Source organism: Aythya marila (genome assembly GCF_965140915.1).
Source record: "Aythya marila genome assembly, chromosome: 1".
Lineage (NCBI taxonomy): Eukaryota > Metazoa > Chordata > Aves > Anseriformes > Anatidae > Aythya > Aythya marila.
In genome coordinates, this window is record NC_139042.1 from 206,085,810 (window position 1) to 206,203,492 (window position 117,683).

Here is a 117,683-nt window from a genome sequence, read left to right on the forward strand (position 1 = left end):
TACTGGGAGAGATACAATCAGCTACCTGTACCTGCAGATTAAAGACCAGTTTTAACCGTGACATCATCCCCTGAGTGAGATAGTTATAAATAATAACAACTTCCAAGGCTGTGAAAGCCTTTTAAGCAGGGAAGTGTTGTACTAGACCCACAATAACCTTCTGCTAAGAACCAGCAGATGTCAGCACAAAACGCAAAACTAAATATCTTACTCCAGCATAAGCAGAGCAGACAAGACAGGTAATCAAAATGCCAGTGCAGCACCAAGGCAGTATGTTCCCTAAAATCCCCCCAAAGCCTTCTTCATCTTCATCAGATTCCCTCTCATCTGGTTTCTGACTGGTACCAAACAGCAAGAAGTCATTTTGCCAATACCACAAAAGACAGGGAAAAGGGTTTGCCATGGAGCCTCGTTGCTGGATGTGGGACCCAGCGTTGCCCCTTCTCCGAGGGAACAGAGCAAGGGAATATCAAGCATCTGTTTGATATTAGAAGGCTAAATTTGACTTTTAACAGCCCCTCAATATTATCTCCACTTTATGCCTTTCAGGCTTTTCATCTTCTTGCCTAGGAAATGAGTCAAAGAGCAAGAGAGCTTTCAGACCTGCTGAGCTTGTCTCTTGGCATAGCTCTACAAAACCAACTCCCAGCCTCTTTGGGCACAACACCTCCCACCAGCCCAGGCTGCCCCCAGCCCCATCCAGCCTGGCCTTGGGCACTGCCAGGGATGGGGCAGCCACAATTTCCCTGGGCAACCTTTTCCAGTGCCTCACTACCCTTGGAGTAAATAATTTCTTCTTTATATCTAATCCAAATCTCCCCTTTTTAAGTTTAAAGCCATTACTCCTTGTCCTATCCCTACACCCCCTGATAAGGAGTCTCTCCCTAGCGTTTCTACAGCCCCCTTTAGGTACAGGAAAACTGTTGTAAGGTCTCCCTGGAGCCTTCTCAACACCATGACGATGCTGTGTGATTTTCCATCCAGTCCTATGAGTCGAGCATGCCACCCAAAGCCATCCTGCTAAACAGGGATACCTTTACCTCAGGTAATACCGTCTGGATGCATCAATTCACCACAAAATTCACCCAGCCCTCTTCATTTACAGCACTTCAGGTCAGAAATATGAAGTTATGCCTGCACGGTGCACAAATAGCCAGTCTCTTTAATTTTTTATTGCAGCGTGCAGCGTGCGGTCAGATATACATCAGTGTGTCACCGACTGGTCGGGCTGTACAAATCTCACAGCGATGTGTGACTCTACACTACTGGAGCAGCACAGGGAGGCAGCGAATTCACACACATCCACACACCCCAAGGCATTTTCTCTCACACGTACACCCAATTTTCACACCTCGCACACTCACCCAGCCACCCACCCATTTTCACACCTCGCCCACGCACTCGCCCACACCCACAGACATTTTCACACCTCCTGCGTGCGTGCACACACACACACAGAAACACAAAAAGTGATGTAACTTCCCAAGACTCATTTTGGAGAAATAGTAAGCAGATATTCTTTATTAACAGCTCTGGGTACGTGGGGGATAATTCCACTGGAGATGTACACCTAAGTAAGACAATGAGTACTTATTTATGGTACAGTGATACATGTAATGTATCATTAGTTAATTATTATTATTATTATTATTATTATTATTAAATTAATTCATGTAATTTCCAATAAAGGGCAGGATTTATGTTAATTATTTCTTAGAATTAATTATAATATTGTCCTGCCTACTTTCGCATGCACAGTACCCTCTGGTGGTCACCCTTTGGTGGCTTTCTGATGCAGATTTGTTATCTTTTTCACCTTGTACTTTCTCATTTCCTTTTTTTGTGCATGTTATGTCATTCTTTACCACTTCAGCAGTTTTGCTTTTTTACAAATTCTGCTCATTTAACCCTTCAAGTTCTACTTTGGGCACCGGGTTCCTTCTTCAGCCTCGATTTCGTGGCTAGGGCTGAATCTTATTGCGTGATACCATTACAATTTAACAATCCCAGCTTTCCACGTTACACATTTCGTGTTTTACACTCTATTTTTCACCCTTTTCACGCCTCGCACCTCAGCGGCGCCAACATGGCCGCCCGCCTCACGCGCCCCCCTCCCGCCCGCGTAACGACGCGGCGGGGCCGTCGCCATGGCAACGCGCCGCTGACGTCATCGCTGCGCGCGCGGCGCCGTAGCGCAGGCGCAGAGGAGGCGGTTGTGGCGGTGCGGGCTGGGAGCGGGGCTGGGGGGGGGGCACTGCTTTTTGGGGGGATTTCCGCTTTTTTGAGGATTTCTGCTCTTTGGGGATTTCTGCTTTTAGGAGAGGTCTGGTTTTTTTAGAGGGGTCTGGGTTTCTTTTGGGGGTGGTGGTGTCTGTTTTTTTGGGAGGGGGTGTCTGCTTTTTGGGGGGATTTCTGCATTTTTTGGAGAATTTTTGCTTTTTAGGGGGAATTTCTGCTTTTTGGGGGGATTTCTGCTTTTTTGAGGGTTCTTCTCTTTTGGGTGAGGTCTCCTTTTTGGGGTTTCTGCTCTTTTTTGGGGGGGTTGCTTTTTTTGGGTCGGTCTACTTTTTTATGGGCTTTGCATTTTTTGGGGGGGATTTCTCCTTTTTGAGGGAGATTTCTTCTTTTTTAGTAGATTTCTGCTTCTTGAGGGGGATCTCTCTTTTTGGGGGGGGATCTCTCTTTTTGGGGGGGGATCTCTCTTTTTGGGGGGGGATCTCTCTTTTTGGGGGGGGGGATTTCTCCTTTTTGGGGGGGGATTTCTGCTTTTTGGGGGGTTCTGCTATTTTTTTAGGGCTTTTATTTGGGGGGAGGCCTGTTTTTTGAGCTGGGGGGGGGTCTGCTTTTTGGGGTGTTCTGCTTTTTGGGGGGGATTTTCAGCTTTTTGGGGGAGGCCTGCTATTTTTGAACAGGGTTCTGCCCTTTTAGGGGGCTCCTACTTTTTTGGGGGGGATTCTGCTAATTTGGGGGGGCTCCTTTTTTAGAAATCTGCTTTATTTGAGGGGTCTGCTTTTGGGGGGGGCTTCTTTTTTGTGGGGCTTCTGATTTATGAGAGGGTTTTGGCTTTGGGGGGGGTCTTCTTTTGGGGGAGGGTCTTTTTGGGGGGGATTCTGCTTTTTTGGGGGTGTCTCCTTTTTGGGGGAGCTGGGGGAGGGTGTAGGTCAGGGGGAGATGCTGTGAAGTGAAACGGAAAATAACTTTATAAAAAAAGGTTTATAGAAAGGTTTAGGGCTGCTGCTGTTTTCAGGGCAGGGAGAGAAGCCTCAGGGCTCAAACCAAAAAAAAAAACTTCCCCAAACTATCCCAGGCAACTTGTATAATTACATTATATTTATATAGATTATATTTTTTATTATCTATTTATTATATATTCCGTGTTTTTGTATAATTCTTCCAGTAGTCGTGGTCCTGCGTCGCCTCTGAGCCCTACCAGTAAGCAGCAGGAACGTGATTTTTGGTAGGAAGCACCCTTCAGTTGAAATATTTGTCCCCAAACCCAAATCATTCGTGTTCCTGTTTAATGAAGAACGACGTAACGAGTTTTTAGGCGAGTGCCAGGCTGGAATGGCAAACTTTGGTGGCAGGACTGGCAGAAAATGTCCCTGCTGTTACTTCTTTCACGTGATGAGGTGTTTTGGCCGTAAAGGTAGTAAGTTTTGGAGGGAGTGTTGAGATGTACTGGCTGACAGGAGGCTGCTTTATGGCCAGAAAACATAAAAAATACAGAAAATACAGAATTTGAGCCCTTTTTTATATTCATATTAAATGACTCAAGGTCTAAAGGTAAAGCCAAGTGACATAGTTTGTTTCGGGTTACTCATTTTTCCTTAATTCTGTATTGACTAAAGATCTGACTGTATAAAAACTGACAAATTCTGTTGTTCCTCTGTGTTTTACAGATAATGACGGCGGAACAGAGTCCAGCAGCTTCCCTCATTGACAGGACCATCAAGATGAGGAAGGAGACTGAGGCCCGGAAGGTGGTCTTGGCCTGGGGACTCCTTAACGTGTCTGTTGCAGGCATGATATACACTGAGATGTGTGTTGATTGGTATATCTGCTACAAACCACCAAAGCATCCTGCTTTGTCCTTCCCTAAATACTTCCTCGGACCCAATTGCTGCTAAAAAGTAACTTAATTGGTTTTCTTTTCAGGACTGGAAAACTCATAAGCTCCTATTACAACATAACCTACTGGCCACTGTGGTATATTGGTGAGTTGCTGCAGCATTTAAATTAATTTTTAGGGTTCTCTCTTTTCTCTTTTTTTCTCTTTTCTCTTTTTTTCTCTTTTCTCTTTTTTTCTCTTTTCTCTTTTTTTCTCTTTTCTCTTTTTTTCTCTTTTCTCTTTTTTTCTCTTTTCTCTTTTTTTCTCTTTTCTCTTTTTTTCTCTTTTCTCTTTTTTTCTCTTTTCTCTTTTTTTCTCTTTTCTCTTTTTTTCTCTTTTCTCTTTTTTTCTCTTTTCTCTTTTTTTCTCTTTTCTCTTTTTTCTCTTTTCTGCTGTCAGTTTTCTTGACAGAGATGTTATTTTTAAGCCAGCATTTTTTTTTCTTTCTCTTCTTTCCTCTCTCTCTCTTCTTTTCTTTCTCTTTTCTTTAAACTCAAACGTTTTTCTTCCATGAAACTTTTGGCGTTCTGTCATTTTTTTAGTGACAAGTAAAGAGTGGTAACAGTTTTCTTAGTTACATCTTGAAACGGGACGAAAAGCTCATTTGGTCCCTTAAGTCTGATTAACATGTCTAATGTTAAAGGCCTTGAATAACCCTGCAGATTTTACTGCTGTGTTACCTTGTAGGTATACGTGGTGTTTCCCAATAATTAAAAAAAAGTTTTTAATTTATTAAAATTTTTATTTAAAAAAAAAATTAAAAAAGTTTTTTTTTAAAAAAAAAAGTTAAAGTTTGTTTCAAGTGAGTAGAATCTAAGCTAGATGTATCAAATACAACCAGAGGATGAAAAAGAGCAAGAGGGAGAGAAAAATCACGAGATGAGTGACAGGTGATTTGTCAGAAGATATTTGAGAAAGCGTCAAACTATTGCAATAGTTTATGTCCTTTAGGGAAATCATCTTCCATTAAAAAAAAAATCTTTAGCAATATAAATTAATGTCAATATAGGAAGAGAAATTTGTATTTCATGTGTAAGAAGGTGAAGAAATCTTACATCCTTGCCCAAGCTGGTACTTACCTGAAGCACTGATAATGACATGTTTTTAACGAGCATATTTCTGTTGTTTTGTTTTGTTTTGTTTTGTTTCCAGGGTATATACTTGTATAATTCCCCATGCACAAACTACCCAGTATCATAAAAGCTTCTGTGTTGTTTTTTGTTTTTTTTTTTTTTATTTTCTAGAACTCGCACTTGCCTCTCTGTTCAGCCTGAACGCCTTATTTGATTTCTGGAGGTACTTCAAGTACACGGTGGCACCAACGAGCTTGGTGATGAGCCCCGGACAGCAGACCCTGCTGGGGCTGCAGAATGCAGGTGGGTGTGATCAGTGTCTCTGGCTGCCTTTTTTTAGTGCCCAATTCTGTAGTGAAGGGTTCTGAACTACCCCATCTGACACGAGCAGGAAGCTGAATTACCTTCAGCTTATTCAAACTCAGAAGATCAGGTGGTAACTTGAGTGTTTGTGAGAACTGGAGGGGAAACACACGTAATAAAGGGCAGGATAGCGGGCTGCTGAAGGACTGCAAAAAAAAAAAAATCAAGTATTTTGAGGCTGGACAAGGAATTTGTAACCTGTATATGGGCCTGGGAGCAAGACAGAGAGTGCAGGTTTATATTTAATGTCAATATCCTAGTAATATGACATCAACCAAAGTAGAGGGACAGAGGTGTTGGCGTGAAATCTGAAAATGACGGCCTAGAGAGCAGTCAGTCGGAAAGCTGGTGAACATCACAGCAAGTTTCTGAAGTACAGCAGAAGGTGGCAAGGCAAATACAGCAGGAGCAGAATGCTAATTCAGTGGTGTGGCCCTGCAGAAAGGTATGAGGATAGGAGTAGTGCTGTATCACCACAGTTCAAGGGTTATTTGCGCAGATATTTTAAGACATTCCATACACTAAAGATGGGTAAAGTATGCAGGTAGAGGAGCTGATGAAATAACTTATCCACGGTGCCTGGTAGCATTAACTGAAATGTAAAATTGAGACCTGTGACCACAGCACAGTATAAATCCTATAGTTTTGGGCCTTTCCTTTTCTTCTGTCAGTGGCTTGATGACAGAGTTTTATGGGGTTCAGATCTTTCTAATGTTCTTTCTAGCACCTTTATTAAATTGCCCTACAATAGCATTGTGTGTGTGCATTTACAGGGAGGAGGAAAGTTTGGGGCAGCTGCGTTCACACCGGTAATCCTGTTTTTCCTTTTGCAGTGGTACAGACAACTCCACCCCGCGAGCTGGCGGCAAAGAAAGTCCCTTCTTCAACGCCTTCTCCTCCAATCCAGGGGCAGAGCGTGCTGAGTTACAGCCCGTCCCGCTCCCCAAGTGCCAGCCCGAAGTTTGCTACGGGTTGTATGGCAGGGTACAGCCCTCAGCTGCAGGCTCTGTCCAACAACAGCGCTTCCTACAGCAGTAACGTCACCTATTCGCCAAGCAGCAGCTACAGCAAGGTAAGGAGCAAGGCAAAGGCTGGATTTGCTCGTCGTGTCCTCGTGTTGTGCCATGGGAGGTGAAGAGCAGGTAGCAGAGTTGTGCATACGTGTGTTTGCTTCGTTTGTAAGGTGGATGTAAAATTGTCGTATCAGGATTCGTGTCCTCTTTCCCCGGTTTCACTTTATTTTAGAGTAGCTGGTTTGTTTCAGGACAAAGCAAAAATAAGAAATTACAATGTAAATACAAAGCAGCTAAAAAAAAAAAAACAAAACAAAACTGGACAAAATCAGCTAAAAAAAAACAAAACACAACACAACTGACCAAGAGTCTTTTATATTAATGTAGCTTACAAATCAGAGTGGAATTCTGTCCTGTAGACACAACTGTTTGCTTTTCTTTGCCAAAGGTTTCCAGCTTCAGCCCATCTCCTAGTGGCTCGCCGTACCCTGCAAGTATTGGACCGATGGAAAGCGGAGGGCTGAGGTCTCGGTACCGCTCCTCGCCCATCCTGTATAATTCTCCTACTGGCAAAGAAGACTACATGACAGACCTCAAGTCGCTGGACACCTTCCTTCGAAGTGAAGAAGAGAAACAGCACCGAGTTCAACTGGGTAAATAAGCAGAATTATTTGATCTGAAAAGCTTGGTGGTGAGGAGGTGTCACTGGGATGCAAGAGGTGCTTTTGCAGATAAAGAAATTTGCAAAGGATTCCAGCAGAAAGCACTAGAAATTAAACCCAACACATGAGGTTTCACCTGTGAACCTGGTAAAGGTTGAAAAGTTTAGTCTTCTACTGAATAATTAAGATATGAGGTAGAATGCCTTAATTTCTACACATCCCTATGGTTTAGGAGCTTCGGAAAGTTTCCTCCAAACTCCTTTTATCACGTTGTATGGGATCTAAAATCCTTTGTATGGGATAAGGGCTGCTGAGTTGAGGAGTGGGCTTCGTTGAAGTGTGTGCTGATGGATTATGTCCGAGCGTGTTGGCTGTGGAGCACCATGACAAAATGCTTTAATCCCCTTGATGAGGGGTATATGGTGGGGAGAAGGAGTTCTAGATAAAGAGTGAATCACCTGCAGGCAGTTCTTGTCTTGGATAGGGACAAAACTTATTGTGATAAAGAATGAAATCAGTGTTTAGGCAAACTGGTTTCAGTGTGTGTGTGTGTGTTCAGGGTAATTCAAGTCTGTCTCTAATCAAAGCCTTGCTGCGCTGACCTAGTGCCTGTGCTGTTGCTTCCAGAGTTACTTGGCCATAATTGTACGTGCATGGTTCGTTTCAGGAAGTTCAGATTCCAGCTCTCCTTCCAGCAGCCCAACTTTTTGGAACTACAGCCGCTCTATGGGAGACTACGCGCAGATTCTGAGGAAGTTCCAGTATCAGCTGGCCTGCAGGTCCCAGGCTCCATCAGCGCACAAAGATGAGGCTGATCTGAGCTCGAAACAGGCTGCAGAAGAGGTAAATTCAGCAGCGAGGTAGCCAAGAGAAAGAAATGGGTCTAAAATAAACAGCTTCATCCAGCAGTTCGGATTTGAGCTGTATCGGAAAAGTTGGAGAGGGAGAAATCCTGTAGCACTTAACCCAGCGTCATACAGCTTGGAAGTTCCATGTCACCATAAAGGGACATTTCAAATTCCGAGTGGTCATTGAAAAATGATTTCTCCCTTGGAAAGCAAGGAGTGCTCTGGATAAAATGTATTTGTGATGTAAAAATTGACCTGATGTGGATCTGTATATTTGTGTGTGTTCTGTATATCTGAAGGATTTAAAATATTCTCTTTCACACTTAACATCTCAAAGAAATGTGATTTGAAGAAATATCATTTATATCTTCAATTAAATTTGATCATTTTTTTTAATTATTTTGTACCTAAACCTAATGCAGCTTCCCGATTCGAATACCTTTCAAATCTATCCTACATTTTAGACCAACGTTAGCTTAGCAGAACTGAGAACTTAAAAATGATTTTGGACTCCTGCAAGGCTTTTGTTCCACAAATAAAGAGCAGGAGTGTAGTATTGAAGCTGCTGTAGAAGTCATGATGCAGCCAGCAGTTGTATACAAATTTGGGAACACATGATTTGAATCATGTGGTGTAGTTAGTATCAGAAATTATTTTAGCCCCTAGAAACTCCTTTGTTTTTACCATATAATTAATGCTTTTTCAATAGGTTTGGGCCCGGGTGACAATGAATCGACAGCTGCTGGATCACATGGATTCCTGGACCGCTAAGTTTAGAAATGTAAGTCCTGTCCCTGAGGACTGTGTGGCTTTTAGAAACAAGCAGAGAGGAGTGGAAGAGTGCCTCCACCTCCCCTGTGTGCCTAGGGTGGCGGGAGGAATCCCACCCTCTGTTTGGGGGCTGGGGTGGGCTTGTGCAAGGAGATAAAGACAGCGTGATTGTAAGAGGGGAGTACTGAGATGTGTTTGCGACCTGCCCCAGGTGCTTTGTGTCCTGAAAATCATGCAGTTGTAAAGTTCAGCCTCCTTTGAATGACGAGCAAAAGCATCTTAGATAGGACAAGATTTGTTTTTCCTTTCAGTAACTCAGAGGGCTGAGTTAATGTTTCTGCAGCGCTTCAAACATGTTCTTCTGGGCTCAAAGCATGGAAAATTCCAACCCAAAAGTTGACTTTTTCTGACGATCCTGAGCAATGTAATAAAAATAAAAGCTCAAAATCTTGATCTTATCACTAGGACCTGCTATAGCAGAGATTTAATTGCACACGATGGCCATGTAATTAGTAAATCGAACCCTGAATCCCCCTATAGTCATTAATATCTATAAAGTATGTGGTTTTGCTTATTAAAAAAAAAAAAAAGTAGTGAGATGGGTGGAAAATAAAGACTTGTCTGAGATCCTTACTAGATTCCTGAGCATCTTTTCACAAAAGTAGGGCCAGCTTGCTTCACTTTCCAAATCCCATCATGTACAAACACCACGTGGGGTGCTTATCAGCTCCTTGTTTTCCTGAAACCGACCTGGGAGGGAGCTGACCCATCTCAGTACAAATTATCTTTATGGATAAAGGGCTGCGCTCCGTAATACCCCTTTCCTCATTGTTCAGAAAAGCTTTATCTAGGACTTGCTAGAGATTTGTTTTCCTAACTCCTTTACACTGATTTTTCTGGCCTTGCAGAAGGTATTAGTCCTTGAAGTTCAGCCTAAGTTGGCATTCTGATTTATTTGCTGTGCTCCTTCACTGGCTTCAGTGTCCCTGTCAGTAACCATTTCTGTGATTGTAACAAGGACTAGGGGGTAAGCTGAGGGTGTTTTTTTTAGGTATTCTTGTTGCTTCTGAGCTTTTGACTTTTCGTTTTTCTTTCCTAGTGGATCAATGAAACAATTCTCGTGCCGCTCGTCCAAGAGATCGAGTCTGTGAGCACTCAGCTGAGAAGAATGGGGTGTCCGGAGCTGCAGATCGGAGGTAGGGTGCAACAGGAGCTTTGGGGTTCCTGGAGGGGACGCTCTGTAGCTGGGGCATCAAATGGGAGCCATTTAAATTCAGTCTGCTGGAGTTTATTGTTCCATTTCCATTGTGTGTTGGTATGGGCTTTGTTTCACATCATTAATTTCATTAAGCTGGAAAGGTTCTTCATAGGACTTCTGGAAATACTGATAAAGGCTTGGTGATTTTTGTCTTGTATAAAATTCATAAACTCTTTTTCTCCCCCAAACTCACTCCTCAGGAATTACAGGATCAAATTATCATCCATTATTGTGCATTAAACTGTCAGAAAACATTTCGAGGATAGACGTGCTGTAAACTCTGTTTCCAGCACTACGTGCTTTTGCAAACTCTTCCTTAAAATGAGCTTCCTGAAAAAAACTGGTCGGGTAAAATTCTGATAAGCTAGAGCTCTTTTTCATTTGATTCTGAACATTTCAATTCTGAACAATTCTGAATTCCACTACTTGACTGCCCTTGAATATGGAGTGTTTGGGGTGCTGTGTCACACCTTAAGCATTTCTAGGGCTTAATAGTGGGCCAGAAAGGACAGCTCTTTGTGTCGAGGCCTGTAAAGGGGGGCTGCTGATGGGTGCTGGCTCTTTTTGTGTTGCAGAAGCCAGCATCAGCAGCCTGAAGCAGGCAGCGCTCGTCAAAGCTCCGCTCATTCCAACCCTGAACGCTATCGTGCAGTACCTGGATCTCACACCCAACCAGGAATACCTGGTGGAAAGGATCAAAGGTGCGTGGTGTCGCTGTGCTAACGGTGAAAGGCTTCAGTTACTGCAGCCAGGCGCTGCTGGTGTGGGATGCTGATGGCTGAACATCTCAACCGAAGCGCCACGGGGATGAGAGCTGCTTTGAAGTGGGAGAGCCGTCTTCACAACCTTCTATTTTTATAGCAATATCACGATGCAGGACTTGGATGTAGCTGTTTTTAATGTTTTTAAAAGCTTTGTCTTGTGTTCCTCCTGCGTGCTGGGGTTGTCAAGTGCTGGATTTAATCCTTTTGTTAATTACAAAAAAAATTGTAAATTTGCTCCCCCTACTTTTATATCTTTACAAGCATTTCATTAATTGTTTTTTTCCTATTTTGTATACTGTAAATATGCTTGAAGGCCCTGAAACTAGCACAGAATACCGTTCTCATACACTTTCTGCCCCCAGTAACTGAATAAATCCTGTTGCTTTCAGAGCTTTCTCAGGGCGGATGCATGAGCTCCTTCCGATGGAACAGGGGAGGGGATTTCAAAGGCCGTAAGTGGGACACTGACCTGCCCACTGACTCTGCTGTAAGTTTTTGAAGACTTAAAAATTGCTTAAAGTGCTTAAAGTGGGTTGCTGTCAGCATCAGTTTTGGAGGTGGTGGCCAGTAAGTCTTTTGAGGAACTTGGTAAAAATCCTGTTTGCATCACTACACAGATAATCCCATTGTAATCAGTGAGATTACATGGGGAATGATACAAACGGGATTAGATGTCGTGTTTGTTACAAAAATGCAATTGAGTATCTTAGTCTTAGGCCAGCCTCTTACTTAAACTCATCTGAAAGAGCCTGAGATAACTCTGGGGAGCAGCGTGAGGGTTGGGGTCTTGCTGGGGCAGTTCTCTTCCATATGTGAAAACAAAAAGCAAACTTTGTGCCTTAACTAAATCTAGTAATTTCTAATGCAAGGAGAAGCTTTCGCCTTGTTCTCACTTTATTTACTGCAATGGACAGGGAAAAATGGAGATTGGGTGGCATATCTGCTCTTTGATTCAGTGTTTTTGGAGAAATTTGAAGATGCTGCATATTTTACTTCAGACTTGTAGCGGTGCTTATCCCATTAATCTGGAAGGTCAGAATAACACCACCTGAGTCATTAAACAATGACTTGAAAAGTCAACTGAGAAATTAATTAAAAATAATAAAAACCACAGAACAATCCAGGAAGTAGAAAACAGGCCTTGCAGTGTGAGTCTTCAGTTAAACTCTGTATTTGAAAGTAGAGTTAGTGATTTTCTTTTTCCCCCACTGTGTATGGATATTCAGTTACTTGGGAGAATATAAAATGGGAAATCTGAATGTCAGAACTTTGCAACTTGCTGACAAAGATATGAAATTCGGCTTCTGGAAGCCAAACTTGGACAAAATCAGCCTTGAAATAGAATTTACTTTTCTAATTGTGAAGATGATTAAATATTTGATTGTGACTGGCTGCAGAGCAACTCTTAAGAGCAAGCTGAACGGCTTGGAAGTGTTTAAAGATCCCAAGACAGAGTTATCACACCCTCAAATTCAATCTTTTCTCAAAACCAGGTAGGATAGGTAGTGTTGGACAGTATAATAAGCCTCTAAAAAAAAGTCATGCTACAGATAACACAGAAAGTATCAGATTATAGAGCAATTTGGTCATATTGCCCACGTAAAACGTTGAGAATTGGGTTAAAATATGCAGAACGTGAAGCGTTCTCACTGTACTAAGATATTCGTCCTAGGACTTTATTCCAAAATCTTGGCATAGTTAGTAAGGCTCGTGGGCATCTCGGGTTTCTCCAATTATTTTTGTTTTGCCTGCTTGGAGGAAAAAGGCAAAATTTGCTGGATAAGGGGTAGTGTTTGCAAACCTGCAGTTTAATTGCATCTGCCCTTCTAAGCCAAAGCCTTGCAGCTAGGAGAAAACCCATCTCTGAAGCAGATGGCTTGTAGTTTGTGGCCCAAATATGCTAATAAGATTTGTGACTTTGCCAAATTCTGTGAGACACCAGGATAAAGTTACGTGTGTGTGAGTTGAGCTCCTGACATCCAGCATCAGCTCATCACCTCGTGCCTGACACTGTCTCATTTATTAGAAAAAAAAAACGAGCTTGTCTTCACCCCAGCAGGAGGCCTGGACCACTGGAATGGTGCTAAAATGGTCCTAAACAGTGGGGTTAACTCAGTGTTGCAACCAGAGACTATCAAGTGCCCGAGATAAGGGAAAGAAAGGCGAGGTATGGTAGCACTTTGTCTCTTTCAGGACACTAAATGCTATCTGTTTGTGTTTACCCAGATCATTATGCACGTGTTCTGCACTTACCTTGACTCCAGGCTGCCCCCGCACCCCAAATATCCCGATGGCAAAACCTTCACTTCCCAGCACTTCATTCAGACTCCGGATAAACCAGGTACTGGCATTCGCAGAGCGCTCCCTAAACTTGCTGCTCGGACCATGACAGCACCCTTGAAATCCCCATTTTCTCTTAAATTTTTCATTCACAGACACTTCAAATGAAAACGTGTTTTGCATCTACCAAAGCAGCATCAACCCGCCCCACTACGAGCTGATCTACCAGCGCCACGTCTACAACCTGCCCAAGGTACGGTGGTCGTGGTGTTCTGCTGTCAGAAAAGGATCAGCAGATGGGCTTTTTTTTTTTTTTCCTTTGATTTGAGATGTTTTTAGGAACTAGCCACACACTGACTGTTTGCATTTTCAGTGCAGAAAGCAAATGTTAACTTGGTCCTAGACTGCTACCTAGTACTAAGTCTGCTACTAAATAATACCTGTAATAGCTATTTTAAGGTTTATAAGTAACTAGGCAGTAGCTTCTAGTTGTTTTACTTTATTTTAGTTTTTACTTTAGAGTAAATCATCAGAAAAAAAAAGCCATGTAATCTGTGAAGTGCCTCATCATCACCGCCTGGTGCTTGTCTGTAGGAATTCTGGGGGGAAAGCTTTCAGCTTCAAAGTCAACGTAGTGAAATTGTACAAATGTTGATTTTTATATTGAGCCCTGGTTGTAGCTGGATCTCTGCTTTCTGAGTGTTTGGGGATAACACTCCAGCCAAAAAACGTTTTATTTTTTTTCCTGAGATTTGCCTAGTGAAAAGAAATAAAGTATTAAGGCCAAAAGCCTGACACCACACGCTGTGATGCCACTTTGTGATGTCCATATCGTAGCTGCTTCTTCCCTGAAATATTGGTGGGGTTCCTCAGCAGTGACTTGCTTTCTCATCCCTTTTCTCTTTCTGTTTACCCAGGGCAGGAACAACATGTTCCACACCTTGCTGATGTTTCTGTACATCATCAAGACAAAAGAATCCGGGATGCTCGGGTGAGTACCCGGCGCTGTCCTCGTGCCAGGTGTCCTGTTTGAAGTGCCTTTGAACTGAAATTGCTACGATATTAATGATATTAAAATCGTCTCACTCGAAATAACAGCTTTTAAATAAAATTAGGTACAGTTTATTTGTGTGAGAACCACGGTGGGGAAGGTTTTGTGCTTTTCTTGGTCTCGTGCTGCTGGAAAATGGAGTTGAATCCGTGCCAGGGAGCTGTAGCCTTGCCCAGCAGCCAGACTGCTGCTTTCTGGCCTGAGGCGCTCTGCTGTTTATAAACCAGGGACAAACACAACCATCGTGCCATAACCTCTTGTTTTTGGCACAGCAAGTTCTGTTTGAAGCATACACTGAAAGCCAGGAGGGGAATAAAAGCAGCGTCCTGACTTGCCCTCTGTTCAGAGCTCTTTGTTCTGGAAGTGCTCTGCTTGCTGCAGGGCAGGGCGCAGCACCTGGGGGTGAAAGGCAGAGCTGTGGAAGTGGCAGCTTTTTTTTTTTTCCTGTAACGAATGTTTGGTTTAAACAGGCGCTTTTATTTACTCGCGTTTTGTTGTCATAACTTTGTTTCTGCAGGCGTGTAAATCTTGGCTTGTCGGGAGTCAACGTCCTGTGGATTTTTGGAGAATAACAACTTCTCTGGCGGGATTCCAGGCCAGAAGAGCGATGATCTGATCCTGGCTTCTCTGGCAAGACAAACCCAGCAGGATTGTTTCGTTACTTGAACACAGAATTCTCTGAAACGAGATAATTTAAGCTCTGCTTTGTGGGCAGAGGGGAAGCGTTTGTAATTCCTCCGCGGGTTTTGTGAACGTTTTCTTTAAAATGTTTTGCTGTTGAAATGCTCCTACATCCGAATTCCAGGCAGGTTTTCCCTTTCCAGCTCTTAACCTGAGCGAGTCCATCTTGCAAGGCCGTTTGCTGTCTGTGTTGTGTGTACCATTCCCTGCCAGATCCGTTTTCACTGATATTATTAAGGCTGATAAGAAAAACATTAATTTTTATCCCTGACTGCTGCTATAATTGGGTGTTGTAACCCTGCCAGCTGTCTCCGCGTTGCAGATGTAAAGGAAAGAGAAAACCCTGCTGCTTTCAGTATGTAAGGTGTTTTTTAAAAATACATTTTTATTTTTATAAGCAAAACAAGCATGCCAGGCACATGTGACTGTCTTATGAGCTGTGTGACACTGTGGGCATCTCAAGAACAACCGCGACATTCCCCTGCCTTGGCTTTTTAATTTTTTTTAATTTATTTTTTTAACCTCTCATCAGCTTTTCTGATAGTATAAATCCAGCCCCGCTTTGGAATGGACCTTTTGGGGAAAAACACTAGCCTTGGTTTCAAAGAAGAGCACTTGGAATATTTGAAAAAAAAAATCTTTTTTTTTACAAGGAGGGGAGAGAATCTGTTCGGGGCTCTGGCAAAGCAGGGTTTCAGAAGTGTACATAGTCTGTAATTTTTACAAACAGGGATAAAAATTCACTGCTGATGGTTTCTGTGGGCTTAAGGCAAGGATGTCGCCTCGTTCTCCTCTCTGTCCCAGTGACCAACGGAGCCCGGTGTGCCTGTAAATGCCAAAAAAAAAACATTTGTACGTGGAGGAGGGAGAATAATGGGCCTGTCACTGGAGCCAAGCGTTCCGTGTTTTGTTATGAAAATATATTTTTGTACCGTGCTTTTTGTGTCAAGCTTTGTTCTGCCTTTGTCATGCACACAGAAAGGGGAAGGGGAATTTGGGATGGTCACTTTTTGGCTGATTTTTGGCGTGAGCCAAAGGGGAGAGCTGCCTGTTCCTCGTGACTCTGGCCCCCGGGGAGATGCGGATTTTTCCCGGTGCCTGCCAAAAAACTGGCTCGTTTGCTTCCTGGATTAATTGGGTTCACCTTATCAAACAGCTGTTGGGGTTTTTCCTGTGCTTCGGCATCGCTGATTGAATTAATTGGGATTTACACAAATGATACTGAGGAGGAACAGCCAAGCTCTCAGTGCTCAGTTACTCTCACATGCTAAAACCTCTTTCTGTGCAGATTTTTAATTTTTTTGACCAAAAAATGGATGTTTTGGAAGAAAAGCCTGCCCCCAGAAACCTCCCAACCTGTGCGCCCCTGGGTCCTGCGTGCTCCTGGGGTCCTGTGCACCCCCAATTCTCTAATTCAGTCCCCGTGCAGCCCTCAGCCCTATGCACCCCAAAAAAAACAAGCACTCTGGTGCACCCCAGTTCCCATGTACCCCATGCATCGTGCACCCCATTCCCTATATACCCCAGATGCCCGTGGATCCCAACTCCTGTGTACCCCAATACACTGTGACCTCAGGCCCCTGCGCACCCCAGGAGACCCCACAGCTCACATCTGCACCCCAATAATTCTTGCACCCCATTCCCATGTACCCTAGATCCCCATGTACCTGCATCCCCTGCACACCCCAATATATCCCCAACCCCATGCACCCTGCTTCCCGTGCAGCCCAATACCCTGCAGCCCCCTGCACCCCACATCTGCCACATACCCCAATAAACCATGGCCCCCAACCCCATAAAATCCCCATCCCAGTACACCGTGCACCCCAATAAACCACACACCCCATTCCTATGCACCCTGTTACTCTGCATACCCTGATAATCGTGGGCCCTGTTCCCATGCACCCTGGTGCCCTGTGCACCCCAATACATCATGGACCCCATTCCCATGCACCCCTAACCCCTGTGCACCCCAGTAAACCACGCACCCCATTCCCATGTACTCTTGTGCCCTGTGCACCCCAATACATCATGGACCCCATTCCCATGCACCCCCATTCTCTGTGTACCCCAATAAACCACAGACCCCATTCCCATGCACTCTTGTGCCCTGTGCATCCTAATAATTGTGCACCCCATTCCCAAGGACCCTTGTGCCCTGTGCACCCCAATACATCATGGACCCCATTCCCATGCACCCTTAACACCTGTCACCACAATAAACCGCGCACCCCATTCCCATGCACCCTGGTGCCCTGTGCACCCCAATACATCGTGGATCCGTTTCCCACGCACCCCTGTGCACCCCAATAAACCACGCTCTGTATTTCCAAGCACCCTGGTGCCCTGTGCACCCCGATACATCATGAACCCCATTCCCATGCACTCCCATCTCCTGTGCATCCCAATAAGCTGCACATCCGTTCCCATACACTCTTGTGCCCTGTGCATCCTAATAATTGTGGACCCCATTCCCACACACCCTTGTGCATCCTGATGCATCATGGACCCCATCCCCATGCACCCCCATCCCCTGTGCACACCAATAAATCACGCACCCCATTCCCATGCGCCCTGGTACTCTTCATACCCTGATAATTTTGCACCCCATTCCCAAGCACCCTGGTGCCCTGTGCACCCCAATACATCATGAACCCCATTCCCATGCATCCCCATCCCCTGCGCACCCCCATAAACCACACACCCCATTCCCAAGCACCCTGTGCACCCCGATACACCGCGCACCCCATTCCCATACACTCTTGTGCCCTGTGCATCCTAATAATCGTGCACCCCATCCCCATGCACCCTGGTGCTCTGCATACCCTGATAATCATGCACCCCATTCCCATGCACCCTTGTGCCCTGTGCACCCCAATAAACCACACGCCTCATTCCCATACACCCTTGTGCCCTTCGCATCCTAATAATTGTGCACCCCATTCCCATGCACCCTGGTGCCCTGCGCACCCCAATAAACCACGCACCCCATCCCCAAGCACCCCGTGCACCCCGATCCACCGCGCACCCCATCCCCACGCACCCCCATCCCCTGCGCACCCCGATAAACCACGCATCCCAATAAACCACACACCCCGATAAACCACGCACCCCATCCCCAAGCACCCTGCGCACCCCCAATAAACCACGCACCCTAATAAACCACACACCCCGATAAACCACGCACCCCATCCCCATGCCCTCCCCATTGCGCCCCCCTCCCCATTACGCCCCCACCCCACCACAGGTGCTGCAGCCCCGGCCCCTCCCGGGGGCGGCTCCCGGGGGCGCGCCCGGCGCATGCCCGGCGCCTCCCGTTAAATAGGGCCGGGCGGGGGGCTCCGGGACCGCTGCGACCCCCCCCAAATCCCCCTTTGGGTCCCACCGCCCCCTCCCCATGGCCACCGAGAGCGAACCCGGGCGGCGCCGCCGCTGCTGCACGCAGGATGCGCTGGGTGAGCGGGGTTGGGGTCCCCCCTAAACCCCCCTTTTTTGGGGTCTTCACCCTCTTGTAGGGTCCCCCTCCTTATGGGGTTCTCCCCCCCTCTCCAGCATCATCCCCTTTTTGCCCGCTGTGGGGGTCCCGTCCTCAGCCCGCTTTGGGATTTCCCCGTTGTGGGGTCGTTGCCCCGCTCCGGGATCCTTTCTCACTCCTCTTTTGGGGTTCTGTTCTCTTCCCGCTGCAGGGTCTTCCCTTAGCTCCTTATGGGGTCCTTGTCCCGCTGTGGGATCCCCCTTTATCCCCTCCTGTGGGGTCCCATCCTCACTGCACTTTGTAATTCCCCCCCCCTTACTCCTCCTGTGGGGTCCTCACCCCATTGCAGGATCCCCCTTTACCTCCCTGTGGGTGTCCCATCCTCACCCCATTCCAGAATCCCCCCCTTTAGGGCCTTCACCCCACTCTGGGACCCTCTTTTACCCCCCCATAAGGATCCTATCCTCACCCCACTGCGGGATCCCCCCCTTACCTCCTTGTGGGGTCCTTGCCCCGCTGCAGGATCCCCCTTTACCCTCTTGTAGGGTCCTTGCCCCCCTGTGGGGGTCCCATCCTAACCCCTCTATGGGATTTCCCCCCCCCTCCTTTTCTCCCCTGTGGGGGTCCCGTTCTCACCCCAGTGCAGGATCCTCCCCTTACACCCTTGTGGGGTCTTCACCCCACTCTGGGATCCCCCCTTACACCCTCTTGAGGGGGTCCCATCCTCACCCCACTGTAGGATTCCCCCTTACCCCTCCTGTGGGGTCCTCACCCCACTGCAGAATCCCTTACCCCCCTTGTGGGGTCACATCCTCACCCCACTCTGGGATCCCCCCCTTACCCTCTTTTGGGGTCTTTGCCTCCTTTGGGGGTCCTGTCATCACCCCACTCCAGGATCCCACCTTACTCCTCCTCCGGGGTCCTCACCCTGCTCTGGGATCCCCCCTTTCCCCCCCTATTGGGATCCCATTCCCACCCCACTGCAGCATCTCCCCTTACCAGCCCCCATAGGATCCCATCTTCACCCTACTTTGGGATTGCCCCTTATCCCCTTGTGGGGGCTTCACCCCACTGCGGGATCCCCCCTTACCCCCTTTTGGGGTCCCATCCTCACCCCACAATACCTTTTCCCCCCCTTTATGGGGCTTGGGGACCTCCATCCCACCACCCCAACCTTCCCATGGTTTGACACATCCCCGGTGTGACTCTGACCCTATATTCTCCCCCCATAGATGTCCCTAAACCCCCCGAACCCCGTCCTGACGGGGACGCCCTGCGCCGGGGCTCCCTCTGCGACCACCGCTGCGCCGCCATCAACAACGCTCAGGGGGACCTGGGCGACCTGGGCTACCACCAGCATCGGCCCCGTGGCCACGCAGGTAGGACCGTGCCAGCTTTTAGGGTTATGGGGATGTCCCTGCACCCCATAATGTCCCCCTTTTTCCCCTGCAGCCGTGTCCTCGCCGCCCTGCTGCCAGCAGCACTCGGAGGAGGTGTGCGAGAGCTGCGTGGTGAAAACCACGCTGACGGCCGAGAACGTGGTGGAGGCCAACAAGCTCTCCAACAACTACAAGGTGTGGGCGCCCATCCCGTGGGTGAGGAGCACCCGTGGGTGCCCCTGTATGGCCGCATGGTGTTTTTTCTTTTTTTTTCTTATCCCAAAAAATCCCTTTCTGCAGTTTGGCTTCAAGAAGTGGAAGAGCCACGTGACGGCGCGGCCGTGGGAGGACCGCTCGGAGATCGTCAAGGAGCTCTACTCCGACCTCAACGTCATCCGTGGCCACGGAGGTGGGTGGCTTCGGGGCCCGGATTTGGGATGGAGGAGGTGGTGTGGGTGAGAACTGCCCCCATTTGGCTCATTTTTCCCCCCTCCTGTAGGGTCCACGGTGACGTTTGGGAACGTCCTCTACCTGCTGCTCTTCGGCTGGTGGCTCTCGCTGCTCTACGTCCTCGTGGCCGCTCTGATGTTTGTCACCGTCGTGGGGGCTCCCTATGGTGAGTCCCAAATTTGGGACCCCCTTGGGAAGGGTTTAGGGGAGCCACAGGGGTCTGAAATCCCCCAAGCTCTGGGTCCTGTGCCATGGGGTGGCTGCGGGGAGGACGTGTCCCTGACCCTTGTGTCCCCGCAGGGCGGCTCTGCTGGGACCTGGCCGGGTATTTCCTCTGGCCCTTTGGCAAAGTGATCCAGAAAACAGAGGTAATGACCTGCCCCGAATTTTAGGGCCTGATTGGGGTGGCCACGGTGCCCCAAACTGGACCCTGACTTCCCTTCCTGATCTCCCCCAGGCCCCTAAATCTCGCCGGGTGCTGGGTGCCTGCGAGGCCACCGCAGAGGCGAGCGGCACGGGGGAGAGCTCAGCCCTGCTCGGTGGCCCCATGCCCCGCCGCTGGCGCCCACGCTGCTGGGATGACGAAGGATACTGGGTGAGCCCCGTGTCGGCCCCAATAACCCCCCCCTCCTGGGTTTGGGGACACCGAGGGTCCCCGTTGTGGCAGGGACAGCACCCACGGGTGGCCTCTGCTGCTCTGGGGTGGGTTTTTTGGTGGCAAACCCTAAATACCTGTCCCAGCAGCGTGCCGGCACCATGGCGTGGTTGTGTTTGGGGTACCCCATACTGGCGTTGGCCCATGGGTTGGTGTGTGTCGCCGCCTGGCTCCTCGTCTTCCTCATCCCCGTGGCCAAGCTGAGCGCCCGCACGGCCGCCCGCGTCCTGCTGCTGCCCCCGGAGAGGGTGCACGTCCGACGCCTGAGGATGGTGGGTGCCTTTAGGGCTGTTTTTTATTTTTTTGGGGTGGGGAGGGAGGCCTGGTGCGGTGTCACTGACTTGTCCCTCTGCAGACGGAGGTGCCGCTGGACGCGGAGGTGATCCTGTGCTGCTACCGCGCCGTCAACCCCTACTACTACAAATACGCCGTGGACGGCATCAACGTCTTCGCTGTCAGTATCCTTTCCTGTCTTGGGGTGCTTGGGGTGACCCCAAATCCCACCCCAGCGCTTGGTCCTTGACCGAGCAACCCCCCAGACCTGCTGCCCCTGGTGCTGGTGACGCTGGTGCTGGGCTACGTGGACAGCCACAACCTCCTGACGAGCTCTCCCGTCAAGTTCACCCTGGCGCTGCTCTCCATCATGCCACTCTCCTACTACATCGGGATGGCCATCGCCAGGTGAGGAGGGGACACACGGGGACATCCCCCGCGAGGTGGGGACACGGGGACGGCCCTTCTGATGTTTTCTGCCCCCCTTTTTCAGCATCTCGGCCCAGAGCAACTTCGCGGTGGGCGCGGTGGTCAACGCCACCTTCGGCTCCATCACGGAGCTCACCTTCTACATCACGGCCCTCATCAAGGGCTCGCGCGAGGGCAACCGCTGCTACGCCGAGATCGTCAAGTCGGCACTGACGGGGACACTGGTGGGCTGCGTCCTCTTCGTCCCGGTGAGCCCCCCGAGCACCCAATTCCTGCTGTTCCCGGTGGCTGGGTGCTGATGGATTTGTTTTATTTGGGGTTGTTTCTTGCATCCCGCAGGGTTTGTGCATGGTGATAGGAGGCATCCGGCACCAGGAGCAGCGCTTCAACAGCCGCTCGGCGGGCGTCAGCTCGGCTTTGCTCTTCCTCTCCGTTGGAGGTGAGGTGGGGACAGGGCTGTCCCCAGGCTCAGTGGGGTGCCACCGGCGTGGGCACCCACCTCATGTCCCTCTGTCCTCGTAGGTGTCTTTGCCCCGACGCTCTTCTCCAAGGTGTATGGGAAGCTGGTGTGTGGGGAGTGCCACAACGTCACCCAGAACCCGCTGGGCCACTACCTCTGCCACAATTGTCACTTTGACCTGGTGAGCAGGGCCACCAACGTGGGGGGGGGACACACTCTGAGCCCACCCGGCTCCAGATTTGGGGTCAGGAGGTGGCAGCGGGGCTGTCCCGAGCCCCGTGTCCTCACTGATGTTCTTCATCTGCAGATGGAGAACAACGGCACCCTCTACTACAGCCACGTCCAGTGAGTAGGGCCGGGGAGGGACAGGTTTCTCCTCGTTGGGGTGGCATCTCTTGGTTCCTCTGTGCCACCCCAGAGGGGTTTGATCCCGCACCACATCCCCAGCCGGTGCAGGGATGCCCCAGGGTCTCGGAGCCAGACCCCGGTGGCACTGAGCACCCTCATCCCGCAGGCCCCTGGTGTACACCGTGTCCCTCCTGCTCCCCGCCGCGTACCTCATCGGCCTCTTCTTCACCCTGAAAACTCACTCGCACATCTACGACATCCACATCAGCGACTGTCACAGTGAGTGGCCCCAAACCACGCGATGCCCGGCCTCGTGGATGGCTGTCCAACCTCTCCAGGGTGTCCAACCCATTTTTTTCTCTTCCCCCAGTGCCTGGTCACCACCACAGTGCTGTGGTTCACTGGTCCCGCTGGCGGGCCCTGGTCATCCTCCTGCTCTCCACCCTCTGCATGTCGGCCTGTGCCGACCTGGCCACGGAGCACATCAGCCCCATCCTCACCAACTCCACCATCTCCCAAGTGAGTGTGGGGATGGTGACGAGCCTGGTTCGGGTGGCTCTGAGGATTGTAGATGGTTCCTCCAGCCCAGGAACCTGCCATGAGCCCCAAAATGTGTATGATATTAGGGGAGAAGATGCTGAGATGCTCCATGTGCTGGGGAGATGTATTATTAGGATCAGACCATGCACTGACCCCTCTTTTCCTGCAGTACTTCATCGGTGTCACGGTGTTGGCCATGGTGCCTGAGCTGCCAGAGATTGTCAATGGCATCCAGTTTGCCCTGCAGAACAACCTGAGCTTGAGGTGAGCACGTGGATTTTGGGGTGTCCTCTTCCACTGAAGCCCCATCCCAGCCCCATAGCACTGCCAGCGATGGGCTGCCCTGCTCCATGGTGCCAGCAGGGCAGCTGCCTGCGATTATGGGCTCCAAAGTGGGTTTAAAACCACAAGGAATGGGGCCAGAACCAGGTTTTTCTCCACAAGTGGGTTCCCTGGGGTGGCTTTGTCCTCACCCCAAAGCTGAGCTCCCGGGGGCTGTCAGAGACCTGGTGCTCAACTCCTTCAACCTCTCTGTCCTCTCAGCATCGAGATCGGGAACTGCATCGCCGTCCAGGTCTGCATGCTCCAGATCCCCATCCTGGTGCTCTTCACCATCTTCTACGTGAGTAGCCCCGGGTGGCCTCTCCCGGTGGGGTTGGGGACACAGGACCCCGTGGCAAATGTCCCCTCCATCCCTCCAGTGAAGGGGAAGTGGGTTCAGATGCCTCCAGCCTCGGCTGATGTTGTCCCCAGCCTTAGGGACTTGTGGAGGGGACCCAAAGGGACACATGAGCTGCTGTGGGGTTGTGCTGGTTGGCCATAAACCCAAATAAACACCCCAAAAAAAAATCTTCTCTGCTTCGCAGCCGACCAACTTCACCCTCGTCTTCAGCGACCTCCACGTCTACGCCAGCATGTTCAGCGTGGTGCTCATGAACTACATCTTCATGGATGGCAAATGTGATTACTTCCAAGGTAACTGCCAGCTTATGAGGCTGCTGCAGGCCTTGGTGTGCCCACTTTCCCTGTGACAATGGGGTGGGGGGCTTCTAGAGTCACCTTTGGGGTCACCTCTTGTTGCTTCAAGCCCGGAGTGGCGGTGACTTCACCAGGACTTTGTAAAAAGCCATTCAAGGCCTTTATGGCACACACTAAAAAGCCTTAAAAGAGGCCTTAAACCACCCCAAAAGGCCTTAAAAGCGAGCTCTCTCCCTGCTGCAGGCAGTGACCCCGTCCCCATCCTGCTCTGTCTCCTAGGCACGGTGCTGGTGATGGTTTACTTCATCCTCCTGGCCGTGTACTTCTTCGCCCCGTCGCCCAGCGGCTGCTGAGGCCTGGACTTGGTGGCCTCCATGTTGGGCAAGCGCCCACCAGGGCATTTTCCGGCATCTCAGGGACTTGGATCAGATTTTGGAGGTGTTATTTGAAGCCAAAGCTTCTGCTGCTGTCTGTTTTTCCTCCCCCATGTGGGCTGCAGTGGTGGGGAAGGTGGTGGCAACGGGATCGCTGCTGAAACTCCTGAAGCGAGGAGCCTGAAGGCCCCAACACTTCACAGAAGCATTCCCGGCTCCTGTCTACGTGGCTGGGAGGAGAATTGTCCTCGGGGAGGGTCTGGAAGGACATTTCTGGGTGGTCTCGAGGATGGACCCCTCCCCGGGATGTGTTGCACTGGGAGAAGGTGCCTGAGAAGAGCCTCCCCCCCCTTAGGGCCAGGGCCATCCCGGCTTCCCCATGGCCTGGGGGATCACGCAGGGCTCCTTGATGGTACCAGAACCACACCAAATGGCTCTTTTTCAGCTGTTTTGTCATTAAAGCAGTTTTGTACGAATCAGAAACAAGCTCCTCTCTCCTTCAATGAGCTCACGGTCACCTCTGCGCCCACCAAGGAGGTGAGTGGAGCTTTTGGGGTGACGGCAGCTCGGTGCTGTCACAGTGAGGAGCAGGGAGATCCTTCACCATGTGATGGGTGAAGAGCCACCAGGACGTCCTGAGGGCTGTGTGACCATCCCAGGTCCCTCCTCAGAGGTTTTTAAATTGGTCAGGGCCACTCCAGGCGCTGAGCTGCTTCCCCTGGGTGCCGTGTGGGGTCAGAGGTGGTGGCACCGTGATGGGGTCCAGCTCCTGTGAAGGAACGCCAGCAGCTGAGGTGAGAGGTACAAAGTGAGTAATTTGGACAGATTGTTTAATTATCAGAGCTTGGAAGGGGGGAAAACCCCCCAAAAAACACCATCCAAGCAGGCACTGCAGCTCCTGTGCTTCTCAGCCCCTTGTGGCTCCCCAGGGATGTTGGTACCCTGCACGAGAAGCAGGAGGGGAGCAGTGCTCAAAGGTCCTGCAGCAGATGGAGAAATTGGGTTGGAAACAGCTTGAAGCAGGACCGGCAGCAGCCTGGGATCTGCCTCTTGCCCAGAAAGGGGGGTGTGTGCTGGTTTGTGGCTGGAGATGTTGCTTTGAGGTCTTCCTTTTCCCAATACAGCATCAGTTTGGGAAATCCTGTCCTTAATGTGATGTCTGGGAGGGTTCCTGTGTGAGTATTGAGTCTGCTGGTGGCAGCAGATGGACTCAAGAGCATGGGGCAGTAGGGAAACTTCAGAAAGAAGTGGGATGGGAGGGCAGAAGCTGATGGCAGCAGGTAGGTTCTCCTGTGTCTCATCTGAGTGTCTCTCCTATGTCTCCCTGGGTGAGCAGTGACTGTGGGGATGCCCCAAAGACCCCACATTGCCCTGAGCTCCTCTGCTGGGTGCTGGCAGCAGAGGGAAGCCTCTGAGAGCACCCCAGGCAGCCTCAGGGGTGCTCTCACCTCCTCTCCTTAGTTCCAGCGGGGGAGCTGACCCCTTTCCTCTTTCAGGTCCATGTCAGTGACCCCTGGAGCACAGAGGATGAGGAGTCAGCTGGAGCTGAAGTCACTTTAAGGAGTCAGCTTGAGCAGAGGTGGTTTGAATCATCCTCTGTGATGATGGGAAGCCTCCTTTAAGGGAGGGAAGGGAGAAAACCAGCAGCTGTATCATCAGCCTGGTTCATTAAAACCTCCCCAGCTCACCCACAGGATACAGGACAGAGATCCAGTGCAGGCATCCAGTTTTGGGGTGTGAAAGCCACGGAGCTCAGGCCAGAAGAGGGAGCTGGAGGTGGGGAGAAATCCACCTTGACCACCAGGGTCCCAGAAGCTTGCTGCAGAAGAGGACAGGGCAGGAGAGCAGGGCCAAATCTTGCCAGCTTGCTGAGAAAACATTCAGAGAGCACAAAATGCCCGTCTTGGAGTTGTGCTGCCCAACCTTTCTTGGGCTGGGTCTGGAAAAAAAAACAGCAAGTAAGACGTGGGGACAGATCTACAGCCAAGAACTGGAAGGGTTTAACAGCAGGGCATGAGGTAACGCTGCCAGTGGCTGCACCCAAAGATGGGTGTTGGATCTAGCAGGCGGTGCAGGGCGGGTTAATGAGGTGAAGTCAAGGCCAGGGTTTATTTCAACAGAAATGCAATCTGCTAAAAAAAAAAACCGTGGAACTGAACCTTTGTCTTAGCTGATGGAAGGGATTGGGAAAAGCTGGTTTAGGTTTTCTTTTTCTTGAAAAAATAAAGGGGCACTTTAAAAATGATCTGTAAAGAGGGAGTTTGTATGAACCCAGTGCCAGCAGGTGGAGCTCAGAGGAGGAGGGCACAGTAAATGGAGCAGAGTAAGACAAGGGACAGACACATCCCTTTTCCTGCTTGGGCAGGGATGAATGCTTATACCATGAGAGATGTTCCCTCACTCTCTCTTTTTAATGCTGCCTTTCCTGGAAGGACAAACATCTCCTACCCCCAGAAGAACAAAAAGTGAGCAAGGGACTGCTCCAGCATGTGGGAGGGAGGAAAGCAAAAAAACCCTCACAGGTAAGTGGTGGAGAATCAGATTTTGGAAGCCAGATGGGGGTTCAGGGGAGAACCTGAACCTGTGTCACAGTGGCCCTGGCTTTGTGCAGCTTCCTTGGGGGCTGAGGGCTGTAGGGGAGCCCCAGCTCTTGCAGCCTCTCCTTGGGCTCCCCCCAGCCTCCTCTTGTACCGTTCAACCTCTTTGCAGCAAACTTTCCCCCCCAGCACCCTGAGTAAACTACACAGCAGTCCAGTAAATGGTAACTTTTAACCGGTCTTCCAAGCAAACCCTTTCAATATGAAAAGGCCAAGAACACAGACGCAGGCGCTTCGACTCGACACACACAGCACCAGGACCGCTGCACGGGCTGAGACTCGCTCAGCACCTCCTCGTGCAACCTTCTGGCCCCCTTCCGAAGCTCAAAGAGGCTGGGAACGTGCCCACAAAACACATGCAGAGCCTTCAAAGGGCAGCAGTTCTCATTTTTTATAGAGGGAGAGCTCAGCTGGGCGGCACCCAGAGCAAAAAGAACAGGGCAGCTGTCGTTCTGCAGTGAGTGGCCTCCGGTAGGTACAGCTCGTGGAAATGCTAAGGTGGATGTGCCCCATGGAAGCGTGAGGGCTGACATTCATGAAGCTTCCCCAGCCCACCCCCCTGTTAGATTTGCAAGCGGGTGCTGATGAGGGTGGATGGCATGAATTAGTCCCAGAGAGTATTTTTTTTGATTAACGGCAGGGATTTGGAGCTCCATAAATTAAAAAGTGGGATTTCCGACAACTGAAAGTAAAAATTTCTAGAAAGGCATCGATGTATTTGCTGAGTAAGGCGTTGAGCAGCTTCCTCTCCGTGGTTTTAGTGAGACCATCCGCAGTATCCATAAATAGGGGAGGGGAAGGGGCCTTTTTTTGGCCACGGGGCAGAAGCACGAGCTGGTCTCATTTTAGTCGCTCCACCAGTCCCTGCGTCAGTCCAAGGTGCAAGAGCTGAGCTCTGGAGAGAGTTGCTAGGCGAGGGAAGTAGCCGAGGAGCTTCTCCCACGACAGTTCCAGCAGGCTGGGCACCACCAGCCACATTTTGAAGAGGGAGCCAGTCCGTTTGTTTTCGTGGATGTTGACCACCCCGCCGTGAACGTACATACAGCCAGCCTGGAGGGGAGAAGGGAATTAGAAGGGGCACAGACAAGCAGAAATGGCAAACCAGAAGGTGCTGGCCCATGCTGAAGCATGAAACCACCAGAAAAAACCAGGATTTGACTTCTTTTATGTGCCTCAGTGAAGGTGTCATCACCTGAGCCACTCTCTCTGGGCTCCTTTCAGAGCTGAGGGGAGGAATTTCAGTGCTGAGGGCATGCTCCTCTCACCGTGAAGCACAAATCCAGCAGCTTAGGGCTTTACTCAGTGTTTTGTTGGGTGAATTCTACCCCAAGGAATCAATTTTAGGACTGGGGCAAAGTGATGATAACTTGTTATACAACCATACTTACATTTAAGAAAACATATTTAACTAAAAAGTCAAAAAAAACACACAAAGAGATGCTCTGTTCCCTCTGCTGGCTCAGCAGCACGCCACCAGCCTGCTCCAGGAATCACACAAAGGTAGAGAGACAGGAAAAGCTTGGCTGCTGGCCTGCTCCCAGTGGCATTTTTTCAGTGTACGGAAAAAGAAAGGGCAGTCCTGCTCCCATCACCTACCTCTTTCTTGGTAAATGTGTTAATGCAGCCTAGATTTCCTAGAAAAAGCTGCATTTATAACAACCTCTAAACAAGATGATGACTATTAAAACAAAAGGAGCCTGAGCATCTCGTCCTCTTGTTTCCCTGAGGTGATGATTAGGTACAGGAGGCTGGAGTCACAGGTAAATGCACTTCATGCTGCCTGTCAGTCACACCTCATTCTGCTTCAAGTTACTGCAAAAAGCACTTTCCTCTCTTTTCCACGGAAGGCTGCTCATCTTCCAACCCTAGCTGTGCTCTGGAGGCCAAATTCAGGGCAAGAACATTTACTCGGGGAAGTATTTGTGTATTTTGGTGTTTTTTTTTTCCTTTTGCAAACAGGAATTGATGCCCACACACCGAATTACTTCCTGGAGCTAGAGCTAATGCAGTTTAAAAGCTAAAATCCCACATCGCCGCTTTCAGAAACTCCGTGCTACAGCTCTTCAAACAGAAGTTGTCGGTGGAGTAACCTCAGAGCAGCTCTCAGCCTCCCTCAAGATGCTGCAGCCAGGTGGTAACAGCTGCTCAGCTCCGTCTGCAGCCCACGCAAGCAGCAGGGTGCTTGGACAAACGCCCTGAACTTGAGCGACGCAGGCAAGCAGTGAGTCACTTACCGGTGTGACGGCAGCACAGTGGAAATACACGGGTTCAGGCATGGCAGCTGGCAGCTTGACCCACTGGAAAGTCTGCAGGTTCAGCTTCCAGACGTCTCCCAGAATCACTTCTCCGTTATAGCCCCCGCAAACGAACACATCTGCAGGAGAGAGGAAACCCGCAGTGCTTACATCCCTCGGGAATCACAAAACGTGCTGCAGCTGAGGCACCTTGCTAAACAGTTTTAGGATCACCACTTTGGTTGTCTCAGCACAAGCTCTCAACGCCTCCCAGGTCAGTCCCACCCCACTGAGGCCTCTTCCCAGCCCCACTATGGCAGATGAAGGGATGAGTGCCTCTGAGAAGCAGGAATTCGGGATGATTCCAGGAATTTGGGATGATTTCTGCTTTAAGGAGCTGCAGCAAGCCCTAACCTGCCTCAATTCAGAGCTTTGAGCTGATTCCAGGGTTTGTAAACCCCTAGGGATCAGCCACAGCCCTGGCCTCAGGCTGCTGTGCACCAGGGCCAGGTCCTCAGCTCCTGGCTTTTTGCACAAGTTCTCAACTCCGAGACCTGCACGATGCTGCTGAAGGTGGCTGGAAGCATTCCCCAGCTCCTGCCTTACTTTTTTTGCCATATTTAGCACTCCTAAGAATTATAATCTGCTACAATGCTCTTCTGCATGGTTCAGAACGTTTAAACATCCAGCATTCAGTAGTAGAAAAGGGTTTTAGAAAGAAGGATCAACTCTCTAACTACTTCTTCAATCTATTATGAGCTATATATTATTTATCGAGGTTGGGAAAATGCATTTTTTGGGACAATGAGGCTATGGAGGACGTTCAAACCCTGCTTTAGAGCTCCAAACGGGACAACTGAAGCAGACTGCACGTGCACAGCCCTCTTTAGGCTGGGCTTCCAGGAGCACTGTGCAAGTTCTGTACAGTGGGAACATCTGGAGGATTGAAATGAGGAGCAAAAGGCTCTGCTGAGCCTCAGCTCCCAGGACTTGGCCCCACTTTGACTTTCACAGCAAACTGCAAAGCCCACAGGTGAGTCACCTGTAACAGAAGCATCCTTCAAACCCCCATGTAAGCTCAGCACCAAGAAGTTGCAAAGTATCACAGACACTCGTGGCTAAGTGTTATGTTATCGTGCTAAAATGCGTGATATTTTACATTAAGGTAGCCACGTGTCCAAAGGAAACCTGTAGGTTGTACAAAATCCTGCCAAATTCCAGACAGGGACAGCACCGTGCATTTCAGAAGTGAATTTGCCTGCAAAAATCAAGCTCCCTCATATGAAGAGCAGCATCAGTTAGGTGGTTTAAGGCTGTTAAGGGGAAAGAAATCCTCTTCCAGAAAAGATACGCGTGCCCTGCAGTTCCCTCGACCGTGGTTTGTCACTGCTAGGCTGTATCAAGATGTACCAATTTTCAGCAGGCAGGCTTTACCATTTTTTATCTGAACACAGCTATGGCATCTTCGGGCTGCTGGGAAGCCTGAGAGGGAAAAAAAAAATAAAAGAAAGAGGTATCAACTCTAACTGCTTTTGAAGTGCTGACACAAGTGGTGGTTTTACCTCAACATATAATCAAAGATGAGAATCCCTTTTTTCATTGATAAGGGCTGCTGCTTCCCTGCAATCACAGGTCTAACATCTCTAATTTAGCAACTGGCTGTTTCAGGAGGTTTGGCCTCTATTTGCTCTCCAGGGAAGAAAGATGTGCCAGCATCTCGCTCCCCACAGCCTCCAGCTCTCCCCTCTGGCTTTTCAGGGAGACTCTCACCGCTAACCAGGCCTGCAACTGGTCCCTCAGAGGGAGCAGAGATGGGCAGCGAGGGAGAGAAGCCAAATAAACTTCTCCTGGGTTAGTTCTCACTGCTAAAACTATAAAGGAGCAGGGTCCTGAAGCCAGTTTAAGTCATGACTACAACAAGGCTTCAAGGAAGGCTTTCAGACTGCCACCTAACAGCATTTTTGCACATTTTTGCAACTTTCTGGCTTAAAGACGATGACTCGTGACGTTTCCAGACTCACCGACTTTTTCATGAGGTTTCGTGGCAATTTCCTCCCAGGTGTTGGTCTCAAGGTTGTACGCGTGGATCTGAAGGAACAAAGAGGAGCCGTGAGTTCCTCCTGGCTCCGCCAGCACGACGATGACGCAGCTGCAGGGTGACAGAACTAGACTCTGACCCGGGGAGCCACTATAAATAACACCCCTGGTTCATCAAATGTAAAAATGAACATAGCTAATGCAGCCGGTGACTAAGCAGGTATCAAATCACCTTCAAAACCTACCAGCTTTCCTCCTCAACTTTGCTATTTTGTCTAAAGCTGGACAAAAAGAATATTGCTTCTAGGAAAAAAAAGGACCAATAAAGCCCACGCCCTCCAGTTCTCAAGGGTATTTAGAAATGTTTAGCTCATACTGCACCTAAGGAGAAAAAAATGCAGAGAATGAAGCGGAAAAGTCACGGTAACTTCTACAGTTTCAACTTTTTTTTGGAAGTGGAGCACTATTTAAAGCCTCCTCATTTATCACCTCACCGTTCCAAGATGAATTCACTCTTTCCTCCCCAAATTTTAACGGGGAGAAACGTTTACCACAAGAAAGGAAATTAAAACTTAGGATTAAGGGAGAAGACAAGAAAAGAGTCACCACATCAATATTCAAATTAAATATCAAGGAAATAATTTCTTTGGCATTTTCCTGTTTTGGCACAACTATAGGATTTAGAGATAGAGTCCTGAGAGTTTTTAAACAAGAATCTTTGTTAACAGAGCTGCAGAAACAAAGCTATTCTGTAGATCTGTGTAGTAATTGGCAGCACAGATTTGTCATTTCTAAGTCCTGCTCCCAGTAATTACTTTTATTTTTTAAAACCAGCTCTCCAGACAGACAAAGTGACTGCACTGGTTATGTTTCACTGCAGAAAGTCTCCTGTTGAGGCAAGCCCTGCAGGTTTCTGATCATTTTACCTTATCTAAGGAATAAGCTGTCCAGGAAGTTCCACCTCCCAGGATATAAATCCGTTGACCATCATGGGCGATTTCATGTCTGTACCTGCAGGCGCACAGACGGACATTAAGCAGCACGAGGAATTGGTGCAAGTGAGCAAGAAAAAAGCTTTCTGCAAACACTACCCAATTTGAGTGGTTTGAGGAGGCATCCCAAGCCTGCCCATGCTGTGCCAGTCCCTCATGCTGCCAGTTTTCAGATGTGGAAGCTTTTGTGAGCAACCCAAGCAGCACTCCTAAAGCTGGAAAGGTGTTTTCTGAGAGCAGAGCAGCTCGGACCTGAAGTACAACAATTTCTGGAGCACCACGAGAGCCCTCAGTACTCCTTTCCCTTCTCACCCTGAGGTCACTAAGAAATCTCCTTCCTCTGCACCTTGCTGCAGAAGAAGACAACGGAGAGGGCGCAGGCAGAGTCTCAGCCCCTCCACAGCACTCACCAGCTGCCCCAAGCCCCCTTCTAGTCCCAGACACTGCTCTAAAAGCGCTCAGCAGCTCATCCAAGCTCTCTGAGCTTCTCAGTCCCAGTAAAAGTGGAGACTCCCCAGCCTAAAAGCTCCCCAGACCGACAGCTCCTCACCTCTCCTCTGGCATGTCGCAGGACATGTTGTTTGGTTTCAGCTGGATCCACTCCCTAGTGTTGAGGTCTAGCTTGTGCAGGTCAGTGCTGTAGATGTAACCGGTCGTCCCACCAAACACGTACAAGGAGCCGTTGATGATGGCCATGGCCTGCGAGGTGACAGAGAGAAAACAGTTAGGAAGGAAGGACACGTGGCAGCAGCGTCTGGAAAAGAATTCCCATCCTCCTGAAGCGAGACGTTGCTTGCAAAGCTCTACCCACAAATTCTTCAGAAGGTATTCGAAGGGCAAACGAAGAAAATACACAAAATCTAGTGGGGTTTCTGTAGCAGCATGGTCACAAAATGAGTACCTAAAAGGAACAGGAAGAAAAAACTCCCAAGGGAAAAAGGAAGCAGAGGCGAGAGGAGAAAGCTGGGGCACGAGGCAGGGAAGAAAGCACATGAGCTTGAATTCTGTAAGAAAAATTCTTCAGTTTCATCAGGGAGAGCAGTGTCATGGCAACACTAACATTCCTGGAAAGACTTTCTAAAACCCAGCAGAGAGGTTTCTTAGCAGAAGCCTCAGTGATGCTTCCTTACAGACAACAACTGGTACACTGAGCCCTTTGCAAGGCCAGGCCTGATCCTCACAATCAGGAGCTGGCATTCAGACTGGCTCACAAATCCAGCAGCTGTAGCAAAAGGAATCCTCTGAACCCTCTGTAATTGCAAGCGTGGAGAGCTCTAAAAGCCAAGGGGAGAAGGAAGGGAAAGTGTTCAAAGCTTCATGGAGAACGCAGGGAGATACAGGACAGGACTTCCCAGAAAGGCAGAAGAAATGGCATGAAATACCGTGTAAGCAGCAGAAGGTGCCAAAAAGATTAAAAAAGGAAGAGAGAAGCAAAAAACCACAGAAGAGACATGTCTGAGCAGCGAGCCAGATGAGCCGAGAGGAGCTGCTACGAGAGTGGATCTAGGTTTTTGTGCTGTATTGGACATCAAGCTCATTCATAACACCACGGACAGTTTGAAAAGTTGCTATTTTAATGCAAATCCCTACTAAGCATTGTTTTCATTTATATTTGGGATTTCAAAGGCTCTGAGGAGGCTACAGGGCAACTCCAGAAACCACCAGCTACTGCTTGTGTCAGATGTAGCTCTTCACTCAACTGCATCTGGCATTTAGTTAAATTTGGGGTTTTTAAACTGCAAGATTCTTGGAGATTTCAATGGAAAATAAATTTTCAAGCTCTGGCCCCTGCTGCAGGACACGACGTAGCGCACTCGGGCACACACACACCGTGCTGTGCCTCCTACCTGGCCGTAGATTCGATTGGGTTTCTTCCCTCGGCAGCTGAGCAGGGCCCACCTCTTGTATTTGACGTTGCAGACGTGGACGTCGTTGCCGTTGCTCTCCCCAAAAGGGATCCCGGTGCCACCGAACACCAGCAGGTTGTTGCCGTGCAATACGACTAGGAAAGACAGAGCAGAGAGACTTGTTGCTGCGAGACTGGGCTCCGTTCAGCTGCCCTACAACTCACACCACACATTCACGGCCTTGAAACGCTCTAAAAGAGAAAGAACGCAAGCTAAAACCATGGAAACCAAGGGCTCGGTTTTAAAAACAACCAGCGAACAAAGAGAGATCTATTTTGGGTGCTGAGATGGCTGCATCAAGCACCTGTCCACCGAAAACACAGCGGCCTCGCAGCTGTTAAGCTAAATTCCCAAAGAATCCCTCTTGCTGTTGAGGTTTTTTTCTTCCTCTTGGCCTCAGCCCTGGAGAAGAGGAAGAAAAACAAAAAATAAACAACCCAAATTCATGGTCTACGTGAACAAGAGATGGAAACAGGACCCAGACTCATGGCTTATGTGTGTAAGAAATAGAAACTGGACAAAAACTCATGACTTTCTTGTACAAGAGATGGAAGCAGGACCCAAACTCGTGGCTTACGTGTGCAAGAGATGGAAATAGGACCCAAACTCATGGCCTTCGTGCACAAAAAATGGAAACTAGACCCAGATCTCCCAGTTTTTGCCTGGTTTTGCATGCCACCCGTTAAAGCAGCTTCAGGAGTCGATGCCTAGGCACCGCATTTCCATACGTACGTGACATGGAGGCCAGCTCCCTGGGCATGTAGCCTTCCGTGCCCATCTGATGCCAGGTGTCCGTGGCAAAGTTGTAGCGCCAGAGCTCCCTGAAGAGCGGGTAGTCCTCATTCTCTGGCCCACCAGACTCGTCGTAATCAGGGTTGTAGCCTCCAAACACGTAGAGGTTGGCGTTGTCGGCCACGCACCGATGGCCGCTCCTTGCCGGGGGAGATCTGTGACCTGGAGAGCAAAGAGAAGGCAGAAAAAATTTAGGGGGATGTCTGCGGCCAGGCTCGTGGCTGAGGGTCAGGACCGCGGTGGTCCGCAGTGGGCCCGCAGCTCAGGGCAGGAGAAGCCTTTCGGGTGTCAAATCCTACCACAAAAGCCACCCTCGAGATATTTTTAGTTATTATTTTTAACAAATTCCCCTTTCTGGCATTCTGCGTGGCTGATTTGTTTAGGAAATAGCTCCGAAATGTCTACGGGGAGCTCAAGCTCAGGCCTCAACCACAAGAGGCAAAAAGATCTGGTACACGCACGGCAGTCAGTCCAGGAAAACTCAACAGCAATCATCTTGGGCAACTGAATTTCTCACTGATAAGCAACCAAAATTCCAAGCTTGTTCTGATTCAGTGCTCATAAGAAGCTAGCACAGAGCCAGGGGTTTTCCTCCAGTGCAACACGAGGCCACAAAAACGGAGGAGAAAGAGGAAAGAACAGAGAACAGTCGGGTCCCCGAAAAAAGGAGCTGGTTAGGAGACGGGTGGAGACCAGCAAGGTTCCAAAATTCGCATTTTTCTAGGCAATATAAAGCTGCTTTGGGGAGACTACCTCTCAGCTTCCCCTTGAGAAGGACAAGACGTAACGTTCCCCTAAAATTCAATCACTCTGCTCACCAGAGACTTCGGTTTAGCTGCCAATAAAGACCAAAAAAAAATAAAAATAAAAGTCAAAAGCAGATGCCCACGGCCAGCAACCCGCGATCTGCAGCACCCACCTGCTCTCACAGCTCTTTTATGGGATTTTAAGAGGGAACAGGACCCGGGGAAATGTCTAGTTAGGACCCATGGTGTTTCTTCTTAGGGCCTGTTACAATTACAGCAGTGAATCGGACGCACGGGGCGATAAGAAAGGAAGCAGCAAGCATCTTTCCTAGAGAAAAGGTGAAATAAATGGGCAACAACCATCCGTCCCTCCTGGAGCTGTGGTTTAAAACCTGGGACTACCAGAAAAAGGGACTCTTCTGGGAATAATAAAGGTATTTATGGGGAAGGCAATCGGCCAGCCTCCTGCACGCAGCATTTCCAGAGGGCAATTCTTCTCATCCTGGATGTCTGCAGCCAAAAGGAGACCCAATTTCTTTTACTTTCACTGTGGATCCTGTTTTCCTGTTAAAACACCCACAGGGGGAATTTTCCAAAGGGAAGAGGGGCATAAGGCTGAGCTTTGGACGAGGCGAGCACATTAAAGGGCTCAAATTGAAATAAATTAATTAATAAACAAAACCAAGGAGGCATTTTTGTCACAATGACCAGGGAAGACACCCGGCCTTGCCATGAAGTTAAGGCTGGACACGAAGGGCTCGGTGCTTGGTGCCCGCAGGTCCCTGGCACAGCGAGGTGAGAGCACCCCAAGCGCGTTCGCAGCCCGGCAGCCCTCACCTCTCCCCATTTATAGAGAAATCCATCTCCTGCCTTGAGAAAAATGCCGGTTCCTCCTGCTCCCGGAGGCCCACGGAGCACAAATCTGCCCCTACAACGGGGGAAAAATCATCAGAAACATCTTCCAAGACACCTGTGTGGACACACTCGTGTATTAATCCATGAATTAAGCAGTAAAACGTTAAACTGAGTTAAATTTGACAACTGAACTCTTGCATCCAGAATCGCAGCGGCCTTAATCCACTTTAGAAGAGAGTTTTAAACCAAGATTTCTCCACTTCTGCCTTCTAAAGAAAGGAATTATCCAAGTTGGGTGTATTTAGGAGCTAATTAAGCTGAGTTTCTTCAGCAGACGAGCTTCTACAGCCTGGACCTCCAGCGAAGAGATCCATTTCCACTTAATTATGCTCAATTTAATGACTCACACGCTGACCTGTCGACACCCTGCTGGAGTCAACGCTCAAGGGATGCAGCGAGGGACTTCAGAGGGAGCTGCTCGCACGGCCCAGGTGAACTTCATTAAGGCTGCCTCCTAATTGCACGCCTCTCAGTAATAAAATAAAAGGAGAGCAAGGGAAAAGGAGGGGTGAGCACCTGCTGCCGGGCTTCCTGACGTGGCACAGCCCAGCCTGATGCAGGAGAAATTTGTTCCCTACCTCTCACAGAGCTCTGAAGGCAGCACAAATCTGGGGAGAAGAGAACAGAGGGGTCAGTGAGAATAAAGAAACCCTTTGAATTAAAGGAGGAAGGTTTAAGGGTCCAGAATGGCATCCAACAAGGCTCCTGGGCAAATTGTCCCTCTTACAGGGAGGAGGACACTCAAATTTTAAAGCTGAATTGCATCCTAACGGGAATATTGATCCTATTCTCACCAACACAAGCTTCAAAATTTATTAAATTCCGCCTGTGAGCTCCAGAAATCTATGAAAAATCTGGAAAAAACACTTGGTTTCAAGAAATCAGACTCCTTGAGGCTACGCAGCAGCTGTCGGCTCGCCTAGAACCAAGCCACCATGGTTCCACAGCTCCACAAAGTTGGACGGGAGGAGAATTAAACGGGGAAGTAGGGGGTGAGTCAGTGCAGCAAGAGGTGAGAGGCTCTTCAAAGAGCAGCACCGAGACTGGGTGCAGGGAACGATCGGTTTTCCACCTGATTCTCCTCCCTCTGATGGCTGCAGGAAAAGGAAGGTGGGCAGCACCTCACCGGCTGGGTTTATCGAGGGGGGAACAGCTGCTGTGCCAGCCAGATTGCTTTTGTTTTATTTTTAATGACGAGAAAAGGTGTAATTAGGTGAATTCATTTATCAGAAATATAAATAAACAGTGAAAGAGTTGAATATGGAGTTGTTTTGAGAGGCTATATGAAAATATCCCTGTCCTTCTCGTGCCCAAGCTGCCAGAAAACCAGAAATTAATCTGTTAATTAGCAGTAACGAGCTCTTGGCAGAGCGAGGTCTGCCTCCGCCATCGGCTTCTGTGGAGTTTACTTTTACTTTTGAAGGGAGTTTTGTGTAATCGCCACAAAGCCTCGCTGCTGCTTCCCAGCAAGGCGATGCTGGGCTGTTTTCCTCAGTGACCTGCAGGAGAAAAACGATTCCTGGGCTTTCTGGGGGCAAAGACACGCAAAGTGAACCTGCCTGCCTCGAGTTTAAGACGCAGGACTCTGGAAACAGGCACAGGCCACGCTCTTTCACCACCACAGCCACCAGAATCCGCAGCCAGGGCTCCTTCCCACGACCACAAGGCCTCGTTTCTAAACTCTGCCACGTGCTGGTGCTTGCTAAGGAGCCAAAAACCATCCTTCTGCACGGCCAGGGGGACAGAGTCTGTGCTGCAGGTGCCCAGTTTGATGTTTTGCCTCTGTTGTCGGTCCCAAAGAATCGCTGGAGACCCACCTGAAGCTGGGGAGTGAGCTTAAAGCTCTGACACGCTGCTTGCTGCATCCCGAGCCACTGAAACACAAAAAGCTCCTTACACCCCTAAATCATTTGTGATTTGGTTTGTTATGTAGCGCCGGCTGGTTTCAAGCAGCTTCTCCTCCTGCTCCTTCTCCTCCTGCTCCTTTTCTTTCTTCCTGCTCCCTTCGGCTGTCTGAAGGCACTGCTGGTCACAAAAAGGCAAGCACACAGATTAAAGATGACAGAAGTCAGAGAATTGCCTGCTCCTTTCGGAATCTGCAGTCAATGAAATAATTAAAGGCACGTTTTGAAGGCTTCACTCATCACCACGGACGCCCAGCGACACGCAGAGCACGCGCAGTTATCTGGCACCTCGCAGGGATGAGCAGAATTAAAGAGCACGGCCCGTCTCAGCGATCAGGGCCTCCACGTGGAGGTGAAATTCGAGGTGGATTCAGGAGCAATGCCTGGCTCCTAACTTCCAAAAAAGAACCTGATCCAGTAAAAGTTGCCAACGTTTCCAAAATCTCAAGGACGAGCTGCTGCTGTGCTTCGTTTCCAGCCCAGATGCGCTTGAGGAGCGACTCCAACATCACAAACACGCGTTTGAAAACGTCCTTTGTTTTTTTTTTAATGAACACGTCCAGCCTCAAAGCTCTGTAAACGCTGCGAGCCCCTGAAAATTAGGAAAAAAAGGGCTCCCAGATCTTTACTGATAACAAAGCTCGATTGAAACATTTTACTGAGCTGATGCAGGGCAGCTGTAAGCTTGCAGCAGGCACCCAGGGGTTCCAGGTGCCAGCATCGCCCCTCCTAAACCTTCTCCTCCGAGCAGAAGTGTTCCCCCACGTCCTCGAGTTCCCCTTCTCCTTAAATATCAGCACCCAGAGAGGATCCTCCTGGAGCCAGAGGGCTGCTGCTCACTGCTGTGTGTCCTGGTGAAGCCACCTGCACGTCCAGCTGCAAATCCTCTCCGTTGGATGCGACTCGAAGTGCGATTTGAAGCCCGAGCTCAAGGAACCGAGGCCTTCTCTCCCCCTCCTGCAGCCCACCTGGAACAAAGCTCGTTAACACAAATCAATTAAGTCCTGGACAGGGCTTTTACACCCTCAGGGAACCTCTGGCTCCTCAGATGAGATCCTTTAAGCCTCGGTATTTTGCCTAAGCTTTGTGGAAGCAGGAGGCACCGCCTGTATTTCCTCACTTTGCACATTTTTGGTCGCCACCTCCCCGGAGCACAGCAGAAAAGGGTTAAATGTTTCTGTAAACATCCCTTTTTTTTACCAATTCTCAAGGTTTTACGAAGACTTTTTCAACACTCTGCTCGCTGGGAAGGGAGCAGAAGGGAACAGCTCCTCCACGCGGCGCTCAGGACGGGTCCTGGGAGGGAACGGGGCCGGCTGAGAAACCAGAAAAAAAAAACTTTTGCCCCGTAAAATTGAACGTTACAGATCACGGGCGTGCCTCGGGCAGCTCTCTTCCCTTTTTTTTTCTTGTTGTAAAGAGGAAAATAAAGAAAGGGGCTCTGGGGAATGAAGGTATCCCCCCCACGCTGCTCGGAAACCAGCCCAAGACACAAATGGGTACTGGACACTTGTTTTTTTTTTTTTCCTGGTGTGTTTTTTTTAAAGATGTAGCAGAAAATGTGACACTTTCTGCCCCCAAAAATCCCTCTAACCCTATTGTGACTGCTCAGCTGGGAAAATTCTAGCTCAGGAGAAGAGCCTAAACCTGGAGGCAGGGAGATATTCAGGTCTCCGGGTCGTTTCTGCCCACTGAAACCCCAAAATCGTGAGGAAAACACTCAAATGTTGCTGCCACGGCTCCGTTTTCAGCATGGACGGGAGGATTTCCTCGGAGGAGACCAAAACCCGCCCCACCTCTGCTGGGCACTCGGGATCTTTCTAAAACTTACACCCACCTGAGAGCAGCTCCTTCCTTTTCCACCTCCAAGGGGCAATTTTAGCTGCTTTTGGTTTCCAGATACCTCCGGGCAGCAAAACCACACGCAAATTGCTTCTTTTTTTTTCTTAGCTGGCTGCTGCGAGCCCTCCCCTCACCTCTCCCTGCGTGATTTAAATTCTTGAGGGTATAAAAAAGGGGAAAAAATGTATTTTTGAGCGCATTTTTCGTGGCTGGGGAAGAAAGAAGAGAGGGAGAACGCGAGGAGAGCGGCGCCCACATAAAAAAGGATGCTCTGGTGTTTAACCTGCACCATTTTAGCGAGGAGATAACCCAAAAAACGGGAGCTAAAGGGCTCTTGAGGACTCACCGGGGTGCAAACACCGGTCCAGGAGCTGCTAGCTGCTGTTTTGGGGGCGCTTTAAACCCCCATGAAAGGGATCTGTGAGGTGGGGATGGGGTAAAAAAGGCTGGGAACCCCTCAGGTTGTGGCAGCACCCCAAAATCTGTGCTCCTGGGGTGTGAGGGCTGCTGTGGGCACGAGGAGGGGAACGCCAAAGCAGCTGGGAGACGCATCACAGGAGCACGGGGTGCCCCAAATCCTTCTTAGGATTGCAGGATTGATAAAATGGGGGCGATCACCCCTCCTGTGGGATTGTGGGGTGACCCTGGGGCACCCCAAATCCCTCCCAGGCTCGCAGGATGGACGGGATGGGGGCGATCACTGCTCCTGGGGGATTGTGGGGTGACCCCAGCGTGCCCCAAATCCTTCTTAGGATCGCAGGATTGATAAAATGGGGGCGATCACCCCTCCTGTAGGATTGTGGGGTGACCCAAATCCCCCTCAAGACCCCACTATTGATAAAGTGGGGGCGATCACCCCTCCTGTAGGATTGTGGGGTGACCCTGGCATGCCCCAAATCCCTCCTAGGCTCACAGGATGGGGGCAATCACTGCTCCTGGGGGATTGTGGGGTGAGCCCAGGGTGCCCCAAATCCTTCTTAGGATCACATTACTGATAAGATGGGGGTGATCACCCCTCCTGTGGGATTGTGGGGTGACCCTGGGGTGCCCTAAATCCCTCCCAGGCTCACAGGATGGATGGAACGGGGGCGATCACCTCTCCTGTAGGATTAGGGGGTAACCCTGGGGCACCCCAAATCCCTCTCAGTTTCACAGGATTGATAAAATGGGGGTGATGACTGCTCCTGTGGGATTGTGGGGTGACCCTAGGGTGCCCCAAATCCTTCTCAGGACCACATTATTGATAAAATGGGGGTGCTCACCCCTCCTGTGGGTTTGGGGGGTGACCCTGGGGTGCCCCAAATCCCTCCCAGTCTCACAGGATGGACAGGATGGGGGCGATCACTGCTCCTAGGGGATTGTGGGGTGACCTCAAGGCACCCCAAATCCCTCTCAGTATCACAGGATTGATAATATGAGGGTGATCACCTCTCCTGAGAGATAGTGGGGTGACCCCGGGGTGCCCCAAATCCCTCTTAGGATCACAGGACGGACGGAATGGGCAAGATCGCCACTCCTGGGGGGCTGGGGGTTGACCCCAGGGTGCTTCAAATCCCAAATGTGTGGGATGGGGGCACCCCTGCCCCGGGGGGGGGGCTCCCAAAACATTTAGGATTAGGAGAAGACGAAAAGGGGAGGAAAATGGACAAGGGGGAGTAATTAGGGGGGAAGAAGGGGACAAAAGAGGGCAAAAGGGGCGGCAGAGAAACCCCCCCAAGGGGATCAGGCCAGGCTAACGCCACCCCCAGCCCCAACGACCCCAAAACCCCCCAGGACGGCTCCAAACGGCCCCAAACCTCGACCCCAACCCCCCCAGGACCCCAAAACCCCCTCGGGGACCCCAAAACCCCCCTGAGGTGATCCCTGAGGGGGGGGGGGGGGGGGAGGGGCGCGGCCTCCTTCAGCCCCCTCAGGGCCCGGCCCCCGCTCACCCGCCGGCTGCGGCCTGCCCGGGAGCTGCACGAAGCGGTTGAGGAGCTCCCCCCCCGCTGCCCCTTTCGGTTCCCGGCCGCCTCCTTTTTCTTCTTCTTCTTCTTCTTCTCCTCTTCTTCCTCCTCCTCCTCCTGCCGCCGCCGCCATGGCCCCCAGTCCCCTTCCCGGCCGCCTACCAGGCCGCGGCTTCCCTCCCACCCCCGCGCCGCCCAATCCGCGGGCGGCTTCTAGGGGAGGAGCCAATGAGGCGAGGCCTTCTTGCGAGGCGGGGGAAGGCGGGCAGGGCAAGAGGGAGGCAGGGCGGAGTGTGGGCGCGGGCAGGCAGGCGGAACCAATCGAGCGCCGAGCGAGCGAGCGGGGAGGGAGGCGGAACGAAAGGAAGGCGGAACGAAAGGGAGGCGGAACGAAAAAGCGGCGGAACGAAAGCGCGCGGGGGAGGGGGGGGAGCGGTTTCCCGCCCGGCCCCTTTTTGGGAACGGAAGGGACCAAGATGGCGGCGCCCAGCCCGGCGGGGGCCCGGGGGAGGCCGCCCGGGGTCACCCCGCAGCAGATTCGGGACCTGATCGACGGCGGCATCGCCCCGGAGGGGGACGGCACCGACGGGTGGGGGCTGTGGGGGGGGTGGGGAGAGGCCTAGAGGGGGGTACGGGGGTTGGGGGGGGTGGGAGGGGGGCGTTGGGCCCGGGTGGGGGGGGATGGAGGTGGGGGGGGGGGATGGGAGGGGGGTTGGGGGGGGTTGGGGGGTGTTGAGGGGGTTTAGGGGGTGCTATGGGGGATTTTTGGGGGGGTGGGGGGCGTTTGGGGGTGATGAGAGGGGGTTTGGGGGGTGATGGGGGTGTTTGGGGGGCACTATGGGGGGTTTAGGGGGCGCTGAGGGGGGTAGAGGGGCGTTGGGGGTGTTTGGGGAGTGCTGAGGGGGGGTTAGGGGGGGTTTGAGGGGGGATGGGGGGCGTTTGGGGGTGCTGAGGGGGGTTTGGGGGGCGATGGGGGGCGTTGGGGGGTGATGAGAGGGGGTTTGGGGGGCGATGGGGGGCGTTGGGGGGTGATGAGAGGGGGTTTGGGGGGCGATGGGAGGGGTTTTGTGGGTGATGGGGGGGTTGGGGGGTGCTGAGAGGGGGTTTGGGGGGTGATGGGGAGGTTTGGGGAGCACTATGGGGGGTTTAGGGGATGCTGAGGGGCAATGGGGGCATTTGGAGGGTGATGAGAGGGGGTTTGGGGGGCGCTGGGGGGGTTATGGGGTGCTGAGGGGGGGTTTGAGGGGGGATGGGGGGCGTTTGGGGGTGATGAGAGGGGGTTTGGGGGTAATGGAGGGGTTTGGGGGGTGCTGAGAGGGGATTTAGGGGGCACTGAGGGGGGTTTGGGGGGTGATGGGGGGCGTTTGGGGGCGATGAGAGGGGGTTTGGGGGGTGCTATGGGGGGGCTTAGGGGGTGGTGAGGGGGGTTGGGGGGTGCTGAGGGATGGATTGGGGGGGCTGGGGGGGACTGAGGGAGGGTTTGGGAGTGATGAGGAGGGTTTGGGGGTGGTAGAGGGGTGCTGAGGAGGGGTTGGGGGTGCTGGGGGGGATTTGGGGGTGGTAACAGGGGGCGTGCTGGGAGCACGGGGCACTGGGAGGCATGGGAAGGGGAACTGGGAGGCACTGGGAGGTGCTGGGGCACCAATTTAGGTCTTACTGGTGGGCACTGGGGGGGCTCCGAGAGACTCAGCTCTTACTGGGAGGCACTGGGAGGACTCCGAGAGGCTTGGCCGTTACTGGGGGGCACCAATTTAGGTCTTACTGGGGGCCTCCAAGAGACTCGGGTCTTACTGGTGGGCACTGGGAGGGCTCCAAGAGGCTCGGCCCTTACTGGGGGGCACTGGGGGGGCTCTGAGAGGCTCAGCTCTTACTGGGGGGGCTCCGAGAGGCTCAGTCTTTACTGGGGGGCACTGATTTAGGTCTTACTGGGGGGGCTCCAAGAGACTTAGGTCTTACTGGGAGACACTGGGAAGGCTCCAAGAGGCTCAGCCCTTACTGGGAGGCACTGGGAGGGCTCCGAGAGGCTCGGCCCTTACTGGGGGGCACCAATTTAGGTCTTACTGGGGGCCTCCAAGAGACTCGGGTCTTACTGGTGGGCACTGGGAGGGCTCCAAGAGGCTCAACCTTACTGGGAGGCACTGGGAGGGCTCCGAGAGGCTCGGCCCTTACTGGGGGGCACCAATTTAGGTCTTACTGGGGGCCTCCAAGAGACTTGGGTCTTACTGGGAGGCACTGGGGGGGGCTCTGAGAGGCTCAGCCCTTACTGGGAGGGCTCCGAGAGGCTTGGCCCTTACTGGGAGGCACTGGGAGCACTCCGAGAGGCTCAGCCGTTACTGGGGGGCACCAATTTAGGTCTTACTGGGGGCCTCCAAGAGACTCGGGTCTTACTGGTGGGCACTGGGAGGGCTCCGAGAGGCTCGGCCCTTACTGGGGGGCACTGGGGGGGCTCTGAGAGGCTCAGCCTTTACTGGGGGGCACCAATTTAGGTCTTACTGGGGGCCTCCAAGAGACTTGGGTCTTACTGGGAGGCACTGGGGAGGCTCCGAGAGGCTCAGCCCTTACTGGGAGACACTGGGGGGGGCTCCGAGAGGCTCAGTCCTTACTGGGGGGGCTCCGAGAGGCTCAGCCCTTACTGGGGGGCACTGACTTGGGTCTTACTGGGGGGGGTCCAAGATACTCAGCCCTTACTGGGAGGCACTGGGGGGTTCCAAGAGGCCCAACCCTTACTGGGAGGCACTGGGGGGGGCTCCGAGAGGTTCAGCCCTTACTGGGGGGCACCAATTTAGGTCTTACTGGGGGCCTCCAAGAGACTTGGGTCTTACTGGGAGGCACTGGGGGGGGCTCTGAGAGGCTCAGCCCTTACTGGGAGGGCTCCGAGAGGCTTGGCCCTTACTGGGAGGCACTGGGAGGACTCCGAGAGGCTTGGCCCTTACTGGGGGGCACCAATTTAGCTCTTACTGGGGGGGGTCCAAGATACTCAGCCCTTACTGGGAGGCACTGGGAAGGCTCCAAGAGGCTCAACCCTTACTGGGAGGCACTGGGGGGGGGCTCCGAGAGGCTCAACCCTTACTGGGGGGGGCTCGGGGGCTTCTGAAAAAGAGCCAGTGGCAAGGATGAGGTGACAGAAGGTTTTTTTTTGGGGGGTGTGAGGACGTTTTGCTCCCTTTCCCCTTCAGGAAGGACGCGGCGGCCGGGCCGCAAGCCGCTAACGGGTCTCCGCAGCCCGATGCCCCCCCCTCGGAGTCGACGAGCAAAGAGGCCTACTTCAGCAGGGTGCAAACCTTCACCATATCCTTCTGCCGACCCCAAAGGCTCCCCGCGGCTTTTCTGGGGTTGGTTTTGTAGGGCATGAGCCATCGGGTGAGGAACCAGGCGGCTGAAGGTGGAGATCTGCGGGGATTTGGGGGTTTTTGTCTGTGAGGGATGAGGTGGGTAAAGGTGGAGATGAACAAGGGAATTTTGGGGTTTTGTCTGTGAGGAATGAGGCGTCTGAAGGTGGAGATTAACCAAGGATTTTTGGGGTCTTGTCCATGAGGAACAAGGCATCAAAAGGTGGAGATTAACCAGGGAATTTTGGGGTTTTGTTCGTGAGGAATTGAGGAGTTTAAAGGTGGAGATTTACAGGGATTTTGGGGGTTTTGTCTGTGAGGAACCAGGTGTCTGAAGGTAGAGATTTACAAGGATTTTGGGGGTTTTATCCATGAGGAACCAGGCATCTGAAAGTGGGGATTAGCCAGGGATTTTGGGGGTTTTGTCCATGAGGAATGAGGCATCTAAAGGTGGAGATTAACCAGGGAATTTTGGGGTTTTGTCCGTGAAGACTGAGGCATCTGAAGGTGGAGATTAACCAGGGATTTTTGGGGTCTTGTCTGTGAGGAATGAGGCGTCTAAAGGTGGAGATCTACAGGGATTTTTGGGGTCTTGTGTGTGAGGAATGAGGTGTGTAAAGGTGGAGATTTACAGGGATTTTGGGGTTTTGAGTGTGAGGAACCAGGCATCTAAAGGTGGAGATTAGCCAGGGAATTTTGGGGTTTTGTGAATGAGGTGTGTAAAGGTAGAGACCTACAGAGAATTTTGGGGTTTTGTCTGTGAGGAATGAGGTGTCTGAAGGTAGAGATTTACAAGGATTTTTGGGGTTTTGTCTGTGAGGAATGAAGTGTCTAAAGTTGGAGATTAACCAAGGATTTTGGGGTTTTATCCGTGAGGAATCTGGCATCTGAAAGTGGGGACTAGCCAGGGATTTTGGGGGTTTTGTCCATGAGGAATGAGGTGTCTGAAGTCGGAGATTTACAGGGAATTTTGGGGTTTTGTCCATGAGGAATGAGGCATCTCAAGGTGGAGATTAACCATGGATTTTTGGGGTCTTGTCTGTGAGGAATGAGGCGTCTAAAGGTGGAGATTTACAGGAATTTTTGGGGTCGTGTGTGAGGAATGAGGTCTGTAAAGGTGGAGATTTACAGGGATTTTGGGGTTTTGAGTGTGAGGAACCAGGCATCTAAAGGTGGAGATTAGCCAGGGAATTTGGGGGTTTTGTGAATGAGGTGTGTAAAGGTGGGGAGATCTACAGGGATTTTGGGGATTTTGTCTGTGAGGAATGAGGCATCAAAAGGTGAGGATTAACCAGGGAATTTTGGGGTTTTATCTGTGAGGGATGAGGCATCTAAAATTGGAGATTTACAGGGAATTTTGGGGTTGTTTTGGGGGTTTTATCCTTAACTCTGGCACCCGCTGAAGTGGGCGGGCAAGCCCCACGAGCTGTCGCCGCTGGTGTGCGCCAGGTACGGCTGGGCCAACGTGGAGTGCGACATGCTGAAGTGCTCCAGCTGCCAGGCCTTCCTCTGCGCCAGCCTGCAGCTCGCCTTCGACTTCGCCAAGTGTGAGTTATCCCCAGGGGTGGGGCTGAGGGCAGGGGCAACGTTCCTACAGCCGGGTTTTGGGATCCTGCACCTCGCTGGCTGCCCAAACGGCTCCTGTGGGCTTGGCTGGGTGGCGCCGGGCACCTCCTGGCCCTGAAAATGAAGGGCAAAGCTAAGAAAGTTCCTTTAGTTTGTGAGAAAGTGGTAAAACTCCCTGCTGATGCTGTCAGAGGTGGGTTTCCAGGCTCCTTGGGCTGCTCCTCGGCTGGTTTTTCTTGACTAAAAAGACTTTGACTCGACTAAAAAGACTTTGACTCGACTAAAAAACACTTTGACTCGACTAAAAAACACTTTGACTCGACTAAAAACACTTTGACTTGATGAAAAAGACTTGAAACTTTTCTTAATTAAGAAGGGCAGGGGGCTGCTGGTGCTGCCAGTCCATGCAGGCGCTCGGCTCGTGTAAATCAATTCAGAAAGCCCTCCTGCTGCCCTGTTAACACCAGGTTGGATTTCCAGCACTAAAACTCCTCCCGTTGGCCTCAGGTTCCTCGCACTGGTGCTGTGGCACACGGGGAGAGAGCGATAAAAGCACAGGGCTGAGGGTGCCAGGGAAACACCAACCTCTGCGACGTGCTCAGCACCTGCAGGACAGGAGCAGGACTTGGTGCTCGGGGGCTGTGCTGGCTCCCGAGCCCTAATCCCACCCAAATCCCACCCAAATCCTGCCCAAACCCTTATTTTCCTTCACCCGGGTCTATCCCAGATATCTGGAAAGGGTTTTTTTTTGCCCGCCATCAACGAGTTTCATCTCCTCTCCTCAATTTTTTTTGCCTTTATGGGGCCGGTGCCCGCTGTTTGCTCAGGCTATCTTTGTTCAATAAACCTTGGCCCCGCTGCCCCGCTTAGAAATCACGCCGCTTTAGGAGGACCTGGAATAAGCAGGGGGCAGAGGAGGAGGAGGAGAGGAAGCGTTAAAAGGAGCGTTTTGGTTCTGAAACTCCTAACTTTTGGTTCCCAAACTCGCAGCGTGTGGCCAAATGAAAAGAAATGGTGGATTTTTAGGGAGAAGGGAGCTGCATTTTCAGGCAGGGCTGCAATTCGGCTCCTGCAGCTGGGGTCTGGCAGCAGCCCAGGTCGAGGTAAAATCGGGGAGAGGAACCCCCCCGGGCTGGGGGCTGGCTCGGGTGCAGCTCTCCTCGCCCCTGCTCGCTGTTGGTTCTTCCCCTCCCCTTCCCCGAGGAGTAGCAGTGGGTTTTGCCTTGCAGACAAGGAGCGCTGCTCCGAGCTGAAGAAATCCTTGAGCACCGCGCACGAGAAGTTCTGCTTCTGGCCGGACAACCCCTGCCCAGGTCGGTCTCTCAGAGCCCAGCACGGCTCCGGGATCTCCTTTCCATCACTTTTCCCTTCTCCTCTCGTATCTGTGGCTTGTGTCTCTTCTGTTCTCTTCTCCTCCTGTATCTGTGGGGTGATTTGGGATGCTCGGAGGCTCATAGATTTTATCTTCCTGCTCATCTTGGAGGTCTGAACCAAAATCTTTCCGTGCTTCAAAGCACCAGGACGGGTCCCTGCAAAGGAACGAGAGGCTGCCCAGCTTTTATTTAAAAAAAAACATCCTCAGACCTTTCCTGGCCTCGTTTTCTCTCTCCCTGCAGGCTAATGAGGGGCGAGGAGCAGATGTCTCACCCAAAACCACCTTTTTTTTTCCCTCCTCCAGCCCGCTTCGCCCTGCTGCTGGTGGACGAGCCCCGAGCCCTTCTCCAGGATTTCCTGGAGCGCTTCCAGAGCCTGTGCCAGCTGGAGCTGCAGCTGCCCTCCCTCCGAGCCGAGGACATGAAAACCATGGTGAGTTCCTCTCTGCCCTGGCTTTGGGGTGTTCCAGGGCCCCGTAACGAGGCGAGCTGGGCACGGCCTGACTCAAACAGCTCCAGGTGAGGACCTGGATCGTGCGTATTAAGGGTCTGGCGTCGCCTTGGCTTTCTCCACGGGTGCTCCCCGCGGGGTGATTTTCCCCTGGCCTTTGTGGAAGCACCTTAAAGGGGGTATGGGGGGGTTTCTGCCACTTTGGGGGGGGTTCTTGCAGGTTTGGGGGGGTTTCTTGCAGGTTTGGGGGGGTTTCTGCCATGCAAACCCTTGCCCAACACGGTTGCAGCCGGCTCGTGCCATCGTGTTACCGGTGTCAGGGGGCTGCAGTGCTGAGGTCCTGCTCCAGGCCTGTCCTGGCAAGGTCCAAAAGTCATTTTGGGTCCCACAGCCCTCTTTGGGACTGTTCCCTGGCAGCTCCCACCCCATTTATTACCTCCAGGGGCTCTGAGGATCCTACGAGAGGCTGGAGATGAGAGCTCAACCCTGCAGAAGGGAGGAGCAGGGGGGCAGGAGCTGAAGCGTAGCCTTTGAGGGCTCTTTTCTCTCTCTGCATCACACCAACAGCCCCAAAAGTGCTCTTGGCTTGCCCCAAACACCGATATTTTCACAATCCCTGCTTGGCATCAAAGGCACAGCCTCCTGGTGGCAGAGCTGAGATCTGCTCTGCATGCGGGGAAGCAAACGGTGCTTGGACCCCTGCAGGCAACAAGGGCAGAGGCAAACGGGCACAGGGAAGGAGAGAGCCATGGCTCTGGGTGGCTTTTGTGTGCTAAGCAGGGAATTTAAGGGCTGAGCGTGCTGGCTCGTGCCCGTCGGGGCGGTGAATTGGGACCTTTCTCCACGCCTTGTGTGGTTTGTGGGTATTTTGCCGGGCTAACTTGCCAGATTTGGGGCTCTCGCTCTTTTCCCGACTCACTTTTCTAACCAGAGAGTCCCTCACCTGTCACGCCGGGGGTCTTCCCGTGCTCCTTTTGATATTTAAGCATTATTGCCAGGCCAGGAATCCCGAGGACAGCACTTCAATAACAAAAAAAAGGAGCTGCAGGGGGCAAATCCAGCCCCAAAACACCGCTGGACTCACAGGAAGGTGAGCGCTGCCTCTGACCACCCGTTCTGCTGCCTCTCTCTTCCCTTCCCCAGTCCCTGACGGAGGAGAAGATCGCCTCGCTCCTCCAGCTGCTTCGGGAGGAGCTGGAGCTCAAGGCAGAGGGCGAGAAGGCGCCGGTGAAGCTCTCCTCCGAGGCTCTGCCCCTGCACGTGTCCGCCTGCGTCCTGGCGCTGTGCGGCTGGACCTGCGGGTGAGTAGCTTGGCTGCCCCCAGGGCGAAAAGATCTTTCAAAAGATCTCTTCCCGGGGTGGGGAAGGGTCTGAAGAGACACCATTGCTTTGAGTTCGGTGCCGATTTCCACGCTGAAAGCTGGTGGGGCTGGGGGCAGCGACGTTTTCGGGCACCGGGCGGATAAGCCGAGCGTGCTGCTGGGCCGTGGCAAGCCAAAATGTAAAGGAGAATTTAAATCAGGGATATTCGGGGGGGTTCCACGTCCTTCTCAGCACATTGGGCTGCGAAACCTATAACCATCCGCCCCTCAGCTGAGGCTGTGAACCCGTGACCCTTCCCAAAACCCACGTCCTTTATGGAAGCTGTGATTTTTGGGAATGTCCCGGGCTCGTCCTCACCTTCCTCCATGCCTCGGCTCCGTCCCCGCAGCGCCGTGTCCGGCTCCTCGCTCCTCTCGGTCATCACCTGCTCGCGCTGCATGAGGAAGGTGGGCTTGTGGGGCTTCCACCAGCTCGATCCTGGGGGCTTGGAGATGGATTCGGGACCCTCCGAGCGCTGCCCGCCCGTGCCCACGTCCCCGCGCAGGATGCTGACGCGGAGCCAAGACGTTTTTCCTCCAGGCTCCGAGCAGGTAGGGCCAGCAGGCTTGGGTTTTGGGGTTGCTGGGTGCTCGCAGGGCTTGAGGGTGAGGTAGTTTGGGTGCCTGCTACCCTAAAAGGGGCTCCGCCAGGGGTTTTGATGTCTGATTTGGGCTGGGCAGCGCCTCCCTGGCCCTTTCAGGCTGTGCTGGTGGCTCGAGGAATCACAGAACCACAGAATGGTTGGGGGTGGAAGGGACTTTTGGGGTCCTTCTGGGGCCACCCCGAGCTGGTGCCCAGCCCCACGTCCAAGAAGATCCTCGAGGAGGGGACACCAAAACCTTTGGGTGCCTGGGGCAGGGCTCTGGCACCCTCCCAGCCCAGAAATGCTTCGTGGTGTTCAGAGGGAACCTCCTGAGCTCCAGCTTTCAGCTTTTCCCCATATCAGAGATATTTAAACCCCTTCCAGCGTTTTGATTATCCTTTACCGAGCTCTCCCCGCTCCGTCCACCCCCCTCTCGTACTGGGGAGCCCAGAACTGGACCCAGTTCCCCAGGGGAAGCCTCAGCGGTGCTGAGCAGAGGGCCAAAAGGGCCAAAATCAAAACCCCTCCAACCTGCTGGCGATCCTACACCCACCAGCAGGGACACCACCAGCAGGAGCACGTCCCTTAGCTCACATCCCGCAAATTTCCTGCACGATTCCTTCCCGGGAGGGTTCCCCCAGTAATTAATTCTCATCCTTTCCCCTCTGGCAGCAGGAGAAGAGCCCCTCCCCGGCGGTCTCTCGCCCACGGATTTGGGATTCCCCCAGCCCCGGGGAGCGAGGAGGAGAATTGGAGGCGGCCAGCCCCGCGCCGCGCAGCCGCCCCGTCACCCGCAGCATGGGGCAAGGGGAAAACGTGGACGTGCCCTCCAGCCCCGTCCGCAGGGCCAAACGGGCTCGGCTCTGCTCTTCCAGCAGCTCGGTGAGTGCCACGGGGCCGGGAGGGAGCAAAAATTGGGGGAGACGAAGCTCTGGGACGGCTCCCGGCCGGCGTTTGGGCACGGAGAGGGTTTTATGGCCTGTTTTAAGCTATCCTGTCACTGATATCCTTCTCTCCCGTCTTCTCTGCCTTCCCAGGACGTTTCTTCGAGGAGTTTTTTTGATCCCAGCTCGCAGCATCGCGACTGGTGCCCCTGGGTCAACGCGGTGGAGGGCGCGGAGGCCCCGCAGGATTCCACAGCCCGGGCGCCGGAGGAGCCCCCCAAAGCAGAGCCCGGCTGGCGAGTGATCCTCAACCTGCTCCTGACCCTCAGAAAATGTGACAGAGCGCCCGAAACCGAGCCCGTGGTGAGCCTGCGGGGTTCCCAGCCCCGATCCTCAGCACCCGAGCGCTGTTTGCTGCTGCCTTCCCCAGGGCTGAAAGCCTTCGGGTGGGATTTTGGGGCAGATGAGCCTCTTTTGGGCAAAAAAACAGAGCCAGCGACGGGGTGGAGAGGATCAAGGAGGTGTTTTTGGAGCTTGTTTCCCCTCTGGCTGCTCTGGCAGCCTCCCGGCCAGGTCTCATCTGCTCTTGACGTGCTGTGAGCGGATCTGGTGGGGGGGCTGCTATAAATACCAGCCCTCCTCAGCTCCAGTTTCACTTCGTGTCCTGCTGGAGAGCTCCCAGCAGCGTCCTGCTGGCCCAGCACCCCCAGCCTCGTGGAGCTGTGGCTTTGCAGAGCCTGGGGGAGGCTGCAGCCCGCCCCGAGCGGGTGCTGGGTGCCCCCAAAAACCCCGTTAGCTGCTCCTGCTCGGGGCTGAGCTGCAGCCCTCCCGCTTCACCCTTTGCCCCGAGCCCTTCCTATGAGTTGCAGCCCCCCCAAGGGCTTTTCCCTCGTGATTTTCCTGCTGGGAAACGGCTCTAACACCAAAAAGAGACGCTCGCTGACGTCCTGGTAGCCAGCAGGGGTATTTCAGGTTGCTTTTTTGGGTCTGTAGGGCCGGTCTGGAGGCTCTTTGACCTCTCTTCCTTCTTCTGCAGAGCCTCTCGGTGAAATCCTCCAAGGTTTTCCGCATTTTCCGCCAGTGGGAGAGCGTGGATCCCTCCTGAACCTGCTGCTGCCTCCGGGGGAACCTCACGCAGCCCCTCGTTGAGGGGGGACACCGGGCAGCGCCTCGCTCCGGCACCGAACCACCGGGGAAGCCTCCAACGTGTGCTGAGAAATCCCCGGGCTGCCCCAGTGCCAAAATAGCCCCACAACAGCCTCCGGGGACCCCCCTGATCCCCAAATGCCTTCCTCGAAGCCCCCTCACCTTCACCAGGTGCTGCTGTAACCCTCAACCCCGAGGGTTTCGACAGCTCCGACTGCGCGGGGTGGCCGAGGGGGACGCGGTCACCCTGCTGGGGGTGATTTGGGGTCCGGCTGGGATCTGCCCCCATAAGCACGGGGAGGTGATGCCAGGTGGGAATAAACATTTCATGGTTTTTCTTACGGTTTCTGTGGCTCTTTTTTGTGGGGCAAAGTGATCCCTGGGCCGGCAGCGGGGTCGAGCCAAAGAGCATTATCAGCTCCCAAGCTGCTGGGAGCAGATAATGTCCCCGTCGTCTGTCCCGGGGTGATAAATTGCCCAGGCAGGAGCTTTGGGGCCAAAAAACGGGGAAAATGCTGCTCAGGGGATTCCTCTGGCTTGGGTGGTGATCTCCTTTCCCACGAAAGAGGGAGAAAAAGGTGAGGGAGGAAACCCTGATCTCGTGTCTCCATCCTCGAGGATGTGGAAGGGGCTTTGGGGAGGGCTCAGACCCCACAGCTGCCCCCAGAGCAGCCTTGGGCCTCCTCACTTTGGGTCTGCTGCTCTCAAATTGGTGGGGGAAAAGGCACAGGGATGTGGTGTTCCCATGTTTCAGAGCAAAAGCTCCCCCTTGTCCCTATTTTAGGGGTCGGGATGTTTCTGAGCCAGGAGCTCATCACACCGGGGGGGCCCTGCCTCGGTTTCCCTATTAAAGCATCTCACAGAATCGTCACCATCTCATCTTTTTTGGGGTATTTTCTGGTTTCCCTGTTCCCAGGAAGGCAGCAGCCACTGTGCTTGGGGCTGGTCCCTGCTTTCAGTCACAACGGTGCCACCGTGGCCGGCCCTGAACCCCAAAACTTGTAGGTTTACCTGCCCAAGTTTTTTGGGGGGGCTTCTGGGGGACATCTAGGGTTTGAGGGAAGGGGTTCTCTTCCTTCCTGAAGAGGAACTGTGGTCCTTCACCCCATGGATGACAAATTTCATTTTTTTTTCTGTCTCAGGGGGTTCCCCAGTCCCTTCCGTTCCCTCACCCACCCCACAAAGCACGGGGCAGTGTCACAGTGGGGTGGGGGGCGTGATGCCATAATCCCTGCTCACCCTGGCCAGCCTCAACCCCCTGTTTTTAGGCATGGGTGGGATTCGGAGGGTCCCCAACCCCACTGTGAGCCCACCTACAGGGATCCCATGGGATCCTACAGACGTGTGGGTGCTGCTCCAGGACCGCCAGCAGCTCAACCCCAAGGATAACCCCCCAAAAAAAGGGTCAGGATGCCATCGTGGTCCCTATAACCCCATTTTATTTAAAGAAATAAAGAAAAAACCTGCTTTTTCCCTCTATTTTCCTGCCTGGATGTGACCGAGGAGCATCAAAGTCGAGGGAAACGGGGACCCCGTAACCCCACAGCTTTACTCACCGCTGACCCCATTGCTGTTTTCCTCCTGGATTCCTCCGGGTTTAACTCACCCAGGATGTGAATCCAACCCCTCGGCGGCAGGTTACATCCTGCCCCGTGACTGAGGACCAGCTGGGGGACGTCAGGGCCCTAAATTGAGGAAAAAACAACCCCCGGCTCGTATATAGGGTGGGGACTTTATGGGGTTCCCCGGTTGCGTGGCCTCCCCGTGCACAGCAGTGCCGGCTCATCGCAGGCACGGGGAGGTGACGCTGGGTGAATTTGTGGTGATGCCGGGGTCAGGAATGCGGGATGTCCGCCCTGGGGCGTGGAGGTGCCACGGCATCCCGAAAAATATCCCTTAATGTCATCCTCCTGCCACCCGCTGTCACCTCCGGGTGCCTCCTCTGCTCTGTCCGGTTGGGTAAACCGAGGCAGGGCGAGATGCCTCAGCAGCACGACATCCCGTGGCGTGCCTCATGATGATGCTGTGCCCATTTGATGTGATCCTAAATACGACCCCACAAATTTTTGGGGCGGCTGGAGGGCGATGTTGCTGCCCTCCCTGAGGCCACCTGAGACCCTGTGGAGTTCTGTGGGGGCATGTGGAGTAACACGGTGTTTTCACGGGCTGAATTTTGAGGTAAACCCCCCCGGAATCACCACAATTTCCCCCAAACCCCAAAACCTCCCCCTTTTCCTCCCGACAGCAGCCTCGAACCCGCGGCCCTTCGCATCCCACCCACGCTCTGCGAACTACAACCCCCCTTATTGGAACTACAACTCCCATCACCCCCCGCGCTCTGGGCGGGCCCTGGCCCGTCTCGCCCAATAGCAGCCCGGCGGGGCGGTGAGGTCACTGCGGGTGACGTCAGGGGGCCAGAGTGAGGCTCGGGGCTGAGGCGACCGGAGCGGGGCTGAGGCGGCGGCGGCGGCGGCGGCGGCGGCACCACAGGAGGGGGGCGGCGGCCGCGACCCCGGCCCCGCTTGAAGGGAGAGCCCCGATCGCGCTCCCTTCTCACCCTTCGAGCTCCTTTGGGTCCCGGCGAGCCTCTTCTGCCTCCTCTTCCTCCTCCTCAGCGGCGCTGACAGCCCGCCCGGAGCCCCGGGGGCGGCGGCCACCATGTCGTCCCCCAGCCCGGGCAAGCGGCGGATGGACACCGACGTGGTCAAGCTGTATCCTTGGGCCCTCCTCTTCCTCTTCTTCCTCCTCTTTAGGCCTCGGGAGGGGACCGGGAACCCCCCCCCCTATCGCTTCTCCTCCTCCCGGTGTCCCCCCGGTATCGCCGACCCCCTTTTATATCGCGACACCCCCCCTTATATCGCGATATCCCCCCTTTTTTATCGCGACACCCCCCTCTTTTATCGCCACCCCCCCCCCCCCCCCCCTCCTTATTATCGCCCTTTTGTCAGGCCGGGCCCAGGCCTCGCCTCACAGCAAGGCCGGACGGGGCCCCCCCCATAGCCTGGAGCCCCCCCCTTTTATCCAGGGAAAGGCCTCACCCCCCCAAAAAATCCCAAATCCCCCCTTATTTTCCTTTTTTTGGGGGATTTTCCCCCTTTTTTGGCACCCCCCCTAACCCTAAGGGTGCCCCCCTCCAGCCCCCTCCCCATTAACCCCCCTGCCCGCTATGAGGACTCCCCGGGTGGCCCCAAACCCCTGAAAAAAAACCCTTTTTGGGTTTTTTATTAGGGTTATTATCCCCCCCCCACGATGGCAGCCTGCCCTTCACCGAGCTGCCAGCTTCAGGGCTTTGAGTTAGGGTTTATTTTTTATTTTGGGGGGGGTTTATCTCCAAACAAACCCTTATTAGCAGGTGGGGAAAGGGCTTTTTGGGGCCGGGAGGAGGTCCCGTTTATGTAACACGCCAGGTTAGGGTAGGTTCCCCCCCCCCTTCAGCCTGGATCTGTTTATATTTTTCCTTCCTTCTTTTCTTTTTTTATTTTTCCCCTCTTTTCTCCTTCTTGCCCCTCGGTGGGGGGGGGCAAATCCTTTTCCCCTGCCTCCCTCCGGGATGGAAAACATCAGGAATTTGGGTATGGGATCGCTTTATTAATAGGTTTTGTTTACAAGGCAGCGGCGTGCGCCGAGCAGGGGGGGACACGGATGACAACAGCCCCCAAAATCTTCCCCAGGACCTCCCAGAGCAAGACCCGGGGCTGCCCCCTCCGAGAGCTCGAGGTCTGATTTCGGTCCCGGCGAGATACCCAAACTTATTTGGCTTTTGGGGTTATTTTTTTAGGGGTTTTGGGGGGGGGGGGGGGGAAAGGAAGAGCGCCGCCGTTCGTGGCTGGTCGAAGGAAACTTGTGCTGACGTTCGGCGTGCTCGCTGCTCCCCTCGGCGTATTTTGGTGGCGGTGGTTGGTTTTTTTTTGTTGGTTTTGTGTTTTTTTTTTTTTTTTTTTTTTTGAGCAAATAGGAAACGAGCGGCGATCACGGCTGAATCGGGGCTATTTTTATCCGGGGGTTTAAAGTTACACACACGGCGAATCGGGGCCGGGAGGAGGGTCGGCGATTCCAGCTGCTTGGGTTTATTTTGTTGTTGTTGTTTTTATTTTTTTTGTCCCCTTCTCCCCCCAAAAAAAATCACGGATAGGGCCAACACCAGGAGGGCTCCGAGCTGCAGAGGGGCCGAGGCCCGAGCTGAGCTGCTGCCGCTCTCCTTTCCCCTCCCCCTGCCCTTTTTTTTTTTCTTCCTTTTCTTGATTTTTCTTCCTTTAGAAGCCGGCACCGCGGCGTTTTGGGAGACAAAGAGCAGCTTTTCAGAGCCAGCAGCCTTCCTGAACCCTCTCCTCTCCCCTTTTCCCATTTCCAGAGGCGCCGGGGCCGTGCGCTGGTAGGTTTTTCAGCCCTCGACACCTCCTTTCTGCTCTCTCCCTGACAAAAGAAACCCGAGGGTGGCTCTCCCCGGAGCCCAGCTCTCCTCATCACCCCGTAACCCTCGGTGTTTTTGGGGTTTCGAGCGGCCGGCGTCCTGCGGCCAACAAACTTGGGAAGTTGTGCGTGTGTCAGATGACTGCTCGCCGCTCCTCCCTCCCTCCCTCCCTCCCTCCCCAGCCTTTTTTTTTTTTTTTTTTTGGTTGTTTGCCTCCCTAGGCCCTGCTTTTGCCCCCCCCGAGCCCTAAAAACAAATCCCGGGGGGAGCCCAAAATTAGGATTTGCCCTGACCCCCCCCCTTTCCAGGTGCCTTTTGGTGGGCACCGAAGGATTGGGGGCGTCTGGAGGAATGTTTGTGGTGCCCGCACCCCCCCGGGGCTGGAGGGTTTTGTTGTCGCGGCGCTTTTCTCCCCGTTTCTGCTGCCATTTTCGTGGCGTTTTTCCCTTTTCGGCCTCATTTTCGCCTTCTTGCTGGGGAAATAACGGCGCGGATCCGTGCTGGGGGGGTGCCTTTAGAGAGAGGGGGGGGCACAGCTCGAGCAAACGCCTCCTCCCCAACCTCTGACAGCTTCAGGAGCCGAGCGGGGGCTTTTGGTTTTTAATCATTTTTAATTTTTTCTCCCCGTTTTTTCAATCCTAACGCGTCCGGGGGCCTTTTGTGGATGCCCCCCCCTCTTTGTGAGCGGGGAAGGGGGGGAGCTCGGGCTCTCCCCGTGGATTTCCAGCGGGGGAAAAAAGGGGGGAGAGAGCCCCTTGCTTGGGGTTTTTAATAACCCCTCCTGGGCGAGGATGTGCTGAAACTCTGAGTCACTCATTGTTTCTCCCCTGCTCACGCCGCAGCCGCCGTCCCCGTGTCCTAAAGGGGAGGGAGGAAGGTTTTCAGCCCCATTTATGACCCCCCAGACTTCTCCAGGTGACCCCAAACCCTTACGGAGCCGGGGGGCGCCGTGCCCGCACCCCAAAACCTTTTGGGATCCGCCGGGCGCCGATTTATGGAGGAAAAGGGGAGCGCCCCCAACTCCGGGCTCCTGATGGAAGGGGTTTGGGGGGGGGGATCTTTTTGCTTCCCCCCCCCCCCCCGAGCTTTTAGGGGCGAGCCTTCGGCCTCCTCCTCGCCGTGTTTTTGCAAGCGAGAGGCCTCGGGCAGAGCTCGCAACTCCGCGGATTGGTTGCTCTGTTACTACCCGGAAACCACGGCCGGGGCGGAGCGAGCCGCCAGCTGATGGGGGAAACCTCGGCCCCAAAGCCTTCACCCCATCAAGGGGGGAGCACCCGAGGGTCCCCAACCCCCCCCTGGATCCCCGACGGCTGCCTCGGAGCTGCCTTTTATTGTTTTACACCGGGAGTTGGATTTGGTGTTGATTTCTTTTGTGGCTGGATGCTCCCGGCTCTATTTTTAAGCAACGGGGCTGGCAGTGGGGGAAAAAAAGGAAGCGGTGCCCTGCTCGGTGCGTGGAAGGAATTAAAAATAGTGCCTGGATCACCAGGAATCTCCCAGTTCCCACCAGGATCTCCCAGTTCCCACCAGTTTACGGGGTCGTGGAGCTTTCGGGTGTTTTCCCTGCTTAATTTTAGGCTCGTCCCGAGGAATAAAAGCACCGAGCTCACCCACCGAGCCTTTACCGCTGGCAACCCGCTGTGTGCTCTGCAAAGACGGGCCGAGGGTAGGCCGGGCTTTGTTTTGGGGCTAAAATTCCTCTTTTCTGCCCGTCGCAGCGGGCTTATCGGCCGGCTTGAACCCCTTCCAAGGGCGCGTTGAGCAACGGGGCCGTCACGTGCCTTTGTTCTCCTTGGCCTGTCCCCAGGGGAAGAGGAGAGCGAGCGTTGTGCTGGAATGTCTTGTTTTGGTAGGGCTCGGCGGCCGGCTTTCCCTCACCACTTTTGTTGTTTTTTTTTCCTTTAAGGAGAGACGATTCTGGAAAAAAATCCTTTATTTTTTCCCCCATCGGGATGTGGATTTCCCGAGGCCGTGCCGCGCTGCCTCCTGCTCTGCTTTAAACAGGTCCCCGGGGACGAGGGGAGCGGCGTGGTGGCACCTGGGGACGAGCAACGAGGTGCTCGTGGTCTGTTTTTTGGGGCTGGGAGAGCCCCAAAACTCCTCTCCCCACACCCTAAGAGCTGCTGGCACAGCTCGGGGGTTATAAATAAACCCAACTCAACGCCAGCCGGGGCGGGCAGAGCTACCTGCCGTGGTGGGACCCTAAATCCCTGCTTTGTCCTGCCCAAACCAAACCAAAAGGGGGCAGGGGGATCTCGGTTGCCTAAATACCAACTTTTAGGGCATCCTCTTGATGTTTTTAGGGCTGAATGTGGCATTTTGGAGCCTTCCCCTGCCTGGACGGGCTCTTGGCTGGAGCTGGAAGTCCTCCACTTTAGGGTAACTAACTATTTCCCTGCCTCAAAGGGATTTGGGGTGTTCCCAATAGTGAGGCAGCCTCTGCTGGGGCTCCGTGCCTGGTTCTTAGGACCCTACTGTTGTGGGATCGCTGTTGAAACGAATCTCGGAGGCTGTTTTTGTGCAGTAACAGCTGGATTTCAGTGAAAAACAGGTGGCTCGTGTTGTGAAATGGTGTCCCCGTGCTGCCGGGCCTCTGTGCCCGCTGTCCTTTATGGGATCGGGGGGTGCGGGGATCCCCGCAGGCTCGGCCCCGTAGGAGGGGGTCGTGGTGGGTGTCAGCGTGGCTGTCGTGTGATCCCGGTGAGTTTTTGGAAGCCCGTCTCGCTGAGCGTCCTCCCACGTGTCCAGAACCAATAACAGGGACTTGTAACAGGGCTGGGAATCTCCCAAACCCATTAAATGCCTCACTCTTGTAGGATCACCCAGAAGCTGCCCCCCGATGAGGCTCTGCGTGCTGAATATTGCCTCTAATCCGTGTGCGTGCCTCGTCCTGGCTGTGCAGCATCGTTAAAGTTAGGTTCTGGGTTTTTTTTTTTAATTAAAACACCGACGTTGTGGAAATCCTAAAGCCTTGCGGGGTGCTCTGCGTGCAGCCAGAGGCAGGATGGGGCTGGGCCGTGCTGCCTGCACTCGGGGGAAGCAGGGCCGTGCTCTAATTTTGGGGTGTTTTGAGAAGAACACAAATTAATTACTCCTTCACGTGCGCTTTCCTCCTCATCCCTTTTCTTAAATTTCTCCTGAAGCGAGGCGGGGCGGCAGGAGCTGGCCGGGCTTTTAGGAAGGGAGCCGTGCACCCAAAACCAGCCCCGTTGTGGCGTTACTTCCCTCCGAGGCCATCTCAGCTCAGATTTTGCCAGGTTTTTTCCCCTTTTCTCCCTGCTCGGCCCCTTCGGCCGCTCAGATCTAATCGCTCCATCCTCATCTTCGTTCCCCGTCGTCTTCCAGTTCCTCAGACTTCCTGATAACGATCTGCCTGTGGATTTACAGCCTCTCGGAGAAAGGTGACTTCACTCCCTCGTGTAGCCGTTACCATTTCCCTGCAAACGGGGCTGATCCTGGACCAGGACTGAGGTTGGTTTTGTTGTCATCACCGCTGCAGCTTCCAGGAGCCGTCCTTTGCCCTTAAATCATTCGATTTCTTCTCTAGAGCAAATTCTTTCTGCCTTCAAAGCAGCCAAACCACTCAGAGTTCATTTTTTTTTTGGCGTCCCATGTTCCTGAGCAGGTAGAGGGCGTATCTGCACGGACGGTTTTTAAAGCATTGTTGTTATTTTCTTGACTTTAATCCCTTTTAACCTGCAAGTTTCAGAGCCTACCTGCACAGCCTGCCTGCGGATCACGCAGGAATGATGTGCAGAGGCTTCCAGATATTGGTGAGGCAGCGTGGGGAAGGGGTTTTCAGTCCAGCCACTCGGTTATTCTCAGAGGGTCGAATAATTTCTCTTCTGTCCTGAAGGAAAAGAATTTCTTTTCCTTCAGAAATTATTACATTGCCTTGGTGCTTGCCTTCCTGGGAGCAAATGCTGATAGAAATGTAAAATATTTTCTCTGAGATTGTACAAATAGCGCGTCGGGGTGGGTTAATCTAAAATATTTTGTGCTATTTGGGAGTAGCCGGCTTCATTTTTTTGCAATACTCCCTTAAATAGGATCGTTTTAAGGGAGTGTTTGATATTTGATTGGATAATATTTATTATTATCCAATAATAATATTATTTAATATTTAATTAATAATTTAATATTGGATAATATTTAACTAATATTTTAATATTGGATAATATTTCTTATCCAATCCCTTTGGAGGCAGGGATTTCTCACCTGCCTGCTCCCGTGCTGCTCACCCCAAATCCGAAAGAGCTGGGAGAGGTATGGGACGGTGCTCGGGGTTAGTGTGGCCTTCAACGAGGTGCCTCGAAGAAAACATTTGATGTTTTTTAAATACTAAAAACAAAGAAACAACCCAAAACACGCGGTACCGAAGCGGGCTGCCGTGTCCCCGCTTCACCTCCCGCGTGGTAGATTAACAGCTGCGATGTTGCAAGGATGGATAAATTATTAACTGCACTGCTTCGTTTTTTTGGTTTTTTTTTTTTTTTTTGGCCCTTTGCTTTGCTTTGTTTTGTCTCGACGGCGGCCCGATCGGCCACGTGCTGGAGCCGTGAAGCGAGGAGTTGGGGTGGGGAGAATGTCCGCTAGGACACCCGCTTTTTGGGGCAGAAAAATAAAAAAACAAACAAACAAACAAAAAAAAAAAAAACCAACAAATAAGAACCTAAAGCAGGTTGTCTGCTCAGGGCTGGCTGGGGCTGGAATAAAACTTTGCTCTTCCAGGTGTTTCTGGATCTAAATGGTACTTAAAAACTACAGTTTAACATCGGTTTTAATCACCACTTTGAAGATTTGAGATTCATCTTGGTTTTAGGGGCAGGTGAAGCTGCTTTGAGTCTTGCTTAGTGAGCTGTGAATGGCTTGAAGGCCTTTTTTATTCCAAAAAGAACCCAGTTTGGCTTTCGGATGCGTTTATGGAGAGAGTTTGTTGGCTTTTTCTTTTAAACCCAGTTTCACCCTTGGGAGAGCTGCGCCAGGAGGAAGCTGATGCTTTGGAGACGTGGAGGAGCGGACGGTGGGATGGAATTGGTGATGGATGCAGAGCAGAACTGCTCATCGGGTCCTGGTGGTGCCCAAACCTCATTTTTAGGAGCAGAGAGAAGTTATCTCCTTGCAGTGAGAGCTGCTTCATTGGAGGAAGACTTAAAGCTGCTGGAAGCCGATTCCCTTTTACCATCTCCTTTCTGCTGAAGCCAAACGGAACCGGTTACATCTTTCTCCTGCCTAATATCATTAATTAATCCTCGCCGACCTGCCCCTCAAATCTTTAAAGCCTCCACAGATAAATGGGAACTCGTGCAGGGCTCTGGTTTCATGTAGCAGCCGTGCAAACCCTGAACCTCACGAGAAGTGGGCTGCTTTTCGTGATGCTTCTCGAAGGTGTCAGCTTCGTGGCCAGCAGCACGTGGGGAAGAACACGTCGTGGAACTGATTTCCCTGAAAGTTTTGGGGCCGGCCTTGCTTTGTGATCCCCTGTAAGGCAAACAAGGCTCCACCAGCCCTTCCAGGAGCCAGGCACTTGTGGAAATGTCAAATCCAACCCTGGCGTGACTCAGCACCCTTCAGCTTGCCCCTCGGTGCTACCAGAGGAACCTCCCACTTTATTTTATTTTTCTTTTTTTTTTTTTTCCTCTTAAGGCTTTCAACCTGCCGCCCTGCCGGTTGCGAAATGAGGGAAGCGGCGAAAAGAAGGAAGCTAAATCAAAAAGAAGGAAGCTAAATCGTTGTTGCTTTGTTTTTGGGGCCTCCCGTCGCAGGTAACTCAATACCTGCGGCCTGACAGAGGAATCGGGGTGAGCGGAGATCCCAAAAGGAGAACGTGGCTCGGAGGGACAGAGGGGGAGACGGTGACAGCTCCCAAGTGGAGTTGTCAGAAATCAGATCCTGGTAACCTCGTCCCGGAGCCTGTGTGCCTTGAAAGGGAAGGTATGCGGGGAGGTGTGAGCTCCCCCTCGCCCTGCCCGATGGCAGTAGCTGCCCCGTGAAGGGAGCTCCCTGCTAGCACTGCTTCACCCTTTTAAAAATCTTAAAATTTTAAGACCTTACTGAATCTGAACACTTTGCGCAAAGATTTGTGCAGAGATCTCGGATTAAAACAGATTCTGGCTTGCTTGCAGCTGCTGAGAAACTTAATGGTAACCTTTTCTCTTATTTTTAACTTCCCGGTTTCTGCCCCGTTTCCTTCTGTTTGCTGTTGGCAACGTGACCAGAAGCTTGCCATAAAAAAATAAAAATAAATAAAGGTAGATTTAAAGACTTTTCCTCATTTGGGCCACGAAGGAGGAGAGTCCACCAGTAAACGGCCGTGCTCTGCTACCTGTGCCCAGGGGAATCTCCGAGCCCTGGCTGTGAGAAGTGCGAACCAGAAGAAATAAATAAATCCCCGTGGCCTCAGCGAGGTGCTGGAACTGTGAGTCCCTTCTAAATTATCAGACTTCCGCTTGAATTTCCTCGGGATGATTCCGGGATTTGCGTCTTGCCAAATGGGGAAAAAGAGAAAATGGTGAACCTGAAACGATGAGCAGGAACGTCCTCGTCATGTTAAGGCCCTGCATCGAGGAGAAAGCTCGAGGAGGAGGCTTTCTTTTGCTCGTAAAGGCACCCCACAAACCTGTCTGCTCTAAAAGAGGTGAGAGAATTTGCTGACCCGCTGCGGCGAACTCCGTATCGAGTCCTGCGAGGCTTATTGACCGCTTAAACCACCTGCCCACCTCTGGTCTTCAGCTCAATTTTACAGATTTAGTGCCTAGATTGGCTGGGAGAGGAGCTTTTGGTCCTCGGCACGCGGTGAAGCCGAGGGATTAGGTTCTCGTGGTGGGATTTGGGGCCATCAGATCCGAATGTGGGAGCTCCTTGCCCTGAGCTGCTTGCCGTGGCTTCATGCAGGTCCTCAGCTGCGCCCTCCTGCCTCACCTCTGCAGGGATTTGCCGAAGAACTTGGCCTTTCAGACTGCCCTGCTTCATTTTTTTTTGTTGTTTTTTTTTTTTTAAATGTCATCTTTTGTGAAAGGAGAAATCTTTCATCGCTTTGGCGTGATGCGTCGGAAAAAGATTTCGAGTCGAGCAAAGATTTGTGCCTGCTTCCTCGTACCCAAGAGCACGTTTTGTTGGGTTATTTGATCTGCACAGGTTCTAGCAACGGAGCTTTGAGCAAAGGGTGCTTCAGGAGACCCGAACCCTCCTTGTGCCTCTGCTTAGCACGTGTTTTTTCGGTGCCTTCCAGGCTTTTTTCCTCCTTTTGGCTTTTATTTGGATTTTTTTTGCTCAAGGGGGGATGGTGGCTGAGAACAGCTTATATTTTAAGAAGCTGGCTGGAGTCTGCTCCCGTTTCTGTCTCGTTAGAGCCAAAACCTTGTCCCGTACTCACAAATATTGCACTTGGTGTAGTTTCCTTTTTTCGCTGGCACTTTGTTTGCAAGAGCTTCCTGCGCGGCGAGGCTGGGGTGTAGCTGGAGTCGTCGGGGTCAGGAGCTGCGCTGGGGCTTTGGGGTTTTTCTGCTTTTTTTTAGAGCCTCAGCGTACAGCCAGGTGAGTCCTTAAGTTGTCCTCCGTGCCTCTTGGTGGCTCCCAAAGTCGGATTTCTCTCCTGCTGCCTGAAGCTCGTTGTAATTAGGACGCTTCAGGGCTTTCTGCAGACTCAGACAGCGCAAGGAGCAAGTCCTGAGGCACGTGAAGCCCGAAATCCCCTGAAGGTTTCACTTCAAATAACCGGGGACCTGCTGCTGAGCACCCGGGAGGAGAAAACACCCTCGGGTGCGCGGCGCTGCAGCGGTGAGTGCTCTTCCTCCCCTTCTCAGGGGGTTTCAGACCTCAGGAAATGCCCCCCTCGTTCCTCAGCAGGACGTAGGATGGATCAGAAGCCGCCACCACCAAAGCCAGAGGATTTCGGTTTGACTCCCTGTCGGGTTCTTCCCTTCCAAAACCACCCAGGAGGCGCGTGAGGACTCCGCGGGTGAGCGCATCCTCCTTGTGGGAGCTGGACGGAGCTGCCCAGGCTGCCCCGTGAGTCACAGAAAGCCCCAGCAGCCGTTTTTAGGTCATTACCAACCCGGGCTAAATTTAGGAGATGAGGCAGAAGCGTGAGGCTTCGCATCCAGCCTCCTTGCTTGGCTCCTGGGCTGTTGGCTCGGGCTGCGCCCCTACGTCTGCTGGAGGTGATTCCCTGCCTACTGCTGCTGCTCCTGGAGCAGGTAAAGCACCAGAGCTGCTAAATAACACCCTGCGAGGCGGAGGGGGAGCTCTTCATCTCACAAATTATGAGCTCAAACCCCATCTGGATTGATGGCACCTCCAGGAGGAGAAGCCTGTCCCGTGTCTGATGGACCCTGCATCGACCGCCCGCTGCTGGAGGTGTGCACGAGGTCTGGGGATGCTCCTTTCATTAAGGATTCTCCTCTCATTAAGGATTCTCCTCCTATTAGCATTAAAACACCCCTCGAGCAGACAGCATCCCCCTTCTCCTTGCTCTCGAGCCCCACATCCCTGCTAAAATCGCAGAGATGAGTAAAAAAAGGGGGAAAAAAACAGTTCTGCTGAGGGTATGAGTGAAAATTTGAAGCCTGCTGGGAGCCGAGCAGTGCTTCTGCACCTCCAAGCTGGTCTTGATTTATTTTTTTCCTTTGGTTGTTTCGGGATGCTGATTGTTTGCTGCTTAATTGGGGGGTTTCTGGGGATTAAGTGTGTTATAAAAAGTGGTTTAGAGTGCGTCGAGTCGCCTTAATTCTGATTTATTGGAGGCGTGTTTGGCTTTGGAAGGCTCTGCCGGGGGTCACCTGGAATTGGGAGCATCTGGCAGAGGTCGCTGCTCGGCTTTTTGTGCTGCCTCCCGTGAGCTTTGGGTGTTTTTTTTTTTGTTGTTTCAGCTCATTTCTGAAAGAGGAGGCGCTTCGAACTCGGGGACAAAATCCCCCTTCCCAGGCAGCTGCGCCGCTAACGACTGAGCTGCGTTAATTAACTCTCCCTGCTCTAAGGGTGACCCGACCAGACGATGTCAAGGAATCTTCTTTTTTGGCCAGATTTAACTAATTACAAACAGTTTCTGCCTTCTCTCTCCGGACCAGCAGTGGCCCACCGGTGGCCTGGCTCGAATCGTGGCTCTGGATGCGAAACTCGGTCGCAAAATTCAGTTTCAAGTTGCCTGCTGCTTTTTTTTTTCCCTGAGCCACGTCATAAATCTGAGGTATCGCTGTCCCCGCAGGAGTAGCTGGAGGCCAGTTCGTGTCCCCCCCGGCTAGCAGAAACACGCGGGCGTTAATTGGGCTGCTTAATTTGTCGGAGGGTCCCCTGGGCTCTGCCGGTGGGCCTCTCGTTAGGGGACCGAGCGAGAAGGGGCTAATTAAGCCCCTTCTGATGGACTAGAGCAAGCTCTTGGCTCGGAAGCAAGAGGGGCCGGGAGATGGAGCTGCTCCTGACCTGAGCAAACACAAACTCGCCCTGTTCTGCTCCCCCTCCGGGGAAGGACTTCGGACTTTGGCAGGGGGGGAAGCTCCAGGAACCTTTTCCAAGGGCTTCGAGGTTATCGGCCCTGAGAGCTCCTTCCAAACCCTTCCAGGGAACGTTCCTGGTCTGCCCCTGGGGCTCGGCGAGGTTGTTTCGGAGGAAACCACTGGGTCGGGGCACCGAGGACTGCGTGTTCCCTGTTTTTGTAAGTCTTCACGTTGTTGCATTTCTTATTTTTAAAGATTTTTTTTCCCCTTCCTCCCATTGTGGCGGCGCCGCGTGCGCCAGAGCAGCTCGGATGCCCCCTGCGAGGTCGAGTTTTCTTCGTGGAGCCTTCACCACCGGGACAGAGGCAGCCACAGCACTCAGGACACAGCCTGGATGACCTCGTTGTCTCTTTCTTCTTGCACAAAAGCCTGGCCTGCAAAATCCAGCAGGTATTTTGGAGGATTCAACGCCGCGTGGCCACCGGCCTAGGGCGAGGGCTCTCTCCGGCTCTGCCTCGGTGAATTTTTGTCCGTGGCTGGCGAGCTGGGGCCTGCTGCTGCATTCCCAGCCCCGAACAAAGCCCCGAAGGCTTTGTTCAAGCTTCTTCCTTGGCAACCTTTCTGCCCCAGCCCTGACGCTCGCCTTTCCGTTGCACGAGGAAGCTCGTGGGGGGATCATTGTTCGTCTCCAGGTCCGGCTCTTTTCATGCCTTCCTCTTGAACACAATGTCGCCTTCTACCTTAAAACTCCAGGAAAATCCTGCACGGTTAATCCTTTGGGAAAGGCCAAAGGATTAAATTCTTCCTCAGAAGAGCTCCAGGATTTTAAAAACCTTTTTTTTTTTTTTTTTTTTTTTTTAAAGGTGAGCGTTTCAATTTCGCTTCTGGCTCCCGAACTCGGAGCCGGATGCAAGCGGAATCGCCGAGCCTGGCTGGCGATTTTTGATTCTTTAAATTTCCAGGGGTGATAAATGAACTTTTTGCAGGTGGTTTGCTCATTAAGCAGCAAGGCCACGCCGTGGTGGCCGTTAGTGGCTCTGAGGGGTGGGAAATGGTGTGCACAGACCCCGAGCTCAGCCTTGGGAGCGCGTCTGCTGGGATTTTTGGGGACCTGAGCTTGGCTCCAACTCCCAGGCCAGGTGCAGGAAGCTGAACCCGTCTTATAAAGGAACCCAGCACGTACAGGTGGCCAAAAGGGCTGAAGGGAATAAAGCAGAGGCCAAACTGCTTGCCCTGCACACTTTGTGTGTCTGGGACGTGGGATCCAGGGTGGGGATCTCCAGTGGAAGCGCTGGATACCCCACACAGTAAGGATACGAGGGATAAGTCATTTAGCAGGGGTGACAGTGGCATGTGGGGTGGTTGTAGGATCTGTGTACCAAGCTGTCGTCCACGGGAAGCCCTACACATTTTTTTTCAAGCCCTACACCTTTTTTTCAAGCCCTACACCTTTTTTTCAAGCCCTACACCTTTTCTTTTACAGCTTTTCTTCCAGCCCAACCGAGCTGGCTTCCTGCTTCGGTGCGTTTTGTTCGGTGTTTTCACCTTTCAGACTGCAGATGACCCAGAAAGAAAGAGAACAGCGTCTGTAGGCTCCGACTGCTGCGTGCAAGAGGGGTTTGAAAGGTGCTCATCCCTAAATGACTTCTTCCTGCGTTGCTTTGAGGGCAAACAGGGTTCGGTCTGTGTTGGAAACCGTGCCTGTGGTTGTCATAACGGGGCCAGGCCTGCTGTAAGGCAGCTCTCCCTCCGTCCTTCGGGGCTTAAAACAACAAAACAAAGCTCGGTGTGGAAAATCCCACCCGAGCTGTTCCTCTAAGACGTCCTTTCCTAACAAAACCGGGATGGGGAGAAGTAAATGTGATCCCTCCAGGAGTCGTGGGGGGCTCCTTGCTGGGGCACAGGCGAGGAACAAATCCGCTCCTTATTTTTGCACCTGATTTCGAAATCCTTATTTTTGCACCTGACTTCCAGCAGGCGTTCTGCCCTGGTCTCTGACTTCAGATCTGTGCCTGCCTGGTGTGGACGTGATATCAACAGGCTTGTTAATGAGCGTTGTGTTAACGAACCTGTCGGTGTAAGCCCCTCTGTGTAAGTAATTGCTGCGTGGTGCTGTTCGTCCTGAGGATTTCCTCCTGCTAGCGAGCAGCCTGCGTCGTCTGCTGAGCCCCAGCGGCTGAGGAAGAGCAGAATGCGCCTCCTTCTTGGGGAAAAAAAGGAAAAAAACCACATTTCTAGTGGTTTGCAAGGCTCAGAAATCCCCAGGTGCCTCGGGGTGCGACCTGCCCTGAAACAACCACCTGCGTGGGGAAGGGCATCGCGCGTTTCTGCAGGTCTGGCTTGAAGCCACCCAGCAGCTTTACCCCGTGTCACCCGAGGTCAAGGGAACTGTTCTCATCCCCAGTTTGTTTGCTCTTGCTTCCTGCACCCACGCTGTAGAAGCGCTGGTTGTTTCTGAGGCTTGTTGTGAGTTTTTTTGGATTTTTTTTCTTTTTTTTGAGGCCTGGCAGATTAAAACCCTTTTTGAGGCACTCAGAACTGCAGGAGCTTTTTGCTTTAATGGCAAAGTATTCCGTAAGAAACAAATGTAACTCGTGTCCTGTTCTTCAGAGGGACAAATAATACCCAAAATATCTTTGAGAGACCTTTCTGCCTTCATGGTAGGTCAGGAAATGGGTGACAGCTCAGGCCCAGGATGTTGGACGTTAAGCGTGTGAGCCCAGCACACTAAATGTTGAATGCTTAAAGATGAAGCTTCACAGGGACTGGCACTGCTCAATTTTCCCTGGCATTGCCCACTTCGATGCTTGCTCTGGGCTCTGAGTTTATTTAGAGTTGAAGCACAGCTTGCTCTAGATAGCATTTTGCGTGGTTGTTGCAGTCTTGATTCTGAAGAAGGTTGAGTATTTACAAATTTCAATATGACAAATATTCAATATTTCAAATATTTCAATATTTCAAATACTAAAATACTTGAATATTTACAAATTTAAGAAAAAAAACACATGTGGATGTGAGCTAGTGCTGCACCGTGGGGTATTTCCACGATGTTTTAGGGTTGTTTTAGGGTTGTTTTAGGGTTGTTTTAGGGTTGTTTTAGGGTTGTTTTAGGGTTGTTTTAGGGTTGTTTTAGGGTTGTTTTAGGGTTGTTTTAGGGTTGTTTTAGGGTTGTTTTAGGGTTGTTTTAGGGTTGTTTTAGGGTTGTTTTAGGGTTGTTTTAGGGTTGTTTTAGGGTTGTTTTAGGGTTGTTTTAGGGTTGTTTTAGGGTTGTTTTAGGGTTGTTTTAGGGTTGTTTTAGGGTTGTTTTAGGGTTGTTAGGAACCCCAAAACAGCGCCCTGCTGTAGGTGCCTCAGTGTCCCTGGTGCGAGAGGTGCCTGCGGAGCCGCTCATTCTCGTGTTCCTGCTCTGATGTTTCAGGTCTCTGCCCCAGCTGTTGGTTTCTGACAAAGGATCAGCAACGCAGGCTCTTCCACGAGGCTCTCCCACAGATCCAGCTCGTAAGATCCAGCAGCACATCCCAGTAGGTGCCCCACAGCATCTTTTCCCAGTCCCATTTCCCAACCAACCCCTTTGTACCTGTCACAAAGGCAGCCCGAGCAGCTGCCCATCTCACTCCCCTCGCATCTGCTTATCACCCGCAGCGGTTCTTGGTGTGCTGCCAGGCTTTTCGCCCTAAACCAGCCTTTCCCGGTCTCAGTCTCACCTCTGCTGGGGCTGTAGAACAAAATAGCACCGAGCTGTGCTCCTGGAGGGCTGCAGGGAGCTCTGTGTTGTACACAAAGTCCTGGACAGGACTTCTGGGGTTGTTGTTCCTCCACCCAGCCCCGGTGTTTGAACAGTTCAAGCTCGAGCGTGTTCGTGCGGTGCCTCTGTTAGCGAGGGCTTCAGGATTTTTGAGGAAGAGGCATCCCGGTGTGCAGTGTGTACTGAAACAACTTGCAGGACTCCTTTAACACCCTTTAAATTCGGCGTTAGGATGTAGCTCGAGCTGCTGCAGCTCTCTGCGTGCCCTCGGGGAGTCTCTCTGGCCTGAAGGAGGATCCCTTGAAGGCAAGGAAGGGGAGCAAAGGATGGGGACTCCGTTCCCAGGACTAGCAACTGCTCGGTGCCAAAGCATCTTCTGTTCAACACAACCTAACTCGGGATGTACCAGAATGAAAATATCCACGTTGACTCTTTCTCCTTCCCCTCGTGAAGCTCTTCGTCGTGTTCAAAATGAAGAACTTGAGATTTCTGGTGCTCTCATAACCGAAAGCCCGTGCAGGAGCCCAGCTGCTCACCTCCTCTGTGCCTGTGCCCACAAAGAAGCCGTGCCCCGAGGGTTTTGAGTTCCCTGTTGCTGCCACTGAGGTGTCTGGACGTGCTCACGCTTCCTAAATGACTGTGGAGCTTTATTGGAGCAAAGAAGCGACTCAGCGAAGTCTGCAGGAATCCCAAAATTCATTTGAGGGAAAAGTCTTAGGCTTCCCGAGGACATCTTTTACTCCAAGTGAAGCATCCACCTGCGGGAGCACCATGAAGTGTTCTGGACCCAGCACGTTGCTGAGAAATGCTCTGTGGGGCACAGCCCCTTCGCAGCGCGGTTAAATCTCACGCTCGGCGTCAGGTGTAGCACAGTTTGGAGCCAAGCTCTCAATTCTGTGGTTTTACAGCCCTGGTTTCACTTTCAGAAGCTTCTTTTTTTGCTTCTTGAATTCATGCAGAGAGAGGAAATCGACTGCACCGAACCCAACTGGAAAAAAGAAATGCTGCTGGTGGTGTTTTGTTTTTTTTTTTTTCCTGCTCTTTCACTTGAAATGCACTTGAAATTTCTCGCTCGTTTGAGAAGTTTGATTATTCCTGCATTAAATACTTGGTTCCCACCAGTAAGCGCAATCGCCATGGTAACAAACTTCTCCTGATGGGAGCCGGAGCAGTGCAAACAGATCTGATGGCTCAGCTCAGAGGCAGATGCGTGGCCCTGCAAGCTAACGCTGCCGGCGTCTTTGGGGCTTCCAGCCACAGGTTTCCCCTGTGGCCAGCTGGAAATGTCAGCGTGCTCGGTACCCGATGCTTTCCACCCTGTTCCTGCCTTGTCCTCACTCTTCTGGGAGGTTTGAGCGTTTGGCCAGAGGGTGCAGAGGGACACGAGTGCATTTCATGGGCTTTTTGCCTCTCCAAGCAGCAGTTCTGGACTAATTGCCCTTAAATTCTCTTTTTTTGGGTGGAGGGGACATCGCTGTTGTGTTACGGCCGTGTGCAGTAGCATCAAATTGTCTTGATCACAACTTCATTCTGACCGCCTTTCATTACAGAATCACAGAATTGAAGGGATTGGAAGGGACCTCGAGAGATCATCGGGTCCAAACCCTCTGCCAAAGCAGGTTCCTTAGATCAGGCTGCCCAGGTAGGCGTCCAAACAGGCCTTGAATATCTCCAGAGAAATCTGGTCCTTTCAAGTCTGGTCCTTTCCCTTCGTATTTAAAAATCTTGTGTATCAGCTTCTCACCTTGACGAATCCCCACCTTTCTCTTGGAGCACCTCAGTGACCCTTCGCAGGTCAGTTTTGAGTGATTTCAAGCCTTTTCCTTCCGACGCACTGCTCCTGGGGCTGAGCAGCAGCACGTGGAGCACCAAAACTGAATTATTTCTCAGGCAGAGCTCTGCTCGATGCACATCGGGAGGCAAAAATACCCATCTGTCTGCTCTCTGTTCCTAAACGAGCCGGAGCTTTTCGAGGGAGCAGCACCAGGGGGACAACGAGCTGCTGGGTCTCCTGGAGGAAGAGAACGGCGTCACTCCTCCCAACAAGGTAGGAGGTGCACCTTGCTGGTGGGAGAAGACCAGTTTTGAAGCCTGGAGCGTCCTCTTTACAGGAAAAATGTTGCTTAGCTTCTAAATCAGTCGATAGCAGAGACTTTTCTGTCTGCTGGGGGAAGAAAGCTGCCTTTTCTTCGCCTTCTACCTCATCCTCGGTGCTCCAGCTTCTTGGCACGAGGCTCAGTGCATGGCAGCCAGACAGAAATCATCAAGAGCTCCAAAGAAAGCAAAGCCAGACCGGAGGGCTCGCTGGATTTACAGCCTCCTTCTCCCCGAGCCCCTGATGGTACCCCCGGTGTGGCTCTCGGTACACGTGGCTGTGCTAGGGAAGGGCTTTTTGACAGGGTTTCTGGTTACCAGGGTGTTTGTCTCGGGGAAATTTGCCATCCTTGACATGAAACCGTGGAGGGCGTGTGCAGAAGGACTTAAAAATATTCTTTCTTGTCTGATTTCTCATCTCAGCTGGCTTAAAATCTGGTAGAGAAGCAGCGAGCAAGGGGTTTTTTGAAGAAAAACTGAATTTCGAACAGGAAAGCGGGCTTGCCTGCCATGTCCAAAATAAAACCCAGTAAAACCCAGCACAGGTTCCTGCTGTCGGATCGCAGGGAGTTTGGTCCTGCCAGAACCTGCACGAGGTGGTAAACTCAGCAAACAGCATCCGTGTTCCTGGCGCTTCAGGGAGAGCTGGGAGCAGAGCTGTGCCCTATAGCAATGGGAATAACGAGCTTGGGGGAAAACCGGTGGATTTTAATAAGGCGAGCGTGGTTTGCCCTGAATTCTCAAGAAGTTTCTCTGCTCAGGCTCTTCGTCTGGAAGAGGAGCTGTAGAGGAGTTTCTGTGAGTAATACAACACGTGGCAGGGATCCTTAGAAGGCAGGAACTTGCTTTCTGGTGAGACTCGAACTGAGATGCACGTAGATAAACGCACAATTTTATTTTTCCCTGAGGCTTTTCAGCTTTTTCCCCTGTCTCCTTCTTTGTGGCTGGGTGCTCGCGGCCACTCATATCACCAGGCTTGCAAAAATATCTTCAGCGAAATATTTTTAGCTGGAAAACCGACTTGCCCAAGCTCATAATTTATATTAATTTCAAGGAAAAATAATGGAGGAGATCTGTTTTAAGGCTAAATGTTTGCCAGGAAAAAAAAAACAGCCCTACAAACAAACAGACCATCTGTTGGCCACGATGTTCACCTGGGATTTTGGGAGATCTGGGCATGCTGTCGTACCCTAACAGATTTTTTTGTTCCTTCAAGCCTGCAGCAGTGGGTGGCCCTCTGTGGGGCCACGTGGGAGGATGAGGGAATGGGAACTTGACCCTACAAGAGGCGAATCCACAGTGGCCGCTTTATTTTTGTCTTGCTTGGGCAGAATTGAAAGGTTTTGTGTGTTTTGGTGTGGGTTTTTTTTTTTTTTTTTTGTCCCAAAGCAGAATGGGCAAAACGCTGCGGATCACTTTTTCTTCTGGCTGAAGAAACAATTTCCTACGAGCTCAACTCGGAACAATAGGGCCTTGATCTTGATCGGGGCCTCTGGATGTCACTGTCATGCTAATAGGGAGCACGTTTCAGGCCCTATATAGGGCGCCTGCAATCAGCTGCAGCAAAAATTCCCTCCTGTCTCTCTCCTAGCAACCCCTTCTGATCTGATCATTCAAAATTTCTGCTTTCCGTATCATCATCCAGACAGTTTTGACGCTTGCTGCCGTGAAAATTCTCCTAATAGCCTTGGGACTGCGATAATTTATCTCCGGGTCCTCAGGACTCCCTCCTGGTTCCTGTGGTTGTGATGTGGGACTGCTTTTGAACTCCTTACCCGTCGGAAACAGCACCCGATTTGCCTCCAGATTTTGCTGCTTTCTCCTGGTTCGTGCTCTGACTGTGCCAAAAAAAAGGTGAGGGGTTTGTGGGCTTCCCCTTAAACACCACGGGCACGGGAGCGTTTTCTGCACAGAATTGCATCAGGAGCTGTTGGAAGAGGTAGGGGAAAATCCTGGAGGCAGGCACAGCTATCCTGGGAGACGTGGCTTGGGGTGCCACTAAATACTTTTCATCACTTCTGATGAGCTCTGTGTTCATGCCCGGATTCCTCACCGACCTGAAGAGCCCTGGGTTGTGGATGTTTTGCTCCAAATTATCGATCTTTTTTTTCTTGGGTCTTCCTGAAGCTGTATTTGGTTTGAAGTTTCAAAGTATTTGACTCCCTGGGAGCTACCTGGGCTTGCTGTGGGATCTGGCACCTGGCCCCTCATGCTCCAAATGCAGGAGAGGGGTTTTTGTTGTGCCCTTGGCTTCCTGAAACCCTGCACATCTCCACAGTGACAACTCTCTTGGATTGATCACTGGCGTGTTTGGAGCAGGATTCATTTGGGATTTGCTTGTAAAGCTTTCACCCTATGGAGAAAAAAAAATAAATCCATCTGATCTGAGCCAACAGTTGGGGCAGATTCTTGACCCCAAGAAGCATTGCTCTCATGGAGGAGCTTTCTGCTGTTCCCCAGCACTTTTCCCCTCTGCTTTTAGACATTTCCTTGGTACAGTTTATAGCTTTATAGCGACAGGGGAGATGAGGAAACCTTCAGGTCTGCCTCGAGCCATCCTGAAGCCCTGGCTTGGGCATTAAATGTTTCCTGGGGATTGCGTGCACCAAGGGAATGGTTCTGAAGACCTTCATCCCTTCTGCTCGTGTTTTTCTAGGCTTCTGTGTTGATGGGAGGGCTTTATTCTGAAGTTCACCTTGCTCTGAGGTTGCCTATGCATGTTGATAAATAGTTTGGTTCCTCCCAAACCACATTTGCATCCCAATCCATGTTCCTTGTATGGATATAACTCACTCTTCTCTTCTAATAGGGATCTGAGGTCTTTGTCACGACAGGGAGAGCAACCAAATACAGCACCGCACCACTTACTAATTGCTTTTTTTTTAATTTGGGAGCACTTGGACTTGAGTCTGAGTGCAGAAAACTCCAATTTTATTTATGGCCAGCCTCAACTCGTGCAGCCTGCAGCTCGGAGAGCTGCTTTTTATTAAGTGGCTCTTGATTGAGTCCTGAGGAAAACCATTCGTGTGTCAGCCGAGCTGCAAAGCTGCTCTGAGTGCTAACATGCTCTGAGTGTTAAACGTCTCGCTCCGGGGCATCATCACACACAAGGGGTTGGTGTCGAGCCCCTGTCTGAGTGGGGAATGGTTCTCCAGTGCTTGTTTTTTCTTTTCAAAGGAGCTCAAACTCGGTGGAGCCTGTATTTAAAACATCCTGCCGTGGTGCTGGGTGGTGTGAGGAGATGCGGTGAGTGTCCCTTAACGCCAGGTCTGAAGCAAGCTCCTAAGCTCTTCTCCCCAAAGCTTCAGGGACGAAGCAAAGCCTGGTTTTTAGCAGAGAAATCTGCTAAATCTGTCACTGGAGGTGACAGCCAGCAGTGGGTGCCTTGCTGTTTGAACTCCAGGGCAGAGCAGCTTGTGCTGAAGCAGGAGAGAGCTGCTGAGCCAAACCAAACTGCTCCAAGCTTCTCCCTCCTCTCATTGAGAACGAGTGGGGAAAAATATTTCTGTATCCAAACCCTTCTGGAGCTGGCACTGTGGGAAAACCTCCCCGATCTCTGTTGTGCTCGAGGAGCTGTCACAAACCCTGCTGGACCCTGCGGCTGGGACGTGGATCTCCTACACCTGAGTACAGGCTGCCAGGCTGAATTGCTCCTCCTGAATTTGGATTCTCTTTTTGTTGTGTGATGCATCCTAAGCTGGCTCCAGAGATGGTAATTATACCGAGAGCTTTGTTCCTGGGGGTAGGTCCCAAGCATTTACCTTCTGGTGGCTCAGGGAGGTGTGAGTGTGTTGCTTGGTGCCACGCAGATGAAGGAGCATCAGAATTACTGCTGCGAAGTCCAAGTTTCTGCCCAAAATCTGTGCCTTGAGCAGCAAGGAAACTTCTTTGCATCGGGGGCAGGAGCGTGGTTGTGGAGGGGGACCTGGCTTCGGTTCCTTTTAGTCCAGGGGTTTCTGCCAAGCTTGCTACAAAGAATTTAAGCATATTTTGTTCAACCCTGTGCTCTCGCCCTCTTCTCAAAGCAGGGTGGCCTCAGGGGTGCGGAGCTGCAGCAATTTGAAGCTCAGATGGGAGAAAATCTTTGATTTCTTCCTCTGTTTTCCTGATGCTTCCCTCGCAGTTCACGTTACGATTACTGATTACAGGTAATTGCTGTAGGATGTTATTCCCAACCCATTAACCCTGATTCACAGTAGAACCCTTCAAGTTTGGGTGCTGAAACATCGCCGCTCGTTGTCTCAGCCGTGCCTTGCTTGAAACAAAAACCTCGTGCCTTGCAGTTTGCTCCTCTCATCGGGGCAGGAGAAAAAACATGAAATGTGAGTAAAAAGAGCGACTTTCTGCTCCGAGGGAGGCAGCAGTGCTAACTGGAGGTTGCTCAACGCAGGGGCAGGGATCCTCGGGGCGTTGAATTGCCTCTTGGTAACGTCATCGTGGTGGTTTGGTGGCTCGGATGTCGCTTCGATGTGTCAGGACGTGCAAATTGCAAGGTGCAGGGTGCTTTGAATACCTGGCTCTAAACAGTGTGGCGTCACGGGCTTTTAACAGCTTACCTGGCTCTGAGTAAGAGCTTTGTTTTGCGGATGAAATGTTTTCCTTGACTTGATTTCTCAGTATCGAGAGCAAACACGAAGTCACGATCCTAGGAGGACTCAACGAATTTGTCGTGAAGTTTTACGGACCACAAGGAAGTAAGTACGCAACCCAGCCCTCCCTAAAGGCAAACTAATAATTCCTTGGGGGAGGAATAATGTAATTACACCACCTTTTGGAGCCAAGGAAGGGATGAGCACATCCAGCTGGGGGTAAAACCTCAAAGGGTGGCAGTCCAAGAGGTCAGCCCTCGAGAGGGCGAGAGGAAACGCAACCGTGGGCATTAACACGAGTCAACCACGATGATTGAAGCTGAGCAGAGCTGGATATTTGCTGCCTTTCCTGACCACCAAGCCCTCTGCTGGGGTCTTAAGCACTGCTCTGGTTGATCCTCGGCTCTTCTAGACCTGGCTCGTGAGCTTTGCGTCCCCACCATCTGAATTTTTTGTGGGCTTGGCCATTAGTAAGATGGCTTTTCTGGTGACGAGGTCACGAGTCAGGTCTCCGGCACGCCTTCATTTAGTGACATCTCTGAAGGTAAGTAGAAAATTCTGAGCTCTGCTTTGAATAAGGCTCCGGGGCCTTTGTGCAGAGGTTTTCTGCAGTATCAGTTAAATCAAGTACTTCTTGTGAGGCAGTACAGGAAAAAAGCTTTTACTGTAGGAGGTTTGATGTGAAATCTTACCCCCTGCTGGGGCTAAGTATTCTTCCAGAGATGTGTTTTGCTTAATGCTGTAGTGCTATTTATTCTCTCCTGAGCTACCAAGTGTGTCTAATACCTGCGTTTCTTTCCTTGCAGCACCCTATGAAGGTGGAGTATGGAAAGTTAGAGTCGACCTTCCTGATAAATACCCTTTCAAATCCCCGTCTATAGGTAACCAATTCGCACTTTTTCACTCCAAATCTTGCTGCTCGTGCGGGGGAGGTGTCGCTGCTTGCAGCGCTGGTGCAGGTGAAGTTGCTCTTTAAGTCTGCAGAACATTTTTTACCATAGACTTCGAAGTAAACCGCTCAAGTGTTGAGTGGAGAGGAAGTTTGGGCTCCTGGCTGAAGGGCTAGAGGGTGGAAATCTGGTTTTGTTGCATGTTTTTGTACTGATGAAGTTTTCCACGTGCTTTTTTTTTGATAAATGTGTTCATGGGTAAGGCGTGAGTGGGGTTGGAGATCTTCAGAGGTCCCTTCCAGCCTTGAGATAACGATGTAATGGTGGAGACTGCTTGTACAAAATGATTTGTGTAGTGTGGAGAGCAGAGGCTGCAGTGCACGATCATGATCTCGGGGTTCACCTAGCTGCTGGGACCTCTCGTCCAGGAGTGGATGGAAATAAAGGCAGGAGCTGAAGCCTTTGTTCACTTGGGGTAGGTGATGCATATGTGGAAGAACATAAAAGCGAGGAGCCATCACCAGAGTAATTGTAGCTGGCTTGGCTGGTCGGGCTTGTTTCTATTTCTAGAGCGAATAGGAAGCTTGATAAAGAAAAGTTCTTAAAGCTGCATCCATCCTGCCTTTGTCCTCGAGTGGTGGTGATTTAACTCAGGTATCTTCTAGGACCAACCTTTTCTAGGACCAACCTTCCCCAGTCGCTCGAGCTGTGAATAAAACAGCTGATATTGCTTGAAAAACTGGAGCAGGTACGTGAGGAGTCAACGTTTCCACTGTGGCTCCTGAAATAAGAGCTGGTGACTCGGTGACGCGGCGTTTCTCAGAAGGGTGTGCTCGTGGCTTCAGCCACCAGAGGACCCTGAAGAATGGAAAAAACCAGACTTGGGGAGAAAGATGTGGGAACTCGACTGTACGGGATGGACGAGATGGGTCCCTTCCAATATCAACATCCTGATTTGGAGCTGATAAGTGCTGGCTGCTCGCTTAAAATAGGCTGCTGAGCTACGGGTGCCATCTATTTAAAATCTGGGAGGAGTAAACCCTCTCGTTCTGAAAGCAAACTGTACCTTCTGGGAAAGCAAGGCTGCTCTCACACCATCCTTTACCTTTCTTTTTCTGGTGAAACCTTAACCGAACCACAGAAGGGTGCACACAGAGGAGCAGAGACGCGGTGTTGCTGCAGCTCTAACCAGTTCCTGCTTCGAGTCAGCTCTGAAATTTGGTGTGAACCTCCTAAAATGAAGCCTGAAGTCACAATCTGCGACTTGGTGCCGGTTACTTTCCCCTCTCCTCTCCTCGAGTGCCATGAAGAGGTGCAGATCAGGGCATTCTCATGTTGGCAGCCTTAAACGTGAGCTGGCTACAGATAATTCTCAGGGGGGAAAAAGGTTTTTGTTGTTATTCCTGTTACTTTTTTTCCTCCTGATGTTCTCCCTGCGTGAATTTGAAGCGAAGACCGCTGGTTAAATGCAGAAAAGCCAACTTTCTTCCCAGTAACCTTATTCCAGACTCGTCAGACCCTCTGGCATGCTCCTGCTGTGCTGTGAGTCCCTGTTTATGCAGCTAAAAGCCCCTGAAGCTCGTGCTGAGCTCCCCAGGAGGCTGCCTCTTGCTCTAGGGGGTTGCCTTTCGGGCAGAGCCTCGTGCAGCTTAGGTTTTGGGGCGAATAAACAGTCGGTGCTGGATCAGGAGATGGTGGAGAGCTGCTGGGGAGCTCTAGGACCCGGGCAAGCTCCCAGCCAGCTGCAGGAAAAGGTTTGTTTTTCTTTGTCTGGTTCCCATTTCGGCTGCCCCAGCCCGGCTTATCGGGACATCCAGGGCCCAGCGACGTCTCGGCCCCTTCCTCTGGGCCGCTCCTGATTCGCGTTTCTCCAGGCACACTTGGTGTTCCCTGCTGGTTTTTGGGCGGTGCTGATAGCTTCAGGATGGGTCCTCAGCCCTGCTGAGTCCTGGAAGCAGCGCTGGGTGCAAAACAAGCTCAAAAATGAGACAAGAAAAAGCGAAACGAGATCTTTTTCTCTCCCTGGTCAGCTGGGACTCGTTCCAGGGGAGCGCGAGCGTCCCAACCCTCGGCCAGCTTCAGCTCTGCTTAGCTTGGGGTCGGAGTTACGGGGAGGAATTTGACGTGGGAGTCCCTGATCTGTAAAGATGGGGGGAAGTGAAGGATTTCAGGGGTGGAAGAGCCCAGAAACAGGCTGAAAGGTCGCCCAGAGCACACGTGTAGCTTGTTTGCAGCCCTTCTGTTCTCAGCAGCGCCCAGATCCCGCTGCTGCGGCGCCGTGCGGAGTTCACATCAGCTGTGTCAGTCCCTGGGATGGATAAAGCGTAGAATCCAGCACTTTTTCCTTTAATCAATGCTTTTATGATGAAGCTTAAAGCAGAAACGCTGTCCTTGCGGCTTTCCTTGTTTCCTCCAGGTCTGCGGGCTAAAAAAAATCTTCTTTCAGTCTTGGAAATCCTTCATGCAGCCTTAAACACGGCGTTGGCTTTTTTGCAGCGAGTAACACGGTGGCTGGCAGCGTACCCGTGTGTTCCAGAGCTTCTGAAAAAAAATGAGTGCTAATAGTGGCTTTCTAACCTCTCCAAGTTGCTTTTATTCCCAGCGTGGCCCTGAGAGTGAGGTAGGTGAAAACTTAGCCCGGCGCAACTCGGTGTCCTTTGCCAAAGCGTGCCTGGCAAAGCTGAGCAGAAAAAGGGTTGAAAAGCGGATTCTGGGCGTGTGGTGGTGCAGAGCTGTTCTTAAACCCTCGAGGAGTGGTGCTCGTCCTCGCCTCCGAGGGTGCTTTGGTCTCTGCAGGAGTCTGTGTGGTGGCTCTGCTGCTGAATCTCAGCTCCCTTGTCCCATCCACAGCTCCCTTCTCGAATATCACCATCACAGAATGGTTTGGGGCGGACGGGACCTTAAAACCCAGCCAGTTCCACCCCCCCCTGCTGTGGGCAGGGATGCCACCCACTAGATAAAATTCCTCAGGGCCTCGTCCAACCTGGCCCTGAGCGCCCCCAGCTCCTCTGGGCAACCTGTGCCAGGGCCTCGCCACCCTCTGAGTGCAGAATTGCCTCAAACCTCTGATCTAAATCTCCCCCTTTTTACCTTAAAACCGTTCTCCCTTGTCCTGTCATTATCTGAACGAGCAAAAAGTTGCTCCTCGTCTTTATCAGCCCCCTTTAAGCATTGAAAGGCCACAGTGGGGTCACCCCAGAGCCTTCTCTTCTCCAGGCTGAGCACCCCCAACTCTCTCAGCAGAGGGGCTCCAGTCCCTGCAGCATCCTCGTGGCTTTCTCTAGACCCCCTCTAACAGCCCCACATCCTTCTGGTGCTGGGGGCTCCAAACCACGGACGCAGGACTCCAAATGGGGCCACACAAAGGGGGACAATCCCCTCCCTGCCCTGCTGCCACCCCTCTGGTGACACAGCCCAGGACACAGTTCCCCTTCTGGGCTTCAGGCACTCACTGCTGGCTCATATCGAGCTTTTTCTTCCCCCAGAACCCCCACATCCTTCCCCATGGGGCTGTTCTCCATCAGTTCTTCTCCCAGTCTGTGCTCAAGTCTGGGATTTCCCCAGCCCAGCTGCAGCACCTTGCACTTGGCCTTGTTGAACCTCATTTGTTTCACGTGGGGCTGCTTCTCCAGCCTGTCCAGGACCCTCTGGATGCTCTTCCTTTTCGATATCGACTTCCCCACTCAGCTTGGTGCCATCTGAAGAATTCCTGAGGATGCCCTCGCTCCCCTCATCTGTGTCATCGATCAGGACAGAGCCCTGAGGGACACCTCTCGTCACCAGCCTCCACCTGGACACGGAGCCATCGACCACCACTCTGCGGGCAGCCTTCAAACCAACTCCTTACCCACTGACTGGCCCACTCGTCGAGCCATATCTCCAATTTGGAGACCAGGATGGCACGTGGGACCGTGTCAAAAGCTTGACAGAGGTCCAGGTAGACGATATCACTCAGTTTTCCCTTGTTGACTGATGCAGTCACTCCACAAGAGGCCACCACGTTGATCAGGCACGACTTCCCCTCGGTGAAGCCACGCTGGCTGTCTTGGATCACCTCCTAAAACATGCGTGGCATTTATTTCCTCTCCTCCTCAGGCTGGTAATTATCGCTGCGGTCTGTTAAACGATGCCACCCCAGGGACAGTGCTCTCCTGGCAGCGCAAACCATCCTGGGATCTGCGAAAAGAGCAGTCACAGCAAGAGTTTCCAGGGCTTCATCACAGCCTGCGGTGGCTTTCTGGTGTTTCTGGCACCACCTGGGCTTTGCTGCGTGGATTCCTGGTGACCTTGGTGCTGGGTGGCTGCTTCCAGCAAGAGAGGAAAGGGAAAAAGGCAGAAAAAAGGCAGGAAAAGGGAAATGTGCACACTAAAAGAACAGAAATAGAGCGAGGTGTGGGGCTATCGCGTTGGCTCGAAGCTCGAGTGCTCCTTTTGAGATTAACCCTGCTCGTGATCCCCAAATATCCAAGTCTTCAGGATTTAAAAAGGACTCGAGCAGCTCGTTGGAACAAAACCAAGCCCTGAAAGATGCCCAAAGCTAAGCCCTGAAAGATGCCCTGGAACCGCGTGCTCTTTCTCTTCATGCTTTTGTCACTTCACGTCAATATTCCCTGCTCTTACGAGGCCACGAAGTGCTCTTTTGCTGGATGTTTTCTTTGTTTTCTTCCTTTTTTTTTTTTTTTTTGCCTTCTAGACAATACCCTTTGAGCTGCTTCTGATTTCGGGAACCCTGCTGGCACTGCCTCGCTGCCGTCCCCTTTGGGATTTGGTATCTCCAGGGGAACTCGGTGCCCGGTCTGTTCCTGCCCTTTCAAAGGGGAGCTGGGAAGTACTCGAAGTGCTGTTTTCAGCTCCCGTATCACGAGAACACTTTGTGTAAACGCTGCATGTTTTTAATCTGCCCCTACGCCTGCCAAGAGCCGGAGATGAATGCGGTACCGGAGCCCCAGGAGGAAGTGCAGCCGTGTCCTGCCCGAAAGGCTGAGACCAGGACAACAGACCCAGGAACGTGGGAGCCTGAGCTCTTACCTGGAAGCCTTTTGGCATTTTTTTTATTGCTAAAAACCTGCAGAAGCGTTAGGCCAGCACCGAGTCTCCGTTTCCTTGATGATCAAACATCAGAGCTGTGAAGTTTGCGCACGGAGACCTCGATTTCTCCAACAACCCGCGTGCATTCGTGCACAGCTCTTTTTTTTTCCCTCCCGCCTCTGTCCTCGTTCTCTGCAGATACCTCACATTTGTATTTTGCCTCTCTTCGAGGTGTTTTTCCAAAGAAAATGGGAAAATCTCACGTGCACAGAACGTGCAGAGGGGCCTGATGTACGTGTGTGCCTGCAACGAGATCGTGGCAGCCAAGGTGGGAATGAAGCCGCTCAGCTCCAGCCAGGATTTGCCACATTTCTCCTGGCCTGTGTTTAATTCCTTTGAACCACAGCTGCTATTTTTACTCCCAGCTTCTCTCCGGATTGCTTTACGCTTTGCTCCTTAGAGTTTCAGGAGTCTCTTTTCACCGGTGACCACTCCAAGCTTTCTTCCTCCTGTGTGTTGATCCTCGTGACCCGTGAGTGCTGTGAAAATCCTTTTTCTTCCCCAAACGCCGAGCTTTGTGCGTGGGGAAAGACGAGACACCCGAAGGTAATCTGTATCCCCGGCTCCGCTGCGGTCTGACACTCTGCAGCTCGGGAAGAGACAAAATTGGGGAGGTGTTTTTGAGTTTTTGAGCCTGGCTTGGCACGGATTCACCACCTTCTGTGCCAGGCTCTGGGCATCAGGTGACGGTGCACCTAAGCAACGAAACAAATTGATATTGGGCAATTGCTTTGTTTTTTTTTTTCCAGAGCTTGCAGCTCTCAGCCACGAGCTCCCCAGCTGGTGCTGCTGCCTCTCCCCTCCCGGGAAGGGGCAGCTCAGTCCTTTTGGGCAGAGTTGACAGCATTTCCCGCCCCCGACGGCCGTATTTTTCTGTCCTGCTCTAATTTTTCCGTCCTGCTCTTCCCCTCCTCGAAGCTGCTGCCCAATTATTTATGGCATTGTTTTGAAAAGCCACGAAAAGCCGGGGGTGGTAACATAAACTGTCCTGCTGCTGCTGGCGAGCTGATGTTACGCAGCCCCTCGCACCCTGACGGATGCCTCGGCGGTCAGCACGCAGCCTTGCGCTTGCCTCAGTACCCTGAAGGAGCTCCTAGCCCCTGAATTTCATTAAAAAAACATGAAATTCTTGTAATTCTCAGCGAGATCTCTGACCTGAGCGCGCTGGATAAGGTGTCCCAGTTGTCCCAGTGTCCCCACGCGGGGAGGGCTGGGGCAGCAGCCTTGCTCTCGTGCCCTCTCCTCCGTCTCCCACCAGGGTTTCTCAACCCGCGGCGCGTGGCGTGCTCGTGATCGGTTACACAAGCAGGCAGGCCCTGAAACGAGCACAGCGTGGGTTTTTTTTTGTTGTTTTTTTTTTTTTTTTTTTTTTTAAAAAAAAGTGCATGTTCTCTTGCCAGCGTTTGGGGGCAGGGAAGCACTGAGCAGTAAATTTAGCCTAATCTTATCTGGCTGTTTGGCCACGTTGCACAAGTGTTTGGAAGCGCGAGCGTTGGGAAGGCTTTTTCCCATGAGCGAGGTTGTCCTGGGGTTAAAAAATGGGAGGAAAAACGCTGCTCTTGACCTCGCTGTGCTGTACTGAGGCTCTTTGGCGTGCTGATCTCTGTGCACATCGTTCTGCCCCGTGCTTTGGGTGCTCACCCAAGCCACGTGGATGTGATGTGGTGGTTAAACTCCTTCCATCCTGCTTCGGAGAGTCTGTAACCACCTTCCCACCTCTTCTTTACCTTACCAGGCTAGGTAAGTCCCTGATATCACTGGCCGTGCTCTGGTACATCCCTCTGAGCAGGTGGGATGTCCTTTTTGCAGCTACCACCAGCGTGGGTCTGCCCGTGGAGCTCTCCCCCTGCTCAGCAAGGGGGCTGGGATGCACTCCTTGCTCGTTTTTCCCCCTCATTTTCCTCCAGGTGTGCTTCAGCACGGCTTGAAAGAGCACAAAAAGCATCTTTTGGGGATCTCTCACACAACTGCCCAGCTCGTCTGGCTGTGCTTTGAGCTCGGAGAAGCAGTGGGTGCTTTTTGAGGTGCTTCTCGTTGGGTGGTGCCCAGCGCCTGACCTGGAGAAGCACCCATGGGTGCAGAAACCCTTCTGGTGCCATGGACCAGCACCCATAGCAGGGAGGCGATCTCCAGGCCCGATCCCTCTTCTCTCCAAGTTTTCAGGTGAAAACAGAGCCATCTATTTACCCAAACCGACGAGGGATGTGCTAAGGTAGGAGCCTGAATTAATTACGGTCCAGCCGCGCAGGCGTAATGCTAGGGGGAGTGATGAGGATGGAATTGCCCCTCGCAGGAGCTTTCTGCCTGCAGGACAAAGACAGGACAAAGCTGCTCCGTGTGCCCTCGGTGTTCCCAGCTCACCAGAGCTCTCAGGATTTGCCTCTTGGAGGAAAACCGCTTGGAGCAAAGCTCGCTGGCACGGCAGCTATCCAGAACGTTTTGGGTCTGGCAGCGCTTCCCAGCCCGATCCTGAGAGCTTCAGGCTGGAATTATTCAGGAGATCCTTCAACACCAACACAAATCTGAAATTCCTTCTGTTTTTCCCTTGTGCTCAGCACCTCTTTGACCCCCCTGTGGCTCAGCACCGGGTTTTTTGGGCTCATCCTGACTGCTGCAGGAGCTTGCAAGGAGAACTTCACCTGGAGCAGAGCCCAACCCCACAACTGGGTTCTTCCAGCAGTGGAAGAGAGGTCCCTTTCTGGTGTGCAACTCCTTTCTGCGTGTATTTTTTTTCTGTTTTCACCCAAAGCTTGCTGTCAGCACAGGTTTCCTGCAGTCCTGCTTTACCTCGAGAGGCTCTCCTGGATCGTGGTGTCTCCGTACGGAAAATGCGGGCTGCAGTTCTGCTGGAACTCCACCTAAACGTTGGGTTTTCCAGGGAATCGCTGCTCAGTGAGTGTTAAAATGTTTAGTGAAATGTCCACAGGCAGTCCCAACACACAGAACGACGACTGCACAGGCTGGGGGCTCAGCTTCATGCTCCTGGCCGTGATGGGAACCCAAAATCAAAGGTTGGGGACCTCCCTAGGATCCTCGCTGCTTCCCTGACGTTCTGCGTGGTAATTTAATTGGTTAGTTTAATCAGTTAATCAGTTGTATTCGGTGCTGTGGCAGTGAACCTGCGTTTCTGCTGGCATGGAAGGCTTTTTTCCACTCCTGGCTCCCTCTGCAAACTGGACACTTCTGCTTTTGTAGAAATACAGAGAAAGGCGGCGTTATCAGAGCAAGGTTAGTGCTTTGTCACTGCGGGTGACTTTCAAATGAGGAGGAGAGGACAGATCGGACTTGTATCTGGGTCAGAAAAAGGAGAAATACGACCAAAGCTGTCATATTTATACGACATAATACGACCAAAGAGGATATTCGTGCTCTGCCTTGGACAGCGGCTGTTCAACGTGGAAAACTCGAGACCAAAGGCACTGAAAGAAGGGATTGGCTTCGGGTGGATGCGAAGATGATGGAGAAAGAAGTGGAAATCTCCAGGGCAGGAGCAGGTAGCTCTGTGGATGTGGTGTCTGCTTTAAACACCGAGGTGTGGACGCGGTCTGCCAAACCTGCAGGTGTCCGGGCAGCACAGCTCGGTGCAACCCGGGAGAATTTCCTGCAAAGTAGCTGAGAAAAAGAGAAAAGCCAAAGGAGAGAAGGCAGAGGGATGCCTGCCTCCAGCTGCTCTCCGGCCCAGAAAGCAGAAGAGGCAGCATTTAACTCAGCAGCTCTGCACGTTGCTGCTCTGTTCCGGCTGCCTCCTGCCTTCTCCTGTCCTCCCTTTGCTGCTTTTTCAGAAACTTCTCCTTTTTTTTTCCCAACTTTCAAGAGAGGCAGGATTTAGATCTGAGCTCAGTGCTCGCCGCATCCCTCCAGTGCCTGCCATAAAGGATCTGTGACCTGCCTTAAACCCAGGGGAGCTACCACAGCTTAAATATTTGATGGAGCTGCAGCCTCCCTCCTTCATTCTGCTTCAGTTTTCCAAGCTAAATCACGGCAAGGTTTTCCTGCAAGACACTTGTTAGCACGGGCTTGCTTCTGCAGCTCTTGCTCTTCCTTCCCGAGACCGTTCTGGTTCCGGGCGTCGTTTCAGTCTTGGGTTGTATTTAGGCAAAATCCCGAGCGGTACGAGGAAACACGGGATTATATTTGTGTCACAATACGTGGAAAGAAAAGGAGCTGACTCCATATGGCAGCTCTTACCCAGATGGGAACCAAGCTGCCACTCAAACTGAGCTCGCTCCTGCTTTGGGCAGAGCTGCATCGGGGCTGCGAGGTATTTCTGCACCTCCATGGCCTGCTCGGAAGAGAAAATGGTGTTTTCTTTGGAAATGGATTGAGTCGATACCTCGGATTTACATTTTTTTTCCTGTTTTTGTAAGCACACCTTCATCAGGAGTGGTTGCTGTTAGCTGCAGATTTCTGTAGGTTCCCACCTGGGCTTTGTAGGGCTTTGTAGAGGATGGGATGGTGATCAGGCAAAGGAAGCAAGGCTTTATTTTACCTTCTGGGAAGAAGAAAAAGACAGCAAGGTAAGATCTGGAAACCTCTTAAAGTGGTGCAGAAACAGGGGCTGCAGCAGCTTTTCTGCCAAGCAGAAGTGTGGAGGGACCCAAGCAGCATCTGGGACACTCGATCCAGTTTCCAGCGAAGTAACTGGAAAACCCACATCTGTTTCCTTCACCCCCTCGTGCGGTGGGGACAGGTCCCTCACCAGGGGTTTTGGTTCCCCCCTACTGAAAGGGAAGAGTTTGGGAGCAGGATTTTGCATCCCTGAATCTGCTGAACTTGTTTTTTGGGGTCAATGTGCTTTACTTCTATACTACCTACAGTGCTGAGTGTGGCGTGTTATAATCCCTTTATAGTACTGCTTTATAAGCTCTATTTGTGGGAGAAGAGTGTTTTTTGGGGATCCATCTGTCTTTAACTCAATGTTGAGGGATGTAGCTGGAGAACGTGGTTTTGTATCTGGTAGCAGCAGCCAGAGGTGTCCCTAAAATATGAGGCATCTTCTACTATAGTGCTGTAACTCTTGAACCACGGGGTTTTTGCCAAAAAAATAACCTTGTGTCTGCAGCAGTCTCTGCTCCTGAATGGCTTACAAACGTAGATTAATGCTGTAACTTCGAGTTACAGAAAAACTTTAAGAAATATTTTTAAAAATAGACAAAAACTTAAACTAGGGCTTAAAATCTGTGCCTGCCGTGTATTGAAATGATCCCTGCAGCTTAGAAATCACTGAGATTTCTGGCTAATTGTGCTGATGGGCAGATCTCCTCAGTCTCACGCTGGACCCACAGCCTTTGTGGTCCTGCTGAGCTGCGAGTGGGATTTTTTTTTTGAATTTCAAGGGAAAGGCTGAGGACCCCAGGGTCAAACTGCTGCCTGTGTGTTTTAAAGGTTACGTGGCTATATATAGCAAAGCTGGGTTTTTCTGTGAAAACAGTAAGCCCAGTCCTTGTTCAGTAAATTCAAGACTTCTCTTGGTTTTTAAAAAATAAATAATCTTTGGCTGTTTTCTGCTATTTACCAGTGTCTCCTTTTTTGCAGGATTCATGAATAAAATTTTCCATCCTAACATCGATGAAGCGTAAGTAAATCCCGTGCGCCTGCGTGGTTTTCCTGAGGATCTTATTGAACTGTAGCTGTGTCCTGGCTCTGTAAGAACATGCCAAAAAGTTAAATAACGCTTTGATTTAATCTAGCAGTCCAAAGGATATCTTCTGAAGTCCACTTCCAGGAGTGGGTAAGGCAGGGGAGATGTGTGCTGCAGGCTCTCAGATGGGGTCTTTGCACTGTAACGTGCCTCGCTTGCACAAAATTTGGAGCTGTAAGACCCCTTCTCCTTGGCATCGTGCTGGCTTTCTTGAAAGAGGGAATGGTTCTGGCTTGGCCACAGCTCCCTCTTCAGCTGAAGTCCACGTTCTTGATAAAACGCTTTCTGGTAGAAATCAGTTTAGCCACGATTTTTAATTTCAGGTGTAAGGGGAGCCACCTACGCCTCAATCTCTCCAGTAGGTCCCCGTATGGGCCAGCTAATTCAGTAACGGCTCCAATTTGCTTCCCTTTGTGCAGAGTACAAAGATTTGTGTAGTTAAAGGCTGCCCCCCTCTTAACCACGGGACTGGAGTAAATCAGCGCTTATCTGGAACAGCGGGGAGAAGGCAGGGCCGTGGAAGGGGGTAGATTGTTAAATCCCCAGGGTGTTTCTGAGTGTGGCTGTGTTTAATTCCATCTTTCCCATGTGTTTCAGGTCAGGAACCGTATGTCTAGATGTAATCAATCAAACTTGGACGGCTCTCTACGGTGAGTTTTGGTATTCCCCCGAAAAATCACACGAGCATCCGTATTTGGTGGGTTAACACACCACAGACAACCTTAGGCTGACTCCTTTGAGTTAAATTTTAGTCTTCTCACTGAGCCAACGTCATGTGAAAATAAGATTTCCATGCAAAACCACTTTTGTGACCTGCCTTTATGCCACTTCTGAAAAAGGTGACACCAAAAACTGTTTCTCGTGGCAGCACCGCCTCAGTGCAGGTTAGGAGGGGATCGTGTATCTAATAACTGCACTGCTGGCTGCAGAAGGTTTGGGGTTTCCTCTTGTTCCTGGCTGCAACTCTCCTTTGCAGGGCTATAACAAGGTCAACTGATAGTTGAAGATCCATTAAAACAGCATTTAGGGAAGGTCGAAATTGTTAAAAAGGAATACGTTTGAGGGGAAAAAAAGGAATACGGTTGAGAATCTAGTCTAGGTTGGCTGTGCTCTAAAAATATAATCTAAAAAAATATAAATTTCTTCGGGTGTTCCAATCCTGTGCTATGGGAAAGTATTCAAGGAAACGTGCACATCAAATCCTTCACGTTTTCCCTTGAAAGCCCAAATTTACCCCTGTAAGCTGGAGTTTTTGAGCAGTTGAGCCACTTCACCTTCCTCACCAGCACAGTTTGGGAGGGAAGATTGGGCTTGGCCAACGCTGGCTGGGAAATTGCTGTAGCAGCTTGTTGATCCTGACTCCGAACCCAAATGCCTCGAGCCCTCCTGGTGTGGCTGCGTGCTCCACGTGGAGAGGTTTCCTAATGAGTGCTGCTGTATTTCTGTCATTGCTGTTGCTCAAAAAGGTAGAATAAAATACCAAGATATTTCCTTTGCTTCTGATGTATTAATATCAGCAAGCTTGCAGAGAATCTCCCGTATTTTTCCGTGTGGTATCGTGAGGAAACTTGAAAGTATCAGGTGAGGATTTGGTACAGAGCACCTGGTGAAATCTGGCATTACAAGGTGAAAGTTGGCCTTACAAAGTGCATTTTCTGACAGTCCTCTCGTTGCAGACTCCCCTTGCTTTGCTGTAGGATGCCTCGAAGCTTGCAGAGAGGGTGGAAAAGGGGGAAATATTTCCCCAGTGCTTCTCAGCACAGCTGTGTTGTTGGGAGCGTCACCCCTCAGAGCACTCCTGTGCTGGCAGAGGAGCTGGGTCAGAGAATTCAAGGAGGAACTAAGGTGGAAGAACCCCAGAACAGCTACTGATAAATTCACGAGGACCTCAGGGCATTAGGGAACGACCTTTTTGTTCCCTAATGAAGTAGCAGGTCCTTGGTGCTGTTGGCAGGCTCCCTGCTCACATCCAAGCAATCCTCGTTCAACTAACGCTGCTTTTAGTGATTGGAAAGAAGGGGGACATCCCTCAGGTCTTAAAAACAATAATAAAAAAAATCCCTGCAGCATGTTCAGCGAGTCACGGTGGTTTTTAGGGCTCTGCTGAGCAGCCACTGGAGTTTAGGTGTCCCGTGGCTATAAAGGGAAGCTTGATCTAAGCCTGCTCGTGGAGAGATTTGATCCAAGAGCAGGTGGCGCCACGAGCTGAAGTTAACTTCTTGCTGATACGTCTGAACCCAAGCCCTAGAATGGTGAAATTTGGTTTTCCAAGGACAGGCAGCTCCCAAGGCTGTGGCAGAAAGCATTCCTGCAGCGTGCTGTCACTGTTTTTGTGGTCCCTTTTTGGGTTCAGATCCCTCTTCCAGTTGCTGCTGTGCCTCATCCTAGGACTGGTTGGTGGCTCTGAGTGCTCAGCGTGCCACCAGTGGCAAATTTGGTCGAGGCTCTCACCCTGGGTGTGCCCTCCAGGGCTTTGTCACTGTCCTGTGGTGGTGGAAAGGGCAGCAGCTTCTAATACTAGAAAGATTTCAGGGCAAAATCACCAAATTTCTTAGTGGTGCCCCTGCAAAGCAGAGACCAGCTGGTTGTGACCCGTAGCGATCGGTGACACCTTGATGCAGGAGGAAAGGACTGACAATACCTGGAGTCTCCCTGGGCTTAGGTAGGATCAGATCCATTCAGAAAGCACACGTTTGTAGATCCGCAGGGGATGTAAGCTTTGGGCAGCAGCAGGGACCTGCTGCATGGGTTTTTTTGTTTTTTTTTTGGAGGCTGCATCTTCGGTGGTGAGGCTGGAGCCTGGTTTTATGTGGCTGCAGCCCGGAGCTGTTGGCACAGGGGAGCTGTAGGAGCTCTGCCCACCCAAAACTCCGAGGTACCCGCCTCTAGAAGGGGCAGGTGATGCTCATCCACGGGCAGGAATACTCTGATAAAAGACAAGGAGAATATTAAAAACAGAGTAATTAAAAAATAAACACTGCTCTGCCTCTACCAGCAGCTCAACCCCCCTGGGGAAAGCAAAATGTGGCAGGCAGCCCTCCTAACCCTGATTAATCTCTGCTCTGCGGGGGTCACACAGCCCTTTTGAAGCCCCCCGAGGAGGAGGGGTGATGCAGGGCTGTGGCTGAACACCCCCACTGGTTGTTTTAGGGATGTGGGAAGAGGGCTTCGTGCCTCCACAGCTACTCACCAGCACCAGGAGACGTTTGATGGTGGGGATTTACTGACAGATGCCCACTGGCACTGCGCTGTTCCTGGGATCTCTCTGCATCCTGTGAAGTGGTTTGGGGTTGCAGGGGGGGGGCTCGTTGCTTGCTCTTTCCCTTAATGCAGTCGTCAGCTAAGGCCCTGTAGGTGTTTTGTGCTCGAGGTGAGTCCATTTAGTCATGGAGCACGAGATCTGCGTAACGATGCTTACAGAGGGAGGCAGAAGTGGGAGAACTCAGTGAGGTGGGATGCAGGAATTGTGCTGGTTTTGTTCTTTCTCTCTTTTTTTTTTTTAAGCCAGGGCTGAGCGTGCTTCCACTGATGCTCCAGACAACTCACCTTCCACTTCTTTAACCCCCAGATTTCTGTATTTACGTTGTAGGGATGTTGAGTAGTTGAAATTAGCTGAAGAGCTGCAGCCACATCCCTCTTACAAGCCCTGTGTGCTCCTTCCCCGATGCCCTTCTCTTTATTTAACCTCGTGCCCAGGTTTTCAGCCTCTTTGCCCAGCTTTGTGCTGCTGTTTCGGTGTCAGTGCCTGCAGGATGATGAATCCACCTCACTCTGGGGCCGTGGATGTGAACGATGTCCTTCTCTTGCAGATCTCACCAATATATTTGAATCGTTCCTGCCCCAGCTGCTGGCCTATCCTAACCCCATAGATCCTCTAAATGGTGACGCTGCAGCCATGTACCTCCACCGACCAGAAGAGTACAAACAGAAAATTAAAGGTAAGGGCACGAATAACACGCTGAGTTTATTAATAACAACGTTTATAACAGGTTTGTGCCCGTTCCTTCCCGTCACGGCAGCCCCCTTCGTTTTAAAGGAAAGTAGCCAGAAATACAGGGTGGGTGTTTTGATACTGCTTGAAGATGGTATGTGTGGTGTGGGCAGTGTGTGGGCAGGGTTTTAGCTCGTTAGCAGATCCTAAGCAGGGAGGTAAGCATAGTAGGTTAGGGTTCAGTGTTGTTTTTTGGAGATTTGGGGGAAAAAAAATAGGAAGAAAAGGTATTTCCCTGAAGAAAGGGACAAGGAAAAGTGCTCAGATGGAAATATCCGGTTCCCAATCACTGAATAAAAGTGCTTGTTAGCAGTTCTGGGGAAACGTGGCAGAGCAGGAGTCAAAGAATCAATGATATCACTGCAGAAAGCCCTTCTGTGGGGTGACAGAGCAGAGGAATTGTCAGTAAATGCCAAGTAATCCTTCGCTGGTGCTGCCTGCTCCAGCTGAGGCTTATTAGGGCTCTGCCCTGCTCAGGGAGTGCCACTTAAGAAAGCTGCCGGCCAATTAGTGATGGCTTGAAGAGTGTGACAGGGGTAGATGGTCTTGAGGATGCCCCTGATGATGAAAAAGGGAAAGAATTAGAGTTTAATTTTGAGGGCTGAGTGGGGCTCGGGGTTTGGACGTGTCAAAGGGACCTTCAAAGAGGAAAGGAGTGACTTCTCCTGGGGTCACCGGGAGCAGGATGTGGTCACGGGCTTCCAACTCAGCTCGGGGAGCCCAGGCTAAGCATTAACAGTGGCTGGGGAGGATGGGTGAGCCCTGGGAGAGCCTGTGAGGGTGCTGCTGTGTCTGCCTGCAGAAGGACAAATAAAACCAGTCGAAAATAAAGAGCCAGTAGCTCCTGGGGACCAGGGAATGGTCCCGGGAAGGGCTATTATGGATGAAACTGAGGATAGAAAGACTAATTCTGGCAAGCTGAGACCCAAACTGAATTAGTTTTGCATCTGAAACCTGAGAAATGAGAGAAAATAAGAACACAGGTGCTTGGCCTTCCCCTGAATCAGCTGCACGTAGGCAAGAGAGGAGGAAATGAGCCAGTGGCAAAAGCTGTTGGCTTTTTATCCCTCGATCCAGTGATCACAATCAGTGTTTCAATCTGGAAGTTGGTAATTTGCAGCCTTTGGTCTTCGGATTTGACCAAATTCTTCGGATTTGGTCTTTAGCTAAGTTTTGAATAGAGATCATGGCCAAGTTTTGGGTTTTTTTTTTTTGGTCCCTGAATAACCAGGAGACTTTGTTTGTCTGGGGGAGCCCAGCCAGCGGGGTGTGCAGGGCCTGCTCGGCCAGGAAAGCATCCTCCAGCAGCACGATTTAATAGTCCTTGGGTGTGAGATGGGGTAACAGAGCCCCATCAGAGCCCCAACAGAGCATTGCAACATCCCTCCCATGTCCCGAGAGCGTGGGCACACCAGCGAGATGTGGGATTTGGTGGAGGAGCCCTTTCATCAGGGCTGCCACGTCACGCCGGAGCGGTTAAACCTCGAGTTGTTTTTGTTCTGATGCAAAATGACCCTTCATCAACTGCGGGGTGGTTTTTTTTTTGAGGGTGGGACTCCAAATGAGGTGAAGCCAAGCTGTGATTTAAGTGCTGAGTTATTCAGCACGCTTTGCTCGACTCCTCTGACAACTGCCTGACAAGATCATAGGAGCTACCCTGCAGAGCTGGCCTGTTCGGGATCCTCAAGTCCATTGCCTTTTTTCTTTTTCATACAAACAAGCTTCAGGCAAAGTGGTTTGTCCCAGGAAATCTCCAGGGTCAGCGTGAGGGATGCTTTGGGTGCCCTCTGTGCTTTAATGAACCAGGGGGGAAAATATCCAGCATTTTTCCAGCACCCTGGTAAAAGTGATCGGACTGATGGCATGTGCTGCAAGGAACATCCTACAGGAGGCTAAATAGGGCAGTCTGCTCCCTCCTCTCCGTCCCAAAAGAAAGACACAGCCCGTGAAGATGATCAGGAAGGAGTTTGAAGGAGTTGAAACACATCTCGTGGTCCGTGCACCCAAGAGTCCTGCCTCTGCTGTCTCTTCCCAGGCTTGCGTGACAAGCAGAGCAGAGCTAAACATTGCTGCTCCTTATTGTCGTGTTCTTAAAAATAGCCCTGGACATGTAAAAAGCGAGGCAATGGATTGTAACAGCTCTGCTCTGGGAAGCTCGGGATTGCAGATGCATAATTTATCGCTGCTTTTCTTCATTTTTTAGCGATGAGCGCGTGGAGCAGTAGCGAAGAGACAGGCGTAGACTTAGAGAGGTTGCACAAGGTTTGGAGCCGCTGAGATCCTTGGCGTGAGCCCTAAACAGATCAGGATTTATTGTGGGAGGTGTAAATATTTGATATTGCTGATACAGAGCCGGAAAACGGGATGCTTAGCCTGAGAGCCTTTACGTTGATCAAGCAGTGAATGGACACAGAACCACATCCTCCTTTTTTTTTTTGACAGTCCTCATCAGGGTGCCTTGTCTTATGGCTGGGGTGGGCTCCAGACAGGTAAAAATGGCTCAGGATTAGCTTCTGTTGAGCTGGTAACCCCCTCGTGTCTTCCTTTTGCCTTCTCTTTGGTAGATCTAGCACGAAAGCTGCTTCGGGGAGGGCAGGGTGGTGAGCAGCAGCAGTCAAAGGGCGCTGAGGGCGGGTTGGATGTTGGTGCTGGGAGCAGCTCTCCCGTCCTGCCTGGTGGCTGTGAGGTTCCAGCGTGGCTGTGCTGGTGTTTTGAAGAGCTCACAGGCGTGCCCCAGCCACAGGGCATAACCACAGCTCCTTCTTCTTGCCCCAGGGTTTCAAAACAGATGGATCCGAGTGGAATTTCTCCGGTAGGGATGAGTACATCAAGGCTTTTCTTTGGGGATTTGAAAGCGAAGATGTTTTCTCAGTATTATTTAGGTGTTTCCGTGTCCTTCCCTTAATATCTTCCCTTAATAGACTGAAGATCCAAGTTCAGGACAGCGTTCAGCACAAAAGCTCCCTGGAAGCTTGACCTCTCTCAGGTTAAACCTCCGGAAAAGCCCAGCCCAGGGGCCTGGTCGTTTTCCTGGGCAGAAGATGGCATTTTACATTTGACATGCTTTTAAGTCGCGTTTTATCTGAAACAACTTAGGTTCAGGAAGTTTCCTACAGTAAGAATTGGTGGCTTCTGTGTCTAAATCATCAGCAGCTGGAGAAAACTCAAAGCAGGCAGTGAAGGAGCACTTCTGGCCCCTGTCCTGCCATCCTAGGTGGGTTTGGAGTAAGCATAGAGTGAATCTGATCCTGAAATTCCCAGGAAAAGGTCATTTTTTTCATCCAGGACATCCCAAATCTTGCAGGAAGGGAACTTTGGTTCCCTTTGGATTGTGCAAGGAATAATAGCTTGTCTGGGAGATCAGTTCCTGGAAAGCTGCAGGGAGTGGCTGCTACAGGGACGTGTCCTGTTGGCACCATCCCATCTCCTTATCTCAGCTCGGCGTCTGCTGCCCACCCACCCATGTAAATCTTCTGAGGGCAGGATGCTTTTTTTATTTTGCATCCCTCTTTCAGTCACTTCCTCTCGTCTTTAGATGCAATTAGTTCTGCTGCTTCGTTTTCTTTCACCTTGCAGCGTCCATCTCTTTGGGCAGATGGCTCCTGCCCCAGACTCTGCGGCCCCTGATCTCTGCTACAGGTAGGAGATGTGATCAGGCAGGGCCTAAGCACCCTCATATCATAGTTAAGCACCATCATCACAGTCCAGCACCTCCTGAGAAGGGGATTTTCAGTGCCCAGAACCCGAGGACGGAGGACAGGGGCGCTTTTCTGTCCACGTTATGTGCTCCAAGATCCCAGCAGCACCCTGAGCCTCTGCGGCGCGTGGAGAGGCCCCGAGTGCTCCCTGCTTCCTGCTGTTTACAGAGCTGCCTTTAATACTTCATCAGTTCTTACAACTTCTTGTAAAACAGATTTGAACAGCAGCTTCTGCAGTCTGAGTGAGCGAGTTAATAATGTATCCTAAACAGTCAGACTGAAACTAAATGCGTCATTAGACACAAGCTCTTTGGTCACATAAAGCTTTTCCAGGGCAGAGCTGATCTGTCGAGGCCACCAGCTGCTCCGTCCTGGGGACCCCTCCGTGAGGATTTGTCCTCAGGTTCTGCCCGTACCATCCTCCTGGGCCTGGAGGAACTGCCTGAGCTTCGTGTCCCTGTATCAGCTCCAGAAATGGAGTCTTAATATGCAGTCTTTAAAAAGCCCAAGCTTTGAAACCTGTGCTTTAGGGCTCACAGATATTCAGTGTGTCCTCCTGCAGCTCTGCAGTGCATCCCCCTGCCAGTGGGATAGGGGATAAAAAAACTTTCTGTGCTCCTGGAGGAGGTCCTTGTGCACCTCCTTCCCTTCTGTTCCTGGGGAGAAATAACAGAATTCATGATTTGGAAGGCTGCTAGGCTGGTACGTGGCACGTTTCCATGCAGGGACTCATCCTTGAGCATGAAGGGCTGGTGGAATTCCCCCTCATTTCAGGGTTTTAGCATTGTTATTTGGGGAAAGCTTTGCATTTTAGTACCTTTGTGATTGGAAGGAAGACGAGTTTGCAGCTGAAATTCCCCGAAGGCAGTGCCAGCACAGCTCCCGTTTCCTTGCTGAAATGCAGGGTGGAAGAGGTGCTGTCGGGACATTTCTTCACTTGTTTGTGCTCTGAAGCTGCTTTTTCAGCACAGATGCATAGCAAGAAGGCTTTCTCTGCCGAGATAACCTCCGTGCTGAGGACACCAGCCCCTCCTTGAGCCTCGGAGGGGCTGCTCCAGGAGGAAAAGGGGACGTGCTTTGGGTTTTCACTTCAAACAAACCCATTCCCGTGGTAGTCTTCTGCTCTTTCTCCATCCATTCTTCCTCAAACTCCATTTAGGCATGGCTTCTCCCATCCCAAACTGGGGACATCTGGTTTGTTCTAAGATTTCTTCTCTTCCTCCTCAGTCTCTCAGGTAGGTTTTGGTGACTCCTGTCCTGTGCTATCAGTTCAAGTGTTCAGATCCTAATTTTTTTAAGCCAGGCTACGTACTAGTGACACCTCGATGGCTTTTAGGCTTGTTCTCTGTCACTATGGAAGCTTCTGCTTTGGCAGCAAATGTAATCCTATTACAGTAAATGTGAAAGAAACTCCACGAGGGACAACTTGGGGTGTTTCTAGCTGTGTGTGCGCGTGTGCCGGTGGTGGGGGAGCGTGGAGACAGCACATTTTCCAGGATTTTCAGCACATTTTCAAGGATTTTCAAAGATCGTGCATGTCTCTGATTGCCTTTGGGTGTTTTCATCCCGTGTTGCTGCACAATTCTGCCTTTGGTCAGAGGTCATCCCGCAGTAACCCCTATAACCCACACGATCTACCAAACATGCTAGCCCTAGCTTAGCCATCCTCTCCCTGTTGAATAGATGCTGTTTTAATGTCTTCTCTTTTCTGTCACACGCAGAATACATCCAGAAATATGCAACAGAAGAAGCACTAAAAGAACAGGAAGAAGGCACCGGGGACAGCTCATCCGAGAGCTCCATGTCCGACTTCTCGGAAGATGAGGCTCAGGATATGGAGTTGTAGTAGAAGAGGCAACCTGCTTTTCAGAGAGACTCTAATTTCCTAACCATGAGAAGCAGACTATAATATTCATATTTAAACAAAGCAATTTTTTTTATTACTAAACAAGGTTTTTATGAATAATAGCATTGATATATATATATATATATCACCCTTTAGATCTTGATTTTTTTTTTTTTTTTTTTTTTTTCCTTGGTCATTTCTCAACCCGAGGTGCATAGCATATTCCCACATTCCATTTTGGTAGCAATATGCAGCCCGAATGCATGCATTCAGATTCCATTTGGCCAAGTCAACTTGTGTGCTACTGAACTGTCAGCTACAACAGCTGCCCTGGGAGGTAGGGAGGTAGCCGAGACGTTTGCTTTCTGATCGATGGTTTCCAAAGACACCCACCTTGGATGCTGACGTGGAACAGCGTTGGTTTTTTTTTTCTCAAAAAGTGACAAAAAAAAAAAAAAAATAATAATCTGGGGGATAATATACTAACCGTGTAGATCAGACAGTGGAATAAAAGGTGCTCCTTCAGGTCAACCTTGCTGATCGTATTTTGTGTGGAGTCACGTTTAGGGAGGAAAAAAGGAAAAAAAAGAGTAAGTAAAAAACCACCACAAATGCATGGAGCTATTCAGAGCCTTGGAGCTTAAGGATTTTGACTTGGATTTTCAGTCTGTTTTTATACGTGGACTCCTGCCTGCCCTTCTGAACTGTAGGGACTGACAACCACTGGTCTAGTTGCTCTTGGGACTTTTTTTTGAAAGCCTTCATCTGGATGTTGCTCACTTTTCTTGGTCTGGATTACGAGCTGTTCCCTTCTCGGGAGGAAAAAAAAAAACACAAAAAACACACAAACAATGCTCTCTAAGCAGTGCTTTGATTTAGCTGGAGCACAGGTGAAGTCAAACTCTTCCTTTGTCCTAGGTTTGGAAACTGCTGCCCTTTAATGGCTTCAAGTTTTTGCTTTTCCTCTTGCTTGAAGTATGGTTAAACACCTCGCAAACACCTCTGTCCCCTAGGAGGGTTCTCCGACCAGATGGATTAGCCTTGCTGAGAGCTTCAGATCCACGAAGATTGGCCCCGTTGGCTGTAGTCCACGAATCCATCGGCACTGATTTTATTTTCCTCCTCTTGTTTTTTTTTCCCCCCCACCCCCTTCTGCACCAGCTTGGTAGCCATCTGCTTGTGTGTGTACAACAGGATTAAAATTTCTGAAAGTTAACAAAGAATATGATCTAGAAAAAAACAAAAAACAAAAAAAATTGAGATGAATAATAATAAAAAAAAAAAAGACTAAAAGCACCGATTGAGGAAGCAAGTGAATCTGCTCGTTTGGGTTTTTTTTGGTTGTTTTTTTTTTTTTTTTTTCTTTTTTTCTTCCTTTTAGGATACTTCTGTCTGAAACGTTTTGTTTGCTTTCTCCTGGTGTCTCTCAGCGAGCTGAGGTTTTTGTTAACGATGCTCCAGAACCCCCTATAGCAAATGTCTACCTGGGCTGCTGGTATACTTGAACTCGGATAGCTGTGTCGTGGAGGTTTGAACTGAGATGGATTTCCAGTCGGGACGTTGAATGTTACCTGCTGTATTTTATTTTATTTTTTTTTGGGGGGGGGAAATGGGGTTTCTGAGGGGTTTGGACAAGGATTATTTTCGTTTGTGGTGCAACCTCCAAGGACGGTGCATGGAAAAATCCACCCACCCTGCGCAACCCTCGAGCGGAGTTTTGGATGTCATATGGGGATGTTTTTCCTTTTCCCAGAAGTGTTGGTTTTTTTTGTTGTTTTATTTTTATTTTTTTTTGCCTTTAGGAACGCCACCGAGCTTTGAGTCAGCGGGGTTGGAAGGTTACAATCCTCTTAATTCATAAAGCACAATCAATTTTTTTTTTTGTCGTCGTTTCGGAGAAAAAAAAAAAAAAAAGAAAAAAACTCGTACCATTTTTGCTTTAGCATGATTTTCCTTAATAAAAATATACAAAGAGTTTCCTTTATGTTAATTACGGGCATGAAGCAAAGGGTTTTAAAGGGTTTTCCTCCCCTTTCCCCCATTCCCACCCCCCTTTTTTTTTTTAATTTTCTTTTCTGTTTTGAAGCAGTAATGTAGGGCTGTGGCTAGTGACTGTGCTGAAGTTCTCTATCTCTAGCATTTGTGGCTTGTTGGAAGGGTAATATTAACTATTTAACATGTAAAGGTGTACTTAACTCTTATCTAGCACGCTGTTTTTTCTCATTTTTTGGGGGATCGGGGGGGGGCCCACGGGTGGCTGGCACCGTTTTTACCTCGCTTCCCTGCCCGCCCCGCCGTCTGCTTGTGCTGTAACCTTGCCTCTAGGTGCTACGTAGGAGTAGAGCAAGTGCTGGGTGGTGATTTCGGTTTAAAAAGGAGAGAAAAAAAAAAAAAAGAAAAAAAAAAAACAATAAAAATTTGTATTTTTTCAATATTGTATTAAAAAAAAAAAAATAGTGTTCTGATTAACCTCCTCCCCCTTCCTTTGCAGGTAACTTTTTCTTGTCCCCTTCCAGGTGAGATTCGAGGCATCCGAGCTCGCCCCTTCCCCTCTCCTTTTGGGGGATGAGCGCGATCCTAAAGAAGGTGCCCCCAAAATAACGGGGTGAGGACACGGCAGGGCTCGTGGGTGCTGGATGGGGGGCTCTAGAGCTGTTTTTTTCCTTGGAAAATGCCTCTGGCCGGGGCAGCACCGCTGAGCTGGTGCCCAAAATCACCACCCTGGCACCCTGTCCTTGCTGCACGATGCTTTTAGGGCGAGATGCTTTTAGGGGATGAGCTGGAAAAGGGTCTGCGCTGCGGGTCGGGACCGCCTGCTTGTGGCCTCCTTGCACCACTCTTATTTTTTTTTTATTTTTCCCATTTTACGTCATTTTTTCACCTTTTGGTTTCCGAGTCTTCCTCCTCCTCCTCCTGAAAGAAGTAGTTTGTAAATAAACCCCTCTGCGTGGTCCGGAAGGAAAAGGTGGAGCCCTCTTGCAGCACGCACGGCAGCTCTTCTTTGGGTCAGTTTGAGCTTTTTTTGGGTTATTTCACGGATAATTAAAACAAGATTGCTGCCACCTTGCCCTCTGCTGTGGGGATGGGAGCTGCTCAGCCCCCCTAACCCCAGGCTCATCCCTGGGTTCCCCAAACCACGTGGCACCGCATCCCGTTTGCTCTTTAGGGTTTTTTTTTCATGCAACCCCAAAATCTGCCTCGCCTCTTGGTGCACCAACCACCCCCCCAGCTCCTTGGGGACCCCTTGGTGGCACCGAGGCCGTGGTCCCCAGCCCCTTCCCCAAAGCTTTGACCCCACAGATGGAGCCCACAAAGCCCCTTTGCGACCATCCCAAGACCCCACAGCCTGGCTGGGACGAGCAGACCCCAATGGGGGTGGGATCGTGGGGCAGGGCGGGAGGTGTTTGACCATTTTCTCTTCTTTTCGCTTCCTTTTCGCCTGTCCCAGTCCCGCTGGCACTTTAAGCAGGGATGTTTGAGAACTGGCCATGGTCTTACTGCCCGTGTGATACTTGAAGAGATCGGGGTGTTTTGCAATTCATTCGAGTCAAAGGGTTTGGTTTTTCCTTTTTTTTTTTTTCCTTTTTATTTTTCCTTTTTTTTTCCTTTTTTTTTCCTTTTTTTTTCCTTTTTTTTTTGGATTCCCCCCTTTTTTTTCCCCCTTGCGTCGTGATGTAGTGGGCACGTCGCCGCCCGGCCCCAACGCCTCCTCCTCTCCGCCTATAACCTCCCCCCGAGTTGTGTATAATGAAAAAACTGTAAACTTTTTTTTTTTTTTTTTTTTTAATAAAAAATAATATCTATACCTCGGAGCCCGCCTCCTGCTTCAGCCCCGACAGCTCCTCCTCGCAGGAACCTTGCTGCTGCGTCCTGGGGGATTGGATGTCGTTTTTTTTGGAGATTTTGCAGCCAAATTCGGGCTGGGAGCAGAGCTCGGGGCTCTCCCAGTGCCTTACTGGGGATACTGGGAGAGCCCCCCTGCTCCTGGTCACCTGCTTGTGCCACGGATTTGGGCCCTAGGGGTGTCCCAGCACCTTGAAAGCGCCGTCTGATGGGGGGGGGACACCCAAAAACGGGGCTGGGCTGTGCCAGGTCTTGAGCACACCCCAATTCTGGGCACTGGGGCGCAGGGTAATTAATGCCCATGGGATTTGGGGTCCCCAGAGGTGACATTTTGGGGGGACAGGACCGGGATGTCACCCTCCTGGCTTTTGGCAGGGTGCCACCTGCTGCCAGCACCCAGCCTGGCACCCTTGGGTGACACTGGGTGCTGGGGGGGGGGTGACACCCCGTCTTGGGGCCACCACCAGCCTTGGGGAGGGAGCAGGGCATGGGGCACACAGCCTTTTGCGCCCCCCTTTTTGCCCAATTCAGGGTTTTTTTTAGGGACAGCTGGGGCTGGCGCTGTCCCTTCTGCCCAGCAGGTGGCCCCCGAGCCCCACCAGTAGCCTCCCACTCTGCCCAGTACGCGCACAACTGGTGCGCCCCCGTGTCCCCCTCCTGCTCAATGGGTTTGGGGCACGGCGTGGCCGGGGTTGGGGACTTTGGGGACACCCAGAGGGGGGTGGGTGCTGCTTGGTGCCCCCAGGAGCCACCTCATGGGGCTTTTGTGCCAGCCCTAAAAGGTTCTGGGTGCCTTCTGCATAGGCAAGGGTGCCTCCTCTGTGGGGCTCTGGGTATCAGCTCCATGGGGTTTTGGGATTTTTCCCCCATGGAGCTTTGGGTGCCAGCCCTTAAAGTCTCTGGGTGCCTGCCCCATGGGGTTTTGGGTGCCTTCTCCATGAAGCTTTGGGTTCCTTCTTCATGGGGTTTTGGGTGTCTTCCCCATGGGGTTTTGGGTGCCATCTCCATAGGGCTTTGGGTGTCTTCCCCACAGGGTTCTTGGTGCCACCCCTGAAAGGTTCTGGGTGCCTTTCCCACAGGGCTTTGGGTGCCTTCTTCATGGGGTTTTGGGCGCCATTTTCATGGGGTTTTGGGTATCTTCCCCATAGGGCTCTGGGTGTCTTCTCCATGAAGATTTGGGTGCCATCTCCATGGGGTTTTGGGTGTCATTTTCATGGGGTTTTGGGTGCCTTCTCCATGGAGCCTTGGGTGCCATCTCCATGGGGTTTTGGGTGCCTTTCCCACAGGGTTTTGGGTGCCATCTCCATGGGGTTTTGGGTATCTTCCCCATAGGGCTTTGGGTGCCATCTCCATGAGCCTTTGGGTGCCTTCTTCATGGAGTTTTGGGTGCCATCTCCATGGGGTTCCGGGTGCCTTCCCCACAGCACTTTGGGTGCCACCCCTGCAGGGCTCTGGGTGCCACCTCACGGGGCTTTGGGCTCTTTCCCCATGGGACCTGGCTGCCGGCCCTACAGCTCAGCGGGTGCCACCCCCACAGGGCTCTGGGTGCCGTCCCGGTGGCTGCACAACCCCTGTGACACGGGGACAGGACGGTGACACTCAGGACTTTGGGGGGCGAGCAGGATGTCCCCCCTGCTCCACATTTTACCCCCATGTCCCAGCGGGTGGCTGGGACCCCACAGCTCCCAGAGGGACCCCAAAACCGCCCCCCATCCCCTTTTCCAGGCTGGATCGGTGAACCCAAAGGACCCCAACCCTATCCATGGGGATGGGGACGTGCGGCTCGGAGCGGGCACCGAGACAGGTGACCCCAAGGGCTGCGGGGGACACCTGAGCCCTCTCCTCCTGCCCCGTGCCGGCTCCGGTTACGGCCCGAATTGTTCCCCCGGCTGGAAGAAATGCCGTCAGCGCCGCGGCTCGGATCACTGCCCATTACTAATGCATGATGCTCCGGCTGTGCCCGGCCCCCCCTGCCATGGTGCTGAGCCCCCCCTGCGCCTCCTGAACCCCTCGGGGAGGGACAGGGATGGGTTTGGGGAAAGGTCTCCAGTCCCGATGTGCTGGCAAACGTCGCCCTCCTCCCCGGAGTCGGGGGTCCTGCCCCATATCTACCACCAAGGGCCCTTCCTTGCCCCGTGCTCCTTGGTTTGCAGCTCCTGTTCCCAAAGGGAGATTTTTTTCCTCCTCTCCTGTGCCCCCATTTTCTCTAGGAACCATCTTGGGACTTTAGGGACAATCCCAGATCTTGGGGACCTCTCCAGGCTCCTGGGGACCACCCAAGGCACCGCCCGTCCTTGGGGACCATCCTGGGCTTTTGGGGACCATCCCAGGTTCTTTGGGACCATCCCAGGCTCTTCGGGACCACCCCACATCTTGGAAACCAACCTGGGGGAACCCGAGCCCAGCAGCTTCGCCCCAAGCTCCTCACCCACCCCAAACAGCGGGGCACAAAACCCCATTGAGGGGGGTCCAACCCCAACCCACCGGGGTAAGAAGCTGATCCCCTCCCATCACCTCTCACGGACAGAACAACCAAACCACCCCCTCCCTTCAAAATCCCCAAATTATCCCCAACCTTTTTCTCTCCCCCGCCCCCCAGATCCAACCCCATATCCGAGCCAGGCTCTCAGGGGGGTTTTGCCAGCCCCGGCCTCGCCGCCAGCCATAAAAACGTGCCGGGGAGGGCCGGGCAGCTAATGTACTCGGGTTGCTCTCCCGCATCCCGCCGCATCAATATTGCATTATCGTTTCCATCCCCATCTGAGCCCGCCGAGGAGCCTTGGAAAGAAACCCGGCCCCGGCACAGCCCCGGCCCCGAGCGCCTCAGCGCCAGCGGGGCGGCTCTGCCCGGCCCCCGCCGCCCTTTCCGGAGGCTCCTCCGCATCAAATATTCGGGTTAGGAGCGAAGCGAGGCGCTGTCAGTTTTTAAACAGGGCCATTTGCTCCGCTCGGCTCACGGCCGGGGTGAGGCCTCGAAGAAATTTTCGGCCTGACCCCAGCGGAGCCGAAATATTGACGGTGGCGGGGAGAGGGACGAGCCCGGCGCCTGGGGGTCCCGCATCGTGCTCAGGAGACCTTCTGTGGATGGGATTTGCAGCCCAACGAGTCCTACGTGCCCGGTTCCCCATGGTTTAGTGCACCCACACGTTACCCATGGCAGCACCCTGCACGTTTTGGGGTGTCGGAGCCATTTTCTGGGGTGGTGCCTGCAGCATGGAGCTGCTCGGAGGCGTGGGGAGTGCAGCAACAGCTCGGCCTTGGTTTGGTGATGGGACCTTCCTGGGGTCCTTTGGGACCTTCCTGGGGTCTTTTGGGACCATCCAGGGCTCCTTTGGGATCGTCCTTGCACCTGGGGAACATTTGGGGTGTCTCCCTGCTTAGAAACCATCCAGGGCTTCTTTGGGATCATCCTGGGCTCCTTTGGGATTGTCCTTGCACCTGGGGACCATTTGGGGTGTCTCCCTGCTTGGGAACCCTCTCGGGCTCTTAGGGACCAACCCAGGCTCTTGGGGACCACTCTGGGTTCTTGGGGACAATCCCAAGCCTTGGGGACCATCCCAGGCTCTTAGGGAACATCCTAGGTTCTTGGGGACCAACCCACGCTCTTGGTGACAATCCCACATCTTGGGGACCACCCAATGTCTTGGGGACCATCCCAAGCTCTTGGGGACCACCCCACATCTTGGGGACTATCCTGGCCTTTTGGGGACCATTCTGGGGTCCCTCCTTTCCCTGGGACCATCCCGGGGTCCCACATCCACTGTCACCCAACCCCATCCCAATCCCCATCCCGACACCGAGCTCAGCCCCATGATGGTACCACTGACCCCCCCCTGCACCCCACAACCCCCCCCGTCTCTTCCTTGGGGTCTCACCCCCAAAACGAGGACCCACTGACCCCTCTTCGCCCACCTCCACCCCGTGTGGGGCCGCCGCCAGGCCCTGCAGCAACCCGATCCCGATCCCATTCCCGTCCCAGCCCACCCCAGGCCCCAAACTGGTCAGGCTGGTTTAGGGCCGAGCCCAGCAGCTGCCGCGCTCGGGGGGGCTCGGGTGACCCCCCCCCCATATACGTGTCCGTGTATAGCCCCCATAAATGTGCATAAAACTGAGTCCCAAAAGGGGTTTAGTTTTTTTTTTTTTAATATGGTCGGGGCCTGTGCACAGGCCGTGCGTTGGGGGTTGTACGTGAGGGGGTGTTTGGGGGTGTTTGGGGGTTGTAGGCCTCTGGTTTGGGGGCGTTGTGTGTCTTTGGGGATGTTCCTGTCTGTTTTGGGGGAGTTCGTGTCTGTTTTGGGGGTGTTCATGTCTCGTTTGGGGGAGTTTGTGTCTGTTTTGGGGGCACTTGTATCTGTTTTGGGGGTGCTTATGTGTGTTTTGGGGGTGCTTGTGTCTGTTTTAGGGGTGTTCATGTCTGTTTTAGGGGTGCTTGTGTCTGTTCTGGGGGTGCCTGTGTCCGTTTTGGGGGAGTTTGTGTCTGTTGTGGGGGAGTTCATGTCTGTTTTGGGGGCACTTGTCTGTTTTAGGGGTGCTTGTGTGTGTTTTGGGAGAGTTTGTGTCTGTTTTGGGGGCACTTCTGTCTGTTTTAGGGGAGCTTGTGTGTGTTTTGGGGCTGTTTGTGTCTGTTCTGGGGGTGCTCATATCTGTTTTGGGGGACTTTGTATGTGTTTTGGGGCTGTTTGGATCTGCTTTAGGGGAGTTCATGTCTCTTCTGGGGCTGTTTGTGTCTGTTTTGGGGGTGTTTGTGTCTGTTCTGGGATGCGTGTGCATGTTTTAGGGGTGTCCTTGTTTATTTTGGGGGTGTTTGTGTCCTTTTTGGGGTGTCCATGTGTGTTTTGGAGGTACCTGCAAGTGTTTTGGAGGGTGTTTTGTTTATTAGGGGGGGTTCTGTGTCTTTTGGGGTGTTCTTGTTTGTTTTAGAGCTGCTCCTGTCATTTTTTGTGTGTCTGTTTTGGGGTGCCCATGCATGCTTTGGACGTTTCTGTGTGTGTTTCAGGGATGTTATTGCATGTTTTGGGGCTGCTCATGTAAATTTTGGGGGGACATTGTATTGGTTTCCAGTCTATGAGCATATTTTTGGGGGGGTTGTGTGTTTTGGGGATGCTCCTGTATGTTTTAGGGATGTTCTGGTTTGTTTTGGGGGTGTTTGTGTCTGTTTTGGGATATCTGTGTGTATTTTGGGGCCATTTGTGTGTCTTATGGGAGTGTTTGTGTCAGTTTGGGGGGCCCTATGTGCATGTTTTGGGGAACCTTGTGTATTTTGGGGACGTTTGTGGCTGTTTCAGGGCTGTTTGTGCCTGTTTTGGGGGTGTTTGTGTCTGTTTTAGGGGTATTTGTGTGCTTTGGGGATGTTCATGTGTGTTTCAGCAGCACTCCTCTCTGTTTTGGGGGTGTTTGTGTCTGTTTTGGGGGCATTGGGGCTGTTTCTGGGCATGTATGGGTCAGTTTTTGGGGTGTTTGTGCCTGTTTTAGTGGTGTTTGTGTCTGGTTTTGGGTGTTTGTGTCTGTTTTGGGGGCGTCAGGGCTATTTTGGGGCACGTTTGAGGCTGGTTTTGGGGTGTTTGTATCTGCTTTGGGGGCGTTTTTGTCTGTTTCAGGGGCATCGGGGCTGTTTTTGGGGTGCTTGTGTCTGTTTTGGGGGCGTTGGGGTTGTTTTGGGGGACGTTTGTGACTTTTTCTGGGGTGTTTGTGTCTGTTTTGGGGGCATTTGGAGCTGTTTTGGGGGTGTTTGTGTCTGTTTTGGTGGTGTCGGGGCTGTTTTGGGGCACGTTTGCATCTTTTTTTGGGGTGTTTGTGTCTGTTTTGGGGGCATTTGGAGCTGTTTTGGGGGTGTTTGTGTCTGTTTTGGTGGTGTCGGGGCTGTTTTGGGGCACGTTTGCATCTTTTTTTGGGGTGTTTGTGCCAGTTTGGGGGGCATCGGGACTATTTTGGGGCACGTTTGGTGCTGTTTTGGGGCTGTTTGTGTCTGTTTTGGGGCTGTTTGTGTCTGTTTTGGGGGCGTTTGTGCCTGTTTTGTGTGCATCGGGGCTCTTTTGGGGCACCCAGCCATGCTTTCAACACCCTCCTTTACCTCTCAGAGCCAACCGTGCCCCCATGGGGTGCATCCCAGCACTGAGGGGGGGGCCCTTTTTCCATGTCGGGGGGGTACCCAAGTGTCCCCCCAATACCCCCTTTCCCCATTTCCCCCCTCCCTGGGGCGCTGCCCCGCTCGGGTTGCGAGAAGGAGGAGGAAGAGGAGAAGCAGCAGCAGGAGGAGGAAGAAAGGAGGAGGAGGAAGAGGGGGGGGGGGTTAAGGGATCGCTTTCCTCTCCCCCCCCCGGTCTCCCCGGGCACCGAAACCGGATCGGTGGCGGCCTCGGCGGCTCAGGTGCGGGGCCGGGCGGCCGCTGCCCCGCCGGTGTCCGGTGTCCGCCAGCCGGCGAGCGGCCCCGACGGTGGCCCCGGGGCTATAAAATCCCCCGGGGGAGCCTTCAGAGGGGCGCAGCCGCCCCCTGCCCGCCTCCCCCTCCGGGACGGAGCCTCCGCAACCGGCCCGAGCCTACGGGGAAGGATGGGGAGGGTAGGGGGGGGGGGTGGGGGGCAGCATCCCCTTGTGTTTGTCCCCCCCCCCAATCCCCAACCCCATCCCCGGGGGTTAATTTTAAAGGGGTTTGGGGTCCGGGGTCCCTTCCCCATAACCTATAGCCCCCCCCCCCGGCTGGGTGATTTTTGGGAAGGGGGTGGGAGGCGGCTCCTGGGGGGGGTGGCCCAAGGTGAGGCCGTTCCCTAACGCACCCCCCCAGCCGGTTTCCACCCCCCCCCCCCATCTCTCCCCAGCTTCTCTCCTCGGTCCCGGCTCCACCTTCTGGGGCACCTGGGCCAATTGCAGCCGCGGGGGGGGGTCCCCCCGGCCGGGCTAAGGCCGCCGCCGCCTCCGCTCCTCGCCATTTGGGCGAGCGCTGGGGAGGTGGAGGTGGGAGGTGGCCGGGACCCCCCCCCTTTCACCTCCTAGGGTGGGTGGGGGGCGGCAGCGGGGTCCCCTTACCCCGATTCCCCCCCCCCTTTTTGTCCCTGTCCCCCCCCCCGGTGACCCCCGACGGGCCCCTTCGGGCCGCCCGGAGCCGAGGCGCAGCGCCCGGAGCTGAGGTAAGTGCGGCCGCCTGGTCCCTAAAAGGATGGGGGGGGGGGGGACCTGGATGGACCCCCCCCCGGGGTTTAGGACCCCCCCTTTTTTCCCCAGGACCCCCCTCAGGATCCGGCCCCGGGGCTGCGTTTCCCACCCGCGGCTTTTTCCTCGACGTGGGGCTCCCCCAAACCGAGCCCCCCCCCCCCTTCGGGATGATCCCAATCTCTGCCCCCTCCGACCCCATCCAGCAGCCCCCCCTCGACCCCCCCACCTATTTAGGGACCCTCCCCCGGCCCGGGGACCCCCCAAACCTCCGCCGTCGGGGGTGCTCCGGAGCCGCCGCATCCCCTCGGGTCCGAAGGGGCGACAACGAAAGCGGGGCGCAGCCCTGAACCCCAACCCCCCTCCGGCCCTGGGGGGGTTATTTGGGGTTCCGGGGTGCCCCCCCCGCCCCGATCGGCCCCATTTATTCGCCCTGAAAGCCCCGGGGTCGCCGTTATCTCAGCCCGGCCCCGGTGGCAGCGGCTCCGGTGCCGCCACCCGGCAGCGCCCGCAACGAAATCCCGGCCACGGCCCCGCTCTGAGCAGCACCCATGGGTGCCCCACAGCCGGGGGGGGGCTGCTGTGACCCCCCCGGGGTCCTTACCCTCATCCATCCCCACCCCGGGGCTGTGCGGGGACCCCCAGAGCAGCCCCCGGCCCCGGTGTGTCCCCAACCCCGCGTGGGGACACCGAGGGCTCCGTCCGAGGGGTCCTGGTCCCATCTGGGGGCTGTTTTGGGGTTGGGGGGGTCCTGGGCAGCTCCCCCATGTCGCTGGCACTGCGGCACAAATACGCCCTGCTCAGCCCCAAAACGGGCTCCTCGTTGTGCCCAGCAGCTCCGTCCTTGTCCCCTTTGCAGCCTCGGTCCCTGTCCCCATTCCCCGTCCCCATTGCCATCGTCACTTCTGTCCCCATTCCCGTCTCCGTCCCAAAACCCATCCAAATCCCCGTCCCTGTCCCCATCCCTGACCCCATCTCTGTCCCCAGCCACATCCTTGTCTCCATCCCTATCCACTTCTCATTCCCCATCCCCGTCCCCATCCCCATCCCAATCCCCATCCATTTTTCCTTTTGCATCCCCATCCTTGTCCCCATCCATTTATCCATCTCTGTCCCCATATCCATCCCCATTTCCATCCCCATCCCCTTCCCCATCCCCGTCCCCATTCCTTTATCCATCTGTCCCCATCTCCGTCACCATTCCTGTCCCCATTCCCCTTCCCCATCTCCGTCCCTATCCCTTTACCCATCTCCATCCCCATTCCTGTCCCCTTTCCTGACCCCATTCCCCTTCCCCATCCCTATCTCCATCCCTTTACCCGTCTCCATCCCCATTCCTGTCCCCATTCCTGTCCCCATTCCCATTCCCCATCTCCGTCCCTATCCCTTTACCCATCTCCATCCCCATTCCTGCCCCCATTTCTGCCCCCATTCCCCTTCCCCATCCCATCCCCATCCCTTTACCCACCTCCATCCCCATTCCTGCCCCCATCCCATCCCCGTCCCCATCCCCGTCCCCACCCGGGCTCTCCCCAGCCCGTGCCCACGGATGGGGCAGCGGCCGCACAAATTGGGGCACCCACCCTCACCACACCCCACAGCGGGGCCAGCGTTGCTGGGAGCCACTGGGAGCCACTGGGCAGCCCCAAACCCTTCAGTCCCCATCCCCTACGGGGCGGTGGCAGCGGCCGGGCACCATCTTGGTGTTATGGCCGCGAGCATCCCTGGCTGCCACCCACAGCATTTCGGGCTCGGGGAGGCTTTTTTAGGGGATCCTCGCCCCTAAAAACGGCTCGGGGACCGGGGGACCCCCTTGCTGAAGATCTGGGGGCCTTGGGGCACAGCCCTTCGAGGGGGCTGCCGGGAGAGGGGCCGGAGGGGGGGGCCCCCCGAGGGGGGGGGGCAGCATCCGCAATGCGGCATCTCCCAACGTCACTACCCGGGGTGCGGCGGCTCCGCAGAGGGGCAGGCTCAGCACCGGGGCCGGCGGGGCCCTGGGCTGCCGCAGTGGCCTTGGGCGGAGGCAGGGGACAGGGACGGGGACGAGGGGGCACCTCCAGAGCTGCCACCCCCCCCCCATCCTCTTCTCTCCCTTCTCCCTTTGCGCCCTGGTTGGGGTCCGCGGCACCCAGGGGTGCGCCTGGGGGGGCGCAGGGGACACGCGGCCACCCCGGGGGAGGGCCTGATCCTGCCCGGATTGGGGGCACGGGGACGGCGACCACACGGGGATTTGGCGAAGCCGTCGCTTTCAAAGTCACGCCAAGGATGCCGGCCCCGGGGACCCGTGTCCCCGAGCCACCACGGTGCCACCAAGGTGCCACCAAGGTGCCACCAAGGTGCCCCCGGCCTCACCGCGGCCAGAGGTGAGCGGTGCCGGGGACGTGGCCGCGGCCTCGGGGCCTTCCTGGCTGCGATCCCGACCCCGTGGGGGCTCCTTTGGGTTTTTGGGGGACCTTCGCTACGGGGTGAGGGCTTAGGGGGGGACAAATCTGTCCCCGTTGGCCGAACTCTCCGCTCGCAGAGCTCCGCGGCTCCCGAAATCGCGGGGATGCCCGAGGTGAGCGAAGGCGGCCGTGGGCCTGCTTCGGCCCCAAATTTGAGGCCGGCACGAGGCCCCGGGCACCCCCCAGCCCTTTCTGGGGCCTCGGCTCGGCCGACACAAAGGGGACTTTGTCCCATGTCCTCCTCCTCCTCCTCCTCCTCCTCCTCCTCCTCCTCCTCCTCCTGTTCCACGATGGCCGCTTGGCACGGCCCCGCGGGGACGGCGGCGGCGCAGCCATCCGGGGGGCTCGAGGCCACTTGGGGAGGGGGCTTTGCCACCATTTGGGGGGGGGTTGCGAAGCTTTTAGGGTGGTTTCCACCATCTGCTGGGGGGGCTCGGCAGCATTTTGGGGAAGTTTGCTGCCGTTTCGGGTATTTGCAGCCATCCCGGGGGCGTTGCAACCGGTTGGGTGGTTTGCAACCCGCTGGGGGTTTTGGGGAGAATTTGGGGGCTTCGCAGGTGTTTGGGGGGGCTGCCAACAGGTAGGGAGGGTGGGACCTTTTGGGGGATTTGCCCTTTTTTTACCCCAAGGTAAGGGGCACAAGGTAAGGGGGGTACCAGCATTTGGGGGCTTTGCAACCGTTTTGGGGCTTCGCAACCGTTTGGGGGTTTTGCGGCCATCTGGGAGGGGTTGCAGCCTTTTGGGGGGCTTGCAGCTGACCTGGGGGATTGCAACCATTTTGGGGGGTTGCAGCCTGCAACCCTTTAGGGCATTTGCAACCCTTTAGGGCGTTTGCAACCCTGCAGGGGGGGTTGCAGCCATGCAGGGGGTTTGCACACATTTTGGGGGCGTTGCGGGCACCCAGCGGGGCGTGCAGCTTTTTATGGGGTTTGCAGCCACCCAGGGCACCCCGGTCCCATATAACCCCTGCAGTGACCGGGTCCTGGCCATGCCTCGTCCCTGTCCCCGTCCCCACACCCGGGGCTGCTCTGGTTCCAGCCGAGCCCTGGGGTCCGTGGCCAGCCCCAGCCCCTCCAGGGGGCTGCATCTGGGTGAGCGTCCCCCCCCCCCGCGGCCCTTTTATCGACCCCGGCTTAGATCCAAGGGTTTTGGAGCCTTCTGCAGGTCGATTAATTGTTTTCTCCCATTTTTTATGGTTTTTCTCGGGGGATGGAGGTCGGGGCTGCTCGGTGGGCACCCGCGGAGGGCGCGGGGTGAGGGTGGGTGCAGGCGGCACCCCCCTAATTAAAACCTTCCCGACGCTTCCTAATTAAAACCCACCCTCCCCAGCCTTGCTTTTCATCCTTCATCAAGGAAAAAAAAAAAAAAAAACTCCTTGGGTTGGGATTGGGGTGCAGGGGCGCTGAACCCGCGGCGCAGCCGAAAGCACGCGGGGAGGGCGAGGTTTTGGGGTAAAACCGGGCCAAAACGGGGGTGCGAGCTCGCTACTCCTGTTCTGTGTATGGCACTGGTAGAATTCACTGTGCAACCCCGCGGTCAGTGAATTACCATAGGGCCATAAACAGAGCAGAGAAAGACCCGCGAGCCCCGCGGGGCCGACGCCAGGCCGCCCGGCCCGCTTTGGCACTAGCACATTTTTGCTTTTGTCTCTGCGTTTTGAGCAATTATGTGTAGTGCCAATATGGGAGGAGGCGGAGAGAGCAGCGAGGGGTGGGGGGGGGACACGCGGCGGATTTACCCCCCCCTGTGAGTCCCCAACAGAGCTTTGGGGCCAAGGAGAGATGGAAACGTGCCCGAAATGTGGATGGCATGGGGCAAATTCTCCATTTTTTGGTGTTGGGGTAAATTCCCTACTTTTTGGTGATGGGGTAAATTCCCCATTTTTTGGTGATGGGGCAAATTCCCCGTTTTTTGGTGTTGGGGTGAAGTCCCCATTTTTTGATGATGGGGTAAATTCCTTGTTTTATGGTGATGGGGCAAATTCCCTACTTTTTAGTGATGGGGCAAATTCCCTACTTTTTGGTGATGGGATAAATTCCCCATTTGTTGGTGATGGGGCAAATTCCCCGTTTTTTTAGTGTTGGGGTAAATTCCCTACTTTTTGGTGATGGGATAAATTCCCCATTTTTTGTTGACGGGGCAAATCCCTCATTTTTTGATGTTGTGGTGCCCATCCCCAGCCCCTGGAGCACCTCAAATATCCACGGGGGCAGCGTCAGGGCGCTGCTCGACCCCAGCCGGGATTTTTTGGATGGAAGGGGGATTTTTGGGGGGTTTTATTTATTTTTTTTTCAGCTTTCCGTCCCGGCCCTGGGGCTGCTTTTGGCAATGGTAGAACTCACACTGGTGCGGTAGCAGGATCCGGTGGTTCTAGACTTGCCAACTACAGCCCCGGGGAACCGCCGCAGACACAGCCCCCCCCCAGCACCCATGGGTGCTGCAGGCACCCTGCTCACCCCCCCGTCCCCCCCAGAACCCAGGGCTGTGCTGAGGCTGGGGATGGGGGGGGTTCTGCTTTGGCTTGGGGATCCTAAAATGGGTTTTTGGTTTTTTTTTGGGGGGGTTTTTGGGGGTTGGGAGCGGGTCCTGCTGGAAGGGGGTCATTGGAGCATCGCGGCCGCGTGTCCCCGCGTGACTCCGGGCATTGGGAAGCCGGGGGGGGGGGGATTATATGGCCACCTCCTGCCCCCAGCCTGGAGGAAAAGGGGGGGGGAAACTGAGGCAGAGGCGATGCTGCCGCTCGTCCCTGCCCCATCCCCGGGTGCTGGCGGGGAGGTGACAGCGGTTTTGGGGAGGGGGGAGGCTGAAACTTTGGGTTTGGGGGGGTTCTGGCTCCAGGTTGGGGTTTTGCGGGGTGGGAGGGGGGTGGGGGATGAAGCCCCCCCCCCCCCCCCCCCGGTGGGTGGTGGGGATATGTAGGGCAGCGCCGGGTGATTACGGGGCTTTCGGCGTAAGCCCGGGGAGATGGGATCACGCGGGATTATGGGGCTGCAAAATCACCCGCCCTGGGCTGGGGGCAGGGACGGACGGACGGACGGACGGACGGATGGACAGAAAGGGGGGGGCGGGGGGGGCCTCGTCGCCCACGTGGGGCAGGTTGGGGGGGAGCGCAGGCTGTCCGTCTGTCTGTCTCTTTCCTCATCTGTCCGTCTGTCCTAGCAAACAGCCGTCCGCCCCCTTCAGCCGTCTGTCCGTCCGTCCGTCCACGCTGCTGTCACCATCTGTGTGTGGGGGGGGGCAGTCATTCCTCTGTCCGTCCGTCCAGCCGTGGCTCCAGCCACCGGTCTGTCTGTCTGTCTGTCCATTTGTCCGTCCTTCTGTCCGTCTGTCCGTCCGTCCGTCCGTCCGTCCATCCATCCATCCATCCATCCATCCATCCATCCATCCATCCATCCATCCACTGCTCCATCTACCAGTCCGTCCGTCCATCTTTCTGTCCGTCCGTCCGTCCGTCCATCCATTCGTCCATCCTTCCATCCATCCGTCTGTCCGTCTGTCCGTCCATCCGTCCGTCCATCCATCCATCCATCCATCCATCCGTCCATCCATCTATATCCGTCCGTCCGTCCGTCCGTCCCCCAAGCACTCCCCATCCCCCCAACACCGGCGCCTTGCCCCTAAGGGCAGCGGGGGGGGGCGGGGCACCCTCCCCAGCCCTGCCCCCCCCAATATATCACCCCCCCCCGATATATCACCCCCCCCGATATATCACACCCCCCCCGATATATCACCCCCCTGATATATCACACCCCCCTGATATATCACATCCCCCTATATATCACCCCCCCCGATATATCACACCCCCGATATATCACACCCCCTCCCCAATATATCACACCCCCCCTATATATCACCCCCCGATATATCACCCCCCCGATATATCACACCCCCCGATATATCACACCCCCCCTGATATATCACCCCCCCCGATATATCACACCCCTCCCGATATATCACACCCCCCCCAATAACCCACACCCCCCCAATAACCCCCACCCCCACCAGGCCCCACCCCCAGCCCCCCCACCCCCCACCCCCAGACCCCAGCAGGGCTCACCCCAAGGCCTGCCCCCCCCTCCCACCCCCCAACTGGACCCCATAGAGCTTTTGGGGTCAAACCCTGCATTTTGGGGCCGCTGTGAGCAGCAGGGCTGAGGCTGCGGCAGCAAACCCAGCTGGGACACGGGGGGGCGGGGGCAGCCCATGCTTGGGGAACCCCAAAAAACCCTCCAAGTACCCAAGGACCCTCCCAGTGCCCAGGTCGGGCTCCCCGTTATGGGGTGGGGATAAAAACAGGGCCGAGCCCAGCGGGGGGCCCCGAGCTGCTTATTAAAGCCCGATTAGCACAGATTAAAGCCCGGGGGCAGCGTCTGCCGGGCTCAGACCCCCCCGTGGGGCCATGCTGGCGACCCCATGGGGGCACCCCAAACTGTAGGGGGGGACGGGGACACCCCAATTCCCGTGGTGCGGGGCTGGCCGAGCCACGCCGGTGTCTCCTGGTTCCAGCGCCGCCTCGTTGTCCTCCCCGTCCGTCTGTCCGTCCGTCCATCCGTCCGTCTGTCCGTCCGTCCCCGTTCTTCGTCTTCACGCCCCCAAGGACCGGGATCGGGGTTTTGGGATTCCCAGTATTGGTGCCCCATTGAAGCACGGCGCTGCCGGCCCCGCTCCTCCTGGGGTTGCCCACCCGGTAATGAGACCCCTCCCCGGGCTACTGGGGGCTACTGGGGGCTACTGGGAGGCTGCGGGGTGGCCACCGAGTGCGTCAAGCACAAATCCTGCCCCCAAACTGGCCCTAAGGGCACGCAGCGGGTGCGGGAGAGCCCCGAAACCCTGGGAAAATGCCCCAAAAGAGGAGCGGGAGGCGTGGGTAGACACATCTGTAACAATTTATTGAAGGAGGCAATAATAATAAGACACCGGGAAAAACAACGGGGGGGGGGGTCCATGCTCTGCTACTCGCCTGGTTTTGTGGGTTTTTTTGTTTGTTTTTTTGGGGTTCGGGGGGAGGAGGAGGGGAAGGGGGGGGGGAAACCTCTCAGACTAGGAGAACGTCATCTCACCGCCAAAGGAACACGGACGTGGAAGCCACCGACATCTTCACGACGACGATTTAAAAAAAAACAAAAAAACAAAAAAAAAATCATCGTAATTTAAAAAAAAAAAAAAAAATACCCAAAAGTGGAGAAACCAGGACCGCCGCTACGGCAAGCTCGCCCTCCCCTCGTTAAAAGTTTACAGGAGAAATGTGTACAAAGAAACGCTTTTTGATATTTCCCGTATAAAACAAGTAAATACAAGAGTCTGGAGACTGCCTCGGAGGCGGCGCAAGACGCGGAGAACTTTGTGAATGGCCACTTGAAAATCATCGTAATAATAAAAACAGAACAAAAACCGAAAAAATTAAATACCATGCACAACTGCACGCGCCGCGGGGATGGAGGAGGAGATGGGGGGGGCTTGGCTGGAAAGGTTTGGCCCGCTGGGATGTCCCCAAATTGGGGGATCTGTCCCCAAAAAGGCCCCCGTGCCCCCTTTCCTCCTTTGGAGGGTTTTGGGTGGCGGAGATGTGCCGGGGGGGGGACCGTGGAGCAGGACGGGGTGCACGGCTCCCAGGGGATGATTTGGGGGTCCCGGGGGTCCCGGGGGGGGCAGCGGGGTCGGGTCGAGCCCCCCCCGTGGCTCTTTGGCAAGGGAAATTTGGGGGGTGTGTGGGGGGGGGGCTGAGCGCTGGTCCCGGGGTCCCCGGCTCCCTCCCGGCGCAGCCCGAGCTCCTCTTGAGGCGGTTCCCCTCGGTTGCCAAGCCACGCAGGAGGGAATAATAATAACAATAATTATTATTATAATAACAAAGAAGAAAAAAAAAAATAACAACAACAACAACAACAAAAAAACAACCCAAAAAAAAAGATTAAAACGGCAGGTACGTTTTCCAGAGCAGAGGAATTAGAGCGGGTCTCCAGTGTGCACCAAAAAGGGAGCCGGG

The 117,683-nt window shown here is 52.7% G+C and overlaps 5 protein-coding genes across 8 annotated transcripts; 4 read left to right on the top strand and 1 right to left on the bottom strand.

Annotated features, from left to right (window-relative positions):
- Positions 1–3,396: 3,396 nt before the first annotated feature.
- TMEM209 (transmembrane protein 209) lies at positions 3,397–15,802 on the top strand. 3 transcript variants are annotated; one of them, XM_082775717.1, is made up of 15 exons: positions 3,397–3,457; positions 3,900–4,051; positions 4,156–4,214; positions 5,353–5,484; positions 6,378–6,616; positions 7,006–7,210; positions 7,887–8,062; positions 8,777–8,848; positions 9,938–10,034; positions 10,672–10,797; positions 11,250–11,347; positions 13,087–13,201; positions 13,296–13,393; positions 14,058–14,131; positions 14,709–15,802. In XM_082775717.1, the coding sequence occupies exons 2-15, from the start codon at positions 3,903–3,905 to the stop codon at positions 14,761–14,763; spliced, it is 1,695 nt and encodes a 564-aa protein (XP_082631843.1). In that variant the 5' UTR covers positions 3,397–3,457; positions 3,900–3,902; the 3' UTR covers positions 14,764–15,802. The 3 variants fall into 3 exon arrangements, with proteins under 3 accessions (XP_082631843.1, XP_082631845.1, XP_082631844.1); XM_082775719.1 differs by having other exon boundaries at positions 3,900–4,039; XM_082775718.1 differs by lacking the exon at positions 3,397–3,457 and having other exon boundaries at positions 3,537–4,051.
- A 2,467-nt stretch (positions 15,803–18,269) lies between these two features.
- Positions 18,270–24,950, top strand: LOC309877290 (uncharacterized protein; the record flags this gene model as incomplete). Its single annotated transcript, XM_082758555.1, has 20 exons — positions 18,270–18,327; positions 19,580–19,726; positions 19,800–19,921; positions 20,027–20,135; positions 20,226–20,342; positions 20,477–20,544; positions 20,634–20,771; positions 20,918–21,103; positions 21,187–21,289; positions 21,371–21,512; positions 21,598–21,781; positions 21,873–21,972; positions 22,056–22,174; positions 22,301–22,338; positions 22,508–22,620; positions 22,712–22,860; positions 23,051–23,145; positions 23,425–23,503; positions 23,748–23,856; positions 24,139–24,950. 20 exons carry the CDS (start codon positions 18,270–18,272, stop codon positions 24,210–24,212), a joined length of 2,250 nt encoding a protein of 749 aa, XP_082614681.1. The 3' UTR covers positions 24,213–24,950.
- A 1,691-nt stretch (positions 24,951–26,641) lies between these two features.
- Positions 26,642–42,306, bottom strand: KLHDC10 (kelch domain containing 10). Its single transcript, XM_082784772.1, has 9 exons — positions 42,131–42,306; positions 34,733–34,954; positions 33,941–34,095; positions 32,644–32,792; positions 32,028–32,112; positions 31,086–31,152; positions 30,499–30,546; positions 29,065–29,204; positions 26,642–27,880 (listed from the first exon to the last, which is right to left on the bottom strand). Exons 1-9 carry the CDS (start codon positions 42,276–42,278, stop codon positions 27,671–27,673), a joined length of 1,224 nt encoding a protein of 407 aa, XP_082640898.1. The 5' UTR covers positions 42,279–42,306; the 3' UTR covers positions 26,642–27,670.
- A 305-nt stretch (positions 42,307–42,611) lies between these two features.
- On the top strand, positions 42,612–53,165 carry ZC3HC1 (zinc finger C3HC-type containing 1). The gene is made up of 10 exons (XM_082784771.1): positions 42,612–42,734; positions 45,322–45,432; positions 46,870–47,021; positions 48,270–48,353; positions 48,719–48,846; positions 50,008–50,165; positions 50,576–50,777; positions 51,482–51,691; positions 51,847–52,056; positions 52,730–53,165. The coding sequence occupies exons 1-10, from the start codon at positions 42,622–42,624 to the stop codon at positions 52,796–52,798; spliced, it is 1,437 nt and encodes a 478-aa protein (XP_082640897.1). The 5' UTR covers positions 42,612–42,621; the 3' UTR covers positions 52,799–53,165.
- A 2,099-nt stretch (positions 53,166–55,264) lies between these two features.
- UBE2H (ubiquitin conjugating enzyme E2 H) lies at positions 55,265–100,243 on the top strand. Of its 2 annotated transcripts, XM_082784778.1 has the most exons (7): positions 55,265–55,550; positions 77,141–77,217; positions 77,919–77,993; positions 88,626–88,665; positions 89,329–89,381; positions 92,541–92,669; positions 98,142–100,243. In XM_082784778.1, exons 1-7 carry the CDS (start codon positions 55,498–55,500, stop codon positions 98,264–98,266), a joined length of 552 nt encoding a protein of 183 aa, XP_082640904.1. In that variant the 5' UTR covers positions 55,265–55,497; the 3' UTR covers positions 98,267–100,243. The 2 variants fall into 2 exon arrangements, with proteins under 2 accessions (XP_082640904.1, XP_082640905.1); XM_082784779.1 differs by lacking the exons at positions 55,265–55,550; positions 77,141–77,217; positions 77,919–77,993 and adding an exon at positions 86,417–87,607.
- The last annotated feature ends 17,440 nt before the right edge of the window (positions 100,244–117,683 follow it).

What these genes read in the sequence shown, in the direction of transcription:
- TMEM209 (XM_082775717.1), top strand. Translation starts at nt 3,903, where the DNA reads ATGACGGCGGAACAGAGTCCAGCAGCTTCCCTCATTGACAGGACCATC. An exon ending in TCCGGAGCTGCAGATCGGAG is followed by an intron (nt 10,035 to 10,671) that starts GTAGGGTGCAAC and finishes TTTGTGTTGCAG; the next exon opens with AAGCCAGCATCAGCAGCCTG. An exon ending in AAAGAATCCGGGATGCTCGG is followed by an intron (nt 14,132 to 14,708) that starts GTGAGTACCCGG and finishes TTGTTTCTGCAG; the next exon opens with GCGTGTAAATCTTGGCTTGT.
- KLHDC10 (XM_082784772.1), bottom strand. Translation starts at nt 42,278, where the DNA reads ATGGCGGCGGCGGCAGGAGGAGGAGGAGGAAGAAGAGGAGAAGAAGAA. An exon ending in CTGTGTTCAGATAAAAAATG is followed by an intron (nt 29,205 to 30,498) that starts GTAAAGCCTGCC and finishes TCTCTCCTGCAG; the next exon opens with ATGTGTTCGTTTGCGGGGGC. An exon ending in ACTGTGCTGCCGTCACACCG is followed by an intron (nt 27,881 to 29,064) that starts GTAAGTGACTCA and finishes TCTCCCCTCCAG; the next exon opens with GCTGGCTGTATGTACGTTCA.
- ZC3HC1 (XM_082784771.1), top strand. Translation starts at nt 42,622, where the DNA reads ATGGCGGCGCCCAGCCCGGCGGGGGCCCGGGGGAGGCCGCCCGGGGTC. An exon ending in CGCCTTCGACTTCGCCAAGT is followed by an intron (nt 47,022 to 48,269) that starts GTGAGTTATCCC and finishes TTTGCCTTGCAG; the next exon opens with ACAAGGAGCGCTGCTCCGAG. An exon ending in GCCGGACAACCCCTGCCCAG is followed by an intron (nt 48,354 to 48,718) that starts GTCGGTCTCTCA and finishes TCCCTCCTCCAG; the next exon opens with CCCGCTTCGCCCTGCTGCTG.
- UBE2H (XM_082784778.1), top strand. Translation starts at nt 55,498, where the DNA reads ATGTCGTCCCCCAGCCCGGGCAAGCGGCGGATGGACACCGACGTGGTC. An exon ending in GACACCGACGTGGTCAAGCT is followed by an intron (nt 55,551 to 77,140) that starts GTATCCTTGGGC and finishes TTGATTTCTCAG; the next exon opens with TATCGAGAGCAAACACGAAG. An exon ending in GTTTTACGGACCACAAGGAA is followed by an intron (nt 77,218 to 77,918) that starts GTAAGTACGCAA and finishes CTTTCCTTGCAG; the next exon opens with CACCCTATGAAGGTGGAGTA.